Raw genomic sequence first — 144,179 nt, forward strand, 5'->3', positions numbered from 1 at the left:
CTTGATACTGTCCTTATTCCACTACAGCAGCGAGGACACTGGCTGCATGTGTTGGCTCCCATGTTCCGCGAACCGCGTGTGTGATTCATAAAGACTACATTCTAATGATATCATTTTACATATATTCTAATGCTTCTTCTACATTTGCTTTTGGTTCAGCAGAAAAGAAATGATGTAACTGGAGGAGGGGGTTTAAGAAGAAACACCATATTGTCCACTGATATCTGTTGTATAAGGTTTTGTTGCTTAGGCAACAAACACTGTTATTTTAGTGTTTGTTTTATTATTTACGGCAGAACAGTCAGCATCTCTGTTCATTTTTTAATTTTCTGGCTATGATGGTCCATATCGCCGGTGCTGGCAGTTCCTAGTTTGTAGCTGGGCACTGATCCCACAATGCCTCAATGCCCAAGACTCTACAGATGCCACCCCCACCCTGTGCTCAACAATAAGAGGGGAACCACAACATCCTGCCCAGATCCTGCATAGGCAGGAGGGTTTGGGGTCGTTGTTGGTGTGGTGGAAGGGTGGGTGGAGCTATTGGCAATGGCATGACATCACAGATTGGCAGGGAGCCATCTCGAACCCTCAGGGTTGAGGGGGCACCCCTAGTGCGGTAGCAGCACTTCTGCTGTGTGTCTCTAGACTCTGCTAGTCTTGTCCTTCCAGCCCCCTGGAGGTGGAGTTTGGGGGGCTGCTGTTGGAAAAGTAGGTGTAGGCATGCCAACAGACCCACTTCAGGGGGTCGGAAAAAGGGAAGGTACCCTGTCTCTGTTCAGGTCATCTGCACCACGCATGTGTGGGGTTATGAAGTACGTGGATAAGGAGGCACAAAACCATCATCCTGGATCTGTCGTTCATTCGTGCTTGGTGCTTTCGTTCACTGGAACATTCATGAACTGTCGGACGGTCGGTCCCAGGATGGCGGTCGGTGGACTGGAGGCGGACACACTGACCATCTGTGGAGTGAATGTTCCCCGTCTGAGATGATTCCCTGTAGAGGCGAGATCTGCTCTACTCTGCTGACAGTGAATCAATGAATGGAAGGTGTCCTCAGAGGCCCAGAGAAGATAGACACACATTACAGCAGAGTGAAACCTGCAACTTCACTCTCTTTATTACATTTAAAAAAATAATGCATGAAAACAGTGCATAAATTAGAATATGCATATGAAGTGATAAGTAAGTTAATTCTGGAGAGGAACCTGGAAAATTTTCTCACTCTGAAAGAAGTTTTTATCACTCCTTTTCCCTTATATTTTAGAAAGTACGTTTTCAATGTTAAATTTCACTTTTAGTTACCGTTTCCATTATATCAATAATAATAGTAAAAAGAGAAGGTTCTTCTGGTTTGTGTCCAGTAATACATTAACAGTGAGTGCGTTCTGGTAGAAATCTGTCCATTTGCATTTATTCTATAGGTGTATATTGTAACAACGACACTTATGATAATATTATTGGTGTTCTGTTTTGCCTAGGTCATAAACCACATGGCGTTTTTTTCTCTTACTCTTTTGTGTTGCTTCATATAAAAATTACAGTCTTTGTGATTTAAAGCAAAAATGTCTCAATTGGAAATGTGGTGCTTTATTTAAAAAAAAAATGTTATGAGGACTTTCTTTTAAATGTTTCAGACGCTTTACAAAAATGCTAGGATAAATGAAGTTTATACAGACGTATTAAAAATGGTAATAATTAGGGACAAGTCTGGAAAAATTGTCCCTATGATTTAAAAACCGTTCAGATAGTTGCTGTATTAATATCCTAATTTCTAAATCGAAGTGTTCGAAATAATCTCTAATCGCCAAGGAATAAAGGGGAAAGGACGGTAAAAAAAATCGTGTTGTTTATCATGATAAAACTTAATTTTTCACTTTCTTCATGAATTTCGCGGAAAGTGTTTATGACATTTAATAACGTTAATGGCGCTGTTTCTGTCCGCATCCAAGACAGCGCTCACAACTGAGTGACAAACATGGAGTAAAAATAAAGGTAATAAACCAAAGAGTGTTGCAAAGGACACCAAGAGACATTAAACACCATCATCGTTGACGTAATGAAGACAGCGGCGCAGACTGAGTGTATAATAATTCTGTTATATTTATTTGCATTTACAGTGTGGATGTGTACTATCGGTCCATGGCATGGAAATTAATTTACCTTAAAAACGTTTCTAAAGTCCAGCCTGCACCCCGCGCACTGCACGCAGTTGTTTCGCGCGCCCGCCCCGCGCCAATCCGCCTTCGGGACGGGGCTCGCGCTCCCCTGCTGTCCTCTCCACTCGCAACACTTTCCACCCGCGGGTCCGTGCGCCCAGGCCACTGCATCCCAGTGCAGCCCACCCGCGCGCTCCCCGCTCCGCCCCGCCCCGCCCCGCTCCAAACCGCGTTCCGACCCGTTCGGACCCGAGAAACGTCACTAAACCCCAGCGGAATGAGATGTGCGCGCGCAGCCCGCACCACAGTCAAGGGGTAAAAGACACACACACACACACACAGACACACACACCTGTGTGTACACATTCCAACGGTCTTTACTTGCAAAAATGTCAACCACTGTTGGACACAGTCAAGCCTTCGATACACGAGAAATCACAACGAAGATGAAGACTTTCAGATTGCCTGGAGCAAAAGTCAAAACATTATTCATGTCCGACTGGTAATTTTATTTTGTGACAAGTTCTATCTTTATTGGCTTCTTTTTATGTGATTGCGCTGCAGTGTCTCTCAGAAACATAAAAAATATTTGCAAACATAATTTGATATGATCGAAAACCACGAGAAATACGAGTTAATCTACAAATTAGGTTTGTCTATTAATGTGCGCGTTTTGCAGTCTCAGTGCAGTGTACATGCTGTACTGTATTTGATGTGACATTTCGTGATTTATTCCATTATTTCTTGGAAAATGAAGACTGAACCCAGCAGACCGAGAACAAATCACTTCAACCTTTTATCTGTTTCTGTAAGGCTCTGTCCAAAAGGCACTGACATGATTTATTCCCAAAAGTACCAGAATTATCAATTTACTTATGTTTATTTATGATGAATTTAACTTCTAATATTTGTTGATATAGGTACAGGTATATAAACATTACTGTATAAACACATGAAGCAGTTATGTCAAAAATATCGAAATCAATCTCAAAAATTCGAAACACAAACCTGCTGTATTTTTTGTAACATTTAAACAATTAAGGGCAGTAGAACCAAAACAGATACTTTCACTGGGTCTGAATAAACAGAAGCTGATTTAAAAAAATGTGTAAATCAGTGTGTACAATTATACATGAAATTTAATGTACACTAAATGCATTAATGTCACAGAAAATAAAATGCTGGTGAAACTTAAGGCCTGCGCACCTTTGTCATGTGAATTTTTAGTGTTCAAAACAGTGGACCTTTAAAGAGAATTTTAACGTTTTAGTGACACATTATACTGTTTGCCTCTAAATATGTTTTATGTTTGAAATGCGACTGCGCCAGTGTCTGTGCCTTGGCCTGCCCCGTGGTCCACGTAGCGTAAGAGCCGTTATCCCACACTCGCACCCCTTTGTGTCGGCTTCTGGATGCCAACCGTGTCCCGTGCCAGATGAAGCGGAAGTGGGCAGCTGTGCCAAATGGGGATCCTGACCCCACTCTCAATAACAATTTCAGGCAATCTAGTATTAAAGGAAATTTATGAATATGAAAGGAACATTTCCAATATTGCGGTGTATTTTTAGTCACATTGCTCTGCATATATCTACAGAATCCAACCTATGAACATAAAGCATATTGTTTAGAGAATGGAAAGTGAACAAAGTCTAACTTAGTGTCTCATCTGTCATCCACATCTGTGATTAATAATGCTGGGCATTATTCACTTCCATATTCCAAAATATTTAGGGCAAATGTATGTTTTAAATATATTGTCAGGAATTTACACCATGTCACACTCTTGCGTTTAGCTGTTAACTGCAATAATAATTTTCAAACAATAGTCCTGTTAGCAAATCCGCTTTTTAATGTAAGTGATTTTTTTTTAAATTTCACGAATTATTTAATTTATTATTTTAATAATCTCTTTTGATCATTTGGGCTCATGACCCCAGGGTCGGCCCTGTCTGTACCTCTTCGACCTGTCCTCTGTCGCACGTGTCGGATCGGGCCAGCAAAGCTCTGATTGGCTGAGGGGCTCCCTTAATATGCAAATAAGAGCCGCCCGGTTAGCGGAAATGGATGGGGGGATGGGTCGGTGAGCCCGAGGCGCCCGGGGGCCGCCGTGCGTCGCTCTCTGCCAATGAGAGGCGAGCAGCGCGCAGTGCCAGCACGCGGCTCGCGGTGCCTTGTTCGCGCGGCGGCGGCGCGGGCGGACAGACGGAGGAGGAGGAGGAGGAGGAGGAGGAGACCTGCGCGTTCTGGAGCGCGTTCTGGAGCGCGTTCAAGTGGAAGAGAGAGAGACGAGTGCGGAGGTCCGGACTGAAAGAGGAAGGCGGAGAAAAAAAAAATACATACAAGAAAAAAATTTTAAATCAGAGGCGCTCCGTGCCATCAGTGCACCGCCTCTGCCAGGAATTCTCTTCCTTTTGTTTTTTTAAAGCACTTGTAGGAGGGAAAAAAAAAACAGAAGCACACATGTGAAGTTGAGACATGTGAAGGTACCGGAGTCCAGGACCCCCAGTACATAAATGCAGTACAGTGCAATGGTACGTGAACATATACGAAATATATACGTGTAATATGTGTAATATTTCTGGTAAATTAATGCTTCAGAAATGTTTCTGTATTACAAATGTGGGCAACGCTGCAGCGATGTGTGGTCATGTTTATGTTCATATTTATGACTTTAAGTCTATGTTTGTTGCCCACTGGCAGCTCCTCCATGTGAGTTACTGGAATGTCGTGGATCCACAGCGCGCGCCGCACTTGGGACATTTACTCACTTTGGTCACTTATTTTTATTATTTAAATCCGTTCCTGTCAGTGTTCACTTACGTGAGATGAAACAATGAGCTGTGCTTTTATCCCCCTCCATTTCCCAGTTTAATTACAGTTCTACTTTGTTTGTTCTCCGTTGCCGGATTAATAACGTAGATTAATAAGAACATTTAACATTTCTGTGACTCAAGTTGCAGAACATCTCACGCGCCGGTGCACCATCTGCTCCTGTGATCGCCAGTGGTGCAGAACGCGCAGGAGTTGTTTCACTGCCTTGTTGAAATATTTTTATGTATATGCAGCACCACCATATCTGCTGTAACCCAGTAGCTTGGCTATAGTCGGGCCGGTCTGCACGCGCACATCTGGGCTCTTTTTGTTTTCCTTTCCTGGGGGTTGCAGATCTTTCCGCGCACGACGTGGTGTCCTTTTGCGAAGTTGCGGTCGGTCGAACGCGGCGCGTGAACACTTGGCAGCCGGAGAGCTGGAGTGGGGGAGTGGGGCATTTGGGGGGGAGTGGGGGGGGGTTGAGGGTGAGGTGACATGTTCGACTTTGACATGAGCCGCCGAAGTGGCGTGATGCGCGTTACTGTCGGTGGCGTCTCGTGCGCCTCCTCCTTGTAGTTTTCCCACATTATTGCAGTCCGTAAGTTTGGAAGGTTGAAAAGGCCCCGTGAAGTGGAGCTCCTAGTGCGTAACTCGGACCACTTGACATGGTCACGAACCCGGGTCTCTGAACCCCTCTCCGTTGCCGTGAGCTGCAGTGTGTGCGCTTCTCAACGTCTTTCTGCCCCAGTGTGTTTGTTTCCTGCTGCTGGTACATTACACACTTGTCATGTGAAATACGTATCTGACTCCATGTGACATGATGTGGGGTGCGTGTCCGCTGCAGGGGATAGGGATCCTGCAGTAGATAATCAATAAATAGAAAGTGAAGTTCCAGACTCACCGACAGCACATTTTTACTGCGAAAGTCCGTGTTTCACAGGCCAACAACAAGCATTATAAATTCACTTCATGTTTTTTTTTTTTTTTTGGTCAGAATTGAATCGGAATCAGAATTGAACTGCATCGAAAATATACTGTAGAGATTTTTTGCTCGGAAAAGTGTTGTTTTTGGCCTTGACCAAATGCATGTTGATTGATTATTCTCATCTTTTTATTGATTGGTTTATCCATTGTTTCATCCAGTTTTGCTTAGTGATTGATAGATTATTTAAACTGAACTATTTTCGATTAATGTTTGGTTAATTTAATTTGAACAATTTTGCTTGTTGATCGGTTGATTCTTGGATTAATTATTTGATTAGAACCTTTCTCCAGGTCACCATTCAGTGACTCCTGTTGTTTAAACACGTGTTGTTTAAACATATGATCACATGTAACATGTTATAGTACATGGTTCCACTTATTGTGTGTTTCTTTTACAAACATCCGTCAAAGGTTATTGTCTAACTCATTTTAAATACTTTTCTGATGATTACAGTGCATGCAGTCCGCTGAGTTTTATTGTTATTCATTCTCATGATGTGTGTGTCTATTTAACGAATTAGTCATTTAAACTCCTCTTCTAGGCTTCAGCCTTAGAGATAAAGGAATATTGGTGAAGCGTTTAGGGTCGATTGGTGGGAATGCAGATGGCAGGAGTCGTGTGTGGTGTGTGTTTCTTAACATTTTAGTTTAGTTTGATCGCAATTCAAATGGCAGAAAGGCCTGTGTGTTTCTCCATATCACACACACACACACACACACACACACACACACACACACACACACACACACACACACACACCAAAATTCCCCAATGTTCCTGCGCTCTGCGCTTTAGTGTTGTGCGATAGAATGTATCTGTCCCGTTACAGGCGGGATAATTTGTTTCTACTGTTTGTCCCCGAATCAAACACAGGATATATGTGTTTTATTACCGAACAATAAATAGACAGTTTAACACATGGGAGTCAGTTACTCCGGGCTATAAACGGCTGTTAAACACGTTACAATATTTAAATAAAACGCGCGATCGTTACAGAACGGGTGTGAAGTGAGTGACAGAGAGAAGTGCAACTTAGAAACAGGAATGGAGAGAGAGGAACAGAGAAGGGAATGAAAAGGGCAGTGTAGGGTGTAAATGAAGAGAGCGAGGGATGAAGGGGAGCAGAAAAAGCCCTGGGCTGCGCTCATCCACGTCCCGCCGGCGAGCTGATCGGACCCGCGGCCGGAGAGCGGAGCGCAGCGCTCGTGCCGGAGGAGGAGGTGGTGGTGGAGGAGGAGGAGGAGGAGGAGGAGGGGGAGGGGGAGGAGTGGTATGAATGTGTAATTAAAGTGAAAAAATAAAACAATGTGAGACTGATGAGTGAGGATCAAGCGGCTGCTGGAGTTCGTGATCCATGTGGAGGAGCCCAGTGTTGAGCACGTTAACTTTTTGAAAGTCATATTTATTATTATAATACAGAGTAGAGCGTAACTCCACACTTCAGCATATTCATAAGTGAGAAGAAATCGGGACCGGACGTGCGGCGGCGGCGTGTTTCCAGGACTCTCAATCCGCTGTGCTGGGACTCGCCCGGGATCGGGCTCTGGCTCGGGATCGGGATCGGGATCGGACCCTGACTCCGACTGAGGCTCCTCCGCGCCCTCCGACGTGTGACGAGTTCGTTGCGCGCTGGTTCTCACCGTGTTTGAATGAGAACAGCTGGATACGCGTTTCTCCTCCGCCGTCTTTAATGAGACTGAAGCACTTTTTGTTTTTTAATGAGACAAACGACTCCATGGAGCTGCACAGACGAGCCGGAGCGACCCCGTAGAACCAGCGAGAACACCGATCTTCTCCACATCATCAATAACCGATCGACAAGCAATCAGCAGTCAATTAAGTTACAGTGCAGTCGGCATGTATTCTCCTATTTGTCTCACCCAGGTAAAACACGCCATTCACTCGGTTTTCACTTGCTTTCTTAATCTCACTTCTCGTGCACACTCTCTCTCCGTGGGATTTTATTCTGTTCGCTTTTAATTGTGTGTGAATCAATGTACTTTTATCCGGTAGCGAATACATGTCACGTTATGTGTCGCATTAATGTAAATGTAAACGCAGTAAACTTTTCACCCAAATGTAATGAATGCTGGAAGAATGGTATGCTAATTCGGCTGGGCGTTAATATTATATAGGTAGAAATTATGTATCATTTATAAAATAATATTGTATATACTGTTTTCCGTTTTATTGGTGGTGATTTTAATTTTTTAAAAATAAATGGAATGTCGGAGGGACGTTTTACTTGAAGGTGAGGAGAAATAATAAGGAAGCATTACAGTGGAAGATCGGAGCTGAATCGGGTTAATGTGGGAAAGTGTTTATTATGGTATTAGTGTGGTATTATTATTTATTGCGGGGAATATATTGTAACATTTTATGTTGCACACCCCCCTTACATTTTACACATAACTGTACTGCTCCTAAAAGCAGTATGTTGAGGAGTCCCTAAACAATGAATAATGAGGTGAAGAAAGGAGTATTTAAAAATGTGCTTTAAGAGGAGATTTTATTATAAAAGTGAGTATGTGAAGGGCAGGCGCTCAAAGGGCCCTGAATGAGATGAAAACAATGATAAGGTTCATTCAGTACTGGACACACTCCTCCAGCTTCTTGGCTGACACAGTTTCTCTGTTTATATTTTGTTTGGCATCAGAAAGTGACTCACTGAGATAGGGTTTGCTTTGGCCTCATGGAATCACAGGTTCACACCGCTGATCTCAGATGCACCCTGTACGTTTACCTGGTTTTCACCAGCAAATGAGGGCCATTTCACTGTACGCATTGCATACTATATTTAACGCAGGACACGTTCTTCAAATAAAATTCTAAATTGAAAATTGAATTGAATTAAATCTCTGCCTTAAAATATATTCAGAATTTTTACAATGTTGAAAAACATTTGTTGTATATTTTGCATTGATTTTCTGCTGTCTTGCAATGATTTTAGAATGTTTTAAAATTATATTTACAGGCAAATTAAAATTTATTACCTATTATTTTGTGCTTGTTTGGGACTGACTCTTGTATGAACAGGCTCTTGTATGAAATAACAATCTTAGCTGTATTTCAAGAGCTTCCATAAAGAGGTGCAAGGTACTTTATTGAATTAAAGTTAAAATTCAGTTACATGCAGCCTATTTAAACTTAGCAAATATTTACAAAAATAAAAATGTTTTCTTTTAAGTGATTATGTTCCTCTGCTTTCTCATGTTGAGAAGTGTTATACAAATGTGGCCAACTGCAATTACAATATAGCAAGCATTTAATTAGTTTTATTAATTAATGTATTTATTTATGCCTGTAGTATTGTTGCTTGTGGCTGCTATGTTTTGTGGTAGAACCTCGGTGTGAGTACTTTGTTTAATTCGGTGTAACACTTGGTGATTTCTCCAGTTCAGTGCGCTCTTGGAGCTCCGCTCTCTAAGGAGTCGCGATAGGGAGCGTATCAGTGCAGGTGCTTTCCCAAGCCCGTGTTCTCTGCCCAAACAAAGCACGGCGTGCGCTTTAACCCTTGCGGTGTCTTCTCTAAGAGTGCAGGTCAAGCACATACTGCCGCACGCTGGAAAGTGAACGAGCGAGCGGACGAGGAGATCCTCATGCCACACTGCTTATCCAAACGGCCTCGGCACGGCGGGCCTTAGCCTGGCCACTCACTAATCCACCACATTTCCACAGATAATCGTTTTGTTTGACCATTTGTTTTTATCAAAGCTCTTTAGAACGCCTTTTTGCTGGTGAGCTGTGAAAATATTTCTCCAGATATCTGCGGTTAAAGTATTTCTTTATCAGAACATTGGGAGAGCAATTGTAAAGGGCCAAAGTTCATCTGTGCTTATGTTTATTGAGAAGTTGTGTGTGTGTGTGTGTGTGTGTGTGCATTCAGAGCGCTGTTGTGCATTTTTAAATCATTGAGCTGAAGATTCAGCTCAATATTGTTGTGTGGCACCATTTCCAGCAATGTGCCTCAGGGTGCCAAAAGTTGCATTCCGCTATAATTGAATAGGAGTTATGTAAGAAACAGTGGAGCCAATAGCCTCTTTAAATTTTGCACAGGGCATAGGAGAGAACTGAAAAATTAATTTTTGTATTTAGCCTTTCAGAACTGTTCAAAATTCAGCAATGCTTCTGTATTTAATTGGTATATATAATAATTAGTGTGTATAATCACAGTTCTTCACAGAATTAAAAAACAATGTTTGTGTCTAAACTTTACTCCAAAAATTGTGGAACGTGAAAGAAAATTTCCCTAAATGCGTATTATATCTACTAATGTCTTTTTTTCAGCAATAAGCCCCATCTGGCTAATGTTAGAATGACAGTGTGGCTGTGCACTTTTTAAGCCTGCTCTCACCGTGGTGTTCAGGGGTGCAAGGAATGCCCCATTTGTGCCAAGTTGCCGTTTTTGTTGCCCGCCTTGGATGGATTTTCAGGGGGTAAGAGTAATTGTCCCGCATCCGCCATCGGTAAACAAGATTGTCGGCGAGACCCCCATTCCAAATTTAAACTGGCAGCGGCCGCAGCAACTGCAACTTTGCTGGCTGCCTTCAGATGACATTTTCGGTGTCTTAATTCATGCTTTTGGTTGTGGGAAGGTGGTTTTTTTTTTTGGTGTGGAATAGAGGCGGAGTGGGTGGGTTTCCGCTGGTTTCAGGGCAGCAGTGGGACAACGCTGCCGTTCTGTACCTGGCTCTTTGGTGTCAGTGCAGCAACGGTGGCCTCCGTTTAGGAATGTGGCCTGATAAGAGAATCGGATGAACATTGTGTGTGCGCGCACGCGCGTGTGTGACTGTGTGAAAACTGAGCCCTTTGCCAACAACAGGCCGAAAGCTCCTTGCAACGGACCCCAGAGGCTTTTTGCGTGCGATGTGCTCGGCTTGTGGCCGTTTCTGCCGCCGATTTTGTTACAGTAGGCTTGCATTATGGCAGAGCAGAAACTGGTGTGCGTCTTGGCATATGGATATGTAATTTATTGGCCCCACAGTAAAACGTTAGATAAAATAAGTTTAAGTGCACAGTAAACATGCCTGGGTTACATAATGACCAATTGTTTGCGGCAGATTCCAGCTGAAATGTTTTTTTTTTCTTGTGGTTGACGTGTGCCACAATCAGTGGAAATGGCTGCCATCATGCAGTAATGTATGCCGCACGTGTTTCTGTTTGCCATGATTTAAGTTCGGCGCGTTGTGTCATTTTAGAGCCTGCATACCCTCCCTTGGCTGACAATGAAATGGGTTAATTGTGCAGGAACTGTTGCCAAGAGGTCACTGCGACACGTCTCTTCCTGTTGCTAACTTTTCCTTTTCTTCGTTTTCCGCTTGCCTTCCCGCTTCTGTCCCCCCCCGCGCGTCTGCAGGATGAGTTCCACCCGTTCATCGAGGCACTCCTGCCACACGTGCGCGCCATCGCCTACACCTGGTTCAACCTACAGGCCCGCAAGCGCAAGTACTTCAAGAAGCACGAGAAGCGCATGTCCAAGGACGAGGAGCGCGTGGTCAAGGACGAGCTGCTGGGCGAGAAGCCTGAGGTCAAGCAGAAGTGGGCGTCCCGGCTGCTGGCCAAGTTGCGCAAGGACATCCGCCAGGAGTACCGCGAGGACTTTGTGCTCAGCGTGACGGGGAAGAAGCACCCGTGCTGTGTGCTGTCCAACCCCGACCAGAAGGGCAAGATCCGGCGCATTGACTGCCTACGGCAGGCCGACAAGGTTTGGCGTCTGGACCTGGTCATGGTCATTCTCTTCAAAGGCATCCCCCTGGAAAGTACAGACGGCGAGCGTCTGGTCAAGTCCCCGCACTGTACGAACCCAGCACTTTGTGTCCAGCCGCATCACATAACCGTGTCGGTCAAAGAGCTGGACCTGTTTCTGGCGTACTATGTCCAGGACCCAGGTACGTGCATGCAGTGTGTGAGTGAGTGAAGGGCACGGGTGGAGGTGATGAAGGCCTTCCTGTGTTCCCGTGGTGCACGTAACTGCCTTGCAGTCGACACACCGCTGCATGCCCCCCACAGCTAAAGAGCCGGACCCCCCTTTTAATTCTCACATTCCAGTTTAAAACAGCACTATATTCTGAGAAACTGTTTTCATTTTATATGTGAGAATTTTGAGGGTACACCAGTGGCAACATAGTTCATATATTGCTTTTTTACTTCCAGGATCAGCTCGTCTGCAGCATTATTTTCAGAACAGATTCATTTTATTGTATTGGAGACAGGAGAGCATGTCCAGTATGTTGAAAAGAAAGGCACATTTTTTGTTGGTTATTCATGGGCAGTAAGAGAAGAGAATAGAGCAATTCCACTACACACACACACACACACACGTCATGCTTTATAATTTTTACAATACCTCTGAGGTCCTCACATTTGTGGTAACAACAAAGCTGATTTGTTTTACTTAAGCGATGTGTCAGATCCATAAAGCGGAACATGAGAAAAGTCAGGTTGGTGGAATCGTGCAGAGCCGTGTAGGTGAAAAAGCGAGCGATAACACACACGTTGGAATGACGGTGCAGCTTTCAGGAAACGGTTGAGGTGAGTATGAACGCAGTGCGGTTTTGTCGGTCAGAGGTCGCTGGAGGCATTGTAATCAGAGGCAGTTTTGGGGTCTGCGCTCGAGCCACGTGGGGTATTTCTGTACATGGCTGGAGTGAAGTCGGCATGCTTTAGGTGGCTCCCGACTCCCAGAGTTCTGCTGTGGGCCAGCATTTCACGGCTTTTATGGATAAAGCAAAGTATTTTGGGTAAAAAAAAGAGCCTGTCACTGCCCTTAACCTTTTAGATTATTTTTTGATTATTTAAAAGCTCTTCTTTGAAAAAAATACATTTTAAAGACAGTATTATAAAATACTACTGTAATATTACATGGGAAAAATACAGGCATTTTCTGAAAGAGTAGCTCCCATGATTATATGTCATTTTGAAAAAGATCTCACATGTTTGTGTTATAATGTAATAGCATACAATTGCTATTCAAATATGGTCCAAAATCCAAAGAAGCCTTTACCAGGGATAAATTAAAAATAGGACAAATTGACCCATTTTATTTTTCTTTCCCCAAAGAATCTTGTTTTATTTTCATTAAAATACCCAGTGCATTATCCATTATATTTTCCTGTTCAACCATAAAATTACACAGTAAAGTAAATGTCTTTTCATATAAAGAAAAGCTCAGTATTTATTTTAACAAGAATACAGTAGCAGTAATTCTTTTATTAAAAGGAATTTGCGATGAAGTTTTTCCACCTAAAAGAAGTGAAGGGTTTGATTTCCATTAAATATTCTCTCTCCTATGTGCTCTTTGCCTTTCAGTTTAATTAATTTCAACTGTTCCAAATGACCCTTATAATACTGGCCTTAACAGAAACAGCAACCTGACACGAAATGAGCCCGTAAATGCGAGAAGTTATTAGTGAGTCGTGGGGAAGGGGGTGACAGCCCATGATCCCCGACTGTGAGCCACCATTTTGTGTTTGCCTGGTGCCAGGCGAAGCAGGCAGAGGGGCCGCGCCACGACGGCACTAATGGTTGCCACTGGCACCGAGACTGGCATCAGTGCCTCCTTTGTTTCTTTGTCGGCTGCCAGAGGTCTGGCGGGCTTAGGCCCGGGTTCCAGCCCGCGTCTCAGCCACATGCGTGTCGGGTTCAGATCGATCTCGCTCGGCTCGCGCCACAGTAGCGATGGGCGTCTTGTGCTCATGTCAGAAGGAAAAAGAAGTCAAACCAAAAGAAAAATGCAACTCCGCAGTGCGGTAAAAACAGAAGGACAAAATGCAACAAAAATACAGCGTAGAAAGCCAATGCAGAAAAATGAACAGGAGCCTCACAAGACAAATCGGAAGCTCTGTCTTTACAGCATTGCCGATTTTTAACATTTGTTTTACGTGATTCAAAGTCAAATGAAAATAAATGCAATACAGTATAATTTTACACGGAAGGTGTTCCGCTCTCAAGTGTCACATTTCAGCACGTAGTTTCTCGGGTGCATCTTTGTTGGTTGCAGTTATTTGTCGCATTTGTTTTGTTTCTCTTTGAATATTTGTCATCTCCTTGAATGCACGCTCAGTGAATACACACATTAACTGCAGATTTAAAAATCTGGCAACACTTGTGTAGCTGATTATTGTGAAGCAGGACAACAGGCATCTGTGACTGTCAGGAGTGGGCATTTGACATGGCAATATTTAAGCTCAGCGTTATTGCCATGACGGGGGTCTCTCTTTTGGACTGGTGGAGCCAAATAAGCCCCCCCCCCAAAAAAAAAAAACAAAAAAAAGCTTTGGGATGGAGTGGTGGGGGGGTCCGGGAGTGGGAAAACAGCGCTTTGCATTCAGTCAGTGGTGCCCGCTTGGAGACAATGCCGCCACATTGTGCTCCCTTGCGGAGCAGCGCCATTTTGTTTGCGCGGTGCCAAGAGGAGAGGGAGGGAATCTGCTTGATGCCAGTAATGGTTGTTAGTGGTACGGAGGTTGGCATCGGACCCTCTTTGTTTGCTCGCTGCGCTCCTTTGATTCGTCGGTTGGCATCCGCAATGCAGTGGGCACACTGGGAAGTTTTTTGATGGCCACAGAATGGGGAGCTGCCGTGCTTTGTTCTGTTGCAATCGGACGAAAAAGCAAACGAACACGCGTTTGCAAAACAAAACAAAATAAAAAAACCAGCCAAACCACCACTTAAAAAAGAGGGAAACAGAGTACATTTCTGCAGCGGTTGAACAATGAATAGATAAAATGCTCATCTCTTCAATTTGGAGTGTTATTTTTACACCACCACCCACTCGAAGCCTGCGACTGCCATTACCGGGCTCACCGGAATCTGAACATTTTCCACGTTCCTGTGTTTCATTTGTGAAACTTCATCCCCAGATTTATATTGCAGTGTTACATCTAAATGTGTTTTTTCTTCCTTTGATGAGAACACACAAACATCGAGATTTTACTAGGGATTTGATTCATTCTCCAGTCTTGTGTTTTTAGAAGAAGCAAGTGTTCGACCTGGGTGCCTCCGATACACACCAATGTTGGGAGGCGTGGCCTGCTGCCAGCATACAGGAAGAGTGTGGTGAGGGCTCGGGTATGGGAGGGAGTGTAGGCTGACGACTGGGGAGGGGTATGCCCTTTGCTTTGGGCACGGCTCTACTGAGCTCTGGGGTTTCTGCCACGGCACCCGGTTGAGTGACTGCCAGGGTGGGGTCTCTTTGGTGGGGGTCTGGAGGTGTCGAGGGTGTATGTTTCTGTAGTAGGTATTGAACACCCACCCGACTCCAGACTCTGGCAGGTCTTGGCAGAATCCAGTGACCCCCTTAGTACGATTCTGCTGGGCGGGGTTGCTCGGGGTGGAACGATGATTCCTGTTGGGCAAAGTAGAGGCACCACAGCTCCCTGGTAAAGAAATGTTTCCTTAACTTCTGGCTCAAAAATGCAACTTGATTTATGTGATAAAAGTTCTCTGGCATGGCCAGAGCAACTGTCCTTTCGGAAGATCTGTGTTTCTGTTTCGGTGACATTCCCACATGCAGCCTCCCATCACCAGTGAATCTCCTGGCATTACAGTTAATTCCAGCGGTGAAATAGAACTGCGGCCGACTTCCCAAAGAATTACCGATTTCTTCTTGCGGTTGAATAGGTCAAGTAAGGACCTGCATAAAAAAACAGAAAACAAAACAAAAGAAAATGTTAGCGTTCTTCAGCATTATTTATCATGCTTAAGCGTTTCGTAAGCACTTTACCAGGTGCGTGGGGGATTTTGAAAATGTACAGTATGGCCTCCGGGCGAGTTGCTTTTTTTCACAACCAATATTTCCAGAGAAGGCCAGTTTCAGCTCCCTGTTCTCAGGGTTCGAGCAGCTTTTCTTCTAACTGCTCTTTGTTGATATGAGCAGAAATATTTATTTTAATTACAGTGAATTGTAGTGGCCTTTGCATTTAATTCTGTTTTCCTGGTTATGGTTGAATTTACCAGTACCAGACCGAGGTAGAGCATGACAAAAGAGAAATGTCCGTGAAATACAAAAGAAAAAGACAAACAAATAGAACACATCTGTGCGTTGAGATTGCCCACTCTGTTTATGCAGTTGGCTCGTTTATTAGTCCATAGTACTTTCTGGGATATGTTTCTGTCCGTGACCTTTTCTGATGTTTGATTTATAAATTGATGTGACTGACATTGTTGTTAAAATAAAATAAACACAGAGAACCAAAAAATTTAAGTTATTCGCTATGAATTTACTTCTGATTTATGCGTTATGTAAATATTTGTAAAAAGTCTGATTCCGTGTTTGTTTCACATGTCTGGCCACTATTACATCAAGATATGAAATGTGATGTTTATGAAACGTTTCTGACTTATGAAGAGTATGAGATCACAGCTTCATATATGATGCAATTGAAGTTTTATTTCTTGGTAATTATTTTACACATGCCTTGTTTAATTTATGTTTTTTTTTCCATAAAACTCTTTTTTTTATATTAAATCTTAGGGTTTGCTGCTCATTCTCAGTGGCCTTTTAGCTTGAGCGTAAAATATATTGAGCCTGACCAGACTACATTCTTCTTCGTCTTTTTTCACCTTTGTAGACGTGTCGAGGGGTGCGGGCTGTCCTTCATGACCCTAACATGTCCCTAGCATTGTTCAAATTATCCCTGATTTGTTCTGCCATGTTTGGAGTCTTGTTTTACGAGGTCAGCCGTGACCTACGACCACAGGGTCAGCACCCTTGCAAAGCGATGCCATGAGCATGTCCTTTTCGGTGTAATCGACCAAAACAAACTCAGGAGTGCCGAATGAAGGGGGCATTGGATGAGCTTATTCGAGCCGGCTGGGCGTCTCTGAGTGAGGCTCCACCCCCTGCCGACAGGGTCAATGGGGTCAGCAGGGATGTTGCCGGCCGCTTGACCTTTTCGCTTCTGCTGCCCTCCGGCTCTCCGGTGTCTCGGGGGATGATCCTCAGCTCTGGAGTCATTGACAAAGATTTCCCTGCAGATGGACTGTACACCCTGCATGGACGCCGCATTTTGTCCTCACAGGTCAGTGACTTTGACTCGAGCGGCGTGCTGAATTTGTCTTCATCCCTTGTTTGTTTTTTCAACATTTGGAGGGAAATCAAAATGGACCAGCATTCATTCTAAGATGGTGCTTTTCCTTGTTTTTCCATTTTAATGGACATTTGCTCTTTTCTTTTAGAAGTGCGAAGAGGAAAAAATGTAGTGGACCTAATGGTTTGGGGTCTCTTTCCTTAGCCCTGATTCCCTTGCCACAGATGTGCTTATAGAGATTGGGTGCCGTGGGCGACTGAGAGGAAGTGACACACAGGAAGTGTCTTGCCACTTCGATATTTTTGTGAATCTGTTTGCATTTATTGACAGTTGAGTTTATATAATGTGGACATGTTTTGTCCCCAACTTCCTGCGTGTTTTAGCACAGGGTTAACTCAGCTATGTTACACCCTCCAAGCCCCGTGTGCTATTTAAAGATTTTAAGAGTGCAGCGGACTGATTAGCATGCACAGTGCCTGTGGGGATCGCATCACATGGAGTCATAACCTATTGAAGACTTCTCCTGCTTTAATCCGTGTAGGGCTGCACAACAGCTCCCTCCTGATATGTGTGTTTATTTATTTATTTATTTATTTAGACCATTTTATCGATTTCCTCTGTACCTCGCTGCAACAGAGCAATGTTGCACTGCTCTGCTGCTCACGTGAACCTCGAGAGTTTTGCAACTGCTCTCCGTCACTGAGCTTGACCCGCATGTCATTAACAGCAGGCTCTGCGAAAAGCAAATACCTCGAGGCTTAACCAGACAGGGAACCTTGGTGTGCCATTCGTCGGCGTGTGTGTACATTTGTTTCCATGGAAACTCAGTCATGAAGCCCAAAGTAGAGTGAAGGCCAGGGAACTTGGAGAAGCCAGATCTCATCCACTCACTCACTTCACACTCTTGGCATGTCCTTTCTCACAGCGCCTGTCTGCGATGTTTGATCTTAAACGTCCAAGTGGCTCTGCTGAAGACTTCAGTTGAAAGGCGTAATCCACGCTCCCTAAAAGGATTCATTGTAATAGGCCTGACACCATAATTTCACACCATCAGCAATTCTGATAAATGTGTGTTGTTTCAAGAGAAAGCAAAGACAAAGAAAAGTCAGCACTAGGTCTGTGGGGTGTTTTGAATTGCTTTGAATCAATACTGGAATATTAGATCATATTTTTTTTTAAGTCTTCTTCGACAGGACAGTATGAACCCTTATGAGTTACTGTAACTCTTTTCATTTGAGTTGCATTATCTACTTCTGTGTATTGTTGTTTTTGTATGTTGCCTATATTACTGCATTGCTGTGACCAAGGTCTGGTCTTTTGCTAATACAAGAAATCTCAAATTGAAATATTTTTCAAATATCATGGCTCAGTAGTAAGAGTATGTCCTAAAACACTTTTTTAAGTGAGCTATTTCTGTCCGGTGTTAGACGCAACTTGAAGATTTTGTGGAATTACCTGTGACCTGTGGCATCTATCCTTATCAGAGTTACTCCAGAGTTTCCCCACCAAGCGATTTCACCAGAAGCCACATTCACACACAGACAGTTGGACTGCTGTTAACCACCCCCCACCCCCACCCCACCCCCGCGTTTGCGAGCCCCTGCTGTAACTCACGTATGAGACAGCTGCGGCAGTGGAGCTGGGCCAAGGAGGCTCTGGGCGGGGGGCTGTCAGAGGCCAGAGAAGAGGAGGATTCCTTCATCTGGGATGAGGCAGGCGGGGTGGGACAGACGGGCATCCGTCATCGGGCCGGTTGCTTGAATGGCCATCGGGCAGGGCACAAGACAATTGGCATTGTTGCCAGGGAAACCGTGACTTTCTTTGTGCATCCCCCCACTGTCTCCAGCCGCCAGGGTCTTTCATTCTCGGCAGGGCAGTTTGCTGGGCTGGAGTAACGACTTTCTCCGCCTTTGTTCTGCGTACAGTAGTGCTCACTGTGGAGATGAATTGCAGGCCACCTAACGGGGTGGGGAATAAGGGCCAGCCGGAGCGCATGGAATTGCCGTGGTCTGTTCTGCCACCGTGTGCGTGTGTCTGTGTGTGCTCTGAGCAACCCTGGGAATCACTGTGGGCCATTTCTGCTCTCCCAGCTCCCCAGCTGCCTTCCTGTTGCCTCCCACTGCCATGCTGGTATTGTGGTCCACATTGCAACGGCCTTTTTTTCTGCATTGCCAGTGGTTGGAGCAAAACACTCATATGGAAAATGTACAGTTGGTGTCCTTGTCTGAGCCTCCTCGCCACTGTGAATGTTTGTTTCTCCCATTTTGCTGCTAGGTTGATGTGCGACCGCATGTTCGTGAGTAGGACCTAGTTTTAGCCAGAGACATCATGGTAATCAGTTCTTAAAGCTGCCCCCTCCGGACCTAAAGGACGTAGATTACCCTGCTGTATAAGTGGGTGGATCAATGTGCCTTTGTACTGTAAATCGATTTAAAGAAAAATATCAGATAAATTAATGAATGGAATGTAAATCGAGGAATCTGAAGTCACCAGAAGCTTACGGAGAACGTGTACCAGCATTTGGCTGCTGGCAGGTCAACCCCATCTGGAAGGAGTATGGATGGCACTGTGCTCATTTATTGTCCATACTGGGAAAAGGCACATCCTCTGTTCACTATACTGTCTTTGTTACGCAGTGGAAAAGCAAGGGACCACAGTAGGAGGGTAGGACAGTGACAGAGTGGCGAAGAGAACGTGAGATTCAGGGGAACCAGCGGAGCATCATGCTACTGCCCCCCTGAGTCTTGAGAGAGAAAAGGGCCTTCAGACCCACCCTCCGGCATGTTCGTGGAATACCACCCCCCCGACACACACACACACACACACACACACACACACACACACACACACACACACACACACACATACATCAGTGTAACACAGGATCTGCTTGTGCAGGTGGCTAGCGAGAAGAAAGGTCCCTCTGTATGGGGACATCGGGCCGGCGTGCCGCTCACAGTAAGGCTCCACCCGCTACCCTGACCCCTCCAGCACTGTCTGATGTGGACAGTCAAGTTCACATGGCTCACCTGGGATCTCACATAAAACTGTCTAACGCCCTGTTGGGAGGGGGTGGAGGGATGAGGGTTATGGTGTCAGGTGCATAACGCTCGTACAGAAAGTGTTAAATACCCCCATCTGTTATTAAACACCCCCTATTCTATGGCTCTCCTGTCTCTTCTGTGCAACTCACAGTCCAAAAGAAAATTTTGAAACGTTTATGAAAAATCTCACATTTCCAAACTCGGCGGAGAAGGACAGAACCGTGCACTGCAGCGTCTCCACGTTGCACTTGGCTCACTCGGTGTCCCCCCTATCCTCTGGACTGCATCCGGTCCTCTTTGTAGAGCACACATAACGTGCCCACATTTACCGTCTGCTCCAGCTCTGTGTTTAGATCAAATGGGCTGAGAGGCCTCCACAGCCACGCCAAGGTCAGTTTATTTTGAGCAGCCAGCCTCTTGTCTGCCCATTTAGGACTGTAATTTGAAATTTTAACATTCATATATGACATAAACCTGCAATTACACAATGTATTTTCATAACATGGTAATAATTCCCCAGCCTGGTGCCACCGATCCTCTCTGAACTGGGCAACGCCAAGTCAGTTCTGCGGCTGTGTCGGCACGGTTTAATTAGAATCTCTTTAAAAGTCCACCAGTGTCCTTCGCTTGTCCCTCCCTCCTTCACAGTTCTTACTGGGGCTCTGCTGTCAGACAGCGGAAGAATGAAATGTTGAATGTTTCTGGTTTCTGGATGGGTGGGAGGCCGCAGTCGCTTGTGAGGAAAGGTCAGCCCAGTCCGGTTCTCTTCCAGCAGGTCTTTACAGTCTCCGAGTGCCAGTGGCCCTTTATTCTGGCTGCTATGCTAAGCTCTTTCTGCATGATTAAGTGTTGATGGGATGATGGGATGTGACCCTCGAGTCCCTTCATCGCTGTAAATACCGCAATCAGATCTGTGCCGATGCGTCCCACCCGCTCATACACGTCCTCGCGTCTGCTGGAGAAGCCTCGTCCTGGACGTGTGGCAATGAAAGAAAGGCACCCCCACCCCGATCTTGAAGGAGGTCAAGAGCTCTGGATAAAATGTGACCACCAGGTTCCCTACACACGAAAGGGGGAAGGGCTGTACTCCACTGAGCAAACAAACAAACTTACAAAAAATCAAATACAGTGCAGTTAAAACAGTTTGGCTGAAGGTTTGATTTGTTTCAGGTTGGAAGTTGAAGCAGAAATGGATCTGCAGAGTGCGGTGTTGCCTTGGATCTCGTGGACTCTTCTTTGTGATAATTAATAACTGAGCTGGAAATTGGCGGCTGGGTTTCTCGCTGACGTCTGAGTGTCCAGTGCCAGGCATTGTGTACAAGACATTGACAACTCAGGACCTTCTTGAAGAGTCTGATCTTATAGAAATTGATATCATTACAAGGTTTTCTTTGTTATCTTTTAATGTGTTGTTGGTTGACTATCAGTGTTCGCAAAGTCTGCGCTTTTCCTTGCATTTTAAACGATGGATTAAGGGCTTTTGGAAGTAGGTTCCACTTAACCTTTGCCTCAAATTTCAGCAAAAATGTTGCTTAATCTTTTGGGAGAAAGATGTAATCTCCTGAGTGGGAGCTCCTGGAGAGAGTGAGAAAGAGCGAGAGTGAAGGAGAGGGTGTGTGCGTGTGCCTGTGTGTGTGTGCGTGCACATTGCATGCTATAAACTAAATGCTTGAACTGTCAGACACATAGACGTGTGCAAAATTATGTGTGTCTTTTCTGTAAACAGGGTAGCATTTATGTGTTTCTTTCAGAGGGTGGGGGGGTGGAAGTATGGTTGCGGGGGCGGGGGGTGGGGGTGGTCCTCTCTTGTCTTCCTGTCCCGCTGGGGATGGAAAATGCTTTTCTCCAGATTGGGATCTGGCCCGAGCGGAAGAGTCAGGAAGATTAGCCTTTATCAAGGCAAACCACTGCCACATATTAATACATTTAGCCGTAATTGGGAGAGTCGTTGCTCGAAGACGCTGGCTGGGGGGGGGGCGGGCGCAGCTTATCAGTGGGCCGACCTCAGATGCCTGCTTGATTGCACCGTAGTTATTTGCAGTTTGGCGAGTGTTGCGACGCTGCTGTGCCGGAGTGCTAAAGCGCGGCCTCATAGCAGCAGAACTGTCTCTCTCCGTCTCTACGTGTCACACACACACACACACACACACACACACAAAGTTTGGCTTTTTTCCCCTCCCCCACCAAAAAGTGCACACTGTTTGATCTGGATTTCCTAATCTGTTCCACTCACCCAAACAGCTCCATGCTAGGAAGGTCCTACCAGGTAGCCACCCCTCCATACCAACAGCTCTCTTCTTTTATCCCTTTACCGGAGCCATTGCTGCTCTTTCTGTCTGCTGTGGTGTGAATGAGTCCCCCCCATCACACAGCACAGTTCTAGTCAGCATGGGTGTCTTCAGAATGGCTCTCCATAGCCAATCTGGCCCCATCTCAGTCTGGATTGCAGATTGACAGTGTTTTCTCACAGTGTATGCATGGTTTACATTTACATTTGTTAATTTATCTGATGCTTTTCTCCAGGGCGACTTACAATGTTAAACTACCTCCAGTTATTTATTCATTTATACAGCTGGGTCATCTTACTGGAGCAATTTAGGGTAAGTACCTTGCTAAGGGTACTACAGCTGGAGGTGGAATTCAAACCTGCAGCCTTTGGATTCAAAGGCAGCAGCTGTAACTGCTACGCTACCAGCCCCTGACTGAGCCTCCTCCAATTTAATGTGTCAGTTGCTTTCACATGTTGCACCTGATTAACAGGGCGGCATGGTCACGCCAACATGGGCTGCCAACAGCACCCCCTCCTGGCTGAGCTGCCCATGATGACCACCACCTGAACTTTTAAAATGGGGGTGATAGGAATTCGGCCTGGTGTTTGCCGATGATTTCTTGGAGTGTGTTTTTATTGGGTTTTAGTGCATGGGATGTCTGTTAGGTGTGGAATCATGCGCACATACACTCCCCACATAGGCAGCTGTCACCGCACACAGAGTAGCCCTGATGAACTTTGAGGGGTGGCGCTGTACTGGGACGTCGCTGGTCAAGGATGCAGCACCAGTGGGTCTGTGACAGCAGATGGCCAGGTTTGCAGAGTTAAGCTGCAAAGGTGGGAGCCTCACGTGATCGTAACTGTAATGTGTTATGTGATCGTAAGCCATGCTGTGTAAGTGGGCCTAGCTGGTATCAGGTTACCTTAACTCTAACCATGAAAGGAAAAGTGTTTCTGGTCCCCACTGTTCTCCCAGTTACAGTTGTGCAAGGTGTGATGGTTAGAGCTGTCACCTTCCAGGTTGGAGGATGAGGTTTGATCAGACCCTCTCCTGCTGCAGTGTCCTTGATCATCAAGGTATCTAAAATGACCCAGCTGTGGTAAATCATGAGTAAATCCTTGTAAGTATCTTATTGTGCAAACCTCACATTGTAAGTTGTCTTGGACAAAAGTATCAGATAAATATATTGTTATAATAATGGTGCATAATGGTAAAGTATAATAACTTCTAATCTCCAAAGTTGTTCTGTGTTTGTATGATAGCATATGACATCACAGTTGGCAGATCCTGCTTGACTGAGCTGTGTTAATATATCAGATCCTCTGGATGATGGACGGACCTACCATCTGGGGGAGAAGTTTGTTTTCTTTTGCAGTGTTTTGCAGTGTTGCTCATGGTTGCACCAGCTGAGGTTTTTCAAATGCTAGGTCCACACCTTTTACTTTGCCAGAAATAGGGTGTTTTTTTTTTTTGCATCTGCCAAATCCAAGAAAGCCGCAACCAGAAGCTCATATTTTGGCAGGGGCCCACCAGTGTATCCTAACATCCTTTCCGTGCCCCTGCAGCACCCTGAGCGACAACATACTGCTTCAGAAAACACTGCACTTGGCTGGGAGTGTCTGCCAGAAGTTTGGGAGGGAAGTGCCAACTAACAGAAAAAAGTGAAACCGTAACACCTCTGTCCCCGCTGTACTTTGTCACATCCAAAAATAATGAACCACAGCTCCTCTGTCGGCCTGTGCAGCATCCTTTTTCCGATGAATACGAGTGGGAGTCTAGTGTGGGGAGGTTTGAGTGCCTTGCAGGGCTGGGGGAGTTTGTAGCCAGGATGTTTTCTGCTCTGGTGACCTTATCCTAACCTGCTAGGGAAGGTTCAGGTTCCTAACACACATTTGAGAACTACAGACAGTCAAACTACGCAACACGTGGATGAATCCCTCCCCCCTAAAGCGAGCGCGCGCACACATTTTTCTCAAGACTGGGGTGAACTGGGTTCGTGATTTATGGCCTTATAGTTGGGGTTCTGGTTGCTGGGCTGCTCTAGCTTTGGCATCTCTTTCGGTGCGAACCCTCGCTAGCAACTGACAGTGTCAGTTTCAAACTGGCCAACAACCGAGATTTTTGTGCCTGCACTCGAGAGAAGGCCTCCCACCCACCTTTCTGAATATGCTACCTCATGTCTGCAGAGGGGGGGTCAGCAAAAAATCAGGTCAGCTTATTGGAATCTCAGCTAGAGTTTACCATTTTACCACCACCTGTGAAATTCCACTGTTCTTCTCCAGAGCAACAGGTTTCCATTACATTGACATTCAATTGTTCAGCTGATGCTTTTCTCCAAAGCAACTTACAGTGTTAAGATTCTTACAGTGATTTACCCATTCTTTACACAGCAGGATAATTTTTATTCTATCAATTCAAGGTTAGGACCTTTTTCAAGGGTACTACAGCAGGAGGGTGAGAGTCGAACCCGGCTCCTTTGAGAACAAGGCTCCAGCTCTAAGCACTAACCCCCGTCTACCCTCTTCCATCCACCTGCGTTGGTTGGTCATGCTGAGGCCACCATTCCAAGCCTGCTGGCCTAACATCCTAACGGACCGGATTTGGAGCATGTGGGTTAGGCTCCGCAGTAATCGAACCCGATTGGTTCTTCCTGTGTCACATGGCAGTCAAGTGACCCTCTGGAATCGATGACCCTGCAGCACCTGGTGCTCGGATTACCTCAGCTTTTTTTCCCTCTTGTCCTATCATGAGAATCTGGTCGAGCCTCCGAGTTGCTTGTAGACTAATCCCCAGTACACTAAAGAAAGTTTATGTAATGTGACGATACAGTGGCTGCAACAAAGCGTCTTTTGGCACCCGTACAAGGCCTTTTCTGTGTGAGAAACCACAGCCCATTGAGACATGTGCAGAGCATTAAAGTGGGGTTAAACTCTGCAAAAGATGTAAGAAAAGACTGTCACTGAGCAGAATGGGCCTCTCTGTCTCACTTGGCTCCTAAGACGGGGGGCCACCTGTTTACTGGTGGTCTGAGTGGCACTGCTCTGTCAGCACTCTGTGTGTGTGTGTGTGTGTGTGTGTGTGTGTGTGTGTGTTGAACCAGTTTTTGCCAGGATTTGCAGCTCCAGGTGATGGTTGTTCTGTACCTGAGATGAGCTTTTCGCACTCGGGTGCTGAAGGAACGGGCATCATCCACTCTGTTTTGTCAAACTGCCTGGATCGGGGTAACCAAGGGCAGGTGACTCTACACATTACTACCACCTCACTCTATCATCACTGCCACTTCACAGATGAGTTAGTAAACTGTGTGACTCTTATTGAAGTGTCATTAATACATTAAAAAAATGTTTAAGTGGCTGGAGGATGATGGTGATGTGCTCCTACAAGTGAAAGAGTAGAACACCCTGGTTCCTCTCTGCTTCATCGGAAGGGCACTGTCTTCTGTTTTTATTGGATAGGACATCATCCCCCAGCGAGTCCCTCGGTGATTCCTCCACTGGGTTAGGCTCCTTCGCAAAGTCCTACTGTTCCTCATTGTAAGGGCCTTTGTCGTCCTGTAATTTCTAGGTTTCTGCTTTTTTTTTGTTTGGCATTGCTGCGCTTGCTGGTTTGAGGGAACTTGACATTTATTTAATTTATTCATTTTGCTTTATTTCTGAAAGCACACTTTTTACTGCATGTTTGGTACGTAGTTTTTACAGAATCACAATTCCAGCAGCAGCAGACTATTCCAACAACCACCACTGCCTGTTCAGCTAAAATAACAAAGACAGCAAAAATGAAGTACCCTGACATTCAAAGTGATTCTTGTGTAATTCAGAATAACAGCAAATGTAGATACGCTGCATATAAAACCCGGGAGGAACGCAAACTGCAATGCACTGTGGGAAAACACATGCAATGGGATAATAATAAAATGAAAAAATAATGATAATGTTTAAATGATGATGTGCCAAATGGTTTTTGGAAACTGGTGCAGCAGGTGATGTAATGTGTAAAGCTGATCTCTTCCACTCAAAGGACCCTGGTTTGAATCCACCTCATGCTTTAGTACCCTTGTTCAAGGTACTTACCCTGAATTAATACAGTAAAAACTACAGAGCTCTATAAATAGGTAAATCAGTGGAAGCTGATTTTTCAAAAAGTGTCAGCGAAACGGTTAAGCAATAATAGGAGTTGACGCTAGATGACGAGTAAGTCAGTGATTCTTGCTTCACATGGTCACCAGGACATTCCAGGACTACATGACAGGATGGAGAAGGGGCCCCAACTCTTAATATAGTTCTGAACTCAACTAAAGAGCGGAACAATCCCCGGCGTGGCCCTGTAAGATGTCCAGTCCCTCCGTCCTCCCCTTTTGGTGGTTCAGTATAAACATTTTTTACATTATATCTGCACTTTGATTCATCGTGGCCCTAAAACCGTTTAGCCCAGCAACTGTGTTTATAGCAGGCTTTAAACTGATACGGAGGCTTGACGTTCACTTGATTAGCTGTGCCGGCACTGCGAGCTCGGAAGGAAAGCAGGCTTCCCCGATTATTTTTCTTGGTCCACGTTTGGGCCGCGAGGAGGAACGAGTTTCCCGACCGCGACGCTGCTGCTTGCATGAAACCGTCCCCCGAAAACGAAGGTCTTAGGTAGTGTACACATTTAGAACGCAGCGCCGCTTTCGGCACAGTCTCTCAAAGCTTTGGCCCTTTTATCTCGTGGAAAGAAAACATGTCTTTGTACTTTGGAGTATCCAGAATGTTTTTTCCATATTAAGATAAGAAATTTAAGGCTACAGTAAATATTATTTAAAGCAACACGACTGAGCTGTGATGTGGGCTGGATAGTCAGGCTTGTCTTTACCAGGAAGGAACATTCGTGGACTATAAAAATTCTGGCCGTGAAGGAATGAACTGAGAAAGTGTGTTTTATATGGACTCTAGTGTAATTTATGACAAAAGACCACCGTCTGGTCTGGTACTCCAGATCTTCTCCATCCTTTTCTCACCACCCCTGCTGCTTCAGCTAGGCCTCTTTGCCAGTAAATTCTTTGTGTATTGTTAAAAGAAGGTACATGCTTTCCTGTCAGGAAGCCTGTAGTGACTGTTGCTAGGTTTGCGCTCAAACACCAACTCCAGCTTATAGGTCACTGCAGCTGTGAGGAGCTGACCTTTCCAGGTTCCCTTTGGACACACACTGTGTGTTACCGGGCCACTCAATACTGTACATGTTCACAGTCTGATCGGGGGATATGGTGCGGCAGCTCACAGGGGTGCTCCCAATATGACTGAAGGAGTGGACATTTTGCCATGCGACACAAAAAATTCTTACTCGTGACCGTATTGTGCATCTCTCAAATACAGGCAAGGCTGCTCACATGGGCTGACAGAGTGCAAAGCATTTTATTGCACCGCTATAGTCCACCATCTGGGGCCATTGACTTGGCCTCATCTGCGGTGATCGTCTCAGTCCATCCCCAGCCCTACATCCCCCTAAAGCCCTTCAGCAATGTCCTTTTTTGATGTTTATCTCTGAAGTGACTTGGTGATTTACCGATTTCTTCAATAGGGTAATATTTTACAGTGTTTATTCAGGGTAAGTACATCACAGGTACTGAAGCAGGAGGTGGGATTCAAGCCCTGAGTGGAAGGTGAGAGTTTTAACCACTACTCCACCTGCTGCCCACATATATATGAAAATCAACTACATGGATAGAAAAGTAAAGTTCCCCCACAGTTAATTTCTGTCTACAGCTTGGTATCTGCCACTTTGAAAATGATTCCTTTTTAAAGGTGTCACAAGCTTCACTGCAATTTTCCCCATACGCTCTCAAGTAATTTACTTCTGAATGACACCTGTAAAAGCAAACATACCTTCCAAATGACTCATTTACATTTATTCATTTAGCAGACGCTTTTGTCCAAAGCAACTTACATCTCAGCAAAGGTACAATTTATGCATCACATTAAGAGAAAGAGACATAGCTGCAGACATGAAACTCTCAAGTAAACCTAGTTTGTTACCTACCACTTGCTGCACCGAGGTTCATCATTCGATTAGGTGCATCAAACACACGATAGACAAATCCTGATACCCTCCCACCAATTTTTTTTTTTTTTTTTTTTTAATATTCTGCCAGTGTTTTTCCGGTACTGTCCTGCATGGTGTCTGACAGGCATCATTCTGAGGCCTGCTTCCGTGTCACATTACAGCTGATTGCTGGCAATGATGAAAAGACATTCCATCAAACCCAGGAATTTTACTGGAGGAAACATGGATTTTATTGGGGGTTCCAGTTTTGCACTTTTTGTATGAAGTTATTTATCTGACATCCATTGTCAAGGCTACGTACATTGCACCAGTGTTGAGCTACTTACATTTACATTTACACAACAGGATTATTTTTACTTTGTCAATACAGAGTAAGTACCTGTCAGGGTGGGGGATTTGAACCCATGTCCTTTTATTGTAAGGCAATGGTTTTTACTACCATTGTGCCTGCTGCCCTTAATTAGTTGAATACATTTCTGTTTGTTTCCAGCGTATTGTTTCCTGCTCTTTTTCTTTGAGACATAATAGCAAAGACAATGTTAAAATATAAAAGAATGAAGGAGGCGGAATGTGTTTTGGTCTCCATAAATATTGCTCAATAAAATGTGCTGAAATGTTTGAGCAGTTGTTACCCTCAGCCAGGAGTGTTACCATACTCCTCTGGTACGTTTCGGCTCACTGGCCTTGCCTCCCTTATCCTACACATGTCTTTGAGCGCTGGAGGAGCTGACCAGCCAACATCTTCCTGTGGCAGCGGCGGCACGCATCTCTGAAGGGGAGCTGTCACCTGCCAGACTGCAGGAATGTTAATGTGCCATTACAGGTAACTGGATTTTGTTCGTGCTGTCTGTGAGGAGGTAAGGCAACTTTGGCTTTTTTGTTCCTGCACTCTGGGAACCTCCCCATATTGGAGCATGGCGCAATGACTTTATAAGAGCGTTTAGATTGTGGTGCCCTCCCCCCCCCTTCTCTTTTGCATGTCTGTCCGGGTGTCGTACTCTCGTCGGGGGGCTGGTGTTGCTGACGGAGCTGGATTTCGAGGCGAGCATTGTGTTGTTTGTATTTGGACCGCAGGGGAAAGGACCAGTTCCTCGAGAGGGTGGACTTGAAACTGATGCAGGAAATGCAAGCTTGCTCCTTAATGTCCAGCACCAGTCATTTACACTTATTCATTTAGCACACGCTTTCCACCACAGTGACCTGCAATGATTATCTACTGATGTTGAGTTGACATCGTTCCCCAAGATGACTTAGTCTTAGGTATTCTACAGTAAACTACCTGCAGTCATTTACTCACCTGTAGCACAGTGCACTGTAATACACAGTCACAGGCTACGGCTCATTTAGAGTGACCAGTGCAGGTGAAACATGCCTTTGGACTGTGTGGGAGAAAACCAGAGCACCTGGAGGAAACCCACGCAAACACAGGTAGAAACCCACACAGACTGAACTAGAACTGAGCCCAAATCTGAATGCATAGCCCAGGAGATGTGAGACACCAGTGCTACCCACTGTGCCTCCGTACTGCTTCAATTTGCTGCCGTGAAACGCGTGTCCACCTATGTAATCGGGACAGCACCTGTGTGGGACGAACTGGACACGAGTGAAATTAAAGCATGACACAGGTGTCCCACAGGCTGTAGGTACTGCTGCAGAAGAGCTGGGAAGACATTGCACATCATTCCCTCATCACACTTATTCCCCAGATGCATTGTGGGGAATAAACTAGTTTCTACCAAGTGGACTCGTATTTTACACTGGGACTGTAAGCCAGCCTAAATAAAGGCAGTAAAGGGAGTGAAAGAGAGTGGGGACGAAAGAGCAGGAAGAAGCGGGGGTGTGGAGGAAGGGCAGGTTATGCTGGTGGTTCTGTGTGTCGAGCGAAGCGGCGCAGGGTTCATGAGCAGTTTGACGATCCCCTTTGCGTCAGTGGTCAAGGCTCGTCCCCCTTCTCGGGCCTCCGCAGTTATTTCCACTGAGTGATGGAGCGGGTTGGTTAAAACTCTCAGATGGGGTGACCTAAATTCATGTTGCTCACCTCAGAGGACCCCAGGCTCAGCACACTTCTGTTTTCCTTCCCTACTTCAGCTGGGGTGCCTGTAATATATGGCCTGTTTGTGTGTTAAAGTTCCTTCCTGTTCATACGGAAACTGTGTGGAAAGACGGCTGCGGTGCGAGCTGAGTCTTTTTTTTTTTGTCGGAGCACAATAGCAAGACCTGCATGAGCGAAGGAGTCAACAGATTTGTTGTGGTTGGCGCGGAGCTGCTGTTTGCCTCGAATCTGTGCAGAACAAGCGAGGTGCTCTGAACAATTAGCGCTGCGCCGTAAAAGACGGCTTGTGTTGCGCAACTTCCCGCACGGACGAGTCTTTTCCACCCTGTTCCAGAAGTGCTGCTGAGAACTCCCACGCACCCCTTCACCTGTTGCTCCATGCCTCCGTAACGATGCTACTGCATGTATTCCATCTGTGGTGGGGGGGATGAATTACCACTCTATATAAATGGGTAAATCACTGTAAAGAGCTTAGTGTACAAACAAACTGTGTGTACATGCAGATGAGAAATACAGCTCTGAGAGGTATTTGAAAAGAACAGAGTGTCTGGGCTGTGTTTGGGAGGGCAGCACGCCGAGGTCAGCAATGTCTGCAGTGGGCGAAGCAGCTTGTTTTATGGCCCTACAGAGGTCTGAGTGAGGTGCGAGGAAAGAGGTATGGGTGCCACAGAGACACAGGCTCAAGGTCATGCTGCATAGTTCAGTCCTAATTGGTCCCGTTCCAGACGGCAGGGTTTCAGCCAGTTAGGAGAGATTTACTGAACTGCATTGCCACAGTGCTTTTTGAAGAGCGCTTGCCTGTACCTTCTAAGTTTGGCCACCAAAGGGCATGGAAGATTTAGTCCCAATGAAACCCCCCCCCCATTGGTCCTCAGTTCAGGTGGGGTTATTAGCACCGGTGCTAACAGTAACACCACACTTCTCTCTCAGACTTTCCCTTTCTGTTCTGACAACAGAGGCATTTCATTGAGGAGTGTAAACAGTGCAGCACAAAGTCCTTGCGTTAGATAGCTTTCTGTGGGCCTAGACCTGAATCATGGCCAAACAGATGTTTTTACTGGAGAAGGCCCAGGCTTAGTCGGGCCAGGCGGACACTGGCTGGCTGGAGGGGAGAAGGTTGCCGACCAATCAGCTGCCTCGAGCATGCACCCTCCTCCCACCGAAAAAAGAAGCTGTGATCAGATGTCGGAATCTGCAACTGTCGCTGTCCTCTCTTCTTCTAACCTCTTCCCCAGGCGACTCAAAGGTGTGGTCCAATGGCCAGATTGGCTGTCAGCTCCACCCTCTAACCCCCAACCCCTCCCCTTCCTTTGTTACCTATTGTCTTGGCTCCTGGGGCAGCTCTCCTCTCAAGCCAGTCCTGCCAATAATGGTCTCAACCATCTCTGTACTCTGCCCCAGCCAGGCCTCCACTGCAGGGACGGTGTGGGGGGCTTTTGGACAGGATCGTCGTGCAGTGCTTCCATAAGCACCCCCCTCTCCACCCAGACATTTAACAAAACCCCAGAGGCTCAGTGCTATTATGCCTGCTGTCAGTGCAGCGGGGTTCCTCCCCTGAGAGGTCGCAGGAGATTAGATGTGTCCATACATGTTTTATTCCCCAAGAGCACCACATTGCTAAATGGAAATCCTTCACTGTGTCTGCTGATCCTGTAGACGCCTCATTGTTCAGAGGGGCGACGTTGGAAAAAACCTTCAACCCAAATAAGGGAAGAGGGGAAGAAAAAAAACTGAGCAAAACGGCGCAGTCGGAGGCACCAAGCAGTGAACCCGTACGTCCCGATGAAAGGCAGAAAAAAGGACAACGCTGGCAGGTGAAAATTGTTAACGCGTTAAGAGGGAACACAGGAGGAGAGAGAGTGGCAGAGGGGGCCAACCACAACAGCCAAGCCACTTTTCATAAACACTCAGGTTTTTGAGTTCAGCCAAGGTGCAGTGGCGTGTGGGTGAGCCTACAGTAAAAACCTTGGTGTCCACAACCCCCATCTCTAATCCCTAGCTCCCGATCCCCAGTGAGCCTGGGCCACATAGACATTCCTCATCCTCAGCAGCTCATATCAGATAGGTTGTAGGATTCAGGTTCCTGGAGTGACCTTGTTCTTTTGGCCCTGGGCAAAGGTGATTGAAGCTGAACGACTCCAGAAATAATATCCGGCGAGAAGCGGTGCAAATGTCCCTTTGGATGAAAGTGTCTGTGGAGCGCTAGGCAGTAATTAAAACCCAGGGCAAAGCAGTGAATCTTTTGACTGCAGTGTGTGACTGCTCTTACACACTGACAGATTTTCCTGGTTGATAGTAGTCGGTAAGTGGCCATGGGGGCTGGCGTACGTGCTGCCGTACTTGCTGTTTACATTGAACCCTTGGAGAAACACACCCTATCGGATCGGTGCGTGAAACACCTGTGTAAATAGCGCCTATCTTAACGGCCTTCCAAGGAAGTGAGCGCGTTACATTTGTTGTTTGAATGAGGTTGAGGAAGACCAGGCCCTCCCCATCCCTTTCCTGTGTAAATCCCCACCCCCCTGCTCCCAGAACAATAAGAGCATAGACCAGGTCGAGGCAATAGGAGACTCTTAGGCCGCATCTTTGTATGACACTGTCATATGTAAACCATTGGGTGGGTCTTAAAACACTGGGATGCTTCTGAATGAAAGCTGTTTACTTTATGGGTTTGAAGTCCACAGTATTTTGCGCCACAGATGGAATCGTGTTACATCTGCTGCTGAGGGTGTGGAGAGTAGAGGGACACTGTTGTAGGGAAGCCATGGGCTAGAAGTTCACAGTTCCATACATACCTCCATGTTGGAATATACTTAACAATTTTTGTCTTGTCAGAACAAAATAGTTCAGTGTCTGACTAGGAAATCACAGTAAACGGTGAGGCAGAGTGATTTTTTAAATGTATTACTGTATTATTAATTAAGTTTATCTTGTGAACACTCTGTTTTATGGTAAATTGGGTCTCATGCAGATGGAAAAAGACCACGAAAGCGGAAACTGAACGATCTACAAGTTAGGGAACCAGGGATTCAAGGTGCCAGTTGTGGGAGGAACAGAGTAACACAGTGAAGGGAGTGGAGAAGTGATAGTTCAGTGGTGAAATAGCGGAGGGAGGTAAATGCTGGCAGTCAAAGTGTCTGGACTCCCACAATAAATTGTTGGTTTGCTGAAACCTACTGCATCTAGTTTTTCCTACCATGTGCCGGGGAGCGTACATCTTGGGTGGACTAGGGTAGAAAGCGGTGAATGAGAAAAGGTTGGCCATAGACCTATGAACCACACAACCCACATGTTCTGGGAAGATTTGGTAGCTTGAACTTTGACCTGCCATTACTCTGGGTGGCAAACACAGTGCTACACTTCCTGGGAAACACAGAAGCTTCTGAACAATTCACTTAAAACTATCAGACACATTTTTAGAGGGTTGCACCGGTGACAGCAGATGACATTTACCAAGTTAGTTAAGGTAGTCAGACAGGAAAGTTTGTGCACCCTGGGCCATCTCTGAAAGTCCAGCTCAAGCACAATACTGTATGTATATTAACTAACAGTCTGACTTTATCTCCGTGAAACATTGTTCCGTTGAATTTGATCCATTTTCCTCTCATGACCAAGCCTGCCGTTGTGGATCGCTTTACCCTGGCTTGCTAACAAAGCGCTCTCAGTAAAGTAATGAGAGTGCCCATGTATCATATGGTGGACTTAAGGAAGCCGCTAATCTCACTGCCCTCTCAGAAACTCCACAGAGAAGTTGTGTCTGGGAATCTGTAACTGTATCTCGGCGCAAGGCCGTGAAAGACCCACATTGTGTTTGGCACTTTATCCAGAAAGCTCTGATAAGAAAACCAAACATGGGTGACCTTAAAGTTGGCAAGTGCCTGTTCACTGATTGAAAACCGGCCACTGAGAAGCCATGGTCAAAAAGACAAGGGTGGGTTAATGAGGAGAGTCTAAGTCAGTGTGTGGGCATTGGGACCGAAACTGCATAGCTACTGTTAAGAGTGCTTCTGGCCTGTTACAGTCTGCTTTTCTTTTAGATGGGGAGAGCAGTTTGGTAGGGGATAGATGTACTCTGGCGCTGCTGAAATTAAAAACACATCTGTACTGATGACTGTCATCGCCAGGATAGCTGACTGCAGGCGGCTCATGTTATTCTGCCCTCCCCTTCTACTACTCCACTCCCAGAGGAACTGGAGAACCTCCCTTGATCTGACACCCCCCCCCCCCCCCCAAGATCTAGCCCTTTGTGCTACAGATGACAGATACTTTAGTCTGCTGTATGGAACCCAGGACTGAAATCAGAGATATTGTCGGCATATTTTGATTCAGTGGACTGGTCTAATACTGCTGGAAGGGAGTGGGGCTGATGACTGAGTGGGGGGTGAGCTGTTAGCAGTGGCCAGAGACCCCCCTGGAACCACCTTCCCATGAGGGACCACTTCTGTGCCAGGACACGTGCCTCTGGATCATCCTTGGGAATGTGAACGTTTTGGCTTCTTCTGAACTGAAGTTTTGGGTGTTTTGAATGAGTTGGACACCTGAAATGATTCATTCTGCGGGAGTGTATAAGGTTGGTGTAGATCCAAAGATCCTCAGTTGTTCTCCTTCCCTGGGCTGGAACCCAACTGGACCAGGTTTCTGGAACCAGGCCCATGGCAGCCTGGTCTTCCCAAGACTGCTGGCCCAACTTTCTTTACCAGGCCAGTTCCTGAGGCTCTTATTCCCTGTACACCCTTGTTACCACAGCCCAGAAGGAGTTTTGCTCAGTGACAGAACTAGCCTTGTTTGCCTGCGCTTGAAACTTTCATAAGAATTATTGCCCCTCAAAGTAGTTCTCTGGAAGTTTCACAGTGAGACTGACAATCGGGTCAGTCTGGATTTTGAGTTGGTGTGGCGAGTGAGCAGTTGGCCCATGCTGGAAGAAGTCCTTCAGATCTCTGTGCCATAAGCTGTGGATCATGTACCATGCATGGCCAGCCTGATATCACTGGGCTATACAGGCTGCGTGCCCATGAGTACAACTGAGAACCCCAGAATGAGAAATTTTATTGGGGCTGGAACTTCAGCATCATCTTTCACAGCCCTACCAGTGTTCTTTAGTAGCTTGCGAGATGAGAAGAGACTCAGACGAGAGAAGCATGCTGTTTTGACCTTCCTCTTACAGATATTGTTAATGTTCAGTATACATTAGCTGTGCTATTCCAGAATGCCCTTTAATTACGACCGAACCGGTTGAGAAACTCTGAAGCACCATGAACATGCTGGATCAACTGCTATCCCATCTGTGTCTTCTGTAGTGGTCTAGTTAATTTTACAGTAAGGCAGAAATTGACGTGTATACAAATCCATTTTAATGTGGACGCCTCAACTAAGCCTTGTAGATACACACCTTCTCCTTACAGCCACCTGCCTAATACACTCTGGTTTTGTCCTGATTTTTTTTTGCCATTGTTTTCCATCAGGGTATTTTAACTTCTACACATATATTAGTGGTTGCTGTGGGAACTCTACATCAGTAGGAGAGACCCCTCTAATCAATTAGCCTATGTCTTAGCTGGCAAACTTGAGGGTGCCTGGCAATGCCAAACAATCCCATGGAGGTGAAGAGCTGTTAAGGTAAATACGGAGAAGATTCTGTCCCACAACAGGGGACCATCCAGTTGGTAACGCTCAGCAAAGATTTTGGAACTGCTAATGAAGGTTGTCCACAGATTCGTAACAACAAGTTTAGATCATCTCTCAGATCTACAATTTATGGCATTATTTTAATTTTAACCCCTTTGGACGCTCACTGTTGTGGGGATCCACGTTTGAATGCTTCGGCACAACAGGACCCCCTCTTGACACTGTTGCGTTCATATTCTGGGTGAAAGTGACAGATTAACAAAGAATGATAACGTGGCTTTTCACTGAGCCAGAATGCTAGAGTGCCTTTACTAGCCACTTTGTTTTTTTTTTTTATAAAACTGCACTCTCTGAACCACAGATGCTGAGAACAGCTTGCTTGAGTTAGTTCAGGTTATTACATTACATACACTGTAATATAATGCATGCATTGTGATTGTTCACCATTTCCATGCCAAACAGAAATGACCTAATTGAACACACAATGCAGTAATACCCCCTACAATATATAATAATATAAAATGCCTTCAATGCCATGGAGAGCATCTTTCAAAATGCATCCATTTTTCAGAGAAAAGATCAAGGAAGTAAGACGACTTCAGTAGATATGTTCCAGGTCGCAGTGGGATTTGAGGCCATTTATCGTGTTCTGCAGCACAGCAAAGAAATTTGCGAGAGGAACCCTTGAATGTTACCTTGTCTCTCTGACAAGTCTTATTGGCAGTCTGAATCAATAAAAAACCCACCCTCATCCTTCAAACTCAACAAGGGCCAGCACTCACAGATGGATTGAGAAGCTCACAGATGGGTAGAGGAGCATTATGGGTCTGCTTAGCCCAAGGTCCTACATGCCCTCAAGAAGGAAGGTTGTATATGCTCTTCAGTATCAATTACTAGCAGTAATAGACTGTTTCTCGCACTGCTTTCCAAAGCAGCAGAAGGCTTTTTTTTTTTCTTTTCTCTTCTTTTTGCCACAGCATGTGCGGGAGTTATCTGGATAGTTCGGACTTCCAAGTTGCCTTTATCCTTCAGCTGTTTTAATTCTCTTTAGGACATTTATGCCAGGTGCTCAGCCCCATTTTTGATCTACAAACATGTCCTCTTGCCCTCCAAGCTCATGGTGATGGACTGAAAAATAATGCTGTTATCAACATGCAGGAAAACTAAAATGGCTTTCATAACCATTGTGCCTTTCTGCAGACCACGGGTCTAATTGAGCCAAGCAGGCACAACAAACAGAAATGGCACTCCAGAGCAACGCTTGTCACCTGCCGTGGTGCACAGAGCATTCTTTCATTAGCGCCCTCAGCATGGAAGGAGGGAGGGGGTCAAGGGTCGTGCCACATCATTTGCACTCAACGATGTCTGTATGGATTTCGAGCTCGTTGTGCCATTACCTGATATGAAGGGTCCCGGGAGTGGGAGTGCCTTGTTAGGGTGAGCGCCTGGGCATCAGCCTGCAGGCATCTGCTCCGTTCTGCTACTCCGTCCTACCAAACTCGCTTCCTTTGTGTTGAATTCGGCTGCAAGGAGGTCGTTTATTAGGAATCTGAAAAGCTGTTGAAAGTGGGGGGTCTCCTCCATGGGTCCCGAGGCCCCGACACGATTTGTTCTGTTGACCGGAGCAGCGCATCCGCACCCTGCGCATCCCTAATGAGGCCGTAAAAGGACTTGCATGCCACAGAGTTTACTGGAGGGTCAGGGACTCAAATTAGTTTGTGCCCGCTGCCCCATCACGGACGGACTGCTGATTAGAGGGGAATGCTCCCATGTGATGAGCCATAACGCGCCTGCCTCTTCCCACTGGTGAGCTCAGTCACATGATCATGATCTCATGAAGAATTATTGGAACAGTTTTAGATGTTGAGTTTAATAGCTGTAGTTATTTAAAATCAGGCTGAACTTAGGGTGAACTTCCTGTAGCATTTCTTACCCAGATCCAAGTATATGTAAGTTTTTGTAAGTTTAAGGAAGGCTTGGCCTGGTCTTCAGTCCCTTCCCCAGAAAAGAGGGATTTTCATAGGCAGAGTAACCTCAATGTACCTCATCATTTTTTCAAGAGTCAGAGTCCTGATTGTGCTGTGTTTATACAACTCTGAAGAGCTCTGTAGACAAGATAAACCACACTGATTCTTATCCTCTGTCCCTTTACACTAAAAGCAGTAGTAAAGCACACTTTAAAGAAACCTCAGCAGCCTGTTCTGGGCTTGGCAAGCCCATTTGGTAGCTGGTGGGATAACTGCTCATGGAGAATGGCCAGAGGGCTGGTTATGGTTGGTGGTCTGTCAGCTCCTTTGTAAACCATGGCTTGTCATTACATTTCACATCTTTATTAACTGGCCAGTGTTACCAGTCTGAGACAGACGATGCGGCATCACAGTGGAAATGACACTGTTGGACATGCCTGACGAGTTCCTACATTTAAATTCCTCAGAACTCGAGATCATGTGAGCCCAAGAACTTAGTTTGGTGCGTCTCCTGTGCAGATTTTGGATGTGAGGATCTATCAGTTTGAAGTTGGTGTAAAAGTTTCTCTGTATCCTGAAGGTTCTCTTGAGTAACACAAGGTCCAGTATGTAATCAATGACCTTCCCTTTCCAGGTTGCTGTGAGTTGTGCTTAAATGCTCTGTAAGTGACTGGAATGGTGCGTTTCCATATGACCTCCTTGGGCCCAGCACCCAAGGTGACTGATAGAGTCCAAACCAGGGTTGTGTCTCTCAGGAAGGTGGGGGTGTAGGTTGCTAAATTTAAATACACCATTACATTGAGTGCATGCGAGTTGTCACTTGCCCCGGCCCTTAGCGTGTCACTCCAAACCATCTCTTAACTAAAAATACACAGAGGCCTCAGTGCACATGCCTTCAGTTCTGTCGGCAGTGTCACTTTGCAGCTGGGGATGAGATCAAAGTACCAAAATCGTAACAGAATGCAGACCATGAAATGCCTCTCAACATCATAGCTGTTGGGTACCTCCCAGTTGCCTTCATCTGCCTTCATTGCATTGGAGATCCCTTCTCCAGGATTGAGGGCTCGAGTCTCCTGTGCATTCCTAAATCCCCACATGGGCCACAGCTCAGCTTTTAACCATGCACAGCTTGCACAGAATAACTCTTTCAGCCTAGTCCATGGAAACAACCTTGAAATCCCACCTTCCCCCCTTGTTTATGAGAGCAGGTAAAATTGCAGGTCGACCAACTTAGACCATGCAGCGAAGGGTTAATGCAGGAGACATCTGCTAAAGAGATTGAGCTGCAGCTGCCAAGGTTATCTAAGGTGACAGCATATTGTTTACTCGTGGAAATGTTCCATCCAGTTAGGCTGGTTTCTCATTAAGCCCAAGCTCGCCATGCCATTGGGACGGTTGTTTCTCTATCAGTTGCCACAAGCAGAGCGGTCGCCCGCTTTTCAAAAATGTAATTATCGCCTTTATTTCTTTCACAAGTTTTTTTTCCCACCCTCACCCACTTTGTCGCGTCCCCCCCCCCCCGCCCCCAAATTACATTGAAGACCCTTTTGATGTTAAGATGAATTTGTTTCCATTCTGCAGCCGAGCAGCTGCAGGGCCTGGAGACGAGGCCGAGGAAAAGAAGTTAATCCCGCAACTTGGTGCTCATCCCTTGTAATTTGTTTGCTGCTCTTTCTGCACGACGGTCCTCGAGTGACATCTAAGCTTCTGAGTCAACAACCCCAAGTGACACTTAATCTGCTGTCGCTCACTCTTTCAGCTGTCAGGTCTCCATTTCTGTGGCTCTCCAGCTTTATCCCCGCTAAATGGCTTGCCGATAAGACTCCTGTTTAACTGTGCAACGTCAGCTGTTTACTTGCATGGTCCCGTCTTTCTTTTGACCACTACGAATGAGTTGGAATTGTTTTAGCAGGAGATTGTGTTTGTTTGCATTCGTTTCCTGTCCTGGAATCTTGGAGCATCTCTGTAGATCTGTTTCTCCTTCAAGGATGCCCTTTAGGAAGGGGGGTGAACTCAGCTGAAGGTGTGACAAGGAATTTAAGTTGTTTGAAGCAGTGGCGATCCTGCGTATCCTTTAGACTCAGAACACATTCTGGGGGTCTCTGTGGGGTTGGTGTGTGGGGTCCATAGAGCGAGGCAGACCTGATGGGGCCTGTGGATACCTGCTCTTGAAGAGCTTCAGAGCCAGAGGCCGAAGGTTAATATGCTATAAAACAGAGTAAAAAAGAGCCTCTTTATGAGGTGCTAATGAACTGCTAATACCTCTGGAAAGGCAAAGAAACTGCTTGGGTTTAGCTGGTTGTTTATTTGCGGTTTCCAGTAACTGGCTGTCCTTCATATTTGGTGCGGGGAGCAGGGGATTATATATTTCATCCTTCTTCAGGATGGGCATTGGTGAGAATCTTTTAGTGTCTTTTTTTAGGGGTTCAATGAAAAGACTGGAAGACTGTAGAGCTGAAGAACCTGTGTCCTCCTTCCTCTCCAGAAGACCTCACCAGAGCACATGGAACTGAGCAGCTCACTGTAGCTCAGCTCTGCAGTGGTACCCCAATCACTAAAGCAACATGACAGCAGTGGCAGTCACACATCTCCCAGTGGAAGAATGTTAACAAATGGCTTCCGCTGGAAAAAATAAACTGAGCTAATGTGCTCTCTCAGGGTTCATTTAGCTCAAGACAGCTGGCAAGGAGAGTGGCAGCCAGTGGGTGATGAGAGTTGTGTTTGGTCAGAGCTGAAGGTTGTGTTCTGTAAGGCCAGAGGTAGTGCGCCATAAGTCTGGAGGTGGTGTTAAGTAAGGCTTGTTGTGGTGGTTCATAAGGTTCGTGGTGGTAGACTTGAAGCATGGAGGTGTGTTCCATAAGGAAAAATGTGGTGTTTAATAAAACCAGAAGCAGTGTTCCCCATACCCAAAGCTGTGCTCGTGGTTTCCTTCGCTGAAATGTGCATAAAGGGTGGCAGATGAAACGATGGGTTCCATGAGTCACAATGCTCCATGTGGTCTCAGACCCTCTTCCACACAAAGGTAGGAAATGGCTATGATGTGATGACGGATGTGCCCCCCCCCATCCACCCCTGAACCTCACCTCAGCCCTGCAGTGTGGTGAGGGAAGGAAGCTCGGTGTCAACGACGCCCTGTTACCTAGCTCGAGTTCAATTGGTGTGGGTGCGCTAAGGCAGGTGTTAAGGTTCTTCTCACCGCCACCCACCCCACAGGTCCAGAGACTGTTCTGTAGCCTCCATGCAGGAAACACAGGACTTACAGACAGTAGTGCACGATTACTGTGATTGTTTCAGCTGAGAGAATACAACCATTGGTGCAAAGCTTTTCTTTAATAGACTAAAAGGTAGCTGGTGTCTCCCTCCCTGCTTTCTACTCTGTTTACATAAGTGGTCCTGGGATGTTCTAGGTTGACGTTGCCAAGTGCTAGTGGCTTGGACTGCGGCCCCTGTGTTGTGGGATAGGGTGGAATTGTACGGCACAGTGCCCAGAGAGATCGGAGGGGCGGATCAGACCAGCGCCTCTGCAAGGTGCACGCTGTCGCTGCTGAGGGTATGACTGCTCTTTCGGGTCTTGAAAAAGGGTCCCCACAAATTCTTGTGCCAAGGTGTAAGGTCATGGTGGCGGTGGAGTGGGGGTGGGGTGTGGGTGTGAGGGGGTGTGACGGTTTGCCAAGAGCAAACATTACGGCCATCATTTGATCCAGCGGGACGCCTTTGATTGCGCTCCCAATTTCCCGTGACGGTGTGTCCTGCCAGCCTCATGGAGACTCCAGCGAAGCCTCTTTACTTTAAATATCACTTGAGCTCTGGGATGCGTTGCATAGGATGTTTCTGAAGTTTTGGAAGATTGAGTTACTGCAGGGGAAACACATTCCTGGTCCACCTGGGAGATAGTTTTAGACTGAGAAGACCTTACTTGCTCAGAAAGCGATGTCTCGGTACCCTCAAATCATACCTACAGGCTGTGTGGCTTCACCTATGACACTGAAAACAAGACTGAGCTTCTGGAATGGGCGATGAGCAACTACTGACAGAACGGCTCCTGTTTATCCTTTTCTGTGCGAGCCGCGATTTGTAGAACTTGTTCGAAGTATTTTCTGCTGAAGTGTGTTGTGTTGCTGACACCCGTCTTGTACTCTGAAGGTCCACAGGAGTACCTCCCTCATGTCTGTCAGGTACCTCGTGTATTTACAGGGCACGTTGCATGCTCTTTGCACAATTTCTGCAGTACAGGTATGGTGAGGTGAGTGGAGCGAACACACAGCATGGTTCTCTTCTTCAAACACAAAGAACAACTCACTCACCATCGCCCCAGCAAACACCCCGCAGTAAATACACTCTGTGCATACTGTGCTCATTGTGAACTGCTTAATACAGAATACTTAAAAAAGCATATAAACAAAGTTGGGGTTTTCTCCATGCTGTGGAAAATAGCTGTAGGCCACCATGATGAATGCATCTGATGGTAACTTACCTGGGTTGTAAAAAGAACTTGAAAGCGTTTCACTCGGTGTGAGGTAAAGGCATCTATCTCAACTGAAATGCCAGTGGAAGTAAGAGTGTGTTTTGTGGTTTCCTTTTTAGGGTGTGTGGTTGGGAGGTGCAGGAAATGGCTCTGCAATAGAGTGAATGTACATGATTTATAAAGATGGTGAGAAGCACTGAAAATGCGGTAAGAGTGAAGGACTCTTGTGGATCTCCACCACCAAGGACTGGTTACCCAGATGGTGCTGGAGGAATGAGGAGCAAAATATGACACTGTTCATGTCTTAACATGTGTCCTGCAGGTTTTATTCCTTGATATGATTTCTCCTTGCGAAACAGTGTCAAAAGGTGGTCTGAGCACAGGACTTTGAGATGCAGTGAAAACAGAATGTGCCATGCATCTTATTCCCCACTCTAAAGGACATCTTCCATTGCTGACACTGTGTAGAACCAGTCAGAACAGGTCTTTAATGCCAAGTGCCTCCTCACACATTGGCAAAAGGACAGAAACCACAGAGTTTTGTCCAGCCACATTCTTTGTCATCTTGTCTTGGTGTTGTGATTACCTCGGTCCTCCATTTTTACCAGCTTATCGGTTCCTCGAATTGGGTGCGGCTGTGGAGCGAGTAGGTGAGCTGTGGCAGTGAGGCAGAGTGTGTCATCTTCAGCCTTTCACACCTTCCTCTCACATGGTGGTGTGTCTCTTGCAGCCTTACCTCCTAAAGGCCTTGTCCATACCTAGGACTCATGGCTGTGACCATGCTGTATTACTCATTTTACGAAACTGAAAGAAATCAGTGGCATTTTTTCCATCATTAGTGTCAAATTCTGCTTTGGAGGGAATATCAGAGAAGGAATAAAGTAAGAAAGTAGAACACTGGGGTTTAGATGGGAATCACAGTTTTAATTGAACGCCCTTCTAAGCCTGCTTCTGAGGAGCAGCAGCCCATGGTTTTACATGGCTTCCCCCAGGAGACGTGCGCTCAGCTCGCTCCACGCAATCCCGGTTCCCGATGCCAGGCTTTGTGTAACGTTGTTTATGGGTTTTAAAGAGAGGATCTGAAATTAATTTGGTGGTTCCCCTCCTTGCAGTTGCCCATGTAAACACGGCCCCGTGGCCAAACCACAAAGCTGTTACTGCTGCAGCAGAAGGACGGTACAGTGAGGACAGCCCGGGAGCAGCAGAGGATTCGCCCTCTGAGCCCGAGCCAGAGAGGCGGGACGGCACGGGATCAGGGCAGTGAGCTGCCGAGGCGGAGAACGGGAGCAAATGGGAGCGGCAGCAGCCGCAGTGCTCTCTGTGGGGCTATTAGATCTTTTTTGGGGCTGTCAACTCTCCTCTGAGTCCTTAGATCTGAACACTCAACATTTACCACATCCCCAGACCCCAAATCCCCTAGCGTCACCCTTCCATTGTGCCGCTGGCAATCTTCTGTGGGACACTTGTACTAACGCCTCATATGTACTGAGGTGTGGAGTGTGTTTGTGTTTCTGCTGTCAGTCTAGAATAGTTTTTTTTTTTGCTAAGCTAGTCCTTTGCATGGAGGCATGGATGTCAAAGGGTCTTCCCAGCCCTCCTCCCTCAGCATCTGAGGATTTCGATTGTTGCTCATAATGCATGCTTAGCCTGAAGACAAAGCACAGCTGCCTCGGCATGGAAATCTCTGATTCTGCCATGCCTTCTGTGTTTTAGCCCAAGGCTCCAAAAAGCCTCGGCCTAAACAACATGGAGGCTTCAGCTTGATTCCATTATTCAGAAATCATGCAGAGCACTTTTGACCCAGAGTTTTTTTTTTGGAAAAAAAACAACTTCTCATTTTTTTTTCTACTGTGGCGAGCAGGGGCATGGTGAGACCTGGTACTTGGACCGATGGGGCTCCAGGCCAAGGCACCATGCCTGGTTTGACTAAGGCTGGGTGTAGTGCCTTCGGGCCCAGCAGGAAAGCAGCGCTTTTATAGGCCACGCTGGTCCCAGATCGTTGAGATCTTTGCTATTACCGAGACCTTTTGTGCTCATATAACCCAGAATTGGTGGGAAAAACAAGCGAAGAGAAATTTTAAGACCCTTACCTGTAGATATAATGAGGCTCTGCATCGGCTGGGTGTGCAAATTGGGACAGTTTGGGGTTCAGAGCACCCTTAGTCAATCTGTACTTCTACCCTGTGCATTGGTGTGTGTAGCCCCACCCCCTGTATCTGTATAGCTCGCCTTCTTGTGTCTTTCTATATGTAGCTCCAGCTCTTGCATCTTTCTCAGGAGTCCTGTGGAGCCAGTGGCATTTAGATTTATTCATTTAGCAGATACTTGTCTCAAAATTGACATACAGTGGTCAGTATTTAGTATTTAACTGATACCTTTATCCAAGGTGACAAAGACTGCTGGATACACTACCACTACAGTCCTCCACCCATTTGTGCACTTCATCGACACAAGCACACACACAGACACACACATACTGCAGGCAATTTAGAGTACCCAGTTCACCCGAAACAAGTCTTCGTACAGTGGGAGGAAACCGGAGCACCTGGAAGAAACCCATGCAAACACACAGAGAACGTGCTATCTCCATACTGACTGAGCAGGGATTAAACCCAAGCCGTTGGACTCCTGTGCTCTTCACTAAAATACTGTACCATGGCAAGTACTTTGATGACTCAGTGTGGAAGGGGCTGATTTTGTGAGCGGGTAGAAATGTGATTGTTGGCATTCATTGCCTGTGTTGGCAGTTGTTTACAGGAACATATAGACATTATTGGTATTGGCATATGTCTTCCTCCTTTTCCAGCCAGCTTCACACATGTGCTGAGGTTTCATATCCTGACTCCTTCAATGGCCCCACTTAGGAGCTCGTTTGGAGCTGGAGAGGTTGGCTTCTGGAAGGTGTGTGTGTGGATGGTGACCCTCAATGCTCACATTTTACCTGGCTGAACAAGGGCTATGAAGTCCTTCATGACGTGAAACGGTGCCTCCATTCGCTGCTGTCTCTATTTGATTGGCCCCATCGTCCTCTCTCCTGTCAGCCCAAGGGGATGCTGTCAGTGAGAACTCTGGGGATTAAATGATTCACAGGTCCTGGGCAGCTGGAAACAAGAAGGTTAATTTTCTCAGTGTGAGCCTCATTAGGGGTGGTGTACCTTTGAGTTAGCACCTTTCATTAACTCTAAATGGCAGGATCACATGGCCCATCACTTGCACTGCTTTATCTGACTCTTATCCACACTTTTTTGGGGACATTTGGGTCTGGGAGGGTCTTTCTTACATAGTTTCCATGCTACCTCCAGTCATCCTTTTGGATTTTCCCTCGACACACACCTTAAGCATAGTTCCTCCGTGCAGATAAATCTTTCCAGTTAGATAAACATTACACAAAGGCTGCTACTGTAAATGACAGGGAAGTGAAAAAGCAGTCTAACATCATTCGCTGACTTAGAAATTACTGAGAAAGAGAAGGAACTCATGTTGGCACAGGTATTTATGTAAACAACTCTCTAGCAGAGAAGACTTGAAACTGTTCTAGTAATTACTGATGTGAGAAATTTCAAATACTTGTGACCACAAACTTGCATTTGGATGAGCTGCAAGTCCAAAATGTCAAAAATGTTCACTGAGCTTCTCTGTATAGTAAACACTATTTGTATCTATATTTACATTTATGCTTGTGGCAACACTTTTCTTCAAAGCGGCATGCAACTCAAGGTAAACAAAAGTATGTTTCACAAGAGACAACGATTATTGGAGTACAACTTCTTTCACATATACCACTGTGCTGGTGGGTCATTTTGAACCCCTGAAGAGTGAGATCACAAGTTGATCAGACATGGAGGAGCACAGCACTCTTGCTGGGCTACAGGGAGTGATCAGATCCTGCAGTCAGGTCCTGTAGGTAATGGGATCCTGATCCTTTGAGCATCTTGTAGACTGTAACCAGAGTCTTGAATGTCAACATAAATGTAAATACAGACCTATTCCTTGCAATGAACTGGCATCCTATCCAGAGTGAACCTTGCCTTGCACACTGAGGACCATGGGTAATCACTGCTGAAGATGGTAGAGCACCATGGCCACTCACTGTAGAAAGGAGGATTGCATACTATTTACAATATTGTAGAGCAGACTGGCTGCAACCTTCTCTCTTTCTCACGGGGGAAAGAGGGGTAACTCCCATGGAGAGCAAGAGCCCACTTGTCACAGGGCAGCTCAGGGCTTTGTCTTTGTCCTCTAATTAACCGAGGTGGGGTTCGGGGGTGATGGGGGTGGGGTGGGGGGGCACAGAGTCGCTTATTGCCAAAGGTCTGTCTGCTCTGTTTGTGTGATGGTGTGCTAACATTTAGCCACTCAGCCACCTCCCACCAGCAGTCCCTGCTGCTCGCAGCCACGACGATCTGGCCAAGACACCCCCCCTCCTCCCCGTGCCGCCCACCCCAACCCAGCTGCCTGCTGTTTCATTCACAACTACAAAACACACCCGGTCAGACTTGGTCTTTCTTACCCCTGTCTCCCCCCCCACCTCTTAACAACTTTGGAGGAGTTAATGGACTCTTTTGGCTGGGTTCCAGCCCCTGGCATCAGCCCATTAGGGCCCCTCCCTGGCCCGGGAGGAATGCATAGTCCATTTCTATTGGTTACTTTCCCACAATGAGCGGGGAATATGCATGCATAATTAAATCCATATTCTCACTCTTCTTGTCCGTACAAAAGGGGGGCTTGGCCGTTTGCCATGGCTCGGCGACGGCTCCTGAAGAATGCGCCGTCTCCCTTGTCCTGTGATTTGCGAGACACACAGGGAACGAGGAGCAGCAAAGAAAATGCAAATGCCAGTTCAATCAGTCGATTAAGCAACGATAAAACAAACCATTTTTTAATACATTGTGTTATTCTGCCGTTTGGATTTACTGCTGACAAGTGCACAATCGGCGACTGAAGGACTGTTTTAATGTTGCAGTAAATTGCGTTTATTGCTGCGTTGAGCGCTCGGGTTCAGCCGCGTGTTCTTAGCGCCAGCGCAGCTCAAACGTGAGAAAATGGCTGTGAGAGCAGAGCTGCGGGCGGGACAAGATCCTGCTCGCAGGACGACGCAGCTGCCCCACCAGCGCATCGCAGCACTCGAAGGAACTTTTCCCCGGGTGAAAGTTTCCACCATTGAATTCGCCGCACACAGAAGGGTCAGGCAGCTCTTTGTCGCCAGATGACTGTTGAGGTGTGTGTGGTGCATCAGAGCACATAGACAGACACGGTCACACAATACTGTTGCGAACTGATCTTCCTGGGGGAAGGGCCACAGATCAGGTGACGGACAAGTGTCTTGGCGGGAGTGTGAATATCAGCAAATTCTTACTGTTTAAAGGGCACTTGGGGTGTTTTCACTGTGTATGTGTATCTGTGTACAAGTGCACACCTTGCTGGAAAGTGGGCAGAGGCTTCGGTAGCGGTTAGAGCTGCCCTCGCAGTTTCAGTCCGACCTCCTGCTCTAGTATCCTTCAACAAGGTACTTACCCTGAGTAGCTTCAGTAAAAATGCTGCTGTATAGATGAGTAAAACACCGTAAGTAGCTCACCATCGTAAGTTGCTTTGGAGAAAAGGGTCAACTAATTGAATACGTATGTAATGTAAAAAGTTACGCAAAAAAGTTGTGAAAGGTTTTTTAACCTTAAAATAAAATCAGTTTAGTCCCCATACTGATAAAACAAATATGAGTTTGTGTGTATTTGAGCATGGATGTGTGTTTGTCATGCTCTAACTGATGCTTTGCTTGGAGCTGTGAGCTGGGAATGGAGCAATTCCACCCTGGTGTCTGTCGCCTTGAATGGGGCGTCTTTTCCCCCCTCAGGCCTTAAAACAGTCTCCTTTTCACCCCATTGCCGCTTCGGTGGGGGCTGGGGTGGATGGGGAGGGGGCAGGGGGTGCTTGTAAAGTAGACACCATTGTCTGAGTCAGAGAAAAAAAAACAAAAAACAACAACAAGAAAAAAACTTGGAGGCTGTGTACATAAAGAGAGGCGGCGGGCTGGGGCCATTAGTATGCGCCGCGCTCGGCGAGAGGAAAGTCGCACACAGGGGCTTGTCTGTGAGTGCCGTGGAGCCGTGCGGCCGCCGGAGTCCCACCGAAGAAAAGAGGAGAGCCCTTTGCGCCCACCCCCATTCGCCAACATTGTCTTAGTCGGGGTGCTCCGCTACAGCGGCACTTGATTCCTTGGTCTCAAACTGCGCGTCTCATTAAGCAGGCCCTGCCGTCTCACAGAGCGCACATTGTCCCGTCTGTCTGTCCGCCCTACTCCTCAATTCATTGCCTGGAAACTTCACTCTTTCGTTCCCCTCCTGTCTCTCTCTCTCTCTCTCTCTCTCACAGTCTTTCTTTGCAAGCAGCTGACTTTGGTGTCTCAGGGAGGCGGCCCGCAGCGTACGGTCGTGTCGTTATTGTGCCGGATTAGTGCCGTAGTGGTACCGCGTTGGTGGACTCTTGTTCACGGAACTGATACGCGATACCCATAGTGTACAAGGGGGTTGGAGGGAGGGGTTCGGGGCCAACTGTACCCTAATCAGATTTAAGCTCATAATAAATACCATCTTGTCCTCATTAGGCTTTAATAAAGACCATTCGGAAAGTGAGTAATGAAATAATCGGCGGGTGCCCGGGAGCTTCCGTTGGACAGCACTCGGGAGTGGGCTGGGAGGATAGTTGCAGAGGGTGATGAATGAAGCTTAGGCTGTTCCAGATGGCAGCTGGTGTTCCTATCTCCTCGCTCCCACTCTCCCACCCCCACCCTCTGTCCTACAAGATGCGGCTGGATCCAGCAGGTAGGGATCGCACCTCGACCTGGCCCCGCAGTACGGCCTGTTCCAGCACTTTGAGTCCCCGCCCCTGCTGGCAGCCAGTCGGGTTTCAGAGACCTTACATTCCCATGTCAGAAAACCAAAGCAACATACCTGTGCTCGCATTGCAATCATCAGTCTCTTCCGCTGGTACTGGCCTCCGGAATCACTGCAGGTGCCGGTTCTGGTCTTCTTGTTCTTGTGCTCTTTTTACGATTCCCAGCTTTCGCTGCCGTTTCCCTCCATCCTCTGACAACGAGGTTTTCCCATCTGTGCAGTTCCTGTTACATGAGGCAGTGCCATAAACCCCGGCGGTCACAATAATTAGTCAACTGAGAGTGGAAATGCGGATCAGAAATGTGACGTTTCAAATGTTGCTTTGACAGCATTGAATGAGAAGGTACTTTTTTTTAACGGCGCTGGCATCTATCCGTGGGTCCAGGGACTGCCCTTCTGGCACGCGGAAGTGGGAGCTGACGTGTCATTGCCAAGCAGTTCAGCTCCTGGGGGGGGATCCGTCGCGACGAAGATGGCAAGCAATGACTCAAAGATGGCCACCGGTCGGTTTTCAGTTGCTGCCGAGAGGTTTCCCTCGTCGGATGCCTGTTGCGGCGTTACAGAGTCGTCAGTTGGCAGCCGGCGACTTGTTTTGCCGCGGCGTACAAGCCGAGCGCGAGCGCTGCCCAGGTTGCTTGGCGCAGCTTGTTGGCAAGCTGTTGCACCAAGCGTCCGAGCTGCACGCTGGCACGATAAGATCCTCTGGCTTTTCCTTTCCGATCCCCCCCATCTTGTTTGGGTTATAGCGGTCCCGATAAAGCCCACTGTGTTTTGTCAACAAATAGTGAGAGAGCGATACATGTGGGTGAGTCAGATTGTTAGTTTGGGACTCAGGCTCCATGAAGTGAACTCATTTTGGCTCCACCGGCTTCCATCACAGCCAGCAGCATAGGGGACGTGGTACACCCCGCCCCCAACCGGGCAGACCCGCGTACAGACCGACCGACAGCTCGCACCATGCTTAGCCCCGCCTCCCCGCAAGAGTGGGCGGACGGCAGTGCCAAGTCAAACATGTACACGAACACAGCTGTATTGTTAAAACATTGCGGCGCGAGGGCCTCGTAATTAGGAGATATTTCTGTAGCGCACTCCGTCATAAAGGCGCGTTGCAGCAGCAAGCAGCACCTTGGCTCGGACCCCGCGCAGCTTTGGCAGAGCCATCTGCACATGTGCGCAGCACAGGCGGTTTCTAAAATGGCTGCCAAGCGGCTCCTCCTGAAATGTCGACAGAGCGCACGTGTGTGGGTCGATCGGTGCACGCGTGCACCGTTCAGAGTGTGTTTGTAGGTGTAAGTGTACTGTGAAATTTGGGAAGCGGTATTAGAGCGCGCGCACACACACACACACACAGAGAGGCCAAGCTGCACTGTCCGCGGTGCAGGAATGTGCGACCCGCTCCGATCCAGTTACACTCGTTATACCAAAGTATGACTGTTATTTTGAAGGAGGGGCTGGGTGCTGCAGGTTGGGCCCGTGGCTTCAAGACCGCATGCCGCTGCGGTCCTCCTGCCGGCCAGGGCCGCGGGGGAGCTCGCGCCCGAGGACGAGTCTTGGGCCTCCCTAGACGCGGTCCGCAGCGGCAGGGCAGGCTGTTTGTTTACACATCTTGGGTTATTTATTTGTTGCCTCTTGAGACACGTGGGGCTGCTGTTTAATTCGGCTGCTCCAGTTTGCCTTCCTCCGTCGCTACCGTTGCTCGCTGGAGGCCTTTATGAAGGGCCGCAGCGCAGCCTGCTTCTCCTGATAAGGGACAGTGCCCCAGAGTTGCCCGGCTGTCTGATTCTTCACAGGCGTGAAGCTCGGGCCTGGAGCTCCAGCCTCTAGTGGGGCCCCAAAGAGCTTTCTGGATTTTTCCGTAAGCCTTTTAGTGGACTTTGTGCCAACTGGTTGCCGTTTGACCTGAGTGCCCGAGCTGACCAGTTAATTCCGTTTGGGTCCGAGACCTGGACTGGACATCAGTGTCACTAAGAGCTGTCTTTCCCTTGTCTCATGAGGATGTCCCTTGCCACTTGCAGTTCACCTGGCAGAGCAGGGCAGGGGAGGGCGTGGCTATACGGTGGCACTGGCGTTGCCAGAATGGGGAGGGGCAGGGTTGGCATTGTTGTTTGTCTGTGAGCCGAGAGGCTCAGACAGAATGCTGATAAGTCCACCCACCATCCCCCTTGTGACCCTGTCTGCCAGCCTCGTCTTGCCTGGGCTGCCTGCCAGCTGCCAGGGGACACAAGCCAACCCAGACCCCCCTCCCCCCCTCCCCCTATGGTCTCCCCAGTACCCCCGTGATGCTAGAGATGCAGTGGGCAGCGGCATCTACTGCTCACACCGATGCATCTCCTGGTCATGACTCACACGCAGGAGATGGTCCTTTGTCCCATTTGTGGCAAAGAGGGGGCGTAAAGGCCTCTTTGGATTGTTGAGAACTGGAAGCGGTTCACATGATCTTAGAAGTCACCATCGTTGTTTTCTTGAATGGTGGAATGAGCTCCCTCTGTCCCTCAGGGCCACTGAATCCCTTCCAGCATTCAGTAAGGATCTCAAACCCACGTCTTTCAAAGCCGTTTCTCTCATTATCACCTAACTGCTCCATTAACATCCATCAGACTGTCAGCCATCGTCACCTTTATCTTCCCTATAAATACACTGTGCAGTTACTGGTGTAATGCGGTCCAGCAAAAATGTTGGTTTCAGACAAACTGGCTGTGCTTCCTCAATCACCTGTCTGTATCTGTAACTCTTCATCTGTTGTATATGTACTTTGTTTATTTGGATTTGTATGTCAACTTGCAGAAAAGTGGCGTGACCTGTGAAGGATGCAGTTGAACAGGCCATCTCACGTTATGTGATGTATCTGGGGGTCCGGGTCCCAGAGCAGGTCTTCGTGGGCACGCGGTGCCGACGCTTCAGAAACCCTCCTGTGCTTCCTGTTAACAATGCTACATCCTGAGTAGACAACACTGGTCCTTTTCCCGCTGCGTGTCTCCATTCTCACCTTTCCGCACGCGCCCTGTATCTTCCACGAACACGGCGCAGATCTGGACTTGTTCTGTTCTTCCAGCACTTCTTGTTTGGTCAGTTTTTATGTTGGCTGCGCTGATCTGACAGTCGAGTGAAGTGCTGAGCTCCCAGGCACTGCAGCCACACGCATCCCTGCTGTGGGAAAATGGCACTTGGATTTGTGGGAGAGAGGGAACCGTTTTTATCATTCTTTCCACTCGTTAGTCGGAGGGTTATCTCAGTGGCATCCTTCTTCTTCGATGTACACACAAAGAGAAGAAAGGATGCTTTTGTTCAGTAATAAAAGACGCTTTATTGATGTGCTCTGCATTTTCGTGCCTTAAAGGAAACTTACAAATAAATGCACTTGTGGTGTAGTGGTTAGGCCTTTTAATCGAAGGACCCAGGCTCGAACACCACTCCTGCTCTAGTACCCTTGAACAAAGTACTTACCCTGAATTGATATTGTAAAAAATTACCATGCTGTATAAATGGGTAAGCTAATGTAAGGAGCTTAGTGTAGAGCTCTCACCTCAAAGGTTGCTTTGGAGGAAAAACATGAAATTAATGATTCTTAATAGTAATGGTTAGTATGGTTAATAGTAACGCTTTGTATGTGGTTTCCTAGAGGACCCTTAAAAAGAGAGAAGTGAAAGATTTGGGTTTTCCGCCTGGTGTCCACCCACGTCCACTGGACTTCCTTGGCTCAGGATCTACTGCCTCGCTTCCTACAAGGCAGTTATTCACTTTGTCACAGATACTCTATCTCTATATCTCTCTCTCCTTCCTCTCTGGGTTGACTGGCATCAAGGGTCACTGGGGTGTCCCGTGTTTTTGCTCTGTTCCGTGGCTAGTGATGCGGGCAAAAGTGGCAGCAAGTGCGAAAAACACACCAACACAGGAATAATTCTTTGTAATATTGCTTTTAATTTTCTTGACTGTTCTTACCCCTTTGAATATTTTCATTGGAACCTTAAGGCTTTAGGTCGCTCCTCAGACTTGCGATGGCAGCAGCCTTCCCTTGCGGTGCAAGGCCTGTGTGGCCCTCTGGTGGGCGCTGTGGGGAGTCAGTTTACAGTGTAGGAGCTGTTGTACGAAAAGGGTCACATTGAGGAGTGACTTTTTCTGTGTTGCCTCTTTCCAAGCCAAGGACATTCCATATTCCAGGTTGGTTTTAAGGGGAGAAAAATAAATACCACTATGTTTTTTCCCCTCCTCTCCTTTGCCCCTGAGACAGCAACAGTAGGGGTCTGTAAGGGGGTGGCAGGGTGTCGGACAGGGATATCAGAGTTCCCGCTCCAGCCCTTGTCCCCGTCAACATTCCTTAGCGGAAAGCAGAGCCTTTGGCTGTCTGCTGGTTTGCACTTTGAGTCCTGAATTTAGAACACCCGATACATATGCAGGTGTAAATCAAGAGTTGCCGTTCCGATCTCATCGGTCTGAATCTGATTCTTTTCCCTTCCTGCCAGTCCCCCTGTTTCGTATGTTTTTCCTTCTCCCTGCACGGTAATTTATAAAGCCCACAGCAGCAGTGCTCAGTGCAGGCATAAATGGTATAAACACCCCAGTGACAATTGACCAGGGGTCGTGGATTATGGTTTGCTTCCCAAAAGGTACAACAGGGTGCCATGAGAGAGGACCAGCAAAATGTTGCTCAGGGCCAGGACACACACACATTGTCTGACGCTGCTTGTCCCAAGCGGGGTTGCGGCAAGCCGGAGCCTAACCTGACAATGCAGGGCGCAAGGCTGGAGGGGGAGGGGACACACCCAGGACGGGACACCGGTCTGTCCCAAGGCACCTCAAGCAAGACTTGAACCCCTGACCTTCCAGAGAGCAGGCATAGGCTAAACCCATTGCGCCACCACGCCCCCCTCTGGACAGAACACATTGTATTTAAATATCCATTGCAGGGTACATCATTCCCCCTGTACGCTGAGTTTGTGGGCCTTTTCAGTCTTCAGAATCAGAGGATTCCACCCTGTGTTTGGAGCGCATGGTGGCACAGAGAGGATGTGGTTACAGAAGCATCTGCTTTCCTCGAGAGAGAGCCTTGTAGGAAAAGTCAGAATTTTAACATCAAATAAGTCAAACAGTCCGAGGGCAGCGTGCATGCACATGCGTGTGTGTGTGTGTGTGTGTGTATGGATGTGAATGGAGCGATTCAGGGTGGACCGGAACAGTGGTGCCCCCTCACAGCCTTTTCCTGCACTTTCTTTCATCTCTCTTCTCCATCTTGTTTCTGTGTCCTCTGCAGACTCACAGCAGTCAGGAAGCCCCAGTAACAACGAGCCGGGCAAGAATCCTCCAGGTGAGCCGACACGACTCGCGCCATTACACACACATAGCCACGTACATGCAGACACAGACAGACGCACCACACCCGGAGAGAAACTCGAGGAGCAGAAGGGCTCCTTTGCTGAGGCCAGGAGAGCCTCCTCCTCCTGTAGAACTCCTCTTGTCTTTGTGCTCCACTTGTCACCAGATACACCTGGCAGATGGACCTTCCCCTTTGGAGCCTAGGCTCTTCTGTGAGCCATGTACAACAGGGGCCCAAATGTATTGGCAAATTACTCGTCGCCCTTGCGCAGATAACAGATGTCTTTTGAACACAGAAATTCCCACTCAGCCAAGTGTCCAATGGCGTTGCGACGGCACTTTGCCTGCGCAGCCAATCCGAGCGCAGACTGCGGGACGTAAACCATCTGGTCGCCTGTGATCAAGCATTGTCCGGTCTTTGAAGTCCCCCTCATCTCAGACAGCTTTTTTTGAGCACCGTGGAAGACTCGCTGCTTCGACCGTATCTTGGGGTGGAATTCTTTTCCTTTAAAAAGAGCCGCCCTGGACACTTGGCCCCTGTCCAAAGATGTTCTCATGGCTGACGTTCATGATGGCAGCTGTTTCTTCACTGGCAACCCTTCCAGAGGGTGCTTTGGGATGGGTGGCTTCCTAAAGGGACCACGAGAGCGGACGAGGGCATGGTCCTGTCGTTGAGGACTCCTGGAGGGCACCACATCGAAGACAAAGGCCCTCTTCCCAGACAGAGTCCAAGCTAAAGGATCGTTGTCCAGTAGGCTTGGAAAACAGGTCCTCTCACTCAGTGAGAAGAGCTCCTCCCATCCACACAGGAATCTGAGCAGACATGTGCATGAATCAGCATTCTGTTTTACCACGAAGCAGAACCCTCAGGTTTTTGGATATAGATCTAGATGAGATAGCGGAGTGGTGGGGCTGGATGAGTTAGGTGATGATTCAAGTTTGGTGCTTGTATTCCAGCACCTGTTAAACAAGCAAAGCAGATGCTTTTCTCCAAAGCGATGTATATAAGCCGATGCCCAACCTGGGTTTCTCAGCCAGCTCATATTATAGGAATGAGGGACAGCATCTTGGCTTTAGGAAAGAGGAGTGTGTGACTGTGCAGGAGAGCAGTGTGAAATGTGCTGCCAAGAAGCCAACAGCACGATAGCATATGTGAGATGCACTCTGTACTGCCGAAACACTGTGAGGCAGTATAGCTGGACCCACTGTGCTTCAATATGGTGTACCCTGCTGTGCAGCAGGTGGCGTAGTGGTTAGAACCATCGCCTTTTTATTCCGATTACTTGGGTTTGACTCCCACCTCCTGCTGTAGTTCCCTTGATCAAGGTACTACAACAGAATTAATAAAGTAGAAATTACCCTGGTATATAAATCAGTGTAACTCACTGTACAAACTTAATATGTAAGAGAAAAGTGCCAGATAAATGAATAAATGTAAATGTAGAGAGAAGTTTTCAGGTGTTGTGGGAACAGCAAGAGACTAGAAGGATCTAGGGTTCCCTTCCTGCCACAGAAACTAATGGTTCTTTCTGCCTGCTGGTCCCCACTGGGCTGAAGTGGTGCTCTGGCTGTGCAGGAACAATGGCGATGGCCCGATGGTGACCACTCCCAGCTTTTTGAGGGCCTGCTCCCAAAAGCTAAGCTAAGATGCCATCGTGAAGGAGCTGCTATTAACTTGTTCAGGAGCTACTAGTCCTGTTATCACAGCCAATTATTTGATGCCTGGTTGGCCTCCTAGACGGAGCGGTGTGTTTCCTGCGGTGGCGCTGCTGTCTAATGTGGTAGGAATGAGAGTTGTGGGAGTGTAATGAGGGTACGCTGCAAGCCCACCATCACTGTGGTCAGGTGAGATACAACTGAGGCATGTGACTCAGGGCCTTGAGGGAAGGCTGTCAGTGACTCCAACGCTCTGTGCGGTATTCTCTGAAAGCATGAGTATCGGGTAGAAGATGAGGTATCGGGCTCCCCTTTTCCTTTTTGTGTCAGCTTTCCTGGTGCTCGGACCTCTACCACGAGGAGGGAGATCACTGGCCAGCGAAGGTCTCTGTGGTGTCTTGATCAAGGGTATTACAGCATGAGTGGACATTAAAATCTGGGTCCTTTGAGTTGAAAGGCACCAGCTCTAACCACAACGCCACCTGGTGCTCCAGAAACTCAGACATTGAAACAACCATCTCTGTGTTGATCTCCATTTTATCATTTATCTCCATAATAGAATACTTTCCATTCATTGTGAGGCTGAAGAAGGGAAACTTGTTAAATGTGCCCTTCCATGCGACTGATTATGAGAGCGATTGTAGTTTAACAGGTACATGGACAGTAGAAATGTGCGTGGATGTGTCCATTAGGCTCGTGTTTCCTGTCCCTCCCACACAGGCTACCTGGAGGACAGCTTCATCAAGTCAGGGGTCTTCAGCGTTGCTGAGCTGGTGCGGGTCTCCAGAAGTAAGTGTGGGAATCCTGCTTGGACCTCCTCTGTGCTGCTGGGCTCTACCTTGTGTGTGTGTGTGTGTGTGTGTGTGTGTGTGTGTGTGTGTGTGTGTGTGTGTGTTAGAGAGAGAGAAAAAGAACACTTCCTGGGGGGTCTTGAGGGACTCCGTTAAGTGTTTCTCAAGGTGGGGCGCTCTCAGTCACATGCACCACATTCACATGCTATTTATTTTCTAGCGTTTTTTTTTAATATATTAAAGTCTTTGAAATTCATGGCCTAGAAACTGCACTCACGTTTTACCCGATAGTGTACGTCCCGGTCCCCATCTTTGTGACAATAGAGTAGTGCAAGTGGGACAGACCGGGAAACCCCTTTGGACAGGATTGCTCACAGTGCCATACCCGAGCCCCCCCGCTATATTGCTGCTCCCACACCCAGCTAGTGAAAATGCCACAAGGAGGCAGGGATGGTAATGGAACAGGAATGTGATCACAGTGCCAGACTCAGCGGATGGTAAACCTCAGCCCGCAGCCGACAGCTCCTCCACTCAGGCTTTCATCAGCTTCAAACCTCCACCTGCTCCTAGGTGCCCAGCCACACTCCCTAGAAAAACAGTATCCCCATAATGACAGCGCTGAAAGAGGGACCCCACAGACTGTGGACAAGAGGTCTACTGAGATAACCCCCATGTTTAACTAGGAATGCATGGAATTAATGCACTACCTCAAGCTGCTTTAAGGTCCACTGAAGCAGCAGGTGGCATAGCAGTTAGAGCCTTTGGACTTGAAGGACCCAGGTTCCAATCCCTGTTTATCTTCTTTACCTACTCACGTAGCGCCTGACGGGTTCATCTCCACCAAGTGCCTCAAGCGCCCTTCCTTGTTGGCGTTAATGGAAAATCAGCGCTAAGAAAGACTTGATGGATCTCAGTGAGCCCAGTTACCCTTTAAAATGAGCTTTTAGGATGTATTCATTAAGCAAGAATAAACACGGTTTGAAAATTGTCCTTCTTGAAACACTTTATGAAAACACCAATAAGACAGGGTGACTGTAAATGGAAAATCAGATAATGTGACCGACCAAAAATCGGTTAAAATATAGGGAGTAACACAGTTTATACTTATTTACTTGTTCATCTAAATTGTTTATTCAGCTCTTTTCTCCAAGGAGGAGAAGCGTTTGGTTTGTACAATAAGCTCCTTTCAGCAATTTACCCATTTATATTTATTTGCTTAGCAGACTCTTTTCTCCAAAGCAACTTACAACAAACACTATGCAGTGTTACTAGCCCACACACTTTATTCACCAAGGTGACTTACACTGCTAGATACACTACTTGCAATGGTCACTCATCCATACATCAGTGGAACACACTCTCTCTGTGACACTCACACACTATGGGGGAACCTGAACAGCATGTCTTTGGAGTGTGGGAGGAAACCAGAGCACCCGGAGGAAACCCACACAGACACAGGGAGAATATGCAAACTCCACACAGACTGAGCAGGGATCAAACCCACAACTTCTCTCACCACCTAGGTGCTGTGAGACAGCAGCGCTACTCACTGTGCCACCGTGCCACCCGTTTATATAACTGACTCATTTTTACTTTTTCAATTCAGGGTAAGTAGCACACCTTCAAACCATGGTCCTTTGACTGCAAGGTAACAGCTCAAACCACTATGCCACCTGCTGTTGATCGTTTGGAGTTGAGTCCTCCTCTATTCCATGTTAATGAGGTCTTTTTTAAAGGGTGGAGTTGGATCCAAAAGCACAACTATTAGCCTCATAAGAGACCTGGTGTGTGACTAAGGGGCAGCTGGGCTCTGGCTGAGCACTCATGCTCTACGCACAGTGTGTCCTGTGGTTTTGGATTCCACAGCCTCTCGTAAGCTTCGTCTTTATTTCCAGAGACATTAGCCTTTCTGCACATTATGTTCAGAATGACTGTTTGTCATTAAAGCTTGTTTTGTGTTTCGTTTTTGTGGTCATGCCGGTTTATGAGCTTTTTTTGGTCTGTCTTATGGTTGTTTATGGTGTTTTATATCGGTGTGCATGTGTAGCAACTATTCGCTGTGCTAACACTGCTTCTCTCCTGACCTTCACAGCGCCCATCACCCAGGGAGCGAGCGTGAACTTCTCTATCACAGACATGCCCGGTCAGCCATACTATCATGACTTGAACTCAAGTACGGGGATCCGGTCGCTGTCATCGCCCCCCGGCAGGTGAGTGGTGCTCAGTCTTACCCAGTTCTCCATTTGCAGAAGGATTTCGCTTCTCTGTGTCTTGTCTGGTTTGCTCACGTTTTTTGCAATTTGCTTTTTGGATTGACATCTGAATCAGTGCTTTGAATTAGACCGTTTTGTTATTTCTTATTCATTTCTCCAATGCAACTTACTGTATGGTGTACGTTACATTCACATTCATTTATTTAGCTGACACTGCTCTTCAAACCAGCTCATAATGTTAAAGTACTTACAGGGATTTATCCGTTTACACAGCTGGGTCATTTTTACTGGAGCCATTCATGTTAGGTTCTTTCATCAAGGTTTCTGCAGAATTAGTGGGTATTCGAACCCAGGTCCTTCAGCTGCAACACAGTGGCTGTACAAATTGTACTACCTGCTTCCCTTTTTTGACTTCATTTCAAAGTCAGCACTCTACAGAGCGTGTTTCTGGAGTACTGTGTGCTTGGCCACACATGAGGGCGACTTCTTTTCCTCTCACTCTGACTTGCACTGCTCACACAGCAAACGGCCCAAAACCATCGCCATCGAAGACAGCATGGAAACCAGCCCCTCGGGGGACTTCTACTCATCCCCCAGCTCCCCAGCCAGCGGCAGCCGGAACTGGCACGAGAGAGACCAAGGTGAGACGAGGGGGGTGGCGCCAGGCAGCTCCTTCCCAAAGACACCTTTTGGTCCCCTTGTCTAGCCACCAGCAAGCTGAGAGAGAATAGGGAGGATTAGGGACCCTGAACTGTGCGGCCATTGTGTGTGTGTGTCTGTCCATGTCTAAGGAGCAGTTGTGCAGGTCTGTCACACAAGTGAGTACACTCTGGTAATCTGCAGGAAGTACACAGTGGGCGCAGTGTGTGTGTCTGTGGGTGTGTGTGCAGTCACTGTCATGCCCAAGGGTCTTTTGCGTTCACCAAAATGGAAGGGGAGAGGACTGTTTCATACATGTAGCAGTAAATCCCACATTCACTTCCCTCCTGTTAAGTGGACTTCTTTCCAAAGCAGCTGGATGCCACTTGTTCTTCTTTAACTGGTTCTCCACTGGTCTGCGACTGAGACAATCTCCTGTTCACCAAAGACACACAACATGATTGTGTGAGGCTGTAGGCAGAGGGGTTCAGCAAATGGTGTCACTGGCATCTGCTCTTAAACTCTGTTCTCGGTAATGTGGTTGAACCCGTTCCGTGCCCTTTGGCCCATTGCTTCCAGGATGAGTAAACGAATTCTTCGAAACGTACTTGCGTTAGGCATGAAAACACATTTGAACGGGGCGTGTGACTCTCCAGCACCTTCAATGCACAGCTCCTCTTCGCATGTCTTCATCAGACGTATTTTTTAATCTAACAATCTGGAATGTGAACCTGAGACTGTTATCGTTTCCATGATGCCTGGCCCAGTTTGGCAATTTTTTTGTTGCCACACACAGTGATTTATCGGCATTGACAAGTCATACTTCCCATTTGCATGCTTGTGTTTTTGTTGTGACATGGAAATCCCCAACCTTGAGCACTGTGCGCGTGCATCTCCAACGGGCTGTCTTATGCATGGTTGTAACATTTCTCCATAAATCAGGGCCACACCTGTAAAATAAGGCTTTTTTTACAACTGAGCTATAAATTTCGATGCCAACGTCCCCCTGGCTCTTTGGCGTGTTTTGTACCAGCTGTTGGTGCCCGTCCACATATCTGTGCCTTCGCTGTTTGTTAATATCAGAGCAGCATGTATGGTAGTAAGGGCGACTCCAGATGAGCCCAGTTCTGGAAAGTACATGTGTCTGGGAGCTGGGACCACCAGTGGTGTAGCAGGCCCTTGCACGGCGCCGTGGGTCTTCCTCTGTGTCACATGGCGTGGATAAGGCTCGCAGATGGAGCAGCGCACTAAAGCGGTGTTGTAGGGGGTTGGGCTGGCCCGGTGGGGCAGGGCGAACAGGTGCGCGAGATGGGCAGGTGCGATGGTGGCTGTTTGAACTTGTCCTGGATGAGCACGCTGCGCCCGAGTCGTCTGATGAACAGGTGGCCAGCCAGTTGGTGGGTCATGTGATGCAGATCCCGAGAGCATCGGCTGTGACAGCCGGCTGCTGCTGCCGGGGGAAGAGGTGGGGGATTTTTTTGGTAAAGAGCTCGTAACCACACATCCAATATCAGCTCTCCAACTTGTTTAATCCATCTTCTACAGGCTGCTGGCAAAGAAATGAAAGGTTACCGTGAATGGTCTGAGGTGCTTTCACCATACACTGAGTTGGAGGATGTCACCAGTATAGTGTTCCCATGGTGGCCTCCCCTGGCACCAGTCCTCCCTCTTATTCATAGTTTATTTCATTTCTTTACATCATTGTTTTTCTTTTGCATCGAGGGCTTGACTCTCAGATGGAACCGGTGAAGTAATGCACGACCTGGTGCTGCAAGGGGAAGCGGAGATCAGCAGCGGCCGTGAGAAACTCCTTGTTCCGTAAAAGACGGCATTACCAACAAAATGGGGAAAATATTAAAGCCATATGAGGCAAGAGCAGGAAGCTGTCTGCTGGGCCAGCTGTTGCTCTTTATCCCGAGCGCATGGCGATGGGCTGCACTGCAGTCGCTCTGCCGCAGAAAAGCCGCCTGCCGATTATTCGGAGCAGGCAATGACAAAGTAAGATTAAATTACGTGTCATTTTCTGGTGGCCACACCTACCCCTTGCTTCAGCAGAATTCGCTGCAGTCTCCCCCTTTCTCCTTTTTTGGCGTGGCCCTGAACGTGCAGCTCGGCAAAGGGTGTGATAACAAACAGCTGTTTTGTAGAGAGAAGATCATTCCCCCCCCTCCAGATCTCTGATTTTCGGAAATATGTGGTCTTTATGACTCCACATTGTTTGTAACATGGCCCATTAAACAACAGTCAATCTAAGTGAACGGTAGACTTTTCTGGAAGTCCTTACATGTCCTTCTGAGGATCTCAAAAAAGACAATGCCTTCCTGCAAAGTGTTTTTCACAGAAATATTTTTTCACTTATCTGATATGTTTGTCAAAGTTGAATTACAATGTTAGGTTACTGCACTAAGCCACTTATCATGATTTACCCTTTATTCACACCAATTCTTGCAGAAAAATGTTGCAGTTTTATATACGCTAAAGCCCTCTTGTAATGGGCCCTATACAACGAAAATCCACTCCAAGTCCTCCATAAAATAAATACTCTTTTTTTAACAGAACAGGCCTGTTAGTACTGTGGCATTTTTGCGTTTTACTTCTACAACTAGTATTTAGTTCAGTACTGTGGCTTTTATCCGATGTTTTGGGACAGAGGTATACACTTTGTGCCTCAAGTCCATAAGATTTTTGTCTCTCAGTGATGTCAGTCTGGCTGTTTCTTGGCTTAATTTATTGTATAAACTTCTGCATAACCCTGAAAACAATGGATACTTGTTTATAAACAGGGTTCAAATGGTGGCGACTTTTAACAGAGTCACTGGATTGAGGTAGGTATTTCTTCATAACAAAACCAACTCTCCTTCCTACTTCCTATTAGATCAACAGTCTCAACCAATCACAGCCATCAATTAAGGTACGTCTGAATCAACGTCTGAAATATTACATTCGGTAATTTTTTTATTAGTAAGTAATTTAGCTGATGCTTTTCTTTAAAGCAGCTTAAAATACAGCTTAACTATTAACAGTTATTTTTCCTTTTTATACAGCAGGGTAATTTTATAAAATCAATTCAGAGTAAGTACCGTGAATAAGGCCTCTATAGCACGTGAGGGATTCGAATCCGAGTCCTTTGAGTGCAGGATGGCAGGGCATCTATTTAATGATTTAAAGGCAGCTGTTTTACAGTTTGCATGTACTGCACAAAACATATCTTTCTAACAGAGGAATTCAGTAACTGATAATGAGGAACAAGAGTCAACGTTCATCACAATAACCTGTAGGATCTTAGTGTTCGTCTCACCAATAAGCCCTAACAATCTTGAACTTTTCATTTTTCATGCCTTGTTTTTCACGTGATGCAAACATTTTGTTTGATGTATTTTTTACTCCAACAAAAATATATAGAAGATGTTCTGGATCATGTTCCTTTTTGTCCTTTCTCATGAGTGGAAACTATTTACATTTCCTATGTCAGGATGAGTCTCTTCACGTATAGTGCAGCATGACCTATGATCGTCTGGCAATGTCTCAGTAAGATGGTTCTGAAGAAGCATTTTCTGTGATGACCATAATTATGGGCTAGGAGAGTCAACATCTGAGAGCGTTTACTCGACGCGGCTTTATGACAGAGAAGACATGTGCTTCCTGCTGCTGGACCGTTGCCCTACACAGACCATCAGTTGCACTGTCACTTTTCCTTTCTTCATTCCTTGAATATATTAGTTTTGGCTTGGATTAAACCCTGGCTTCTCCAGAATGGATTTCTTAAAAAGAAAGCTCTACTTCAGCAGGTAAGATCAGTTTAGAACATATTCTCACTTGCAGAAAAATCCTGGATTCAGCCATATTCTTGGTTTGTGGGTGGGGAGTGGAGAGTGGAATCCCAAAAGAACACCCACTGCAAACTTAGGAAAATGTAGGAAAACGCAAACTCAAAACAGACCAAGTCGTGGCCGGATTCGAACCCGCACCGTTAGAGCTGTGAACTGTGACCATTTCTGCGGCTTTTTACGGCCCTTTAGAGAAAACCATGACAAACTTTATTTCTTCTTTTTGATGACATTGGCCCAGACGTCCAGGATTGGGTTTCCTTTGGTTCATCTCTAGCTGTGCTGTTGTTTCTACAGTCCGCTAACAACGCGGAACTGAACATGGCTGCAGTAGACTGAGTTCACTTGGTAGCTGACCTGACCAATGTGTGATGATATTAAGCTCATTTAATCTTGGTAATCGCAGTGCTCCATGTCACATGAATGTTCATAAGAAAACAGCACTGATCTTTTAGTGCCTGGAATTTATTCTTAAAAGTAAACTTTTACTAAGAGTCCTTCTATGAAGGCCCTGAAATGTGTCGGAAATGTTTTCTTTTGTGTTTTCCAGCAGATATGTCCTCTCCCACCATGAAGAAGCCAGAGAAGCCATTGTTCAGCCCAACCTCTCCACAGGAATCTTCTCCAAGATTGAGCACTTTCTCCCAACACCACCACCCAGGGCTCACAGGGGTGGGACATAGTGGTAGGTATCACTACTCATGGTTCATGGGAGTGAGGCTTAGTGGAAAGTACCTCCACCCTGATGTTACAAGGCTGTGACGTTGTGCTATGCGCTAGTCCCTGGGCCTCTCAGGGGTGGAACTATGGTAAGTACCATCACTTGGAGCTCACAGGGGTTTGACACATTGGTGAGTACCGTCATTTGGGGTTCATAGGGGTGAGACTCAGGGGTAGACGCCAAGATCTAGGGCTCATATGAGTCAATAGGAAGCCGACACGACATTCAGGACTGTTGCATTCCTAGTGTTTACATTCCTTACCACATGTATGTTGGGGACATATGGCATGGTTTTCCCCAGTCTCATCACTTCCCACACTGCTCTTCTGCCATTCGTGTTGTTCATCTTCACACGTACAGTTAATTCAAGGATCATGTAATATTTCAGGCAGAAGATTTTTCTATAATTACATTTCCATTACATTTACATTTATTTACTTATCAGACGGGGGGTGCGGTGGTGCAGTGGGTTGAACTGGGTCTTGTTCTCCAGTGGGTCTGGGATTCGAGTCCTGCTTGGGGTACCTTGTGGCGGGCTGGCATCCCGTCCTGGGTGTGTCCCCTCCCCCACCAGCCTTACGCCCTATGTTGCCAGGTTAAGCTCTGGCTCTCCGCGACCACGTATGGGACAAGCGGTTCAGACAGTGTGTGTGTGCGTGTGTGTGTATTTATCACATGCTTTTCTCCAAAGCGTCTTCGAGTGAACTCTATTTAGTGTTATTAGCCCACACACCTTATTCACCAAGGTGACTCACACTGCTAGATACAGTACTTACAATGGGTCACTCATCCATACATCAGTGGAACACACACTCTCTTTCACTCACACACTGGAAAGCAACATCCCCATAGCCCATGTGAGTGATGATGGGATAGCTGTGATGTCAGTTGTACAGTGCGTTTCTGATTCCTGCCAGCGCTCATTGACCTATGTCTTTGTTCCCTCCCTCCCACAGTGATTTCAACCAGGAGCCCTCCTCCCCACTCACCACTGCAGTTCTCCGCATCAGCGATCCTCCCTCCAGCCCCATCAACGTACTTCTCCCACTCTGCCATCCGCTACCCTCCACATCTCAACCCTCCGGATTCCCTGAAGAATTACCCCCCATATGACCCGTCCAGTCCACAGAGCAGTCAGGTGAGACCGTGCAAGTAAGACAATGTAAGTGTGACCATGCAAGTGTGGCTGCTGACATGAAGGAACACCGATTGCTGGCTGTTACAGAAGGAAACAATAAAGATGCTGTTTTCTCATCCTTTTCTTCCTTCTCTTTTTTCATGCTACCCTGACCATTCTCTGAAATTGTTTGCTCACTCAAACTGTAGTACCTGAATGTTAGGAAAAAGATATGAATGTAAAGTTCATGACAATGTGTGCAAAGTCAGTGTTTTCTTTGTCTAAGTAAGCAAGTACAAACTCGCTTGTCACATCACTGACACTCCTGTTTTCAAAGCGCTTAAATCAAAACAGACTATCTGTATGCTTATTGCTGATAGAAGTTATCATAACTGACAGGAAAGATAATGAATAATTGCTGGACTCAGCAAATTGTCTCTGGCCAATGAGCAGCACTTTGGTTTACGTCCAGTGGAAGGTGTCATGGTGTGGATGTGAATGTAAATTAAATTCCATTGTGGTTGAGCTTCTCGATGACTCTTGACGTGCTCTCACTAGCTGGAAGAGAGCATTGAGGCTTCTTATCCGCTTGGGGCTCTAGGCCTTTTAAGGTCTCATTTGGGCAAAAAAAAAATTAAAAGCACATCTTAGAGACATAAAACAGAAATATCTAGCTGTCCTGGAAGGATTTGCTCAGAATATTTGCGATATGTTGTCACACAGGTCTTTTCAGAGCACAGATAACGGTAACAATTAAGGTACTCTGACTGTTTAACAGCAAGTGAGATGCTCTAATAAAGCTCTAATAAAACCCAAGGTCCATATTCTTACTGCTGAGAGCGTAAATGCCACTATGCCTGCTTCTTGGCATCTCTAGTGGAGCTGCTTTCAGTGCTAAGGTTCCACAGACAACATCCTGGTTGACCATCGTTGTCTCCGCTCTGGCTGATTGGCTGCTCAGCTTCAGCTGTGTCAGTACATGAACAGCTGTTTTGTCAACCAACTAGGTAGCTAACTGGATAAATTTAATAAGTAAATCAAATAATCCCTGTGTTTCAATTTATTTGCACTGGCAGCTCTGTGATTGGCTGTTCATTAAATCACTGCTGAGAGACTGACCACTCCATGATGGGTTGGGTAGTGATTGGCTGCTCAGCACTGCATGGAATATACATGTGTTTATCCAGCAGAGCACAGAATAAATAACCACGTTCAGTCAGACGGTTACCACATGTAGGGAGCTGTATAGTCCTGGCATCACTGATGCTAAAAAAACCTATATTCACAGGATAGTGTTTTATTTCTCATCTTATTCATTATGCACAAGTGGGTGACTAATACATTTGAGAAGATCAGACTCATAAGTTCTATGGTATATTGTGGCTCCTTGGTACAGTCTCTGAATGAAACATATGATCAGTGTCAACAGGACTCAAGTTAAATGTATAATACATTGTCATTTTTTTCCATCGAGGTGGGTAAACATTCAGTTACTCATAAAGTCAAACTGAAGATTTTCTTCTCCAACATTTTACTGTTAATCAGTTCTACTTGTTTAGACCCATCCATTACTGCATAATTGCCCCAGTGAGCAAACAAACTGAAATCATTAGTGGTTTTTTTTCATCATCACGCGTGTTTGCATGTACATTCGCATTTAGCTGAAAAGTGATATGTAGTGTGCAGCAATTACTTTCCCATTGCAGCCTAACAGTGTTTATTGTGAGCAAAACCACCAGTATGCCAGAAGTGTAAATTGTGGGGCATGGAGATCGTCAATATCCAGGACACAGTAAACATACTAACTAAGCAAGAAATTGCGAATTAACAGCACATATGTGAGCAATCTAAGCAGTGTGCAGCCGATCCAGAGAAAGTGTCCCACCAGTAGGCTTTTACTGTAAATTAGAGTCCACAGGAAACCATAAATCATTTAGGATTTATATTGCGTCCCCCCCACTCATCCTAATTGGAAGTGCGGAGGGTCTTTAATCAAACCTGCGACAGGAAGACTGGCAGGTGATGTTTTATACTTTAAGTATTTTTCCTTCAGCACCACTGATGCTTCTGTTGAAGATGGGGCCCTGGTTTACATTTAAATTTATTCATTTAACAGATGCTTTTCTCCAAAGAGACGTACATCTGTAAGGACAATACAAAAAGTGCTTTGTATCAACAGAAGGAGAAATTTGGATGTCGATGCGTGATTCTTGAGTACAGTCACTAGTTGCTATGTATGGAAGTCCAGTGACCTTCATCGTCTTCCTCCATTTGTCCTGCATTTCATCCACCTAATCCAGGAGCCTCTGAAAAATTATGCATTACAGTTACTTTCCTGTGCCAGACGTGGCAGGACATCCATTAGGCTTCGATCACTCTCGATAATCACTTTGAAGGATCGTAAAGATGTGGAATTTCTCCAAACATTTCCCTTAGAATAAATTAAGTGAACTTGTTTCATTGCCATTAGTGCAGCAGCCATGATACTCTGAGGATAAATCTTTTCAGATTTTTTTAATAACCCCTGTAATGTGAGAAAGAGGGGAAAAAGTTTTAGTGCTTGATTAATTTAGTGTTGTAAAAATGTTGGAAGACATGTTTGGGATGGAAAAAACCAAACACTTCTGCAGTACCTTGGCTAGAGGGCCACAGCGATACAGATGTGACATGGAATGCGACGAAAGTCCGTAAATGAAATACTTTAACCTGCAAGATGAAACTGACATATTGGATCATTTCCTCCACACTCGGAACAAGTTTCATGTGTAATAAGAAAGATGTTAGATTTATTTAATGTTTTTCTCAAAAGCCCACTATAATCCTGATTTTTTTTTTCCCCTCTGAAATGAGACTAATGGCAAATTTATCATAGTGTTCAAAAGTAGTACCATGTAGTTATTTTTGTAATGGAAGTAAGCAGTCCTTTTTGGAGGGGCGGGGGAAAGATCACACGGACTTCTTTTTCAAAGTATTTGAAAAAATTGCTGTGTCTGTAAGATTGCTCCCATCGTATTATTATTTATTCATTTCTTTCTCCAAAGTGACATGTTAGGTTTGTATAATAAGCTAGTTACACTGATTTACCCATTTAACACTGGCAGCAATAGTAGGTTCTATACTATTATTACTATAAAATAATTTCACTGATCTGTTTTTTTTTCATTTGGCTGATGGTTATAATGCTACTTAACGGTTTACAACAATTTTCCCCTTTATACAGCTGGGTAATTTTTCCTTTATCAATTCAGGGTAAGCACCTTGATAAAGGGTATTACAGCAGGAGTAGAGATTCAAACCTGGAACAACTCTAACCACAATACTTTATATTCAAATCAGTGTTTCTACTTGCAGGCAGGTTTGCTTGTACTTCTCCGTCCTCTGAGCTCAGATGTGACGAGAGTCATATGACTGTGGTGGGAGTGATAAAGGTAATAAGTACAAGGCGAACCAAGGGGCTCGTTCTGCACAGACTTACTGGCCCAAGCCGAGCATCCGTTTGTCCAGCTGCATGCTGGGCATAATCTCGTGGACTGTTGCCAGGATGTTTTTCTGCCCACTTTGCCACAGATCACATTATGCTCTAATGAAGCGTTCTGCGGGCATTAAGGCACCCCGTGGACATGGTTCCTCCTTATAAGTCCTATCTGTGTTTCGCGTCCGGGACCTTGTGCACTGCCGCCTGCTTCCTGCTATCAGGCCGAGGGTTTGTGTTTCTGTGCTGTTTACCTGACTGAGCAGTGAAAAAGAACTGGCAATTTACCGTTGCAAGCTCTGGTTTCGCTATTAAAGGAAAAGGAATAAATAGAAACCGGTCTCCATGCGAATGAAAGGAATTTCCTGCAGCCGGTGCAAATACGGGAATCGTGCAGGAAGGCGGAAGGAATCCACGTGCTTGGAGTGGGGCCTGCGCAGTGAGCCGTGTAAACGAGGTGCGTCTCCGCCTCCCTCTGTGGTCTCACCACCCCCTCTTGTCATCCGCTGCAGCCCAACAGCAGCAGCCAGGTGGTGGGGAAGGTTCCTGGCCACTTCACCCCGGTGCTGGCCCCCTCCCCGCATCACGGCGCCGTGCGACCCGTCTCCCTCTCCATGCCTGACACGAAGCCCATCACCAGCTCCACGGAAGGTAAGCTCTGCCTCGCGGGAGGATCAGGGAGTGGGTACAACCCTGGCTTTGCTTTCTCCCCACCCCCTCGGCCTTCTGCTCCTGCCTGTAATTTAAGGCTTAGGTTTGTCACCTGATTACACAGGAAATGCAGTAATTCCCCGAAAATTAGTTTGCCATTGAAAACCCAGATGTAGAATCCACATTTTTACGAGGCCTGATCTCCTGAGTTAGGGCTTTCTGAGCCATAATCACTGTGACTAAATCGGGACCAGTTGAGCGGTTAGAAACTTAGAAAACGGGCTTGTTTCACACTTACAACGGGACGTCGTGAGCAATGCGTGAATAAGACAGCAGAAACCGGGAAGTTTCCTGAGAGTGATTTGTGGAAGATACATTGAAATACCAATTACGACAAAAGGAACTTTTCTCTGGTCTAACCTGGGGTGTCTGTGATACAGCAGAAGTCACAAGTTTTTATTGTAAGAACCTCACACACACACACACACACACACACACACACACACACACACACACAGTCTGAAATGCTTGTCCCGAGCGGGGTTGCAGCAAGCCAGAGCCTAACCTGGCCACACAGGGCGCAAGGCTGGAGGGGGAGGGGACACACCCAGGACGGGACCCCAGTCTGTCGCAAGGCACCCCTAGCGGGACTCGAACCCCAGACCCACCGGAGAGCAGGACCTGGTCAAACCTGCTGCGCCACCGCACCCCCCCATAAGAACCTCAGAATTAGAAAAAATTAAAGTCTGTCTGTAACTTATTAAAATATTAAATAAATATTTTTATTTAGTTTGGGAATTTGTTGCAAAATCACGATAATGTTTTAATATATTAGTGTATTTTTCCTATATTAATCAACGACTTTACAGCCTTAAAGATGTTTATCGAGGAGATTTTTTTCAGTGCCAGTGATGCTCATTTTGTAGTGTTTATTATTTGCCCCACTTACAGCATCACACCTCTCTGCCGTCACCATCATGAAAATGTAAAATCTGTAGGGTTTTGGAGGTTTTATTCTTTTTCAGTCTAATCTGAAGAGAGGGACACACTTCATGTGTGAAGAAGTGTGAGGCCTTTTGTGCTCGGCTGGGTGTTGCGCCCCTCCCACCCGCAACATGGATCTTTTGGGGCTTTAGGATTCTCTTCAGCACAAATCCGATCAGGTGCTGCGGCCTCCGCAAAGGGCAATCCCTTTGAACGTGAGCGGTGACACGATCCAGGCATTACTTGTACTTGTGTAGGACATGCTGCGGCACGAAGTTCCTCATGTTAGAGCAGCACCATAAAAGTGGGGGTAGAGTTTCCGGGCTTGAGGTGTTTCTTGTGCCATTGGGACATTTCGTGGGGCACTCTGTTTGCAATGGGAAGCTAGGCTGGTAACTAACGCTCCCTTTCCCCGGCCCCTCTACTGTGTGCCTTTTTCAGCCTACTCGGCTCCGGGAACTCCCACCGCCAACCGCTTTGTGGGACTGACCTCCAGGGATCCAGCGTTCCTCCACCAGCAGCAGGTGAGCAGAAGTATTGTTTGCCCCCCCCCCCCCCTCCACAGGGCTCTGCAAAGAACACCCATGACCCACCAGGTCCCGAAGCACATCGCACCCAGACACGGAAACACTCTGCTCTCTGGGATGAGACAAGGGGGGAAGGTGATCAGCAATACAGAAATGAAACACAGTGTTTCTTGTGTTCTTCATTATTTCCTCAGAATAATATTCTTACACCGTCACGACAAATAATTATACTCTCTCTTATGAATTTGGTTGGAGCGCCATAGTTAATTAGATGTTTGGTAAATAAGCCTGTGTTCTACAGAAGTAGTGTTTCCCATGTTCACACTGGAGTAAAGCGGAACTGGTCTCATTGTGATCTATGTGTGCTTAGGGTGAAGCCGTTACCCTGACGATCATGCAAACCCACCGTTCTATCTATCAAGATCGAGGGCAGTCTCTCGGAGTTTGGAGAAATGTGTCCATTATGGCAGTGTGAACAGCAGAGGGTCAGTTTGTTAGAAACGGCAGACAGGTACATGTGACTTTATGCGCAGAAAGTCACGTCAAACGTTCTTTTATAAAAGGCCTTTTCGATAAGTTACAGCCGATATGACTTGTGACAGTGTGTCGCCAGTTTTACTTGTGCAGGGTTCACACAGATCTGTTTTCACTTCGTCTTGTGCACTGAATCTTTTAGATTCTCCTTTCAACATCGTTTTCTCTTTTCCTCTTTCCCTTCTCTGTCCACTTTGGTCAAATAGCGTAATAAATATACAGGCGCAGTATACCACTTTCCCCTAAAAATCCACTTTTTTACCATTACTCAAACAGTGGACATGATCAGCACCAGATAAATGATGAACAGTAATAATTGCTTTTGTATAATGTATCAGTCAGTGGCAAAGACCAGTGGGTTCTTCTCTCTTACACGTGTGTCTGCATGCAGAAAGGTCCTCCAACGTGCTATTTGCTGGAATGTCATACCAGGAGGCAGGTCGCTGGTGAGTGGCTTTCAGGTTGCTAATTATACCTTTCCCTCGTGAGGCCTGGCCAGCACTGCAGCAGAGGCCCCAGTGAAAACAGACCCGGTGAAAGTAAAAAAGCACCTTTATTTCTGGACGACTGGCACAGCGGGCTGGACTCGCAGGGTGAAGCACTTTCCAGCCCGAGGATTTGCGGTGCCTGTTTGTTTTGGTTCCTGAAGTGTGAGAGCAGGAGCGCGGCGGCGGGGAGGTGGCCGGATCGCCGGTACAAAGGCCTGGTCTGAGGCCAACTTCTTCCACCCTGCGCTAATTGAATTCATCTGCACACAGCTAAATAATAATTAGTGGTTTCTTATACCCAAGTCCTGCACAATGTAATCACAAGCCTGTGTTTTATTGCTCTGGAGTTCTACAAAGGTGGAATGTCGTGGAAATTTGTGGTCGTGAACAGTGTTCTTTAGGCTTCTGGAGAATCTTTGAAAGTGTTTTTGGTGGAGTGTGAGTAGGGCAGGTTTAGAAGTAACAGCAAGTATGATGAAAATGAGTACCGGCTGTGGTATTATCATTTGTTTATTTATCTGACACTTTTCTCTTTCTTTATATAGTTATGCTTTTTACCATTATTCACCCATTTATACAGCTGGGTAATTTTTACTTTTTCAGTTCTGGGTAAGTACTGTGATCAAGGGTAGTGCAGTGGGAGGTGGGATTCAAACTTAGGTCTATCGATTACAAGATGAGGGTTCTAGTGTTAATAGATGGGAGTCCAAACCAGTCAACGGTTTTTTTTCTCCTTTCGTACGTATATGTATATGTATTTTCTAGCACTTCAAAAATACTGACCTGCAGTTTATTAACGGTAAAGTGACATTCTGTTTTTCCCCATTATTTTTTTTAATGTTGAGACCAAATTTGTGGAAGACAACTGTGCTGCACTGTAGCAAAGATGTTGGAGATGTTACTTTCCCCTGCACCAGTCTTCCTTTTTTCAGTAACCGTAAAGTGGTGCCTCACTCAGATGGTCCTGGGCTGCTTGGCTCGATCCTGAAACCCGTTGGGAACAGCAGAGAGACCGCTGGCACGGGATGTTGCCTGTCTCATTGGAAGCATTAGGCTAACGGGCCACTTCCTCGTTCCTTTTTTTGGTTCCAAGTTCTTTTCCAAGGCTTAGAGCCCTTCGGGCAATGCGGGCTGATCTGGGATAAAGCGCCATCACAATGGACACGTCTGAACCCACCCAACAGACCTGTTATATCAGTGGATCTGAGTTATGGCCTCTGAAGGTCCAGATCTAGGGAGGACTGCCTCAATGGCCTTTTTTATGAAAGTGCTGTATGAAAGCAATGGGGAAGCATGTTCCTACCTGAATCTCTAGTTGTGTTCTTTGCAGGTTACCCATGTTTCACCTAAACTGCATGCTGACAAGTAACTTACTACTAAATAGAACCGTGTTTGTTAATATAACTGCAACTTTTGTTCACATAGCACTTACTCATCATAAAGCTGTACACGGAACTGATGCTCTTCAGGTTCTGTTGGATAGGATTTTTCAGATGGATGAAACAAAGACCCCAAATTTGTCACTAAGGCAGAAAACTGCAACGGCTATTTGCTGACCCCTTTCTAAGGAAGCAACAGAATTATGCTTTGAAAGTGAAATGTTTTCCTGGGGGTGAAGTTTACAGCTCACTCTTGGTCTTGTCTGTGCTCTGAGCACGAGTAGCTGATGCGTATCTGCAGTCCAAAGCCCCGTCCAGACAGTGTTCCTGGGAAGCCTTGTCGAAAAGGGGGATGAGAGTGCTCCCATGGGTTCTGGTGCAGGTGGAAAATCCCCGTTTTGGTGCACACATGTGACCACGGCGTAGTCGGCGCATGGGAGCGGACAGACGAGTGGGCATCTGCCGGGTCTTTCAGATGGCGCACGAACCCTCGCCCGCGTCACAGAGCTCGCGAATGAAAGACTCATTAGCCGTTTTTCTCTGTATACTTATCTCCTTCCAGCTCTGGTTATCCGCCTCAGGAGTGAACCCAGCCATGCCAGCATGAGCAGTGATTAAATGTTGTCTGGCTTTATGCAAATACGTTTGATAATCCACCTTCTGCGTGCATCTGCTCGTTAAAACGCCTGGCTGTGCTAGAAAACGCGATAACAGCGCTGCCTCGCTGTTTTGATCTGGCGACGCGTGGCAGATGGCGAGATCCCGGAGAAATATGGCGCGGAGCGCAGATGACGGGCTAGCGCTGGGGGTGGTGCTGGGAGGAGGAGATGTTGGTGTCGTTGGGCCTGCCACAAGCTGGCTGTGGTGAGACAGTCCACAAACTGGCAATGCTGGCACTGCTCTGCAGTTTGGGAGAAGACAGGACTGTGGACAGGGGTGCACAGGGGTAGCAGGTGGCGTAGCGGTTAGAGGTATCAACCTTGCACTCAGTCGTACTCTTGATCAAGGTACTTACTCTGAACTGCTACAGTAATTATTACCTAGCTGTTTTTTAAACAATCAGTATAAATCAGTGCAAGTAGTTTAGTGTACATTGTTTTGGGGAAAAGTGGCCTCTAAAAGATTAAAGGTAAATGTATGTCAATGGGGGGTGCTGTGGCGCAGTGGGTTGGACCGCAGTCCTGCTTTCTGGTGGGTCTGGGGTTCGAGTCCCGCTTGGGGTGCCTTGGGATGGACTGGCGTCCCGTCCTGGGTATGTCCCCTCCCCCTCCAGCCTTACGCCGTGTGTTACCGGGTTGGCTCCGGTTCCCCGCGACCCCGTATGGGACAAGCGGTTCTGAAAAGGTGTGTGTGTGTGTGTGTGTGTGTGTGTGTGTGTGTGTGTGTGTGTGTGTGTGTGTGTGTGTGTGTGTGTGTCAATGTGATGGGTGTGCTACTCAACACCGCAAGCTTTGCAGTGCACTACATTCAGGACATATGGTATATTATTCTGCCCTGGAGTGTAGCACCTTCGGCTTTCCGGAACGTGTACAGGACTGAAGTGAAAATGCACACAGCGGGAGATCCCAGCCAAATGCGGTTCTTCTGTTTCCTATGGCGCCGTGACCCGGTCCTTGACTCTTCCGTGGCCTCTTCAGTGCATGCCGCGACAAGCAGAGCCCGAGGAGTGGCTGTGCTGGAGGTCACGGAGAGGGAGGCTGCTTCTGCTCCGCCCCCATTGTCTTGGGGCCCTCGGGGAAACGGTGCTAACAAGGTAGAGTGGAGACGGGCACTGGAGACAGGGGGGCCCGTTGCAGGGGCCATTGTGTTGGAGCAGTGGTCCTACTGCGCCTGGATATCCGGGGCTGTGGTGTAGCATTCCGCTCCTTTCCGGCCCCTCGTATCCCACCGCTGTGAGTCATCACTGGACCCAAGGATGTCCCTCTGTTCCTGTTCGAAACGTGGCCCCCTGTGGGCTCCCAAAGCCAACATATGCAGAGACACTGAGCGCTTATTGCTTTGAATGCTGCCCTCCCAGAAAGGGTTAGGCCTTCTGAATGGACTTTCATAATGATGATTGACTACAGCGGGAGGGAGAGAGTACGCAGAGGTTTTCGGGGGTGTGGCTAGGGCAGGAAGCGGGGGCGCAAGGGGCTCTTAGCCACTGCTGTGGTCCCATTGTCTCGCCGCAGGTCTTGCTGACGACAGACTGGGGTCACGGGGTTACCTGTCACATGGTCTCTCTGCAGGCTGCATGCTGCTAGAGGAAGCGTCAGTCAAAACAAGGGCTGCGCACCCCCTACGACAACCCCCAACCCCCCCGTTGCCTCCACTCCCACCCTACAGCCAGTCCAAACAAAATAAATCAGTCTTTCTGCCTGACAAACTATTTATTTTATAAGATCATTTGCTTACAGGACTGAACCTTGTGTGTGGGTGAGCAAGCGAGCATGTGAAGTTTTTCATTTCTATTTATTATTACCATCTGTAAATGACGGATTTTGTGCCATTTCACATTGAAGGGAAAATACGGAGCAGAATGTGTGGAGCTGCGAAAATGGCAGCAGCGACAATATTGCCTTCAGAGTCGGGGGCTTGTCTGCGTTTGCCAGCGTGTTACCGCTGGGGTTTACGTCAAAACAGACCGCACTCCGCTCGCTCCCGAGAGCCTCGCTTAGTTTCGTCGGCGATATTGATGCAACTGCAGAAATGGTTTATTTCAGATGCCAGGGGACACCGTGAAAGAGGGGCCGGGATCGATTCTGTCTGCATCCCCTCTGCATGGGGCCTGCTGCGGCCGGTACACCCATTTCCTGCAACTAATTTATTTAGCTTTATACTTTTGGAGATTAATATCACAGGACTCCCAAATCACTATGCCTGCATATGCTTAAAAACCAGAAACAAAAAAAGAAAACACAAATCAAATGCATTCTTTGAAGTAAATACAGAAAATCAATTTCTCGCTCTCTAATTTATTGCTCCAGAGATTGATTCTGTTGCGGGTACAGGTGCTCTAAGCAAACTATTGACTGAAATAAGTGCGTTTGAATATTCAGTGTGTAAATATACTTGATTAAACCTTCAAAAGATTCTGTTTGTAAATCAGCCGCAGCCCTGTAATGACCCTTTGAGTGCTGTATTTTTAATGACGCATCGCCAAATGTAAATGTTAGGATCAGGATTAGACTGCATTTACTGGACAGAGAAGTGAGAGCTCTTATTTAGGCTGTGTATAGTGTGTGTGCGTGTGTGTGTGCGTGTGTGTGTGTGTGTGTGTGCACGCACTGGACCATTTCTTGTAAAAGTTGGCAAAAGTTCACCGCTGTCTCCAGATCAGCCTATCATAGGTGCGAAGGGTGTTCTTGTGATCGTCTCAAGTTTTGCGTTGCGCCTGTGACATTCGCCCCAGTGAGCTCTTTGTGCTGCCGGTCCTGGTCACGGTCGACACAATAAGCGGTAGACAAAGAGCAGGGCCTTTGTGTCCAATGTGGAGAACGTTGTTGCGCTCGTCCTCATCCCCAAACTCCTACGCACCGGCCCTTGTCTCGCCTCGTGTTTCCGCCCTGCTGAAACGCGGTTCGCTCTCTCTCCAGCGGGTCCTTGCGGAGTCCAGCCAGACTCGGGTTCCAGGACAAACAGTGTTTGGCAGACGTGGGAACAACCTGGGAGATGCAAATAGCACAGCATAACGGAACAGCGAACGCTGCTTATTGACCGTCCCTGAGAAAGAGCTGCGTTCACGCGGCCATTTCCACACGTGTCGTCAGGGTTGTTAGGGAGTATTTTAGGGGTGAGGTGGAGGGATCAACTTCAAACCTTCTTCAACCGCAACCCTTTTCACCATCTCAGCTTCGTGTGTGAGTGGAATTTAGTTTTTTTAATTATGTATTTTTCTCTCCCACACTGAATTTGCCTGTGTTTTCTGCAGCCTGAGTGTCAAATTCTGCACCTCGCCTTTTTGACGGGAATTAAAACCTGAAGCCAAACGTTGCGCATGAAAGGGGCTCTTCTCAGTTCTTGAGTTCTCACTTTATAATTCTTTAAAAAAAAACTGTAGTAGGGTCCTTGACAGGCCACTGTTGATTTCACAGCTTTGACACAAAGGCGCAATGTATGCAAGTCAAATTGAAATGCTCACATTCTGACTTCAGCGCTGCTCTGTCCTCAGCTCACACCTATAGGTACAACTGGACTCGCAGCATGCCATCACACCCTTTCTGCTCTTTACCGCGTTGGCCACAGTTTTACCAAATTGTTTACATTTATTTAAACCTACTTACAATGTTAGTCAACGTAGAGTTTATTAGTAATTACCCTTTTATACAGCGGGGTCATTTTTACTGTGTCCCTTCAGGGTAAGTACCTTAATTGAGGGCACTACACCAGGAAGTGGGATTCAAACCTAAGTCCTTCAAATGACAGGTCTGTTTGCCACTCCTTGGAAGGACAAAAAACGGAAAGAAAAATGTGTCAAACAAGTGAGAGAGAGGAATCGGAGACCATATTCAGAGGAGGACTTGAGATGTGCATATCCTGAAAGCGCTTGGTTCCATGGCCATCGATTGCCAGCCCCGTCTCGGTGTCACGTAAACCGAAGATATGGATACCTTCCTCTTGGCAGAGCAACGGTGTGAAAAGGAGAGGGTTCCTGGAAAGGTGCTAGCAGTGCAGCAGGGGCACAGGGTAAAGCAAGGCTGCCATGGAGACATGGCATTGTGTAAATGTTGTGTGTGTGTGTGTGTGTGTGTGTGTGTGTGTGGGGCATGGGGCCTGTGGCCCTGAGTGCAGAGATGGTGTCCACATGTCAGGGAGCTAACACTCAGCCAGGGGAGGAGCTGCATGTTCAGGAGGCATGGGCCGCGCTGTAACCACCCTGACGAGAGCCATCTACAGGCTGAATGATGTACGTCTAACATGACTCCTCCGTGTACTAACATTCCCTTTGTTTCCAGGTCACTTCCCGAGTACGGTGCTAATGTGATTGCATGCTAAACATATAATTCTTTCCTTCTTTTTTTTTTTGTTTTACTGTGGAAGTATAATGTTTTTGAATGCTGGTGATGTATGTGAACATGAAACAAGCAGGCTTGCAAAAAAAGATCAGAGATGCAGTACATATGCATGCATGATTTTTATGAAGAAAGATCAAAGTGCAGTTGTGCTCGACCCGTATCTGACGGCGAGGTTTCGATTGACAGCTGAGGATTTGTGACTGGACCTCGAATCAAAACGGCAGGCATTATTACCCCAGTGCCACTGAGGATACTTTGGGCATTACTTGGCAAAGGTAATATTTTTATTATTTCAAAATTTACACTACGTCTCTACATATTTCACACCCTGTGTCTGCTGTCCTTGGCCCCCAGCTAGCATCTGATTATATACATATACAAATGAATGAGGAATATCTGAAATGTATGTTTTACCAATGAACACTAATGTAATCTTTATTATTATTGTTATTATTGTTTTGTGACTTAGCCGATTTTATCTAGTAACAGTCTCGCTCATCGGCTGTAAAAGTGTCACTCATGTTATAATTGCTTTGGCTCCAATTTGTTTAGCTGGCAAAATGTTAATCACCAGTGAGTAAATTTGCTTTTTCTTCTACAGTCAACACTTGTCTGCATTCAGCCATAAAGATCCTGTGAGTGTAATGTTTGTTTTTGAAATAACCCTTGAAGATGACTGAGTAAAATATACTGTATGTCCTGAAACAGTTGTGTTCCTCCATGCAGTGTGATGTAAAAATTGCCCTTTGGTGCTGGAAGCAAAACTAAAGAAAGTCCACATTTATTTTACAGTTGTTGCGACTGTTTACGAATGGAATTTGACTTTGAATTTGAAGGATAAGAAAAATCAGAGATACTCCTTGAGGAAATGTGTGCCTGGAGTTTTGCTCTGGTTTTTCTGCTGTTGTGCTCGGCTCTGCTGGACTGGTCAGCGGACGAGTCGACTTGAAGCGACTCCGCACCGGCACGAGCGCTCCCATCTTCCGGCTGCCACCAGCTATCAATAAACGTTCCGGTCCGGGGCCGCGGCTCCTCCGTTGGCTGACCAGATCCATGGAATAGAGCCTTGCCGGTCGCCAGCGGAAAGGGCAGAGCCTGGACGAGCCGGGCTGCCGGGGGTTAATTTTGCGAGCTCGCTGGCCTCCTGCTTCTGCTCGAGTTGTTATGTTTAACTTCAGATGAATGTAAACTCTGAGGAAGGCCTCAAATTGCTCAGCCAAACATACTTGTGTCAGTGAAAGTAAAGCTCACATAAAACATCTGTTTGAGGCCCCCGTGCGCTCAGGGAGCCGAGCTCCGCTGTGGGACACGCGTAAATAGCCGCGCTCGGCCGCCGCTCCCTCGACTCCTTCCCTTTATGTACTGTTTGCGTTCAGATGGGTCATGAGAGACACACAGACCGTTGTTAGGATATTGTTTTGTTTGTTTATGTACTCAGTATATTGGGGATGACAAGCAGACTGACTCTGATGGCAATTGGTTTTCACAGCAGCCAAGGAGCAGCGCAGGAGGATAAGTTGTAAACACAATTACGGTGCAGGCAATAATTACAAACAGCATATACGGCCTTCTTGGAGCTGCAATAAACCAAAAGGAGAGAGTTTTCAGTAAAGATCAGCTGACAGGGTAGAGATCATATATGCAGAGGACTGCATCTGCAGCTCAAAAAGCGACAGCACGTCAGCAAGATTAAGGGGGACTTACTGAAGAGCGGACAGTCGATGGCGCTGTAACTGTAAGCTGAATTCAAATATACCTTTGGGTTCTTTGTTCATTCGGTAACAGAATAAAGGTGTTAAAAGGAATGTTTTTCTTTCTCAGTCAGAGGCAAGAACCTCTTTGTACCGCTGGTAGCGTAGTGGTTAGCGTTGCTGCTTTTCGACCCAAAGGTTGTGGGTTTGAGTCTCAGCTCTGGCTGTAGTACCCTTGAGCAAGGTACTTACCTTACAGTTGCTCCAGTAAAATTACCCAGCTGTGTAAATGGGTAAATAATTGTAAATACCTTAACATTGTATGTTGTTCTGGAGAAAAGCATCAGTTAACGAATCGAATAGTAGATCTGGAAAAACTGGCAGCAGCATCGGTTATTTTCACAGATAAGATGACCAACTTGATGAGGTTATTGATTTTTTTAACATGGTTTGAATTTAACCTGAAACGCAGGCCGTTAAACTGAAACAACTTTGCAGTTACAGTGATGTCAGTGTGGTGTGATGTGAAAGACTTGGCTTGTGCGGACTTCAGTGTGAATTCACCCCGCCATGTGCTGCTCTCAGGGATCCCCCGTCCCCCACCACCCTGCGTTTAAAGAGCTCCTCCGTCGCAGCTCCGGGAGGGGAGGGGAGCTTAAAAAGTTAACACTCGAATCGTTTCTTTCAAGGAGGCTAATGCTGGCTAAACCCCTGGGTCAGCATTTTCTGCTGCTCATTTATGCAAGGGAGGGGAGGGGGGCACAGCTGGCGGGCTGCTTGGGTTCCTGTGGAGGGGTTCCAGCTCCTTTGGCCGTCCCCCAGCTCTTCTCCCTCTCTGTTTTTACATGCGGGCTGAACGCAGAACCCCTCTTGGAGCCTCCTAGTCGAGCGCAGGAGGTACAAGCAGCGGCTCTGTGCGTTTCTGCCCACCTCTGACACATTCGTGCACCTCTTTAATTAACCACCTTAATTGGAAAGTATATGTTAATAGCTTCTATTGAACTGACATGCACGTATGCCTGTTAGCAAACCCTTCCTCGCTAAAATTAACAAATGGGCCATAGGATTCAAAAACTATTAGACTGACGTTTCTTTTCAGGATTTCCTCTTTTTGAGCACATTAATAGAAATGGTGCATTTTGTGTTTAACAATGAAGTGTTAAGAATACCACAGTCCTGCTCTCCAGTGGGTCTGGGGTTCAAGTCCCGCTTGGGGTGCCTTGCGACGGACTGGTGTCCCGTCCTGGGTGTGTTCCCTCCCCCTCTGGCCTTACGCCCCTGTGTTCCCGGGTAGGCTCCGGTTCCCCGTGACCCTGTATGGGACAAGCGGTTCTGAAAATGTGTGTGTGTGTGTGTGTGTGTTAAGAATACAGTGAGAAGTAGACTTGTTGCAGAGATATACATAATTGCAAGTAGCTTCTTGTATGTAACACATGCCTTGTGCAAAGGCTTGAGCAAAACAGAAGCAAAAAATAACAGTAATAACAATAAACAAAACAAACAATAATGATAATAATAATAAAGGTGTTTGTACTCTAAATGATAAAAAAGTAAAAAAAATTGTGTTTAAACGTGTTCATGTTTTATGCACTCATTAGTCTTTCGAGAGGCTATACACCGGATTGTTTCAGTTGCGTCGAGGAGCGTGCCTCATGTCCCGCACGCCTCAACATCGGCGCTCACGTGTGACTCAGCCTTTAGAAGGACGTCGCCATATTTTCACTTCACGTAATTCCCTATTTCTTTATGATAGCATACTGAGCTGGTGAAATAAAAACTGGAGGATGTTGGTGTGTGAGGAGCACGTGTTGTGACACCGGTGTTTAAGTGCACTTCGTCATTCTGCATTTGTGTTTTTGTCGACAGGACGTGTAGACAGGCCATCCGTGGGATGTTAACCAAATGAGCAACTGTACGTGCTCTCGGTCCGATGGGGTCCTGCACGCTGTGCCTCGCACTCAAATTCAATTGCAACCAGACTTGCATGCTGACATTGTGCAGGAAATGGGTCAGCAATCCATTAAGATGCTATTAGATAATCTAATTTGGAATTTAATCCCCAAATTACCCATGCTGCATACACTGCGACGGGTTCGCAGGGGTGGATCTCGAGAGAAGTTCCGGCCCGGAGGAGAGGGAGTCGGCACTGGGGACTCGGGATCGGGGCGCTGTTTGGGTCTGGTTGATAAGGCAAGCGATTCGAGAGCAAAGTTGTTTGTTTTCTCTGTCGCAGTGATCACTTCTCAAGCCGTCTCGTTTCCCAGGGAAACCAGACATGAGGTAATGGTAGGCTGAACTTGAACTTGGGGGACTTAGTGGACAGGAGACAATGAACATCCAGCAATCAATAAAAATGCCTTTTGCGGTGCAAACTTGCATGGGCCACTTTTAATCGAGACTCCAAAGAGGAGTGTGAATGCGCAGGGTAACGGAGAAAGGGTCCGCTGCCCCTTACCCCCACCGGACACTTTGCTGGGCTCTCTGTCCACACCAAGCAGAGCTGATCCGGGCATTCTGGCACCTCTGTGTGGTCTTTGTTAGGCAAGGTAGGAACACTTAATCTCTCATTTCCTGTCAGATGATTTCTGGTGGAGGAAACAGTAGAAAGAGTGGTGGGGAGAGAGAAAGAGAAAGCGTTCGTGTGTGTGTGTGTGTGTGTGTGTGTGTGTGTGTGTGTGTGTGTGTGTGGGAAGGAGTCGTTGAGTCGTTGAAGCTATGGGTAGACAGAGGCAAGGAGACGGCCACCCCACCAAATAGTTTATAGACATAATCCTCTGTTACTTAACCCTTCAGGGACTGGATTGAGCAAAACAAACCGTTTCTTATGAAGTCCTCCTCTCTTCAAAACACGATTCTTCTGCCAACGAACAGGTTCTTCCTTCAGAGCTGTGCTTTCGTAGATCGACGCCAGCGTTCCGCGTCCGGGCTCCTCGGTTATTTCCTCGAGGTTTCGGCTTCGGCCATCCGATTTTCTCCAAAATCAAACAGATCACCAAAAGCCCCTTTTTATCTCAGGGAGGCACCGCACCTGTGGTGCAGAAGTGACATTGGGGACTGGAAGTCGTAGAATTTCTTTGCAGGACAGAACGACCACACGCTGCCGCTGGCGAACAGAAAGAAGTGATGGTGCCAGACAGGTATTTTATGCAGTAGAATTTCTTTTCTCCCCCATTAGCAAATGCAGATACATGGCGTTGGGCCTCGGGTCCAACCAGCTCCCACAGCACCAGAGCCCTCACTTAACAATGCCAAATTTGTTTATTTATTTTTTTTTTTATTATTATTTTTTAAACTAGCATGCTATGAATAAAGATATGGCTGCCCCCCAACACACACACACACACACATTTTTCCCCTCCTCCAATATTGATTTAAACATTGCCTATTAGTGCTGGGTGGAGTCTCGGTGGTTCAGCTGACATCATTCGCAGGGTAGGATTTTGTGCCTTCCCACACAGAGACCCTTTGTCCTCCGCCAGGCTTTTCAGCCGTTCGGCTAAGCCCGGCCGCGTGTGACCACTGACAGGGACCGGCTGCCGCATCCGGGAGGGAAATTGCAGCGGGGAACCTGTGCAGGGAAGGGAGAGGCTGGGAAAGATATCGAAAGGCATTCTGCGATTTTCAAAATTTCAGTCAAGCAGTGGGAGTATGTGGCTTGACAGCCAGAAGTTTATTAAAGGAATATTTCTCAGAATGCGAGCTCTGAAGAGCTTGCAGGTCACGTGAACTGCGTCAGCCGCTCTAAAGTATGCCATTAATGTGTGTGTATATAAACATAATTACACCAGCTTTCACCACTGTCAGCTGTAGAAGTGCAAGAGAGTGAAAGTGTGTGTGTGTGTGTGTGCGTGCGTGCGTGCGTGCGTGCGTGCGTGTTTTCGGCGTGTTATGGGACCGAGAGCTTTGGCGGGATTCGTTGAAGGCCCGAACTCCGAGAGGAACAAAATCTCTCGGTCTCCTCAACGTGAGCCTTTGTTTTTCCTGACTTGAATTTAAAGAGGCTTTTAATCTGAGCAACACAAATGTATGAAAGTACAGGGAAACTACGGAGAACCATTTGGTTCATTTCAAACACCAAAGCGATACAGGGTGAACAAGTACATCAACAACAGACACAGAATTATGAATGCACGGCCTGTCTGTCTGATAGCACCATGTTGCTTGTTCGCATCCCTCAAGTAGCAAGAGTAGGGAGTGATGAGATCCTGTAGGTGCCAGGGTTATAGTCCAGTATTGTAATCAAATAGATATGAGATACGATATCTGTATAGCGCACCAAGTTGTAAAAGTTACATGAAAATGAAAAGTGCTGACGGATTTTAATCAAAATGGATACTGTTCAAGTCGTGGAAAGAGGCATGGTGTTCTTCTTTCTAGTACAGTATTTTAGCCACATGTAAATCAGAGGTCACGGCATTATGTTACGTAAAGGTGACAAGTAAACCTGTCAGCTCTGCAAGCGTCTTTATAGCCTTTGCTAAGTAATCAGTAATAAATTTTACAGCTTTTTCTACTTCTTTGCGCCACTCAGTAGTGACATTAGAGTCCCAAAACGGATTTTGTAGAAATATAAAAAGCTAAAAGATTGCTTTGAAAATGAGTGAATGCAAGAACGTGAAAATATTTCCCTTGATTTTGTTGGAGGCGGGATTATGATATGACAAAGCCATAAACAGAAGCTGCAATATAATGAAAAAATACATTCAGAAGTATGTTTGCATTCATAATAAATAACTATACCAACACAACTGTGGGCGCAATGGTTCTACAGCCCAGCAGTGTGAATCCAACATTACTGTAGGCCATAATGCAGGTCCTCCTCTTTTCCAGTATACCACTTTTGACAAGATTAATAATTCTTTCAAAGAAAAAATGCTCTCCAGTATAGCAGCCAAGGGAAAACGCTGACTGAATCACATGTGAAACTGTGCATCCCACTGCTGTGGTTTGTGGGAGACCGAATCAGCACATCTCCCATTGTGCTGCAGGCTACAGATGACCCACAGGATGGCCCCCTAAACCCAGATGAGTGACAATGAACTTGGACATGGAAGATTCATATGGCAAACCGGCGATAAGAGCACGTTTGAGGACAGTGAAAATAGTCAAGCCTCAGTTAGAGCTTTCGCAAGGTTTAATATCTGATATTGTCAAAATCGGAAAAGAAAACACCACAGTGCCTCTAGACGCAGAGAATTGTGGGAAATGTCACCTGATGTATCCACCAGTGTGGGAGAGAACAGGCTCCCGGATGGTTTGATGTTATTGTGATGTTGGTAAGGATGGCCATCCAGAGGTGGTTGAGTCTTAATCATTTATATAGAATTCAAGGTTTGCAATTTTATTGAACTTCATATTTCTATTTTTTTGTCAAGGTGTGAGTGCAGTGTGTTTGAATTTCTGTTTTCTTTCTTGTATTGTTGTAAAAGTGAATATATCACTTTCTGGTGTAAGAGTCTGAGGAATGCAGGTACAAAGGTGCAGAATCAAAATGTCTCTAATATTTTTTGTGACAGATTTTTTTTAAATACTGCAAATGCCAGAAGGGGTTACATTCCTACTCTATCTCTGATTCGTAACTATGAATGTGGCAAATATGATTTCTGTCAGAAAACATCAGTCATTGTTATTCCATCACATCAAGATTTATGCATATTGCGTTCAAATGCTGTTTGGTAAAGACCTCCAGGGTATGATGTGCACTCAGCTCCTGGTCTTTGCTTCTCCTGTGTTTTGCAGTCCTGGTACCTGGGCGAGCTTAGTTCCATTCCAAGTGTCGAACGGGACTCCGATTCTGCCAACAAATGTCCAGAACTACAGCATAAACATCATTGGTGAACCCTTCCTTCAAGCAGAAACGAGCAACTAAGGCCAGGCCCGGGAGGATGCCAGCGACCCGCTGGCGACCGAACTGAGGACAAACCAGCAAATAGCACTTATACAATCTCCACTGTCCTCTGTAAGGGACATTGGCCAAGCACGTCGGAGAGCTGGGCGGAGCGCTCGGATCACGTAACATTGCTCACGCCAGGCAGTCTTTGTGTGAAGAACCCCCTCCCTCCCCAGTTCGATACTGTGACACACGCGACACTACGTTAGATGCCTTAATGTTTGCATTACACCCTAGTTTATATCAATTCTTCTGCTGTTCTTTGGAACGCTCTGGTCCTGCTTTACGACGCGGATCGAACGATCTCAACACACAGAGACTGGCTGGCAGATTGCAGAATGCAAGTTTCTCCTCAAGGGATATCTGCCTTCTCTAGCATAAGCTGAACCAATCACTGCATCTCCATAGGAACAAATCACAGAGGCAAATAGATTTATTTGAATTAATGCAGTTCAGTTCTTTGTTTGTTTGTTTGTTTGTTTGTTTGTTCGTTTGTTTGCTTGTTTGTTTTTTGAACAATCTCATTTCTGTAATCCTGTTGATCCCGTGCGGATGTTAAGTTTATGGTAAAATTTAGCTTGCTCCTTAGAGTTACAAACTCTGAAAAAAGATAACATTATTAGGTTAGGACAATTACCCCTTTTGAAAAAAAATCTTGATTTTTTTTTTTTTTTTTTTTTTTTTTTTCTTTCTTTCTAAAAAAGGATTTTAAAAAATCTCTGAAGAGGCAAGTGCAATTTAAGTATTTTTTACTGAAGGGAAACTATCACAGTCTGTTAGCCCCAAGACTCTAAATTGAGGGAGATTAAATGTTTCTGAGTAAATAGAAAAAAGGACATTAAAAAATGTTTAAGTTGCATCCTCAATTGTAAATTTGGTGAAGACACTGATGACAGAATGCAGACAGTGATTGACAGGAAGTGTGTAACTGAACAGAAGTGAACATGACAGACACAGCACTTATTTATTGAGAAAATAGTGAAACACAGCAAGTGTATAAACGGCTCACCGTTCCCTTTTTATTACTCGGCGAAAGTCGGCCGTGAGCTTCAAAAGCTACTGTTTACAGTGTAATGGGGAATGCAGGCTGTGCATGAGCGTACGTTTCGAGGGCGTGGACCCCCTGCAGGGCCGGTGCACAGTCCCGCACTCAGTGTGCATGGATGATCCTTTGCTTTTGCATCCACATCCCAGATATATTTCACCACTCTCTACAAAACTCTTAATTTGCACGAGAATATATAGCCCACATTACGTGCCTTGCCTTTGATTATAGAAGAGACATCACTACACTTGTTTTTGCTGCATTTATTACCATTTTAAAAATTAACATTTTTATGAAAAAAAAAATATTTTGTACTCTGGATGAAATTGTGACATCATTGATTTTTAGCTACATTTTACTACTTTATCTCACATTTATAATGCATATCATGGCTGTGTATAGTTGCCGTTTTAAAGTTTATAGTCAACCAGCATTATTTTGCAGTATTTTCGGTGGTTTTTCTAAAACTCAGTGTTCTTTTGTTGTTTCTTTTGTTTTATCTGTTTATTTTTTCATCTTCCAGTTGCTATTTTTGGGGGGAAGTTCAGATTTATAAGAATTATGCAATACCACGTTTTGCCTATGTAGGTAGTGCTTTTAGCTCTGTCAATTATTAGATGCTAGTATCGAGATAGAAGATATTGTCTACATTTATTTTGTTGATGTTGTTGTTGTTTTCCTTTTTTTATTGACCAAAGTGGGAGCTGCTATCTATGCAGTGTGTGACAAGGTCTTTTTTTAGTGTAGAGAAAGATGGATAGGCGTATTTCTTTTTTCAGTTGTAGATTAATTGGGGGGGGGATGGGGTAGCGAGAAACATTGTAGAAATTTGTTTAAAAGTGTTTCTGTGAGAAATGCACCCTTGGTCTAATACGGCTGCAAAGTCACTGCTCTCTCTGCTGTGACTAATTTGTTTCTTCTTTACACTTCACACCTGGGGTGCAAGCGAGAGTCCTGGAAGAAGCCCACATTTGAAGGAGACGAGGCGTGACTTGAGGGGACAATCAAAAATACAAATAAAAAAACTGAAATGCATTCACTTAACTTCAAGGATGCACGAGCATGCCACCCCACCCGTCCCGTAATCCACCCGAAGGGTTATCGACCCGTTCTGTTCCTGCAGCCCTTTCCCTCATTGCTGTATCTCAGAAACTGAAAAAACAAACGTTTACGGACCGTGATCTATCAACGTAAGTAGCTGTATGCAAAGCGATTCTCAAGACGAGGCCTTAGAAAACGAAGTGACTTAAAGTGCAACAATCACCTACCCTCCGATATGTGTAAAACTTGACAAAATCAGCTTAAAAATTGCTGGATTGATTTTTCTGTTACTATCTGTCAAGTATGCGCTTGATATCTACTTTATGTGTAGTTTCCAGGGAGAAAAAGAACATTTTGGAGATGAAATGATTTGTTTTAGACAAGCTATGAACTTCAGGAGAAAGGCACGACAAACTGCCCACAAAAGCTGGGGTCACAGGTCATTACAAGGCATCACCTGTTTCGGCCGTGCTCTTCCCACTGTGGAGGAAGTTGCGCGCCTCCTGTTCCCCAGGTGCCCCGCTGACACCATTTGCACTGTTGTCCACCTTGAGACGGGCGCGTGTGTCCAAGGACCTGTTCCGTCCCGTACCCCTGCCCCCAGCGTTGGGGCCAGACCCCTGAAACTCAAGTCATGCTTCATTCCTCCTACTTCACCTAGAAGCTTACCCTGATTTATAAAGAAAAAAGCATTAAAAATGAGCCACCCCGTTCTATGTGCACTGTTCTGCTTTTATTAGTTTTTTTTATTATTTTTTATTTTTATTTTAAAATTTTTTTCTTGAGTGCTTTGCAGCCCTTTGGCCATTGGCGATGCCACTGAAGTGCATTTTCCCCAAGTGTGACGAGAATGTTTTTTCTGGATTTTCTTAAAATCTAATTTAATGTTTGCTAAATTAAGGAAGCCAACGCAGTGAAGGAGGCATGTACATAAAAGTAGAATGGCGGTGACGGCGAAAGCAATAGTCCTTTAGCAACCGTTTTGCTCAGGCAGCTCCGAACATTGTGTACGTGTGACTCTGAAGCTGCAGGAAGACAAAGTTGAGGGTCTTTCTATGGAAAAGCCTGCCTTGCAGATAGCAGTTTGTACACTGTATAGATATTTTTCTCTTTTTTTTTTTTTTTAATTTACCTTTTTTGGTGCCCTGTTTTGCAATGGTAAACATGTTAACATGCTAAGGAATACGTGTGATTTCCATTTGTTAGCGAGGTGGATCACACTTGTTTTGGAAGCTGGACTTGAGTTATAACTCTCCAGTTTCAGCCTTAATTTATGAATTTGGGAAAGTAACTGTCCTTTTTTCGTATTCCTGTACTTAAAAAGTAGGATTAAATGAGCCTTTGTGGAGGTGTAAATTGTGAAAATTCAACATTTTATGAAGGTCTTTGTCCTTGTATTTAGCGTTGATTAACTTCACTACGGAGACATTTCATAAGTGTCAGAGGTGTCGTATTCAACTGTGCGGCCATAGAGACAGTTAATGTGACTTTTAACATGAAAGTAAAATCTGAGTATCGTCGCAGATTCCAGACTCTCCAGATTGCCCTTTGACCTTCCGTGACCTTGTAGATCAGTGTTCTCCTGTGCGCCACGGTCGTTCCTCGTTCTGCTTCGTTGGCCCAGCACACAATGTTTGAGGGGAAAAGACGTGTATGGTCAAGTTGTACTTTTTTGCAGTTCTTACATTTGTAATATTTTCTTTGAAGGGCTGATCATTCGACACGTTTTAATGTGCTCATTACGTATACATCTGAACTTGTTTCGTAGCTCTGCGTGTCATCATTGCATCGGCGACACTGCCCTGTTACAGAGTCCAGGCCTCAGAGAACAAACAGCTCAGCTTCCATCGCCGGATATCTTCGTATGCAAGGAAGACCAGTGGCGCTAATGCGGAGTGTATGTGTGACTCCTGACCTTTTACTGAATGTGTTGTGAAACCACGCTACAGGGACTGAACGGTAAATGTGTTAGCGCGCTGAGGAGCCACATTCAACAGGTGTGTCCTGTATAAGTGTTTTCATTTGGAGGGCATTGCTATTGCTTATGGCATGATCAAACATCAGGTGTGTGTAAACAAGAGTGTCATAAAATAAAAACCAGCATATGTAATGTTTACCAAAAAAAGTTTAAAAAAATGAATTAAAAAAAAAATGTCTGATTTAAGCAGTGCCTGTTCAAGCTCACAGTCTCAGTGGAGTTCAGTTGTAAATAAAATTCTTGATAGATATTTTGTCAGAAAACAAACAGAATGTGAGGGGGTTCCTCTTCCCTAGTTTGTCCTCCTTCTTTGTGTTTGGTTTGGAATGTGTCTTCTGCAGAGCGTTTGTGCTTCGTTTATATTCACACTTTTTTAATCGCCTGGGAGGGAGGGCCCCTGTCTTCGGAATTGTCTATGAGGAATTAAAAAAAAATTGTAGGGCAGTGTGTTTCTTTAGATTGTCAGTGCTACATTTAGTACAATTGTAGGTGACAAGATGTCAGTAAAAACAAAAAATAAAAAAGAACAAGAAAAAAAAATGCTTGCTAGCTAAACAGCAGGGTTGATCCATTCGGGGTCTTGTGGCATTTTTACACCTTTTGCGAATGCACTCCCACAATAGCTGGATAATTTGTAAAAAGAGAACAGCACCGCCACCAATAAACAGTAACAAACAAGCAGAACAAGCTGTTGGACAATTTGTGGTAACACTGCAAGTATGTGCACAGTTCTTTGTAGGTACCTGAATGTAATTTTACAGTCCCTTATTTTCTTTCTCTTTGCAGTTTGGGGAATTGTGGTGCCCTGCGAGTAGCTACAGAGAAAAGGGCCCCGTTTTTTCCAGTTTTTGTTCGAACTGTTCTCGATTTTAGTCTCGGCTAAATCATGGGCACTGCCTTCAAGCTGGTTGTGTTTGGTGCAGGGGCTAAAACTGCCACAAGATTAAAATCAATGTAAATAAAGCTTGACTTATTGTGATTGTTACTGTTATATCCAGCCTATACTGCTAGCAACTGCTCTTGATGCAGTCAATTACTGGAAGTGGATATATTTCCTATGCAAAACTGTTCAAACAATAAAATGAGCTAAGCTACATACATGTCCTTAAGTCTTGTCTTTTTCTTCTGTGCTGCTTCACTTTCACTGCTTGTGATCCTTCCTTTTGTTTCGGGTTAAGGGAAAAAAAATAAGGTCCTCGGCTTCCGTTTCTGAAGATTATATATCAGCACTCAGAGGGAGACATAAACACACTCGAATATTAATGGGTCACCCGTTCATCACAGCATGTGAGTACTGTGACCTGAAAGAGCTTAGCATCCAGATGAAATACCAACAACCTGGTCAGTGTTTCTAAAAATATGCAGTCTGAAGGTTCCTGTTTTGAATCCCGCATCCTGTTGTAGTGTCCTTCACCAAGATACTCATTCTCATCTGATACTGTATGGTAAAAAATGACCCTGCTCTATAAATGGGTAAATGATTGTAAAGTTGACCGCCTAACATTGTAAGTCACCTTGGGCAAAGGTGTCAGCATAACAAATGTTTCTAATAATTGCACATGGAATGCATTTCTTTACGAATAACTTATGTCTAGGACTAAATTAAGCGTCTATTTTTGAGTGGACAAGTGAGTGATGGCAGATTGCTTGTTTCGCCAGATCCACAAGATGGACATAGAAAAAGACTGAATTCCAGTTGGTTTGTGCGCCTTCATCCATTCCGAATGACATTTGTTGAGCTGCAGATTATGGGATAATAATGGACCTTTTCGTCATCTCTGTGGCAAAACTCCAGGCGGAAAATTGTGTCTTTTGCTCCGTGTGACTGTAACTTCTATCCCAAAGCCTAACAGTTTGTTTTGAGGCCTTTCCTGAAACCTGAGTCGAGAGACCTTTAGAAATACAAGTTCAAGACACATGTATTCAATGCAGAGGGAATTGAATAGCTGGGTTCATCTGAACTGAATCACTTGTCCCTTCTGTGAATGTAAATTCTGTTTTATGTTTTGCCAAACCTGTGGAAAACAACAGACTTAAGAAATGAAAACTGTATCTGGACAGAACCTGTGAGGTCACTTCCTTTGAGGCTTCCTGTGTTGCTGCTCCCTGTGCTGATGCAAGCATGCCTGGGTCACGCTGGAAGTTGTGCAGGCTGCTAATATGCCAATTAGCGAAAGTAAATATGCAAGCGAAACGAGAGCGCTGCTGGGCGCCCCATAGCAGGCGGCCAGCTCCAGCGGTCACTGCAGATGCATTGCTGGCTCCTGGAGATAAGCTGCCGCAAACAGACACTGGCGGCCAGCCTCCGCTCCCTTGGCGGGGGACCTTGAGGAGACGAACGTCCCGTTTGATAATCCATCCTTTCAACGGGAAGGATAAGTCAGTGGCTGATGCGAAAAACGCACCGTTCTGGAGGGGCATTAAAACAAGGGGCACCACTGAACACACATCAATTATGAGGAAACGAACACCTGGCCCTAGGCGCAAAAGGAGTTCATTTGGCTGTGAAACAAAACAACGTGAGCCTCTGCTGATATAAAATTGCCCTATGTATAATGGTTATCATTACACCATTTATCAAAATTGGCTAGTTAAGTAAACATCTGGCTTCAATAGCTCAGTGCAGTCAAACATTTTGGCCGCTCTCGTGTCCTACATATTTTCCAGCCAGATCGATCGATCTATCTATCTATCTAAGGGCCTGCTATCATTGATTTGATGAAGTTAAACGGACTGAACTTTGCCGTACAGTGTTTTGGAAGGAAAAATTAAGTGATTGTCTAGATTCTTCCCCCTTGATTAGAGTGGCTAGAGTCAGCAATACAGGGAAAATAATGCAGGGATATCAGCCCATTGCCACAGTGCTGGTCAGGTTGGTGAGAGACTAAATGAGGAGAGATGGCACCACGCGTGGCTGTAGTGGAATCTGAGGACCTTTACTGTCTGGGTGCCAATTCGAGGTATGATGTGTTGTGACACTGACTTTCAATATTCTTTTCCTGTGATCTTCTCAAAGCGGAAAAGCTTCATTGAAGAGATTTTTCCACAAATTCTGTAAATGATGTTTGCGATTCTGAATTCTGACTGACTTCTAAATTGTTTCTTGTAGAGAGAATGTGCCTTGGTAAAGGCTTAGATTGAATATGGGAGTTGTTCGGCGATATCCTCAAGGGGCTGTCTGCTGCTGGAAGTCTTGTTTCTAACTGCCGGGTTGCACTTTTATTGGTACTGGCTCCTCATCCAGCCCACTGCACCACCAGCACAAAAGAAATTAATATTTATACCTTGAACACAGCTCTTGCCAACACCTAGAGCCTCTACCCAAACTAGGGCCTAAATACAGTGAAGAGCAACCGAAACAGAGCATGTCTTTGTCGGAATAGGTGTGCATGGAGGAGAGATGAGTGGGGAGAGACCACATGGGACTCTCTCTGTCCAGTTCTTTTCCTTGCCCCCGTGCCAGAGCAGCCAAGCTTCAGGGTATCTGTATGTTATGTAGACAATGGATACACAGAAAGCAACCCACCGCAGATTAGCGTCCGATGCTCCCCCTTTCGCATATGAATCTGCAGCGAGGGGCCGTTTGATTTGAAAAATTGCCTGTTAATGGAGATGCCATGAGTTGAGCTCACACATAGTCCTGAGGTATGCAAAGCTAAAAGAGGGGATTAGGTCCTGACAGATGTGCGTATTCCTGAAGCAATCCGAGTGATCTGTGGGGAAGGAATGCAAAGGACTTGTTGGATGCGTGTCATGTGAGAGGCTTAAATATTTGCCGCTCTGTCATTAGAGAAACTGCACAAGTCAGGGGTTTTTTTTTTTTTTTTTGTTTCTGCTCATCTCTTCTTCACCTGCAAAGCGTAAACTCCTCATTGAGAGTGATAATGTTCACCTTAAAGAATCTCTCCTGTCCATTACACACCTCTGTGCCGCTGTCCGGCAGCCAATTTTCCATCAAGGCTGTGATTTATGATACCCAATACATTCCTCATCCCCAGTGGGGGCCGTTTGGCTGAAATATGAGCGAGCATGAGGAGAAAATGCATTCAGAAGTGCGGCGACAGCCTTTCCTTCAGCCGTGTCTTTGCAAACACACGGCGAAGTAAAGCTGGGCCGTGTGGCACAGGACTCTCTGCCCACAGCGCGATGCCTCTGCAAACATTGTGCGAACCCTGTGAAATATAAAGAGGCACATTAATTCTTACAGCCAAACCTCCAATTGACGATAATTAGGCCTTGCTATCTTTTCAAAGGAATACCTACGAGAGGAGAAGTATGTTAACTATGCCGGGGCTGTCGAGCCCGTCAACACGGCTTGTCAGATGAAAAAGGCGGTCTGTAACCCAGCTGTCGTGAAGCCATTCAATGAAGCCACAAAACCTTCTTTTGTTGCTTGCACAACACTACCTCCATGCTCTAAAATTACACAAAAAATACATTAATTAACTACCGCAAATTTTCCCTCCCCTGTCACATATGGTAAAAGCGGTCAAATTTCATGCAGGTGCAGGGAAAAGGGTTCGAGGGCCAGGGGTCATCTGCGCTGTAGACAAGACCGGACACTGTTGGGTTGCATGTCTCATTGCGTAACTCAGCAAACAGCAAAGCCAAGTGTGGGTTACCAGTGTCCCTCAGTCCTTCATGGAACATGTTTCCATCTGCCTCATTTTCCTCTTCTTCCTCCTGATCCCAGAAGAAGGATTATTAACAGAAATGTTGCCTGCGGATATTCTCTCTATGGAAAATACAGCTCACACTTGTCAAATGCATTTGCATATAGGGTGATATACTGATTCATATGTGTCTGTAGGCCCTCTGGCTATGAGAACCAGAATTAATCACGGCAGTGAGGATAAAGAGGTGTCGCTGCCCTCCGCTCTGGAACGGACACAAGTGCAGTCGCATGAATGAGGATGCTGGTTAGGGAAATATGGGCCTGGGCACTTTGCATGAGTGTGTGTCAGTGAGAAGTTGAGCGAATTTAGGGTGTGTGTGTGCGGAAACAGTTGCCTCTGAGCTCTGCCTGATCCCATCTCTCCAAAACATGGTTGAAGGTGGGGGTATGAGCATCCTGGCTCTTGTGGGCTCTGAAGTGCCCTGACAAGTTTCCCGAAGATCTTCACCTGGGGCCTGCGCTCCCAACTGGTCGTGTTGTTAAAAAACAAGAAACCGTACGTATTCCATATCAGATCTGCTGATCTACGCAGTTTAAGCAATTATTGCAGTGAACCAAGTTACTTAAGTTTACATTACAAGGACAAAAAAAGAAATACAGCAGTGATTTGGGTTTTTAGTAAAGTGCTCACGGTATAGATATTATTAGACAGACACATAGACAGATAGATTACACATTAGGACAAGTGCAAATATGGGCTAATAAATAAAAGGCAGATCTAACAGTTTAGTACCACTGGATCAATAGGAGGTCCATAAGAGGTGGATTATTTTAATGTGAAGCTCATTCTTTTATTCACAGCGACTTAATGTTATGTTACATGCGGCCATTGTGCACCTGGCAATGAAGCCGTACTCGTTGCTGTTTGTGTCCAGATTGAACGATGCAGGAGCAGAAACTTGCAAATGCAATCAAAGTCCAACACCTCCCACAGAAACCAAAATTAAAAACAAAAAAATCCAATCAAGTACAGAAAATTGGATAAAGAAGAACCCCAAACACAGGATGAGCACATTACGATACAGTGATTAAAAATGCTGGGGAGCAAAATACCACATATTCACAAGGGGCATCTAAAAATCCCACCACCTGGGCACAGCGAGAGAGTAAACAAAACTGACAGCTAATGCGGTAACAACTGCTGGGGGTTTGATTGCTTTGGAGCCCCAAAGGCGTCTTACCTGCCAGGAGTCCCGAATGGCAAAAGGAACAAGCTGCTGTAGGAATTTCTTGGAGAACCCCAAAGTGGCATCCTGATTGCAGCTGAGCCCACAGCTGATGTTGGGGCCACGGCTCTGGGGACGTGACGTAGCCCCGCGTCCTGGTACCTGTGTGTTTTTAATGCTCTACATTAAGGGCCCGAACGCCAGTGTACTGTACTGTGTATTTAGACAAGAAAGTACAATCAGTAGACAGAATGAAAACAGATAAAAACAGTGATTCATGCCATCACTTCTAATGAGAGTGATCACCAAGCAAAATAAACGCTATTTAATAAATGGTATTTCTCCTAAGGTAATGCACAAATTGTATTGTAACGACCCACGTTGATGTGTTTAGGTGGGAATGTTTGTTTATTGTAGATAGTTGCATTATGGGAAAATGTGATATGTAAGTGTGCAACCACTGGGGGAAATGACGGGGTGACCGTGTTTGCCAGTGTGTTGGGAGAGAGCCTGGGGGCGCTAAGCAGGCTGGGAAGGCTGGCTAGACACATAGGTCCAGGAGGAAAGGGGGCCCTCGGACCGAGAGCATCGCCTCCCTGCATGCCAGCGCTCGATGAAACGTTCAAGATGAATACTGCCTCTGTGTCCTTCTTCACCCCATCCAAACCCGTGGTGCCGCATGCCGCAGTATTCTCCATGAGATGTACATCGCTTCGGAGAAAAGCATCTGCTAAATGAATAAATGTAAATGTAATGTAAACAATTACAGCATATACTGATACTAAAACAGAAAGAAATATTAAAATGTAAGAAAGAATTAACTCTATTCCTAGACAAGCTATGAATAAACTCAGGAAGACTGGCCCTAGTATAGTTTGTTCCAAGAAGAAGTGGTGTAAGATGTGGTGTAATTTCGACAAATTGTATTCACTCATCGTGTTTTGTTATGTATTTAATTGGTAAAATTGCATGATTGTTATGTTAATGAAAGTAATTATCAGTTATTAGACTTAAGACTTTGATACGACACCTGGTTCCTCAGTCATATTGTGCTGTTCAAATTGTGCTTTTCATGCTGAATTCTTGTTATTCTGGTGAAGGTCAAATCAAGGTCAAAGTTTTATAGCAACAGATAATAAAGCTTTGCATTAGTATGTTAGTGGGGGATGCGCGTGCACGTAACCGCTCTGGAAGAACGCGGAGGCCACATTAATGAAACTAAGAGGATCTTTTTTTCCATTGAGAACAAAATGACGATCAAGCCCCGCCCGTGGCTCGCGGAGGCGCTCGCGGCGCGAATGCTGTGACATCCTGAGGTAAACAGTTTGATTAATATTTGTCCTTCTTTAGTGATTACGTTGTGTAAATTGCGAGGGTAAACATTAAATAAAACATGCGCCTTCTCTTCACGTACTTAGGAGCGCAGATATCTACTTTAAAGCACGGACAAAATGACAAGTGAAGTGAAATGAGGTGAGTAACACGTCGACGCACCGTTTCCCGCCATCGGGTTTTCCGACGCTGGATTTAGTCCTACTACTACTACTACTACTAATAATAATAATAAAATAATAATAAATGGTATTTCTCCATCTAATTTTTAAGGCCACCACACAGCGATGTTGAACACGTTGAAGTACGAAAAAAGTCACATCAGCGTTTGAAGTACTAGTATAAGTCTTAATCTGGACGTGAAAGGAACATAAATAAATATATTTTCTAGTTATATATTTTCAAAACATACCTTTATTCCCCTTTAAACGTCAAAGTGAGATTATTTGGACTGCTGCAGCGCAAAGGAGTGGGGGGCTTCCCCTGAATCAGTCCAAATGTTAACCACAAGCGGCCTCGTTAGAATTTGTGACCATTTTAATTTTATTGCGGATCTTTGAAGAGTATTGTCAGTGCTGCCCCTGGAGTACAGGGCTGTTTATTAAGTGTTTAATTAAGTTTACATTTATTAATAATAATGGTCTTATTTGCCTTTCTCGCAGTGTCTAGGCCTCTGTTTTCTCCATCCACATTTATTTAAGTTTACAAACCTTCTGGTGTGAACAAAATGACTTTTGTTACTGCAAACATTTGCTTTGCATCATCACTGATTTTATGTTTCAAGCTTCCAGCTTTATAAGCACCAGTATGTATTCGGTCAGCTCTTCTTCAAGATGGTCTCGATCTCCCAAACAGGCAGCGTGGTTTGGTGGTTCTGTTTTGCATAGTTGAATTTATATTACCTCTGTCTTTGCCCTCCTCTTGTGACTCCCATTTTTATTTCACTTGAACACTCACCACCAGGCAATCAATAGAAGCAATTAATTCTGTCGTTTTTTATAGTAATGTTTAGCCATGAATGAAATGGCATTAAAATTTTTGATTTCTGATTACACAGTAAATAACCAGAGTCTTCATTTTAACTATTTTTTTTGAAATATGTAAAATGTTCAGCTACTTCAGGTGGATTTTGGAGCAATAGCACGTAAAGGCCTCATACCAAATCCTTTCTCTTTTGATTTATTTTCACATGGTTGTTGACAATGCCAGTATAAACGCTATCATTTTGCAGCTATAGTTTGTCTTGTGCATAATCAACTGTCAGTTGATATACATTCATTTGTCATTAAGTTATTCTATACATCCTTTTCATCCTTGCAAGAAAAAAAAACTATTATCACTATATTGTGATCCAGGATAGGAAAAAACAGATGTGATAAATGACTCTACCCGTAATATGGTTTGTTCTAAAGAAAGTGCTTTCCTTTGGTTAGGACAGGTCTTTCACAGGTCAACAGTTACGAACGACATGCATGTTATAACTTTTACAAGGGTCTCATAACATAAGGGCTTCTGTACTTCCACAATGTGAACAAAAATAGTCTTTCCTTGACATTTTGCTGCAACATGCTTCACTACGTTTGGACTCCACATTGCCTGGTATTCCCACTGTAAGCGATGGACTGGTCCTTGGGTAGCATGATGCAGGGGTAGGGGACAAAGACAGAGATGGAAGTGGATGCACATTTGAAGTGGTTTACTCATTCCCATGGTTGGATGGAGGCTAGTTTGTTCAGGTTGCTAATGGGCTGATTTGGCATTGAATCAACTTTTTTGAAAATGGTTCCTGGCACCTTAATCTCCTCAGGGTGTCGGTCGCAGTGTGTGGTTTGTTTAGGCAGTGATACATATGTGTGTAGACGTTTTCCCAGGGAGGGGGTTTGCTGTCCTCCCACTTGAGCCAGGTGCAAATTGGCTGACAGGATATGTTACATCTGTGCTGTATGGTGTAGTTGGCAATACAGGTGCACAGTATAGCCTGAGTGGGGCTTTTGACACACTTTTTGTTAATTTGTTTGTTTGCGTTTTACATAGTGACAGTATTGGCTGCACTGCTGCTTGTAAGTTACTGATGCAACTGCACTTAATTTTGCATTCTTAGTTTGCCCTGAAAAATTAATTTTGAGTGCTCCACACTGAAATAACTTTCTTTCTCTTGTTTTCTGTCCTTGTTGCTAATTACATTTAATTATTGTAATGTTTTAATTGCAAAATTGGAGGTTTGAAAAGAGAAAAATTGTAGATGGTACAAAGCAGCACATGTGGGAGGAAGATGGGAAAGCTGGGAGTAAATGTGATGCTTAGTGAGGAGTAATTGACATAATATTGAGCTAATTATGTGACGAATGATGCAATATATAGATTGTGCTGTATAGTGTTCTGTTTCCACTAAAATGAGTACTGATTGTGGTTAATAAAACTAAATATTGAAAGCACTTTTCGGGTTGAGTTGCTAACTTTCCTGAAACATAAAATATATTTCTGTTTAGCAAACCTTTTTCACCTAGTTTATAGTCAGTTTATAATAAAACTAATTTTCTCTGGGTTCACATTTTCCTAGAGTTTAATTTTGGAAAAGCTACAATGTAAATGTTACATGTTCCTGTATGTCATGATGTACACAGGACTCCAGTAGACAGACTCAAGTGCAGGGGCTGTTTTATTGGAAGGGGCAGGCAAGGGTCAGTCGATCTACAAACGTTGTTCCGAGGGACAGGCAGAGATAAAAACCAGGAAGACAGAAGCAGGAGGTCGAGGAGCTGGACAGGAGAAACACAAGGGTGAGGTGAGGGACATGGAGCGCTGCGGGTTGCTCTGATGGGGTTCTGCACGCGTGAATGTCCGAGCTGCCTCTTTATCCCTTGCCTTCTGATCAGCTGCAGGTGTGCTCAATAGGTGCTGGTGGTTGGGGCTGTGACACTGTAACTTTTTTTAATATGTAGATCTTTTTCCGACTCATCCAGTGATGAATATTTCTCATTTTACCTAGTACTTAGGGGGCGTGGTGGCGCAGTGGGTTGGACCAGGTCCTGCTCTCTGGTGGGTCTGGGGTTCGGGTCCCACTTGGGGTGCCTTGCGACGGACTGGCGTCCCATCCTGGGTGTGTCCCCTCCCCCTCCGGCCTTACGCCCTGTGTTGCCGGGTAGACTCCGGTTCCCCGCGACCCCGTATGGGACAAGCGGTTCAGAAAATGTGTGTGTGTGTGTGTGTGTGTGTGTGTGTGTGTGTACCTAGTACTTTCTACAAAAAGAAGTTCTATATTTGACGCCAAACAGATTTTGCTGTGTTTTGATGGACGGACAGCTTGTTTCAGCTGACTACTAAATTGAGATTTATAGGATGGCAACCGTGGTGTGCTGGCTTGCTAGCACGGACTCTCAGTAACCTTTTGAGGTACCTGTAATCAACCTAAATGTGCATCCATCCCGAGGACACCTTTCAAGGGCTAATAACCATGGGGAAGGACAGACTAACTGTGGTTTATTCGCAAGTGGAATCTCTATGTGGTATTCTGGAAGGGTCAAAGAACAAAGATTTTTATTACCCAGAGAGGGCTATAACTGTAGACTGCCATAGTAACAAGTTGAACTCCAGTACAGCTACACTGTTCCTTATAAGGTAAAGTCTAGGTGACAAAGGATGACTGTGGCCTTTCTGTTGCTGAAAAATTAGTGCAGTTGGAGCCTCATATCTCTGTGTCCTGAGCTGTGGTGGGGAAGGAATATGGAAATGTGCTTGTTTGGGTGTAAATACAGGCACGCTGTAGTTTTGGATGCCTGTAGTAGGCCTGCATGCTGCATGCCAGCGTTGGTATGTCAACATTATGGATCCTTGCAGATGTCCAGGATGGTCCTCTGGCCTCCGTTGCATCCTGGTCTGTCAGGTCTAAGCCAGCTCTCTGCCACTAGCGATTTGCAGTAGCTCTGCTTTGTTGTCCTGGCAGCTGCCTAATGAGTGCAGCAGCATTTACAGTCTCTACAAATCAAAGGTTAGTCTTTCAGAATTACATGGCATGCAGTGTTGAGAAACGGGCCATGATGTACTTTTTTAATTCCAAAGAGCCCATTAAGAGTGCCTTTCTTGCTTGGAAATGATCTCAGTAAATCATAAAAGAGCAGCTATTGCAATGGTTGACAGTGTACAGATCTGTTCTTTTGCAAATAAAAGCAAATAATTTCCTGAATTTGTTAAATGCATTTTTAAATGAGAATGAGGCCCTGAAGGCAGAAATTGACATTTCCTGAAAACCACACTGATATGCAGTCAGTTTCCAGTTAGGGAGCATATGGAGGCAAGGATGTTTTGCAACAAGTAATCTGAGCAATGTGCAAATCAATGGCACAGACACCTAAATAAACTCTTTAACTACACTCAGCGAGACTAACGTGCCCTTGTTTAGGTAATTAATGGACGTAAGGGCCTCTCCCACAACTTGCTGACATTCCATGTATTTAAATGGGAGCATTACAGTTGTTCTGGGTCTGTTTGAGGTGTTGGGAGAGGGGGTGGTACTTTTCTGTGTATTGCCATGTAGCCACAACCATGGCCTGATCTCATTATTGCAAGGAATCAGGCAATGCACACTGCAGAGGCTGCATTTACTGCCATCACTGGGATGATCACCAGTGAAGAATTAAGGCAATTACCAGTGTCACATCAAAGCCCCTTTTGCTTCAGGAATAATGTAACTCTTGAAGTCTTCATGTATGCTCAGTGGGGATCTGCTTTCAGCTTTCAAGTGCTGAATGTCTGCTTTGAAATTAACTGTGTAATATACAAAGTTATGTGAACCTGTGAACTCATGCATGTGGCGTGAAGCTTTCCATGCTTGCTCTTTTAAAATGGTAGCAGGCTTCACAGGATTCACATTGCTTTCCATACAGTCCACGCCACTGAAATTCCCATCAACTTGATGTATGTGACCTTGCATCGTCCTGCAGTCTTCAAATTGGAATAACCTTACGGGAATGGTGCTGTTATCATTTCTGCTCAGACCTGCTGAGAAATCCTTAACCATCTGGTGGTGGTCTGGTGGTGCAATAATGTGCCTCCATAGTAGTTTGGCTTCATGTCACTCAGGTCTGCCCGTGGACCATGTGGTTTTACTTGTTATTGTTTAGCCGATAAGGTTTACTTCACTGGCTCCTCTGGGATGGACACGAGACAGGAGATTTAACAAAAATTGGCACGTGTTGTCCAACAGCGTGGTGGACAAGTGGCAGCCAATGAGTAACTCCATGTAATGTACTTATTGACTAAGCAAGATAAATGGGAGTGGCATTTCTGGAGTTGTAAATTTTCCAGACGTGTTACTTAAAGGGTTATGTGAGGTGAAAGAGGCATTTGCTGGGTGTGGAGGTTGAATGAGGACTGGAGTGATCTTCACATCATTGCCTAGTGTGCCCAGTGATTTAGGATAATTAATGAACTACTAGCAGTGATCAATTCCAATGGACTATATAGGCGCAGATCTAGAGAAAACATGCCTGTACTCAGGAGAATCAGCTGTTTGTACCTTTCCAATCAAGATATACAGTTGTGATGTTCCAGAAGGGGGTTGCCCTGTGTTTGACATGTCATTGAGCTTTGATATGTGCCAGGTTCATAATGGGCTCATTTCACGGAGTTTAGACTTGAATGGCTATGTGAATTCTGATAATCTTTAGACTGCAACACATCTGTGGTCAGAGATGATTGATTGTCAGATTTGTATGTTGGCCAAACTGGCTTGGGGACTAAAACATATTGCACTGCAGCTGTTGTTACTCGTATAGAATGCATGTGATGGAAGTACTATAATCCTTTTATATATGAAAGCTACAAATGCTGAGAACAAGATTAGTTAGGATTGCTTTTGAAGTGGCAGGCTGTCTGTAAGCTTAAATGGGCTGCCTCATGTCCTAACAAATATATCATCTGAACAGGTCGTTATATATATCTTGCAGAGTTTTTTCCTCTTAAGACAGATTGGTCAGCTTGCCTATCAATCAGTGGAAGCAGAAAGCCAGCCTCTGTCTCAGCAAATTAATGTTTATGAGAAATAATTTGGTAAAGTTGATTCTCTTCCCATCTGTACTCAAGCTATTATTACATGTGTACAAAAATAATAATTTTTCACTTACCGTGGATCTTTATAACTTGAATAAAGAAGGAATAATCGTTCAGCTGTCTTTATGGGGCCAGTGGACCAAGTTTGTACATGGGAGGTTTGTTTCTTAGGATATGTGGTTCTGAAAAATAAATCTGTGAATTATTTTCTGTGTGCTTTTTTTTTTTTTTCCTGGGGCACTTGAGTCATTAAGATTGAGTATGGGTTGGGATGGAGTTTCCTTCACCAAATGCACCGACGTTCATCACACAAGTAGCTGCATAAAACTTTACCAGAATATCGCTGATTCCTAATCACCTTCCTAGTAGTTGTTTTCTGAGATACATATAAACAAAGACTGAGATGAAGACACAAGATTGACATGAAGCCTCCAAGTAGTCAGGGCACAGTTACTCACCCGATGTAGGTCCACCAAGGTTTGTGTGGTATGGATAGCTGCTCTCAAGCCCACACCCGGCTTGGCCAGGGATGCCCATGACAGATGTTTTTTCTGCTTTATGGCGACTGGGTATTCTGCTACACCAATTTCAAATGATACATGGCTGAGTGATTAACAGACACCAGGGGAGTGGGGGGTGGGAGTGGAAATTTCCATGTGCATTGTGAAGGAGATTTTTCTTTTTTTGGGGGGGGGGGGTTCAAAACTGTCTTCAGTCCACTTTTTAAAAAAAGTGGCATTTGTTCATTCTGTGTTTTGTCTGACGTCTAATTTAAAGCAGTCCTTTGGCTTCAGAAGTGAGTGTCAAAGACAGTGTATAGTAGCACATGATTCTATTGTTTGGAAGACTTCCTAGAAACATCTGTTTCCAAGTTAAATTTAACCTCCAGTTTACTCAATGTCATTTAACAAGCTGCTGTAAAGCTTTGGCAGTGTTAAAAACTGTGGTAGCGTCATGAGTTTTACACTTTTTGACACCCGTTTTGTAAATTGCAGGTATCAAGGTCTTTGTGTGATACAATAAAGATGCCACGTGTTTTTTTTTTTTTTTTTTTATTAAAAAGAACAAACAAAAGATGAAGCGGAATGGATTTTTTTTTTTTTTTTTAAATAAAAAAGTTCCCTGTTAAGGGATCCTGTGAAATTCTTGCTCTAAGTTTAGTTTATCGTGGAGAGAACACTTGTCCCATTGAGTAGGCTCTGTCCAGAGAGGGAATGCAGCAAAAGCACAGCTATTATGTAAAGGAAGGAAATGGATACTGCTGGGGCTGTAGACACTGCCACGCTGACGATAGCCCATAAAGAGAAAAAGGAAGTCTCCAGCGTGTAATCTATCATGCAGCTTCCAGCAGGAGGGCATGGGTGTTGGAGTGGCTGAGTGAATGATGCTCTGTGGCTGGTATCCAAATAAAAAAGGGTGGTTTAGATGGGGAGCCAAAGGAAATCATGAATTGGAGTACTTGGATGATGCTTAATTGTAAACCTCTGTGGAAACCAATATATTTTAATGTCTTGAAAAGGAATCCTGGGTATGGTTTGATTCTTGAGTTACATTTTCCTAAGATGAATATGCTGCAGGATATACCTACAGACAAACAAAAGCATGCATCTTGCTACTGATAGGAGTGCAGTTATGCTCATCTGCTTGCTTACTGGTCTGAAGTTCTATTTTTGTTAACCTCCTGATTTCAGCATCCTGCATTCCAACTCTTTATAACCCTTCCTTTCTGTGTGCTTAGTCTGCTTTCTGACTCTGTTTTGATAACTAAACATTTTTGGTGTTCCTCATTTCGGCTCAGACCATAAAATCTCTGCTCCGACTATAAAATCTCTGTTCCAACCACAACTCTAAACGCTGTGGCACTTGGAGGTTAAACAGCCAACCTTGGTTCTCCTAGGAAACGTGCTGTAAAAATTAATAATAGTAGTAGTAGGTGTTCCTTATTTGTGAAAGTTTGGTGTTGAGGAAGTCATGGGATGAAGCAGGTGGTGCTGGCATCTCACTATTCCTGAACTGCAGCATCAAATCAAAATTGCCATTCGTGTGTGTATGTGAGGGGGCGTGGTGGCGCAGTGGGTTGGACCGCGGTCTGCTCTCTGGTGGGTCTGGGGTTCGAGTCCCGCTCGGGGTGCCTTGTGGCGAACTGGCGTCCCGTCCTGGGTGTGTCCTCTCCCCCTCCGGCCTTTGCCCTGTGTTACCGGGTAGGCTCCAGCTCTCCGCGACCCCGTATGGGACAAGCGATTCTGAAAATATGTGTGTGTGCGTGCGTGTGTGTGAGTGAGTGTGTCCAATTGCAGTGTGGTGACCTGGCATCTGATTAAAGGTGTACCATCTAGGATAAACTCATGACTGCAAAGACCCTGTACTGATTTACTGAAAACAGAGGGAAGGACATAACTGGTATGTAGTTTTTGAGAACCATTTGTTACTTGAGAGAACGTAGAAAAAGGTCTGAAAAATGCAATTGAAGAATTAAACATTTAAATGGCTGGGCAGCAGTGATGAGATCTTGTGCAAATCAGACAGCTGGGAGACCAGGTTCTCTCATCCAAGAGAAGACTTGAACCTCAAATGATTGTGAAAGCACTATTCATTTTCTCCCTCTTCCTGACGGAGTCACAGAGAAAATAAAATTTCCAACTAATGGTTTTAAGATACTGGTGAGTTCAGGGGAATTGTACCACCTGACGCACTGAAAATTGTTGGGCATGTGCTGGATTTCCGTGGTAGGTGGTCTACACTCAAACTGCCTGCCTATCAGAGAGATGACAGGACCCACACTGCGTGCTGGGGTGAAAGGCTATTGGATCAAGCCCTGCTCGCTTTCCCTCTGCTCTTGGTCAGCTCCCATTTTAAAGGGGACAGTTATATTTTCTTGGATCAAAACAACTTGCATTCCAGTTCATATTTGTAATTGTGTATATAAACTTCTTTATAGATTTATACGTAAGAGCAAGTTACACTGTACTGAGTTTTGTATTAAACATTTATGCTGTGGGTCACTTTTTTCTTTAATGCAAATATAGTTGTCAGAACATTTAAATAAGGAAGGAACTGCCTGAAAGACTAATTGATTTATTTAGTTCATGTTCTATCATGAATTATTCAACAAATTGTTCACATCCGAGGCTCATCATAAATAACCGCCCTTTTGCTGCATTAATCAGTGGTGAAGCTGGTGTAGCTGTGGCCTCCGGCCTCCTGGCCTGTGTTTCTGTTTCCCAAACATCTCCTCTCTCTCCCCGGCAGCTCTGCAGGCTGTACTCCCGAGGGCTGCAGCCATCTGACGCTCCTCCTGAGTTCTGATTATGTTCAGGCCCCCTGGGGAGTTTCTTGACTCAGATCCTACAATGCCACTCCCCTCTCCAAATAGGCCACGAACTCTGTGCAAGTAGTAGATGATGCAAGCAATGTACTGGTTGTTGTTTTGACACCAGTGGTGTTCAGGCCACACCAAAAAAGGGTGAGACCAATTGGCTTGTGGTTCCTCACTGCTTCTGATCAAACATAGCAATAAAAAGAATGATTCATGTCAGCACTAGAGGTTGCCTGACTAGGTCAGTGTAATACTGCACGAATCTGGTATAAGTTAATAAAAATGTCTTGTGCCTTTTAGGTCAGAGATTCCAAAGCCTCTTCTATTATTAATTTTCTGCAGATGCATTTGCGCAAGGCTGCCGTTAATCTTTGGTAAGCAACTTAAGGAAGAATTGACCATTGCTACAGTTTTTAACATTTTACAGAAGTAGCACTGTGGTGTAGTGGTGCTGGTGCTTCGTGGCTCCTGGACTATGAGTTTGACTCTGGCTTAACTCCATATAGACTTTTATGTTCTTTCCGGGTTTGCATGCATTTCCTCTGGATCCTCAGGTTTTCTGCCATAGTCCAAAGACATGAGTTTTTCCTGAATTCGTGGCTATAAATTGTCTTCAGTCTGTGTGTATGTAATTGCACTTCAACTGACTGGTGTACCCTGCCTCTGTCATGCCCACAGCCTTGCCCCGGACACTTGCACCTGCCCAAAATCAGAGCAGTGGGGTATAAGAGGAGCCGCACCAGCACTCTGCAGTTGCGGAATCTCGTTGAGAACACCGTCCCTCCTGTGCTCTCGAATCATCCCACAGAACCTACCCATCCTTCTATGTCCCTTGCCCTCCAAGATCCCTCGCTTATCTCCCCATCCCTGTTCTTGTCTTCCACGGCTACTGACCCCTGCATCGTCAAGTCAACAATGTCACCTCTTCCAGATCTCTGTTTGTACATTGATTGACCCACACCCGTCCCCGACCACGAATCTTGCTTTTTCTTTTGGATTTGGGAAAATAAATGATCCCACGATTGGGTCCACACACCCTGGTGTCCTGCCCGCTCTGTGTGACAGCCTCATAACCCATGCTTCTCGGATAAACTGTAGACTTCCACATCCCACCATTTTAAAAGCAGTTATTTGATAAGTTGAGTGAATTGTATTTTACTGGAACAATTTAGGGTACTGCAGGAGGGTTGGGATTTGATCTGAGACCTTCAGATTATCAGACAACAGCCCTAACCTCTATTCTACCTGCTTCCTCTTGCACAGCCTGTGGCAACAGGGAATGTTGTCAGTCATTGCTGTATGCTACTTGTGCACAGATGTATGTACTGAGATTAATGGTGTTCAGTCAGCTTCAATAAGAAACAAAATAAACAGGAGATCTAGCATCAGCTTGTCTGCCACACTGTAGGGTCAGAGTTCACAGTGGGGGAAAAGTTTGCCCATCTCATTTTCGTGCTAACTTTGTAAAGCCTGTCTGCCTTTGATACTCTGGCCTTTATACCCTTGCGGAAAGAGACCATGTGAAGAGTCCCCAAGGGCCCCTTCATTGCTCTAAGCACTGTTTCACTCTTCATGTGTGATATCACACCAACCACACTCCCATCCCTCCCTTCAACAATAATGACCTGGAATGTCTAAGTGTGGTTTGAGGCAACTTAGAAGGGCTGCTCGTGTCGTAAGCACAGACATATGTTGCTCTATTCCTGGGGCGATGCCCACCAGATCACATTGGACTCCTTAAGCTCTCTTGGGAGCTTTACAGACCTGCCCTACCCTACTACACTACAAAGTGTGGTGCTTGTTTATGTATTAAAAAGAAAATAAGGTGATGGAGGTGTCACAGGGCACAAGGTCCTCCACATTTATCCACAGAGGTGACCATGGTTAAACAAGAAAGTGATGGCTAGATCTTAGACCAACAGTGGATACAGCAGGAGATGAATCTGGCCAAGCAGGGTATAAGGAAAGGAAGACATACTTTGCTTTTTTTTACATGAGGCTAAATTTTTATCACATTCACTCTGCAGCAAGCCATCAATTAGCTCCACAAATAAAGTTTCTACATATGTTGTTTTTGCAATTTTGTATTCTTTGATGTGCAGTGTTATGTTGTTGTGTTTTCCAGAGGAATGCAGAGGTGCTGTAAAAGTACAACACACACGATAAGTCATGGTGAATGACAGGACTGCTTATCATAAGTAGCAATGATTGTCACAAGCTGTTGTAATTATAGTTTTTATTATTATTGGAGACATTGAGTGTGCAAGACTTCTTCTACCTTAGAACAGCTAACACATGCTTTTCCTACAATACCTGTGTCTAATTGGTTCCAGAAACTGGCAACTTGTGCATTTGGCCATATTGTGTCCTAATAGCTGAATGAATACATTTCTGAGCTTGCATAGAAACTGATTTAACCCTTCATTGGGTTGGCTAAGGAAAATGGAAAGAGTGTATTCTGTGGGCTTTAGAGGGGTGGGATGAAAGATGGTTTGGGGCTGCTGGGGTGGTGTTACAAACCCATGTGTCTGGCCATTCTGTGGCTTCGCTTCTGGAATTCAAGACAGAATTCCCTGAGGCACTGACATCTTGCAATTAGAGAATCATGTCTGGGGAAGAAGGAGTAATTTTACTGACTCCACGTATCAAATACTTTCAGTTCTAGACTTCTTACATTCTGGTGAATAGCTGAAATAAGTATATCTGTGAATAAGATTAGTAATTTTCTTTTTTTATCCAAAGTATCAGTACAAGTCTTCTTATTCTTTGTTCCGTCACACAGCACATCTTCTATACAGTGCATTTCTTCTCGTTTTTGCAGTAAATATATTTAGATGTGTGTCTTTAAGGAACATTTTTGTATAGCTGCATCTTCATGGTGAGCCTATGGACCAGAATGCATCAATCCAATGCTTACATTTTCACTAACTAATTTTATTAGACCTGCCTAACAACATTTTCTGTGACTATGACCCTCAGATGTTACTTGACTTAACAGCATACATTTTCATAACAGATATGAAATTAATTTACACTTTAAATGTCAGAGGAATTTTTTTGGTGGGGCGTGGGGTTACTCCTGTGGTTTCTTGGGAAAGTAAATAATCAAGAAGAGGTACGCAACCAAAGTGGTTAGCTGGCTGCCTCTCCATAAGTACACCTCAGCATATGCAGCCTCAGAAACAAAGTGGGATCGACACAAAGGAGCCGTTATGCAGACAAGTGACCTTCACTTTCATGTGATGCGGGGGATAGGTAGTCAGACGGGGTGTTCAGATGTCTGCCGCCGTCTTTGTAAGTTTGAACCGGGCCAGGGCTGCAGTTGGTGCAGGATCCGATCCACTCACCCCCTCCCATATGGTGTGTGAATCTGTGCATGAGTATCGCTGGGAAGGAGAACCCATATGTGTGTCTTTTCATTAGCTCCCGAGCAAAACAGAAGCTCAGCCAACTGCGGCAGATTGATTGAAATTAATGTCATGTAAGATGTCCAGAATCATATCTCCATTTGCATACGTGTCTACAAACCCAAGCTGCACGATTTGCAGATGATATGCGTGCGTTTAAATGCATTTTGTTTCAGATTAAGAAACAATGGAGTCCTGTGCAATAAGGGCTTTCAGGCAGTATTTGCTGACTTCAAAGCCACTGCAGAAAACACTTTCCTAGTTTGTAAAATACTACACCCTTAATGATCACTTTGTGGCCAAGTTCTTTACCCTATGCCTTGGAGGCAAACGGTGTTTTATGAGCTAAAAACTTGGTTGAGACCCAGAGTACACGTGGAACTTTCGTCAGATTACATTCTTGCCAGACAACATGCAGATGAGGTTATTTGAAACAGCTCAAATGCAACACCATTCCAAGTGCAACACTTCTTATTGCTGTTACAGTGTATCGTACTGCATGTAAAATTCATTCAGTCAGCTAATTCCTTGGAATATGATTTATAGTTAAATTAGTATATAACTATAAAAGAGTCCACAAGAAAGTGTGAGTCAATATGAGGAGCTTTGCTGGAACCATCTGTGTTGCAATTCGCCTGGCATTTTGGTATTAACACCTTTTCCTTATTACTTATTGGCCATTTTGGATTATATTTAATTGCGTTTTTGACACTGAGGAACTTCCATTCAATTTTGTCAGTCAAAATGAGGAATCATGCTTAGATAAAGGGGATGTAGTATTTAGGAATGATATGAAATGGGGATTTAGTGTGCAGTAATCTGATTGTGGCACTGTAACACAGACACCAACAGTAAAAAATTCTGGCTTTATTTTTATTACACTTTCTTTCGTACTAGTGGTAGTCGGGCAAAGAAATGTGTATCAGTATTAGGCCCACTTTAAAGCATGTAGAAAAGTTGGATGGGTAAAAAGCATTTGACAATCAATTGTTTGTCCACATCTTCAAAATAACCAAAGCTTATGGATAAATAGAGACTTGGAGTGATCACTGGACATGGCTGCCACAGTGTGTCTGCCAGCATATCACAGACTGATCACGTGGTTGCCATCTTCCACCAGCTGCCAAGCTGCCGTGACTTCCCATGGAAGACGTCAACTACCCGGCATCCAGTCAGCTGTAGCCGACGACAGTCTTGGGTTCTCCTGGCAGCGGAACTTCCAAGTTTCACCACACTGACTGATCCTTTTGTAACAATTCCCACATTGTCCATCTGTTTGATTGAGTTTGACTAACTGTGACTTTTTGTACAAAAAAGGCTCAGACCTCTACATTCAACACTCTAGGAAGACTGAGGAAATCAATCTTCCAGTTAGCCAGTATCTACTCCCATGGTCCTGTCAATGAGGAGATGGAGCTTTTGGACCGGAGCAGATCTGTATTGATCAGACACGCCCCACATTGACCAAAGCGCTCAAACTCATTTAGCAGCCACAGTCTGGACACACATGAGTGTTTCCATAAATACCCACATCTGAGGCAGTTAAGTGGGGAGAAAATGCTATTAAATCTTTCAGTGAGCAAAGGTTTAAAGTTCTGAGGTTGGTACACTATAAATCTCCTAGGGGTTTTATTTTTTTTATAGATGTCTTGAATACTTGAAGTCATTTCATACAAGGCATTTTAACAAGCACATCAAATTTGGCAAGGGCCCTGTTTGAAGCACAATCTCCACAGAAAGCCACAAGCTGAAAAATAGAAAGATGTGTTTAATTTTGAATGTTAAGCTTTTGAAGTTCTGCATACAAACATTCCCTGTACAATATGCGGATCTCTCACTTTGTCATGCTGGGGTTCAGTCTCTTTGTGTTGTCTAGGTGCTCTTTCAAGGTTTACAGAGCACATTTGTAGAGAGGAGCAGTTTTGTAGAGGGAGAATCAGCAGAAAGATAACATTTGTCCATTTATTGATCACCCTGGAGTACTTGCTTTATGCAGTGAAATGTTGAGAATGGGTCTAGTGAGACTGGAGAATAACATACAGGCAGTTACATGAAGCTTGCTTTTCTATTCTATTTTTCTTCTGTTCTCTGAGTTTGGTATGAGTAGACAGGAAGATGCAAATAAGATTGGAATACCTTTTTTTGTCCAAGGGTCTTAGTAATCCCCCGTGCAAGCAACTGCTATAATGTCTGCATCTTGTGTTACATTCAGAAATTCTCAAGTTCGCTAGTATTGATAACCACCATGCATTCTGTTGGTGCTCCTCATGTGAGATTTGTTCTTGGTTTGGATGTCTTGCGTTGGTGTCAACTGAAGGAAACTCCTTGGATTCGAATGCCCACAGCCTGAGACTGCAGACGGTCAGAGCGCAAATGGGCAGAATTACGGTAGGCCAAGAATTCTTGGCTCAGAGTGTCTAACAAAGGCGAGACAGCAGTGAAAATGCTTTGAAAAGAAAGCTAATCCGTTGCAAACTGATGCCACGCTATGGGCTCTTTTTACCAAATCTGTGTCTACATGGCCTAGTTCTGGAAAGTCAAAAGGTTTTGCTTGCCATGCCTCAAGGAGAAATGTTTTTAATGTGTTGCTTAAACTTTTAAAAAAATTGTTGCCACCACATTGAGGAAAAGACATTTGCTGGTCATACATGACCTGCTTTGTCTTCTACTGAAGCTCTTTTTAGATGCACAGCTTTCGTACCAAATTAAACAGCCATATTTCTTAAACTCACATTTGATGAGCTGAATGACATAGGACCATAAAACCTTAAAAGAAGTGAAAATGCTTCACGTTAATCAGATTGCCTTAGAGGCTGTAGGCTTTTCCATTAAAAGACATTGATATACCTCCAATTCATCATTGTTCTGTTGCATTTGTGGCTTGATCTATAGGTCCGTATCACATAACAATGGGTAGTCTCAATGCAAAATGCATTTAAAAGATGTGTGATTTATTGTCATAAAAATCAATTACTGTACTAATAGATCATACTGTATGGGCTACTTAATTTGGTCCTAAAGTGGTTTGATTGTGTTAAAAAGAAATATTGAAGGCAAATGTCAGTGCAGCCACAGCCATGCAATGAAACATGCAGTGAAGGTGCAATGAGACATTTTCATTGCATCTCTGCTTTGGTATTTGTTGGTCTGCAGTTTGGCAGTGCTGTGCAGGAGCTGGTAATACATTTTACGTCAATAACGGAACCATAAGATGATGTCATTCTCTTGAAATGTTACTCCAAGATGATTTGTATTTTCATATTTTTATGCTACTTATCTGACAGATTTACCCAAAGATTTACAATTTGATTGTGCAACAGGATGGTTTATTGGAGAGATTCATGTTTTGTACCTGAAAGCAGATAAAACAGCAAGGCATCTTCTCCTAAGCTGCCAACCGTTGAATTAGCCTCCATTCTTCTAAAGTCCCTTTGTGTTCTTGTTCAAGCAATGCACTGAGTAAATTGTGAATTTGCTCAATTACTCAGCTGAGACCTGTCACCCTTTCACAGCCTAGATCTTAAAAGAGCCATTATTGTAGACGAAACCACATGTTGTGCCTGGAGTTATGCTGTGGCTAATAAGAGTGTGCCCCTCGTTCTTCTCCCATCCAGAAAACCCAATGGAAGGAACTTTTTATTTTCTGACACAGCCCAAATGGAGCCAGATGCAGTTTTAGGATGCAAGACCTCACTTTTGTCTCACTAAGGAAGCCTCTCTACTTGTTGCAACATGCCATGAGATCATAAGCAGTGGTAATGATTTCAGATTTCTTCTGGGCCCTTCTGACCTCACTTTCTCTGTTGAATTCACATTTAAGTGGTTTACTGAGGGGGTGCGGTGGTGCAGTGGGTTTGTCCTGTGCCTGCTCTTTGGTGGGTCTGGGGTTCCAGTCCTACTTGGGGTGCCTTGCGACGGACTGGCGTTCCATTCTGGGTGTGTCCCCTCCTCCTTTGGCCTTGCGCCCTATGTTGCTGGGTTAGGCTCCAGTTCGCTGCAACCCCACTTGGGACAAGCGGTTTCAGAGAATGTGTGTGTGTGTGAGGTTCACTGGAATTTTATAAGTGTTACATGCTGCATTTCTAGGCTGTCTTGTACTCTTATTCCCTTCCGCTGGAGTTTGTACCTTTTGTGAAGTGTCAAGTGACCCAGTGTATCTGTAAACCCTGTTGTCATGTGTTTTCAAACTGATGGTGATAATGCTTATTTGTCAAAGCCGCATTTGAATGCATGCTTTGAATTTCTTGCATGTTTACATTAGAGATGTTAGTATAAGCAATGGAAAAACACTGAACTGATCTGCACTCCTTGTTGCCTGGATGTACGGACCGAACTGTGTACCCTACAGGACATGGCCCACTGCAATGTGCCTCCACTGGGTTTGTGATGTCTGTCCTGTGGTGGGTAATGGGAAGCAAAGAAGGTCTATTGTCTGGCCTCCTAAGCAGCAAACCACAAGCAGAAATGGAGAGCAGCAAAGAACCACATTAACCAAAAAGAGGGAGGTGGAGGAGGCATCTAAGCTGGTTCTGATGACGGTCCAACCACAGGCAGTGATGCTCCCGCCTCCACAGCTTCTGTGGTTTGGTGGGAAAAAGGGGGGTGAGTTTCTCTCCCTCAGCATGCAGCCCCCCCCTTCCCGTTGACTCGGGAGGCCGCACGTTGACCCTGGTACTGTGCCACTGTCACCTCCCACACTGCTGCCCTGCTACCGCATGTGGTTCTGTGGCTGGGCCTCCCTCGCCTCTGTGTTCCCTAAGCTTGTGTCACACCTCTTCTTGCTGTGCAGATTCCACCCTCAGCTCCAAAAATGTATGAAAGGTCTGTGAAGTGTATATTTTGATTTGCAATAAAAAAACAGAGGCTTCTATCACATGAATGAGAACACAGTGAACTCCCACTGTGTTTTTCGCAAGCTTGAGTTGATGGTAATCTCTTATAGAGCAGTGGTGTTTTAAATTTAAGCTCATGTGTATATTCTTGCAAACAGTACCACAAAGATGAAGTGAAGCCCTAAGCAAACATTGTCCTTTCATCTCAAGTTTCCATGCTTCCCCTTCTTGGAGGTTTAATGCAAATGGTTTTTACTCATTGTTTGGTGCATGTCAGCCATCATTTCAGGTTGTTATTGTGAGTAAGAGAAAGAGAAATATTATTTTCTCCCGAGTGGCAACCACTGTTTCTGCTGAGCACTGGTCTCGGATTGAGAACACAGCACTGTGTCCATCTTCTCAATTGCTGTTTTCCATTTTTTTAATCTAATGACTGGGAAATGGGCTGGAAATTTTTAAGCTTATACACTCATTCACCTTACTCCAGTGCACCTTCATAGGATATTCCCACAAACATCTCTGATATGTTTTAAGGTTAAGGGTACCCAAGGCACTTTGACGTATTTGTTTGGGGTATGTGATATGGAACATAGGCTATTTACTGTTACAAATTTCACAAGAAAATATATTTTACTGCCATGGCATGCAGCAGAAGCTTCCTCTACAAATGAGTGACTCTGGTATCTAGCTCATTTCCACTAGTCAAACTATCTGATCTACATAATAATTTTAATGAATTCTGGAATGTCCAGTCACCTCTTTGGAACTTCTTTGACAGTCCTGCATAACCACCCAATAAGTACTGTACCTTTTTGGCCTTGTGCTGTATTACCAGTGTGTGACAATGAAACAGAATATTGATAGTGTGTTTGAGAAAGCCTGCTGATAAGTGTTGTGCAATTGAATGGAAACCTTGGGTTTTGATGGCGTATTATGGTGTATGCCTCTTAAATTTCAAGGAGGCAATCAAGGTCTAAGGGAAACTCTCTCACACTGTCTTTATATAAGGTAAGTATGCAAACTTTACTTTGCTCAGGGAGTTGTTTGGCAGTGAGTGCTGTTAGTTTTCCTTGCACTGTGAACGATGAACCACTGCCAGGAGTAATCATTGTTTTTGAAGTGGAAGCAGGGTAGTTTCCTACACCAAAACCTTAGTGAAACTGAAAGTTGACACTTTCTCACTCCAAACAGCAGATCCTATCCTAATAGCATGGGAGGTGTCCTGCGGAATTGGACCTCACGGGAATGGCGATGCTGATATCCTTGAATCTATTACACGCTAAAGCTGAGAGGCACATGCTGCAGCGGCCTCAACTAGCTTCCTGTTGGCAGTTGGCTTTATTTGTCCCTACTTCCAGAAAACAATGTCGCCATTGTTCTGTTGGTCCTTTGTGAGACGAGGGCACAAATTCAGTGAAAGTCTCACCCCTTCAGGAATTTAACCTCCACACAGGCATGTACCTACAGTCAGTGGTTTTCAAAGGATCCCCCACCTTCCCCCTTGGTGTGACCCCACCTTCACCGGGAGCTGTTGAGGCTCGCACCGGCTAATAAAGATCTGCACTCTATGAAACAAGCAACACGGATGAGTCATGCTTGATCATACTTTTGTGACGTGGTTCATTTGAAATGTGAGGGAAGCCCAATGAAGATAATGAGATGTTGTGAAGCTCTGCTTTTGTGGTTACCCTCTCAACGCTGCACATTTACTTCTTTACCGGGTAATTCTTACTCATCACCAAAATGGTTGAGTTGCGGCAGTGTTCTGGTGCTCTTAATAATCTTGAACCTGTAAATCTTGGGCATGATAATTGTTAAGAAAATTCTAAGCAAACACACTGTAGCACAGTGTCCCACAATGCCAGAAAGTTTGGTCAATTCAGATGAATCCACCTTTTCACAGAGCTGTCCATGCAATAACAGCACCTCACCCTGGACCACGTCCTTATGCCGACCAGATCCACTTGGCAGATCTCCCTGCGCAACAGCAGAGCACAGAGAATCAGGAAAGTGTGACATGATTTTGAATGGCCTGCAACGCTGTTGGAGCTAATTAATCTGATATGAACTGTGCTCAACGCACAAAACGGCCAGTGAGAAACCTTCAGACCCAAAAGTGCTTGTACTGACAGAGGTTTCTGGTGTCACTGAGTACACAAGTCCCCATATGACTGCAAGTGTGGAGCAGGCGGGGTGGGTGGGGGCGCCAGCAGTCCACAGCAGGCGACCTCGCAGTCATGTTCCAGATGAGCTTAAAGCAGGAGCTCTGAGCCTGCTGGCCTCACTGTGCTTTAGCCACGCAGGAGGAGGGTGGAGCCTGCCGGTCTGCGGTGTCCAACCGACATAGTGTCTCGTGTGGCGTTCTAACTCTGAACAGCTCACCCAGTAAAGATGATTAGCATCATTTTATCCCCTTTCTTTATTGTTTTCAAGGAGAAGCCTGGTGTTAAACAACAAAATGTGATGTACAACCCCCCCATTAGCCATGTGAGGTGAGATACCATGTTGCAGTGGACCCCCATTTGCTGCTTTGCAAGCAAGGGGTGGCAGAAGGAGCCCTTAATGAGGCCTTCTTTCCAGCACCACCTGTCACTGAGCGGGGCACCCCCCTTCCAGGTGTGATTGTGAGCCGAGCCTCCCCTGAGGGGCTGGGTATCGACGAGGGGGGCCAGCCAAGGCATCCCAACCCTGGGAGCTCGGGGTTTATTAGGGGGCTAGCTCAGCCGAAAGCAATGTGTCTTCCTACCCCCAGTGGTTGCCTCTCTTCAGACTCAACATCATGAGAGAGTTGGGGGGTGATGAGAGAATGAGCAAGAGGAAGTCACATCAGAGCTGATGAATGCTGGTTTTCATTCTTACTTTCTGATAAGGAGAGGATCATTAAACAGGCAGGCAGTGCTGTGCAGGACAGTTGTTGTTACTGTAAAAATTTGCATGGTGTTGTAGAGGAAATCGCATGACACACTGGACAGCATCACTTGTCTGTGTAGTATGACTGAGCTCATAAAGTAGGCTGTGTAGTGGTTAAAGCTATTGCTAGCTATTAAAGCTATTCAAAGGACCTTGGATCAGATCCTTGGTCCTACTCTAGTACCGTTGGTGAATGTACTTGCCCTGAATTAATGCAGTAAAATTACTCTGTTGTATAAATCTGTAAATCACTGTAAGCAGCTCAGTATACAAACCTAAAGTTGCAAGTTGCTTTGGAGTCTGAGAAATTAATAAGTAGTAATGATTGCAATATAATTGACCTAAATTACAATAGATGTAGGGAACAGTGATTATAATATAGATAATTATACTCTGCAATGGAGCCTGTGACCTTGAAATAGGTATTTTTATGGTTTTTAGACCTTCACTTTGCCTTGCCACATGTCTTTATCTGCAGGCCTGTGGTTGAGGACAAAAATATCATTCTAGAGTTTTCTGCTGGTTTGAATGGTACAGCATGAAAAGTGCTGCAGCACAGGTATCTTGTAAAAGCCACAAAGCTGTGAAGAAGGCATTGTTCAGTGGGGCCAAGTTTTCTTCGTGGCGGTGGGGGGTTGTCGCGATTCCATCAGACATATGAGTAGTCATGCACCTGGGCTTTCGAAGTGAATCATGCAAAATCCCCCCAAGCTTGTTTTATTCCAGGGGATGAATTTCATGACAATTAAGCCAAGGTCAAGAGAACCAGATCCAGTAACCCAAACCCAGGCCGCGCTCTCATCACTGCGATGCATGAGCTTATTGCCTGGATCCCCCATATCTACAATGTGGAGTGTCTCTGAAAGAAACGTGCCCCGAATGCGTGTTTGCTCTGCTCTCTTAGCGAGGATATGGTCTTCATCTTGTCAGTCGAGATGCACAATGACGGAGCAGTGAAACTCGGTGCTAATGATACATGACCTGAGTGAAAGCAGTCATAGCTCTCTGAAATGCCAGAGAACCTGCTCAAGTTCAAAAAGTTACTCCAGAATCTCAGTAAAATCTCCCACTGAACTTAACCATTTCTACCGTACAGATGCAGGTGGACAAGACCAAATGGGGCAGCAAGTGGTTCAGTGGTTAGAGCCTTTGGTTTGCTGTTGAATCCCAACCTGAATCCCTACTCTTTTCCCCCAAACATCTTACAATGTGAAGTTTATAAACTAAACTACGTTCAATGTTTGACCCATTTAAACGACTGGGCAATTTTATGGTGTCTTTTTAGTAAGTGCCTTGATGTAAGGTTCTACAGTAGGAGCAGGGATTCGATTCCAGGCTTTTTTTTGGAAGGCATTGATTCTAACAACTACGCCTTCTGCTGCTCCAAGTACAAAATAACAATCTATGCTAAACTGTGTAGCAGCAATGATGCTTAAAAAGTTTTTTGTTGCTGAACATTGGTCTGTTCTGGGACTCTTCTCATCACTGAGCAGTCTGAGCAAAGGGACTTCTTGACAAAGCTCTGTAGCTTAGAAACGTGGTGCTCAGAGCAGGGTAATGCAATGCTGGAATTTCCTGGATCTCTCCTCAGAAATCGGCCCCTAGAGTGCGGTGGGCCCGATTTCGAGCCACTCTTCTGAAACACACATATGTCAGAGGAGGCGGCAAAACAGACTCTCTGTCATCTTCACTCAACTGCCAGTTGGATTTATTTGTGTGCGTTTTCAATCCATGTTTCTTGTTTTGAACTGGTTACCCAGCCAGCAAGAAGAGGAGGCTGGAGCCAATTAGATTTACATTGCCCTCCCTTGGCATTCTGTGGTATTGCAAGAGAGAACACGAAAGTTTTTGAATCTACGTTCATCTTAAATTCTTTGCGATATTACGCAATATAATTTATCTCAAGTTTTGCAATCCCCTTTTGAGATAATTGGGATTAAGTGTATTATGTGTCATTTGTCTCTGGTTTACATGCTATGACAGAAGGCAGAACTGCTCTCTCATCTCTTATCATGTGCAGTCGATTTAGGGAGCAGAGCGCTTTGGATCAACTAGCTGTGGACTCTCTTTAGGAACAAGTGGCTGTTCTGACTGGCTGAGAGGGCTGTGGAGGAAACGGGCTAGGAGCCCGTTAATCTGACTGACGCTGTGCCCCCTGGTACTTCCCATGCCTGTTGCCCACCCTCTATCTGGTTCATTCCGCTGCAGTCTGATCAATTTCGTATGATCCTAATGCAGTGAGAAACGGGGCTGCAGAAGTAAGATTTCACCCTCCTTATAAAATCTAATCGGGTCTTACATGGAAATGCCTGCTTACTGTATTGATTGTTTTTTTAATATGAATACAGGATGTTGAGGTGTTGATCACAGGTAAAACTGCCTTTGTTCTTACTAGTGTGAGTTTGAGCGCAAGAGATGGCTCACATCCTGTGGAATCTGTTCACAATGACTGGTAATTCCCATTAAGTTTAGGTAGTCGTTAAACTATTGAAGATGGCTTAGGGTACGAATTTCTGAATGAATCCATACTGAAGAACGTTTGGGTATTACAAGCCTCTATGAGTCTGGTAACCCACATGGAGCAGAATTGAGCAGTCTTGTTACATGGCCATCTGGTTTCTGCCTTTCCTCTGTCTTTCTGCTTGCTGTAGGTGGCTGTTGACATCAGTCTCCAAAGCCTCTCCTGTGAGGTGGACTCAAATGATTATTGGGGGGATTGCACTGAAGCACACTTTAAAATTTAGAAAACTGCTCTTTTGGTATTGTGGTAGTTTCTTTCCATCCATCCATCCATCCATCCATCCATCCATCCACCCATTGCGCTCTCTGCTCTGAGACTTGAACAGGCCTATCATGTTCCTTTCCTCCGTTGAGGTTGTGCCCAGCAAAAGCCTCCATATTTCTCTTCAAGTAGGTAATATTGGGCCAGAGCAGCTGAACTAAGCCTGGGAGAGCCACAGAACTGCTTGAATGATGGAGTAGCACCAGAAGCCCGAAGAACATTGATCTGCCCCCTCCACACATTGCTCCTCTGCCGTCTATAATGAGCTCATGTCTCTGGGAGTGTGAGACGGCTAACTGGGGCCTTTGTTGGGCCAGTCCATTCAGGACCGACGGCGACATACGCTTGACTTCGAGGAGCCATCCTCTATTGTGAAGTAACATGCCTTTAGGCAGCTTCTCAAGGAGCCGTCGCTAGAGATTTCAATGGCTGTCTCATTAGCGCCAAGGCTCACGCAGAGGGGAGAAAGTGCTCTTCTGATGTCCTAACAACCCAATTTACAGAAGGCTGGGAAATTCATTACCAAGGCATTTCATTAAGTTGAGCAGGAAAATGCTCATGTCTACCTTGCACTGTACCCTCCACCCCCATCTGGATGGACATGGGCGGTCTCCTTACTGCTTTGTCTTGGAGACACCACAGGCACGGAGCAAAAACCCCAACGGTTAATAGCCACCCATCGCAGCTGTGGGCAGAGCTCTAGCTCAGCTTTGCCGGTTGTAACCTAGCAACGGCGGGCAAGTGCTGGCTTGGGCATGTGAGTCGCTGTGCCAGTACTGGGAACCAGTGTGTGGGTTCCTGGTCGCAGCTCACTGGTCGATGACATTGAGGGAATGCTTTTGCTTTCCCTTTTTCTGTGCGATTAGCGTATCTTGGTTGCACAGCGGTTTCACGGTGAGGTAATGGAGGTATTAAATTAAGCCTGAGATGGAAGGAAGGGCTTCCTTGGCACGTGGCTTGTTTTGTTACTGTCTAGCATGTTCGGCGGTGGCTGGTAGACCGTCGCGAGGACTCAAAACACAAAGATACAATGCACTGATGTGGTATTGCTCTTACAACTCATTGTTTTCATAATGGTTGTGGGAGAAAGGGAATGTTCCAGTTTCTCAGTCATGTTGAGTCCCTCACTTTGGTGGCCTGTGTCACTTTGTTGAGTGGCTCGATGGAAAATTTGGGGTGGGGCTTACAGAGCAACGCCAAAGCAGCGTTGCTTCCCCAAGCTTTTCAGAAATGTTTTTGCAGCTGTGAGGAGTTGTAGAGCAGAGAACTGGCCCAAGGTGTTTTCGGCTCTGCGCCCACTGTTTCCGTCCCCGAACCCAAATCAGTCACGGCACGTATGGGGATGACATCATGAAGCATGTCCGCACCCCCTACCCACTCTGGCTTTATTGGGGTTGAGCATCATCCTGGGGGTGGAAGGTGCACTTTAATTTACGAGCTCAGGGCCTATCTCTTGCATCTTTGATTTATTGGTTTGATGACCTAACTTTCATATGATTACATTTGGGGTTTTTTGATCATGTCTCGGGGCTTATTAAATCCCTGCTGAAGTCAGTGAGACTCATTTCCCTTAGCGTGTAGCTGGAGGTGAGAATCAGGCCATCCAGGTGGCCCCGGCTCCTTCTGAGGCTTTTGTTATTGCAGTTTCGCAGCCCAGGGAAGATGCTGCATATTTTTTCCAAATGTTGATAATACTTGGCTTTGTGCTGACCATTTTCACAAATAATGGAAAATGGATTTCATCTCATGAAAATGATTTGATGGGGAGAGTTGGAAGCATAGTGGTTAGAGCTGCTGCTTTTGGACACAAAGGTTGCAGGTTCAACTCTCACCTTTGGCTTTAGTGACCGGGAACAAGGTTCTTCCCCTAAATTGCTCCAGTAAAGTTACCCAGCTGTATAAATGGGTAAATAATTGTAAGTACCTTAACATTGTAAACTGCTTTGGAGCAAAGTGTCAGCTAAATGAACAAATGTAAATGTAATGTAATCAGTCTGTTTGGTCCTTACTAGTGCAGCAAAATATGCGGATTGTTGGGAATGTTCAGAGAGTTCACATTTTGCAGACAGATGCATATGAGGTGGTTCCGGGTACACATCGTAGATGACAGAAGCAGCTCCTGAGAATTAAAGCTAAAACCCCCTAGAAACAAAAATATGTCATTTCCCACAGGAAAATCCCCCATACACACAGTTAATGAGTGATTGGTCAGCTTTTTCAAATTGCACAGACAAGTTTGGACAGAACTGAAATAACTTGATACTTGTATGGTGTACTCTTGGTGGTGTAGTGGTTACAGCTCTCGGCTTTTATTAAAAGGACTCGGGTTTGAATGCTTTCTCCTGCTGTACTAGCCTTGATTATGGTTCTTTTACCCTGAATTAATGTAGTAAAAATTACCCAGCTGTATAAATGGGTAAATCACTGCAACTAACTTGCGAGTACAAACCTAATATTAAATCACTTTTTGGAGAACTGTAAGATCGGTAAATAAGTGACAACAAAGGGGAAAGCCCATGAGCAGAAACGCTGTGGTTACAAACCTGTGTAAAAATACATTCATTAATTTAGCCGGACCAAACTGACGACTCAGGCATTTAAATAGTATTTACAAAATGATATTTTTAGCCCGAAGTTTGGATGTAATCATTGCAGTGATTTGTATCCTTTGTGTCCGGCCACACCTACAAGATCCTTCAGCACTTTCTTCCCTTGTTTCCAGCGTTGCCAGCATTGCTAGGCGACAGCCCGCTTCCCTGCATATGTGTCACCTGCGCTTGGGCCCACCTTGACAGGAACTCACACAAATCTGACTGTGACCTCTGACCCCGGCATGAGAAAGGTCGTTCCTGCTGCGCTTTCACATGCCGAGTTTCTTGGGTTTGCAAGATGCCAAGTGCTAGTGCACCCTGGTGGAGATGGTGGAAAACTGCAGCAGGGACAGGTCCAGGTTGCTGCAATGACTGCTCCAGTTGGCACACAGGTGGGGAGCTGCTTCAGAAGTGTGAAGTCTAAGAGGTGTTCTGCATTGCGGCCTGTACGATATAGTTTCCAAGATTTTTCAGTAATACAGCGAGATGTATATATGGATGAATTGTAAAAATTCAGTACACATTTGATATGCTTTTGTAATAACTGGGGAGAAGCTGCTGTAAATATCATAGATTCATCAGCCTGGTCTGGAGTTATCTGGAGATTCGGGCATAGATAGCTGACCCTCCCCCCTCCTGTGTGGGCCCTTGGGGGGCTCTGTGCTGGCAGCTCCTGTTGGTCCCGGAGCAGAAGCTTGCTGCTGCTTGCTTTGATGATCTCCCAGCAGTTGCTCCTCAGATCTGCCACTGCCCGCTCAACCTGTCTCCCGATCTCACCTTTCATCTTGCATGGCTTGTGGACCCCGGCCCACGGATCCCCACTTGGGGATGTCAGTCCGCCGCAGTCCCTGTCCATCTGTTTTGTGTTGCATGGGCCAGACGACTCACTTGCTGCCGCTTGCAACCCCCTCCTCCCACCCCTCTCCACGTACTCTCGGCGGAAGCTCTCTGTCCTTTGATTCCTGCTTCATTAAAGAGTCGTCTTTCAGGCTGGGGGTAGGTTTTCGCGGGGGCACGGAATCTGTGTCAGGGTGGGCCGAGAAATCCACGACACCCCGGCACCACCCCTTCGTGACAGTACAGCACACGGCCCACTGTGTGATCAGGTCCTGGCATTTCAATGAACCCAGTACTCAGCTTCCTGCAACATGACCATCTAAAACTCAAACTTTCTCCATCTTTGATCTTTCTGGAATAGCATAGCTTCATGCATTTTTTATGATTGGAAGTTTTTGGAGTTTAGTGGAATATTGGTCACAGTGACATTTTTGCATATTTTCATTTTCTAATTTGTATTCTGGTTTCTTGGGGGTGCGGTGGCGCAGTGGGTTGGACCACAGTCCTGCTCTCCGGTGGGTCTGGGGTTTGAGTCCCGCTTGGGGTGCCTTGTGACGGACTGGCGTCCTGTCCTGGGTGTGCCCCCTCCCTCTCTGGCCTTACGCCCTGTGTTACTGGGTTGGCTCTGGTTCCCCGCGACCCTGTATGGGACAAGCGGTTCTGAAAATGTGTGTGTGTGTGTGTGTGTGTGTGTGTGTGTGTGTGTATTCTGGTTTCTCTCCTGCAGTCTCTTTGTTTGTAACCTTATCTTGATGAAATAAAACATAATGTCGAAACTTTGGCTGCCGTTGGCTCTCATCCCCCATGGGATTTGTGGTGGAATTTCTCTACACTGAGAGTAGATGAAGTCAGTTTGGAGCAAATTCTTGGACATAGGTTCTAAAGTGTAGGTTTTATGTTCAGAGAGTCTGAATCAGAAGGCACCAATACTCACAGACACACACACACACACACACACACACACAATCTGAAACCGCTTGTCCCGAGTGGGGTTGCGGTGAACTGGAGCCTAACCCGGCAACACAGGGCACAAGGCCGGAGGGGGAGGGGACACGGACGGGGCGCCAGTCCATCACAAGGCACCTCAAGCAGGACTCGAACTCCAGACCCGCCAGAGAGCAGGACCCGGCCAAACTCGCACCCCTCGGCACCAATACTTGCAACCTGAAATTTGTAGTTTCAAGCCCCACTGTTCACCACTAAGTTTTCAAAAGCCTCATCAAAGACTCACTTTTAATTGCCTGTTCTAAATGTACTCATATAAATTTGTAAAGAATAGCAGTGCTGGACTGAGCTACTGCAGTGTCAGTTTTTGTATCCTCTGTTCCAGTTTTCAGTAACCACTTCTCAACTGCTCGGTTGTGGTGGTGCAGAGTTAATTCTGGGAAGGATGGGGAGCGATACAGGGTGCGCTGTTCCTTGGATGCCCGTCATCCACTGTTACAAACAGTGTAACACCTACAGAACCCTTAAATGAGTGTCTCCATACCAGTGAAGCATTTACACAGGCACTTGAATAAGAGGAAGGTGAAGATACTCCTCTAATCAGTGGTCCTTCAGAGCTTCCATCTCAACTTCTCACATGTATACATACAGTACATATGGAAGTTCGGTGACGGGGGAAGTTTAGTCAAGATTGTGATGTCATGGGTCCACACAGCAGTGCTGCAGGGCAGTACGTTCCAGCTTGTCCAGTGGGAGTTGGAGCTGGAAAGGCAGATGGTGTGAGCTGCTGGAATCATATGTGGCATAAAGCAGGGATAAGAAGGTCGTCACCTGACATTCTCCACTCTTAGAGCCCCTCCTTGTAGCCTTTTGAATAGAAAACTGTCTTTCTGTTGATTTTTTTTTTTTTTTTTTTTTTTTTTTTTTTTTTTTTTTTTTGTTTGGCAACTACTTCAAAAGCTCCGAGGCTTTCTGCCCTAACCCAAGCTCCAGACGGCTATCTTACCAATCCTTGATGTATTTCATTTAGCAGAGTAGCGTAGAGTCCGCAAAAGACACGAAGTCTTGCAATGAACATCACCATGCCTTTGAAATATTAACTGTGCCCACTTTTTATACCCAGAAAAAATACCCTTTTCAGCAGTGCCATCCCAGGTAAAATGTGGTAATTGATTTTGAGAAGAATCGACATGTGTCGACTACCATAGACTCCCAGAGTGCAGATTGCTGGCCAATAGCCGTTGCACCTGTTCTGGCCAAGTGTAAGAGTGCAGCTGACACTGGCGTTGGTACCAGTTGTGGGAAAGAAACTCTCCCACCATCTGTGTGCTGGGGTAGGCTTTGGAATAATAGTGAAACTTTTGCAGAAAAGGTCTATATTTGGTTGCAATAGTGATTTTTCTGATCATGATTTTCCTCTTAAAAACAGAAGATGAAATATGGGTTAAAGTGTCAACCACCTCTTGCTCTAAAGATGGAATCTGTTGTCAGCTGTGGTTGGTTAAGAAATCGGGTTCCTACATTGAGGAACGAAGACTGGTTTGTTGCCTCCACTCAGTAAAGACTGGCTAGGTGGAAAGAGTAGGGTTCTGGTCGAAGTCCTTCGGATGAGAAGTAAACTTGAGGCTTGGTCCATAGCACAAGGCCTCAGTGATTCGTAGCCGTTGCCGAGGAGATAACGCGAGGATTAGCCAGAATGCCGGTTGAGCGTATCATTCTTTCAGGGCCCACGGGTTGCAGCAGAAGGGCTGTCTTTTTCTTTTTGCCCTTCCACCTACCCCATACGCCCCCACCACCCCTTTCATTATTCACCAGACTTGTCGCGGGGATTAGACAGACGGGTTGCCTAGTGACGGCACTGAGGAGGTCGTTGGCACACCTGCATGGAAGCCGACACCTAATGTGATGCTGCCACGCCCTCGAGTTGTTCTGCTTGTGGGAAAATGGGTTACTGAGCTGAGCAAACTGATCTGCTGCGGGGTCCGGTAAGAGTTTCCTCGGTCCACCAAGTTACCTGCTCCTCGTACGGATGAGTCCTCTCTGCCCCTCACCTGTTAGTACTTTTTCCAAAACATCCAACCGTTCGTGTCTGAAAAGGATTCACAATGGTAATTAAATGTGTATTTTGTTGTAACACAGGGAACTCAGAGCTTTTGGAAGAGTTTAAGCGCAATCATATCAGCTTTATCAGAGTGTTTTGATCTACTTGCAAGCAAATGCAAGTGAATTTTGGGGCCACAAGAAAAAGACTTTGACATAACAGACAGGGTAGATGCTGGTCTGTGTGTTATTGGGGGATGTTTGTCTGATAACCAGAGATGTCTTCTAAAAGGAGTTTTTTTGTAGAATGCTAGTACTTAAGTAATCATCAGAACAGTGCTTTAGAACCAAAAGAAGGTAAATGAATGGAGAATTTTCTACATCCTGAAGGATATTGCACAAGGCTACGGCAGTACACATAAAATTGACAGAGGCACTGAAATAATAATCACTTTTAGTCAAGAATATAAGAGCAAACAAAGGAAATTAAAGCAAAGGAAATAAAAATGGAAAAGCAATTAAAAGTAGTACAGACAGCTCGCTTCCTCTTGGATGAGGAGGGGTTAGTGTCTGTCCAACAGTGACTGCTGGCAGAATGACCTCAGGTAACAGCACAACTGGACCACTCTGTTGCTCCAAGCATGGTGGCATCAGAAATGTTTGTGCCAGTGCAGATGTTTCTGTGTCTGTAGCCCTAAACAGAAGTTTGTTGATTGTGAAAGTTCACCTGTTCCTCTTTCTTCATCCTATTAGCCCATTAGTTCATTCCACGTTGTAACATTTTGACTCAATTGGCAGGACAAACCATGGCCAGGGGGTAATTTTTAAACATCATTTAATAGAGACTGTGACATGATTGGCTGCTTAGGATGACTGCCAAGGCCAATGACAGATTTTCAGTCTCTTCTGCCAAAGCTAAACAGCCTTGACAGGAATTTGACCAAAGTCAACTTTGTCCACAACTTGTCCAGTAGTATCACAAGACAACCGTAGACAAAACATACTCTAAATTTTCCCTGAAGACCAGGATGTTCTTAAGGCCTCAAGATAAGAAAGTCATCAATCTGCTTGAAGGCTTGAAGTTGGTGTACCAGTGAAACTCAGGGTTTTGAGATATGAAGCTGTATAAACCTTTTTTTATACAGGTTGTCCCCATAAGTTGAAAATGCATTTAATACACCTAATACACACCTCTGCGTGACACACTGGGAGATGCGATCACTGCCGCTGCCCAACATCACGAGAGAGAGTATCGCTCCGCTTAACGCTTGCCTGGAAAAAAATCAAAATTCAAAATTCGAAGTATGGTTTCTACTGAATGTCTATCGCCAGCTCACCATCATAAAGTCGAAAAAAATCGTTAAGTCAGGGACCACCTGTATTTAAAGCTGTACTCTATAAAGAAGACATTTTCACTGATTACTGACAGTAATAGAACCGAAACAAAGACATTGCCGTCCCACTTCATGGAAAATTGTGGTGTAACTACCTGCATGCACTAGTGCTACACCTAGGCTAACATAAGCCTATTTTCATCGGCACAGGTCACCATTGGTTCACCTTGTATTCTGGTCACTGCTCTCGTTGTGCATTTTCTGCTGAGGGAGCTCACTATTTTGTGTTGACCGACTTCTAATGATGTCATTTCTGACTTGGTGTGTTTCCATCAACTATATCCAGACACAATCTAATCTTCGGCCTTGAGCTGGACCAAAGTGCTAGTCTTTGCAATGTAATTTGCAAAGTCTTCAAAATGTAATGTGTATTTAGAATGATGAGCGTCTTGGTTTTAGCATGATGTACATCCAACACAGTACCACCATTTATTCTCCTATTTTTCTTCCGGCTGTGATCAAGTCATAAACACAATTAACATTCAGTGTCCTGCTGTTGCGCTGGCAGTAGATCCATCTGAATCTCTCTGACTTACTGCAGCCTCTGAGACCTTTGCCTGCCCCTTTATGCCGTGATTTGAAAAGAAACACGCCACTCCCAAGTTGCTGAGCAAGCGTATGAATGAAATATTAGTGTCAGTGAGGGTTTTCATTTGGCAACACTTTCTGAAGATATTAAATCCCAGCGGCTCTTCTTCGAAGTGATGCACACCCATCTAATCATAAAATCATCAGTAATTAACTGATTACCAAAAAGTTCTTGCCATTGTTTTTCAGTATCAGTTCTTTGACAAGGGGTGTCGCCCTCGATCACAGCCCAGCCGGGCGCACCTGGCAGGAATCAGCCCGGCAGAGAAAACAAGGGAGCCACATCACTGCTCCCAGGTCATAGAATCCCATCGAGACACCTGTCCCCTCTGCGAGCAAGACCCTTACCTTGCCTCGCTCGACTCCTTGCCCTGTGATCTTGCCTTTTATCCCTGCCCTGCTTCCTTGTCTGTGTTCCTGCCCTTCCCTTGCCGTCCCGGACCCTTCGCGCTACATCCTGATTTGCACAGCTTTGACCGCTGCTCAGCTCCTTGACATTGACCTGGATTTGCCCTCAGATCAACGTTCACCCCTCGGTTCTTTGAAACACACCTATCCCTGTCCACGATTCTTGCCTTGTTCCTCAGATTTTTAATGAACGCACTCATGCATGTTGTACTGACAGAGGGCAAAAACTCAATCTGAAGTGGCTGTACTAGCATGGTTGTTTATTTACTTACTGACTTATTAAGTTTCTTAGTAAACACTCAATGTATCATACGTACAGAGGTTGACTCACGGGATGATCTGGGTACAGATCAGTTTTTTTGTGAATGGCAGCTTTCCCCAATGTGACAGCTCTACACGTTTAGTATTAACTGTTATTATTGCTGTTGTACAGTTGAGTCATTTCCAATTCAGGGTAAGTACCTTGATCAAAGGTACTAGAGCAGGAATGGGAGTTAGAACTTGGGTTTGATTGCTGAGCTACAGATCTAACCGTTACGCCACCTGCTGTCCCTGGTTTCATTCTGATGATTGTGACTATTCCACCTACTTCCTGGTGTAAGACCTGCTGCGTGAAAGCAGTAGGTCATCAGCTCTGTCAGACTGAGGTCTGAGATTTCTCCTGCCAGGTATTATAACTCATATTGGCTATGCAGATACAGAATCACATGCACACGGCTTGCAATGATCTGTTAGCCAAGCAATTATACATATACCAGCATATATACAGTGCTTCATAGTGCCTGATGCTCCATCCCATGGTGCCTCACTGTACCTGAAACTTCAGCAGTTTGAAATCAAACAGCATCACATCGCAGTAATAAGCAAGCACTCTTTCCTCTCAAGGGCTGGGGAATTAAGGGCCTCTTCCAAGAAGAGCCCCCAGTAATCTGTCCCCTAATCTTTCTTTTTCCCCCTAAACAGACCATGGCCCACAGCAGCCAACGAAGGGGCCATTATCAATGCCTAAGTGGGCTTTATGGATTGTGAATGTTGACAAGCATGCTGGGACATCTGCGGCGTACGGCTCGAAACAGCGTGAATTGAGTCGTTGGCATGAGTTCACAGCTGAGCCGGAGAGTCCCGTCTCTTTTGTCCATGTAACACCTCTTATGGTGGGATCTGAAGGTGGTGCTTCGTACCCACTTTCCTGCTGTCGGCATGACAATAATGAGGTGTATTGTTAATGTGATCCTGCACTATGGTGGCCCTGGATGGCCTGGTGCCACACTGGGGGGGATGGGACGGGCCGTATGTCTCTGTGTGGCGTCCTCCGTGGAGCGGCGCATGATTGGAAATGGGACTAATCCCATCATGCACGCTGCATGTTACATCCACCTACTGTGTCGCTCCAAGGTCTCCTAGGCCCCAATTACCCATGAGACCCAGGGCAGATCTCACAATGGCAACTGTGCTTCAGCACTGGGCAATCAGCTTTATGTTTTGGACAGAGGTGGCTCGGATGGAAATATTGGTTGGGTTTTCTTGACCCCCCAACTTGTCATTTTTTTTTTTTCTTCCTTTTCAGTGAAATGAGACATCACCGTCTAAAGGATGTTGATTTAATCCTGGACCATCTGGAGAGATGTTTGAAGACCAGACTCTGTGAAGTGAGGTCAGTAGTGGACATTCAGTGGCATTCCTGCCTTCAAACCTCTCTCCATACCACCCACATTGCTGATGGGTGACCGTTGACGGGGTTGTGCCTTTTCCTGGGTCTTCCCGTTGGTAGTCATGACATGGTGCTTTCATGCAAAGCAATGCAGACCTATTTAAGGAGAGCACTGGTGCTTCACTAGGTGGATTACAATTCTATTTTTAACTTGATTCGTTGCTATCTGCAAAGTCACTTGTACTTCTGAGTCACATTCTATGAAATCTTAATAGTACAGATTTCCCTTGATTCATTTTGAGCTTTGATACTGAAAAAAAAATGTTGATATTGCTTTGATAAATACTTGGCAAGGCTTTGATATATTATATTAAGGTATATTTAAATTAAAACTACTTTTTGACAAGGTGAAAATAGTCTTCACAAATTATTTATTTTAACTGCATTTTCTTCACTAATATAGTTTCCATATGGAAACTATATTAGTGAAGAAAATGCAGTTAAAATAAACTGGAAAAATGTTTGTATATTCAAAACTTTATAAGTCAAGTGTAACACGAGAAACCTGGGAACTGGGCACAGAGTGGGAGCAGCCTGGATACCCAATTGAATCCAGAGGACGAAAAATGGTACTATGAAGGAAACCAGCCACCCACAGCTTCAGAGAACCAGTTGAACCGAAAGGGGCAGAACTGAGAACGGTTGAAACACTCCTGCGATCTGCATAGGAACGCTGTCAGAAACTGTTGTGTGGCTTCTGTTTCTTATGGTGCTCGAAGGTTGGACTCACGGGAGTTGTTTGTTATATGAGGACAGCTGGTAGTGGAGTGGTTAGAATGACTGCCTTTGGACTCAGAGGTTGCAGGTTTGAGCTTTACCTTTGGCTGTAGTAGCCTTGAGCAAGGTATTTACCCTGAATTGCTCCAGTAAAATTACTCAGCTGTCTAAAAGGGAAATTAATTGTAACCTTAACATTGTAAGTTGCTTTGGAGAAAGTGTCAGCTAAATGAATAAATGTAAATATGTCCTGCATGTGGATTCCCCCATCCCTCTGTACATGCTTCTCTTTGCCTTACTTAACCTCCTCTGGCTTTCCATGCAGCAGCACAGCCCTTGCACATGGTAAAGCAATCACCAGCAAACCGCCTTCGACCCCATCCCCGCTAAGGACATGGTACATGGCTGGAGGGGGGCGTAGATCTCTGTGATACTCCCAAAGCAGAAAGTTGTGGGCAGCGGTTTCCATTTCAGTTTTCAGTTTAGTGTGCTCTACTGGCATGACAAATTTGACACACCTCTGTCGACATGTGGAATCCATTTGATTTTGTGACCAACAAATACAGGATTCAAACCCCATCTCTACCTGTGAGGAGCTGTGACTCACTAGCTTAACCCACTATGCTATCATGTCCCTATGAAGATAGCAGCACTAAGAAAAAGCATCTAACAAGCAAGTACCTGAACTTGTGTGTGTGTGTGTGTGTGTGTGTGTGTGTGTGTGTGTGTGTGTGTGTGTGTGTGTGCAGACAGACAGTCTTTTCCCTCCTTTTACAAGTGGTGTGTAATGACTGTGCTGCCAGTTTCAGTCTCTACTCTTTTCTAAATATTAGGTAGTTGTCACTGTCTTTCAGGTTCTAGAAATTGGAGTGAATATTTATAAATGTTGGAAAATATTCTCCACTGATTTCTTTATATTTGTTGCCGCAGGTCATGAAGCGAACCCGTGTGTGCCGTGACACGCGGTGAGCAGAGACCATCTGAGGGCCTTGTCGCACTTTCACTGCATAATCGCCCTCGTGTGTGATATGGCGCGCTTTCGCCGAGGGACCTTCAGGTGCTCGTCCCCGGGCCTCCTGATTGACCGCAGCTGTGCAAAATATGTTGTATGACTCACAGCGTGCTGCTTTTGGGGGTGCGCCTACTTCAACATGATCTGATGATAAATGGTTCACGGCCTGCGAAGCCGAGGACAGCGTGTTTAAATGAATCCCTCACGGGAAATTGTATTTGTAAAAACAAGCCATTTAACTGTTTTTGTAGATTTATTCTTAGTAGTGGAGGTTTTGATTTCACTTTGACTAGTCTGGTTTTCCTGTGCGGGTTGACATGTCCAAAGGGAGACAACTATTATAAACAGTTGACACATTAGTCTCGTGGTCGGGCTGTATTTTTGTAACAGTCTTATTTATTGGATTAATACTTCTCGGTTTTATTTTCACTTTTGTTTAGGATGGGATAACCCAGTGGAACAATGTTGTGAATTTCGCTTAATACAGATCTGAATGTTAATATTGAAAATGGTTCCCTGTTAATAACTAGAAATCGAGGCTGTTGGAGACAAGAGGAAAACTTTCTGTGCTAAAGTTCGTATTTTGTGCATAGAAGGGCATTGATTGATAGCTAATAGATCGCAGCCTGTTCGCATGAAATCTTGCTCATTTATTTGTTCTCTTTCTTTATTCCTCAAATTCTTTCAGTTACCCCTTATTGTAAGGCAGGGTCGTGCCCGTCCAGAGACTAGTGGTGGTGTAGCGTCCGGACGAGAGTCCGACACGGACGCATGTGGCTGTTACGTCCGAAAACGGACGATAAGTGTAATGACCCCACTTACTTTGATTTACTCAACTACACAGCTGGGCGTGATTTACTGAAGCAACTGAGCAAGGGTACGACAGTGGGAGATGGGATTTGCACCTGGCTTTTTTGAGCGGAAGGTTGCAGCTCTGACCACTAAGTTACGTGTTCTTCCTACACACCAAAAGGATGGAGATCTACTGGACAAGAGTGTGTAGCCCGATCTTGTCAGGAAATTATGATGGGAAGCAGGTGGTCTCCATCATAACGTTAGCGTTGTCTTACCGTAACTCTGCCTTTAGCATGTGATGTTGGTGATGAATGAGATATTTCAGGAATTGAATGAGCAAGAATGTCAGCGGAATGATAAACTGTGTTCTATCAACAGATCCAGAAGCTTTAGTCACTTCTGGAGCCTGCAGGTTGAGGAAGGAGGTCCTGCTTTGCACTAAACCTTAAGGGAAGACAATGTCGTGCATCTAAAAAGTCACTGAATTGCATATTTAACGATGCGGAGGAAAACATGCGAAACCAGAAGTGTGACAGTACAAATTATTCTCCGTTATTACACATATACTCATTTACCAAAGGAAGAAATCACAACTGTAGCAGAAAATTTTGGGCACGCTGGTGAGGATTTAAAAAAAAATCCCAAGGCGATGTGGAAAATGTGAGGATTGAAGGACGGTAATAAAAAAATTGGATTATAATTTGGTTCCTGTCTTCTTGTAATGGAGTGTTCCCATGCAGTGTGAACGTGCACAGCCGGAGCTGCGGGCCATGTGCCGTGGCGGCCGAAGGCGCTCCGCACAGCTGGGCCACAGCTGCAGCGCCACGCGGGTTGAAACGTCATCAAAAATTCAGGGGCGCAACCTTAAGCGGAGTTACAGGATGCGTTCAGCCTCCTTTATATGTTGCTCGCTCCACTTAAACGGAACCATATTTTGCGGACAGATTTTAAGGGGACCAGATTGCCCTGCTGCTTTCGTTCTTTAATTTTGGAAAAACCACCATATTAATCTTGAATTAAGGAAAACAATGGCCTCACTGTGCGGCAACCGGTGCCTGTTTCCTGCTCCTTCTCCTCTTACGGCAACCACAGAGGCCGAATGCATACTTATATGAAAAGCTAAACTGCAGCTATTGGACGGAGAATAAATCACATTCACCCTGCCTTTAAAAAGGGAAGAACAGTTGTGATTTTTTTTTTTTTTTATACGAGCATGCTGTTTTTGGATGTAACTGTTCCTGGTGACAATTTGATCTCCTTTCCCATGAAATGCACACTTTGGAAAAAATTGACACAACTAAATAGCTCTGGTCTCGAATTGCATGCCAGATGACAAATACTTTGGTGCGTCTGAGACGTGTTACAAGGAACGCCTCGTTCTGTGGATGATAAATGCTGGATGAAGCCCATGTCAGAGAGCTGTGTGGGGAGCTGCAGAGTAATTGAAAAGTGCACGGTTAATCATGGCCCACTGAGCACACGCAAACAGATGATGGTCGTGAGGATGCGGAGACGGCAGGGGACGATGTCACAAATTGCCGGCCCGCACTGATGACCAAAGGGTCATAGAATGATGTACAGTATTTCTGGGTAGGAAATGGGTTTGTTCCTGAATCGAAGAACATTTTTGTTTTTAGATGACTGGACGATTCTCTGAAGAACCATAGAATATTCCTTCTGGAGCAGCAGGTGACATAGTGGTCAGAGCCATTGCCTTGAAGCTGAAGAACCCAGGTTTGAATTCTACTCCTGGTGTAGTACCCTCAGAGCAGTAAAAGTTACCCTGCTGTATAAATGGGTGAACCAGAGAAAGCAGCTTAGTGCACAGATCTCACATTGCAAGTCACCTTGGACAATAACATCTGATGAATGAATAAGACCGTGTTGCATGAAGGCTATATGTTAACTCAGTCCAGGCTGTGCCTAGTGAAGCCTGGGATTTCACTTTATGCAGGAGGCAACACTTTTTTTACACACACACATCCAAGCGGGGTGACGGCAAACCAGAGCCTAACCCGGCAACACAGGACTCAGGGCTGGAGGGGGAAGGGACATACCCAGGATGGGATGCCAGTCCATCACAAGGCGCCCCAAGCAGGACTCGAACCCCAGACCCACTAGGGAGCAGAACCCGGCCAAACCCGTTGCTCCACCATTCCCCCACAACACTTTTATCTTTTAGCAATTTCTATAACCTTTGGTCTTGCTTCAAGAAAGCTTAAATCTCAAGCCCTCATCATCCTTAATGATGTGTTCAGTGTCACCAATTATACTGTTTGGGTTAGGCGTTCAGTTTTAGAAGCTGTGAGAAAGTTTGATCATTTTACTTGTGCAAACATAGTGAATGCTTGAGTTCTTCATCTGTAATGGACTGGTGCCTTAGTCAGGCTGCTCCCAGGATAGGCTCTGCACCACTGTGACCTTGTATAGGACTAGTGGTTATCAGTAGTGACTGAATTTTTCATCACATCATAATTCTCCATTAAGAGGTATCAGACTGCTAAGTTTATGATGCTACTGGTATTATTACAGTGTCAGAAACCTTTGTTTATGAACTGCAGTTTCATGTTTTGTCTTTATTCAGCGAAGTGTCTATGCTGTGAGACAACTTTCGACAGAGAAAGTCGTCACACGAAGGAAAGATCGTCATCGTTTAGAGTACACATAAAAACTGTGAAGGGATAGAGGCACAGTCCAGATAAAGGGATTCAAATCGCTTTCATCAGGTATAATATACCTGGCATTTTAATAAACCTTGAGTGCATGGGGGTTCCAGAGGTCCTCAGTGACCTTTTTTACCTTTGCTCGCTCTGCACATGATGTGGTCAGCTGCCTGGATGTCCTGCACTTTTCTGGTCTCTCTTGTTCATCACTCCCAGCTCCGTCTGGCACCATTGCTGCTGCAACTGGAGGCGAATTACAAGACGCCATCCTCAGTTCCTCAGTGGTAACGCAGAACCTAGGTGGACGTTACACAGACTGTAATGGATCAGGCAGAGGTTTAGTTCCAGCTCCCCGGGGTCCCTCAGCAGTATCCTTGAGCAAAGACCCTTTCGTCTCAATGGTTTTGACATGCGTCCATCAGTGAACACGGGCCGTAGAATTACGTGAAGTTCTGACCCCAACAGTAGGGAGCGCTGTTGAGGCAGTCCTCTGTGTGCTGTAACTTCAGGGCTTTTTCATCGAATCGGTTTTTTTTTTTTTTTTTTTTTTTTTTTTGCTGATGCCTTCGGGAGTAGATTTTGGGCCTTGTCCAACAGGTTTTACTGACTGATTCATTTATTCATGTGCAGGGTGGTGTGGAAGAAGAGGGGGCATTAAAAGGGGGCAGAATTACGCCTTGCTCACAGACTGCCTCATCTCAGGAAGGCTTTTCCCTCCGTGGGAGCAATGCCAGATTCTCTCCCAGCATTTGTGCTTTCATTAACCTTCATATGGTGCGATCTATGCAAATGTGCATTGATAGATAAGGAGCTTTGAACGCCTGATGTAGGCACACGGCTAAGAGCAGGAGCACGTGTCCGGTTATGCCGCATAAATGTATGGCGGCATATGCTTTAGATTTTAAAGTGGCTTTGGAGATGAACATGAGCGCAGGTACATGCCTAGAGCCTGCCCGGGAGGGCAACACGACCCTGAGATGGGACCATGGCGTCGTTACTGAGATGGTGAGAGTCGTATGTTCAGCAAAGCATCAAACTGCTCAATGAATGTTTTGGTTTTACAAAATTCTCATTCATTTTTTTAATAAATATAATTGTTTTTAAAAATCGCATATATTTTATACCTGAAGATCTGCTCTTTCTGTGAAAATGGTCCCTGTTCCGTGTGTGTTTAGCCTGCGAGATGCAACCCGTTCAGAATCGGTAAACAAACAGCTCTCTGTCCCCATCCCTGAGAGGCCTGGCATGGGCCCAGCTTCCTGCCTGGCTCTCTGATCCCGGTGCCTTGTCGTTAGCTGCCGTCACCGCCGCTGCGGCCATGTGATTAGGAGCGCTGCTGCACCTTCCTGGGAATGTTTCTGGGGGTGTGTGGTGGGGGGCATTGTTCCATATGTGCCCCACCTGCGGTCCTGGCACCCTTGCCAGATAACAGGGGCCTTCATCGCGCCGTTGCCGTGGAAACGGCAAAGCTGCAGAGGGATGGAAGGCTCTGTTGGGTAATGCAGGAGTTGCTTTTCAGAGTGGAAGATGATTGTAAATAAGGGAATCTTCCATAAATCACAATCTGGATATGGATTTAATGCTGAAATGACCATGGTAAGGGCAGGGGATGAGTGCCTGTTTGTCTCAAAGACTGATCTCCTTTCACTGAGAGTTCAGAGCTCTCCTCCGCCCAACCATGCTTCTTTTCCATCATTCGGGGGGGAGTTAACAAGAGCTCCATTTAAAGAGAGGTTTTGGTTTAAACTGATGTCTGTCCCATCCATCCTCTCCTTTAGGCGAACAATATGCTTTGCAAGTGCGGGGTCCTGGCCATCTGGAGTCTATCCCAGATGCGTAAAGCGTGAGGCACCGTACAACCTACGATATGACGCCAATCCATCACACACAGACGCTCTCAGACGTACGCTAAAGGCAGTTCGGAGTTACCGGTTCAGCAGAAACATGTCCGGCGGGGAAAAAACCAGACCGCTGGCTCAAAACACACCCACCCTATTCAGGCAAACCCAAAGTTTGGTTCGTCACAGGAATCGTGGACATGTAAAAATCAAAATGTGGACTAATCAAGACTATTCCAAATGGAAAATCGGACAAATACTCTTTTTGCATTTGCTCATTTGTACAGCTTAAAACTTAAGCTATGGTTTCCTGTTTTTGTAGCTGAAGGTCTCATGGAATATTTCACGATTGTTTCGTGGCGAAAATATGTTTGTACTTACGTTTTTATGCTTGGCTCTTATTCAAGCCAGCGATTTCCCCCCACCCTTGCTTTATTAATGAAAACTGCATGAGCCTTCGTAAGCAGTTGCAGGTTCAAAACGCAGCTTTTTCGTCGCTGATAAACTCACACGGGACGCGTTTTGTGTGGAACGACGGAGCGTGCGCTTGTGCCGCGCGATTCTCTTAGTTAATGCAGTGCTCGCCGCCTGTTTTCCTGGAGGCTGCAAAGAGCGCGAAGCCTGCAGCGAGCGTGCCTGCGGGTTTTAATAATGCTGTGGCCGCTGTCCAGAGGCGGACGGCAGCCCCGACCGGCTGCCTGCTGCACAGCCGAGCACCTGGAGCTGCCGGGGGGCGCCGGAGCAACTTGGTGGTGGGTCACCTGCGACGGGGGAGCAGGCAAAATGATTAAAAACACCTCCAGGCAAGGAGAGATCGGCAGTGGAGCCCTATTGTTTTCGTAAATTTTCTCTCGAGTTTTTCATATTCTTGCATCTGTTCACCCGTTAGTGGCACTTTATGCAGAGATGTGTGTGTTTGTTCTCAGCAAAAAAACACGAATTACTGTGAGCATCTAACTAACGTAAAACACAAAACATGTCATTCAGTAAAAATAAAGGGTGGAATGACTTCACGTCCTATGACGTAGTCGGAAAGAGGTTAAACACGCAAGCGCCCGGCCATGAATTCATCCTTATTATGGCCGGTGCCCACTTAGACAGCTACACCCTTTCTTCTGGAAACCAGTAAGCACTCGGAGAGCTCGATGGGGATGTGAGGCCCGATCCTGGTCATTGACCGGCGCCAGTGGTCCTCTGTCATTCCCGTGAGCATGGAAATCAGTCATTTTTTCATTCACCTGACACTTTTCTGCAAGGTACTTTTTACTTTTTCAGATGAGGGTTAGAACCTCGGTCGAGGGCTCCGGAGCAGGGGCACATATTTGAACCCAACAATTCTGCCTAGAATGTCACCTTGTGCCGCTGTATAAATTGGCGGATCAGTTTAAGTAGCTAAACTTTGTAAATAATTGTGGATTAATTATAAGACTTCCAATTCCTGATGCAATTTATTTCTGCTGTAATCCCAGCATGATAGACACATAATTTCAGAATTTCACTGGCAATAAATCAGAAATAAAAGCCCCGCTTCCTGAAGCCCAGCACAGTTTTACGTGGGGTCGGTCCATCCCAGCTCATCCAGAGGTCACACAGAATCTGTGAAACGCGGCAGGGGCCCCCGTGGTCACCATCCAGGTCTACCTCCTGCTAGCCTGACAGCTTGGACCCCCCAAGGGGCAGGTTGAGGGAGCCAGAAAGGCTTTAATCCCACCAAAAAAGCTCAAAGCAGGAGCTCGCTGGGGCTCAGTGAGGGTCTCCTTGCCGAGACAGAGAGAAGGGCTGCAGGGGCCTCATGGGGCCTTTCCTTTGGCCCCAGATAAGACGTCCCCGGCCACGCCCTGCCTTGAAAGCCCGTCGCCGAGCCCACCGGGGTGACCGCAATCGCGATGCCCCAATTTGAACCTTGCGGGCTTAAAAAGCTCAGTGTGCGACGGAGGCATGGGGGGATGCCTGGGAAGAGGAGCGCTGTATGGTGAAGCCACACACACCTGGCAGGAGCAGGCGGGAGGCAAGCGCTCTCACCAGGCGCACCCCTGACTGGATTATCCCTATGTCTGCGCACACGGATGGCCTGCCGCTGCCTGCTAGGCGCAGTCCAGAATGAACGCGTTGGGTTGTGCCACGCCAAGCGCAAGCATTTGGGCACCATAGCTGCATTATTTCAGCTCAAATAACTTGGGAGCGAGAATTCCTCTGATGCTTCCTGCCACGTTTTCTGAGACATCGTGCTTTATTTTTTTCTTTTAATTAATGCAGACTTTTCAAAATGAATTTAAATTGTCGTGGAGATCAAATGTTAACTTTTCTAGTGGAAGAAAATTAAACGCTTCTGTCACCCGCTTATTTAGAGAGGGAATTCTGGTGCAGAAGTACTCACCCTACGTTTCACAGCAGAATCCGAATTCGGGTTGTGGTTTAATGGGGATACAGAGGAGGACAGATTTTTTTTTTTTGAGTGGTTGAGTTAAACCCGTTCCCATGAATTCCTATCCTGTCACATTTCCAGAATAAATGCATCAGTGGCCAGAACGGCCTTACGTTTAAAATGCAACTAGGACGACCCCTGGAAATTCCTACAGAGACGTCCTGCAGTGAATAGATTCTCTGAGTGAAGTTTTGTTCCTGGATGCTCTCACTTATCATCACTGAAACACCAGTTATCTTCATGATCTCCCTCATCGTCTCCCTCATTCATCATAAGCGCAGGTACCAACACTTGTTCAAACACAATTAATGCGGAGGTTGTCCCTTTTGGGACTTTTGACCTGCAGAGACGATGAGCCACAGCGTAAAACCCAACCTTTTCTGCGTTGGCTTTCAATTCAGTGAAGACAAAGAGAGAAACGGCCCTGTGTAAATACGGTGTGCCGTTGAAAGGGCGGTCCGTAAACAGCCAAGGCGGAGCGCACAGATGTATCCTGCTGTGGTCGATCCCCAGCGTCTCATTCACGGTCCATTCAGGGTGAACAGAGCCCCTCTGTCCCTCCCTGTTTGTTCAGCGAATTTTATTTCCTTTCCTTTATTCCTGATTTATGCCGTGTTTGTTTTGCCGTTTCATTTCTTAATACGTTTGCTTTCCCCCCTCCCCTTTCTTTCTTTAAGTCTCTCCGAGGCCTGTCTGGAAGCAGAGGATTATGGTAGGACCCACTATAGTCACCGCGAGAACAAAAGAGCAGAAATCTGTAGGAATTTCAGCATAATGCAATACTGGCACCGGGACTGAAAGAGCTCTTAAAGCGCATTGTAATACAAAGTACTAAATACATTTTTCTAATTGTTAGTGAACAATGGGCCCACCATGGCTTTTTAGTTTAATTTTTTAATAGAAGGTTCACCACTTTAGTTATTCATAACAGATACCTGGGCAAGTCTCTATACCTCAGTGTTTTCTATAATAAAAATGTGTGTTTTAATATTGAGCTATGTCCTAGTTTCCATTCAAAGGTCATACTCCTACACACCCTGCTGTTTCCGTTTGCCAGAATGATACGTTTCTCTGCACGATTTTACTGATTAGCTAATTCATCAGTATTGGTGGTTTTTGTTCAGAAGTCCCGAATGTCATGCAGTTTCGTGTTTCTTCATACGCAGTTATAATGAAAATTCGTTAAAACTTAGCTGTGACTTTCAAAGCAGCAAAGGAACAGCATCTCATAAACTCGCTGTTGGACAAATTTGAACGATATCTACTGCAACCTCCCGTGTCTTCCTATGTGGATAAAAATCATTCTGATATCTTTTGTCCCATCCTGTAAGCATGAAAGAAGAACATAAAGGCAATATTACAGTTGTGTTGGCAGAAGAAAAGGTTTTTATGGAGCTTTAAAACATTGGGAAATTTTATACATAGACTTTAATGAGCTGTATATTTTTGCACACTTTCAGGTCACAAGGGAAAAATACATAAAAATTAAAGGGGCAGCCAGTAGTCAAAGAATCAAATCAAAGAACCTTGCTTTGAATCCCACGTCCTGCTGTAGTACCCTTGATCGAGGTACTTACCCTCAACTAAAATTACCCGGCTGTGTACTTGGGAAGAACAGTATAAATGCTTTAACGTTGTAAGTAGCTTTGGAGAAAACTATCAGCTGAATAAATATGTAAGTAAAAGTCGACTGATTTTAAAAATTGACACACTCGCTTATGAGGCCAGATGTGAAAAAAGGGGAGGTTCCTCTTTAAATTCCTTTCTCTTACTATGCTGGAGAAATGTGAGCATGAACACTTAAGTCACATAGCTCCCTGCCGTTGAAAGACCTTTAAAGACCATGTGGCTTTTTCACGTGGACCCTTGCGGGTGATTAGAATCAGCGGAGCCCCGCGGCCTGAAAAAATCCCTATGCCAGGCTACCTGTGTGCTTTGTAGCCTTAGCTACAATCCGATTAAGCCAAAGGAGGCTGAGGGGTGTGGACTTACTGAAACTGCTGTGTTGTGTGTGCGTGTGTGTATAAGTGTGAGAGAGTCAGAGAAAGGATTTTGCTTATGCCTTTAATTTGTGCATTTTATGAATTGTCCCCGTAGCTGGATTTTTTTGCTCGAGTAAAGAGCTCCATCCTGTCTACAGGTGCTGCTTGGGTCACAGCACATGTGCTCCCCGTCTGTCCCGGACCAGTCCACGAGCGCTACGTGCCTTGCAGGAATCACGGCCACAGAAGATTGCTGCCCACTGTGAAATTGCCCGGTTTTTATCAGCGACATCGGGCCCAGCTGCGTTAAACTGATAATCTTCCTGCTCGGCCAGCGGCAGGTTCCGGGTATGGGACAGGGGTGCGAGGGATGGGGTGCGTCAGGCTGCTTCTCTTGGCTCCGTTCCTGCCGGGTTCAGATTAGCCTCGGTAACGCCCGCGACTCGTGGCCCGAACGTGCCGACTCTGTGCCACGGGGATTTCGGCTCGTCTTCCGCGGCTCCTCGGGTCGGGGCCGAGATTCCGATTCTCAGGCCGGCACGGTTGGATCTGACTTGACTGCGAGCGGATTTGTTTGACCTCTCGATGTCGATGTTAATTTTGAGTTCCCTCTCTGCGGGATGATGCAGGTCTGCCCTTAGAGTGCATTATTGGTACTTAAGGAGTGTAATTGCTTCCTTAGGAAATATCAAGGGCAGGGCCTGCGTATTTCATCCATGTTAAGAAACCCTAATGTGTATTATTTGGCACAATGTACAGTAAGGCCTGTTAAATATATGTAGCTTTTAAAATTGAAAAATGGAACTGCCAAGTTTTCTGACTCATGTATAAAAATGGACAACCAAAAATAATGAAGCAGATTCTTGTGAAGGCTGCTGGACTTTGGTGTCCCGTGTGAGTTGTGGCAGAACCTCCCCGAAGCGTCGGTGTTGGGCTCAGCTTTGCCGAATGCATTTTCCTGCCGCCGTGGGCCGCTAGAGGCGTCTCTTTTCAGCTCCTTGTCACACGACACCCGTGAAGGGATGAACCTGTATCATTGGCACACTCATCACCATCATATTAGGACCGAATAGACATGACCGCCATGCCAGGCTCTGGGTGTGGCATTCTTTCTCGAACAGCACCGCCAGGTTCCGGAATCTTCTTCTCACCCGTGGCTAACTGGCGTCTGTCAATGGAATTGGCTTGGAAGCACGTTATTCGCCAGGAGCGCAGTGGGTCGCCGGCATGCCGGAAGCGTGTGCTCGGCTGCTTGGTCGACCGCCTTCAGGCGGAGTTGTACCTGGCCCGCCCCATCCCGAATCCTGCGTGCTGTTGGGCGTCAGCTGGCTTTGTACGTGCGAAGAACAGCAAAGCTCCCTTGTATGCTACTAGTCCGGAAAGGGTGAGCGATGGACCGATTGTGCCTCTGGCCAGTGAGGAACATAGTGCTACTTTGAACATGTCCCACTGCTGTGTAGTAGGAAACTGTATCGATGGCAATATGGA

General features: G+C 45.6%; 1 protein-coding gene and 1 long non-coding RNA gene across 8 annotated transcripts; both read left to right on the top strand.

The window, feature by feature from the left end:
• The first annotated feature begins 4,293 nt into the window (after positions 1 to 4,293).
• LOC108938776 (nuclear factor 1 B-type) lies at positions 4,294 to 86,880 on the top strand. Of its 7 annotated transcripts, none has more exons than XM_018759667.2 (12): positions 4,294 to 4,687; positions 11,309 to 11,840; positions 54,578 to 54,631; positions 57,016 to 57,084; positions 59,179 to 59,296; positions 59,822 to 59,940; positions 64,316 to 64,450; positions 65,443 to 65,624; positions 69,588 to 69,726; positions 71,152 to 71,234; positions 78,819 to 78,907; positions 86,063 to 86,880. In XM_018759667.2, exons 1-12 carry the CDS (start codon positions 4,670 to 4,672, stop codon positions 86,190 to 86,192), a joined length of 1,668 nt encoding a protein of 555 aa, XP_018615183.2. In that variant the 5' UTR covers positions 4,294 to 4,669; the 3' UTR covers positions 86,193 to 86,880. The 7 variants fall into 7 exon arrangements, with proteins under 7 accessions (XP_018615183.2, XP_029107580.1, XP_018615181.2 ...); XM_029251747.1 differs by having other exon boundaries at positions 64,319 to 64,450; XM_018759665.2 differs by lacking the exon at positions 4,294 to 4,687 and adding an exon at positions 7,250 to 7,836.
• Positions 86,881 to 97,311: 10,431 nt separating this feature from the next.
• Positions 97,312 to 107,841, top strand: LOC108938832 (uncharacterized). The gene is made up of 3 exons (XR_001966464.2): positions 97,312 to 97,434; positions 97,537 to 97,591; positions 107,493 to 107,841. It is a non-coding gene; the product is annotated as an uncharacterized LOC108938832 (long non-coding RNA).
• Positions 107,842 to 144,179: the final 36,338 nt, after the last annotated feature.

Source organism: Scleropages formosus, chromosome 5 (genome assembly GCF_900964775.1).
Source record: "Scleropages formosus chromosome 5, fSclFor1.1, whole genome shotgun sequence".
In the NCBI taxonomy this organism is placed as follows: domain Eukaryota; kingdom Metazoa; phylum Chordata; class Actinopteri; order Osteoglossiformes; family Osteoglossidae; genus Scleropages; species Scleropages formosus.

Excerpts from the sequence above, each read along its gene's own strand:
- LOC108938776 (XM_018759665.2), top strand. The coding sequence starts at position 7,810 with ATGTATTCTCCTATTTGTCTCACCCAG. Across the intron at positions 54,632-57,015 it reads GCCGGGCAAGAATCCTCCAG|GCTACCTGGAGGACAGCTTC; the intron begins GTGAGCCGACAC and ends CCTCCCACACAG. Across the intron at positions 57,085-59,178 it reads GCTGGTGCGGGTCTCCAGAA|CGCCCATCACCCAGGGAGCG; the intron begins GTAAGTGTGGGA and ends TGACCTTCACAG.